At 39.3% G+C, this 144,179-nt stretch overlaps 1 protein-coding gene across 1 annotated transcript; it reads left to right on the top strand.

The window, feature by feature from the left end:
• Positions 1–87,406: 87,406 nt before the first annotated feature.
• On the top strand, positions 87,407–137,297 carry LOC131593035 (ankyrin repeat domain-containing protein 26-like). The gene is made up of 39 exons (XM_058865200.1): positions 87,407–87,779; positions 89,495–89,609; positions 89,846–90,019; positions 90,144–90,250; positions 90,747–90,884; positions 91,657–91,811; positions 94,791–94,841; positions 97,639–97,672; positions 97,752–97,824; positions 99,069–99,129; positions 99,561–100,570; positions 101,094–101,226; positions 102,456–102,520; positions 103,551–103,662; positions 105,166–105,194; positions 105,295–105,361; positions 105,446–105,490; positions 107,088–107,170; positions 108,846–109,823; positions 110,665–110,873; positions 111,511–111,660; positions 112,582–112,615; positions 112,768–112,906; positions 113,156–113,369; positions 116,946–117,129; positions 117,514–117,660; positions 118,860–119,813; positions 121,335–121,487; positions 122,444–122,619; positions 122,817–122,910; positions 123,990–124,064; positions 125,220–125,354; positions 126,266–126,378; positions 126,784–126,925; positions 128,118–128,399; positions 129,083–129,315; positions 130,042–130,288; positions 134,701–134,746; positions 135,769–137,297. The coding sequence occupies exons 1-39, from the start codon at positions 87,577–87,579 to the stop codon at positions 135,888–135,890; spliced, it is 7,482 nt and encodes a 2,493-aa protein (XP_058721183.1). The 5' UTR covers positions 87,407–87,576; the 3' UTR covers positions 135,891–137,297.
• The last annotated feature ends 6,882 nt before the right edge of the window (positions 137,298–144,179 follow it).

The raw sequence follows: 144,179 nt of genomic DNA, 5'->3' as shown, positions 1-144,179 counted from the left end.
AGTGGCACTTAAGCCACCTTGGTCCTTTCTCACACAACACACACCAGGAGGAGAAGGAAGTGCGTAAAAGGAGATCAGCACAACTGTCAGGAACACTCTGACAGAGCTTCCCAGGCACACTGACTCCAGCTCAGCACCTTCTTTAATTTCTTCTTTCCCTGTGTTAAATAAGAAGGCTCTTTGTCCCAGTCCTCCTTCTGGGTTGGCATGTTTGGGCACCTTCAGTGGCTCTTGGGAGGAAAATGTTAAAAGCAGAAGAATGGCAAAGAGGATGGTAGATTCATTCAAGTAACCTTGCAGCTGGGAATGCCAAGGCCTGGAAAATAATGGTGTGGAAAATCACATATTGTGCCTTTCACTGTTCATCCTCTGACTGTTTTGGGGAGTAGTGATGTCTGTGTAGAGATAACAGGTGTTTACAGAGACTTGGAGGCACTCTTACATACCTGGTTAAGCTTCCAGTCTTGGGAGAGAGAATATCAAAGGTCAGAGATCATAAAAGAGAACAAGGAAGATCACAACATGGGCTGCATGGGCCTTTGACAAAAGGGTGCATCAGCAGCCTCCCCAACCACCAGGATGGAGTAAGCCTATCAGTGCCAGCATTCCCACTTGTGTGTCTCCACTCAGATGTTGCTTAAGGATCCTAGCAAGGTTAGTGAGGTGATAAAATAAATTTACTCTTTGCATTTCAGCCACAGTTTTGTGGTTGCCAGCCTGTCAACTCACACAGCAGCAGATGCAAAGACTCTGAGAGCAGGATATACAGTGTTGAAGTAGCAAGCAATGGCTTGTTGGATAGGTCACACAAAAGGCAGCTGGGACTGGCTAAGCTATGAGGCCAGATATTAGTTGGGTCTCGGCCAAATGGAGACCCTCAGGGTCTTTGCTGACCAAATAGGCACTGGTCCAGTAAGGTCAGGTCAGCTTGCAAAGCCACGGGATTGGCTCCTATGCAGTGCCAAACTGCCATTATCCAGCTGGTCCATCAACACCGATGACTTGAACCATTTACCAAATGATCCTGGCTAGCCTCCTTTCCCCCTTGACCACTTCTTTTTTGGGTTTTGTCTTTCTGTATTGCTTTTTATGCTCCTGAATCTGTGAGCTACTTGGTAATCTGCTCTCGATTCTCCTACTGCTGGCTATAAATTTATCCTTCTTATCTTTCTACATAATTTCTCACAAGTCTTCTTCAGCAGTGTGAGCAAGGTTGTGCAGCTCAGACAAACCAGAGCTGCACCTTGAAGCTTTGGGACACAGGCAATTAAACCTTTTATAAAAGAGAGTGTTCCAGCAATAGTTCTTCTTTCACCTTTTCCTAACATGATCTGCATGCATATGATCATGCAGGAGATAATCAGTGGTTCACAACTGTTAAAATATATCTTCAATAACCCAGATTTATGGTCTTACCAACTGCAATATAAATGCCTGCAGAGCACACAGGATTTTTAAGGCACTGTATTTAAAGTAAGAAACAGAGATCCAAACAATCCCTAGTGATTCAGCAGTGTAGGGTTTTTTTCAATGTTGAAGGCAACTTAAAAGGGGAGAAACAACACTTACTTCAAGGTACATGCCAAACAAGAAAGAGGCATCAAAGTACATTCTGGTGTAGCTCTTTGACTTTTTGCAGCAGACACAAAACTTCTAAGCCCCTTGGCTTATGAGAACAATTTGTGTGCCCATTTGCTATTCACCCTTTGCTGCATTTGGAAAAAAAATTCTAGAAATATCTGCTAGCATTTCTAATTGCAGAAAATCAAAGTTCATATACTCCAGTACAGAAGAAAAATAATGCTAGTCAGGAATAATGACAAATACTTCATTTTCCTTTATAGAAGTAGATAATATCTGTAATAAACCTACTTATGCACGTCTCAAGAAAATAAATTGTTGTGTTTGCTCAAACCATATTTGAATCAGCTTCAAAATAAAAGTTTCATTTATGTCCATTAATTCACCTTCAGTTTCAGAGGAAGGGTCCAGTGGGTTCCTATTTCCTCTGAAGTACTGAGCCAGGCAATTATTATGTCCCAAAGCTGCAAGTGGTACCTGGGTGCTTCACATATTTTGATTTTTATCCAAGCTTTACACTTCAAGTAATTGACTCATAAGGAAAATCATAACCACCATCCATCAAAGTTGTTTCAGCATGTGCCTAGCCATGTACACTCAAAGAGACTTCAAAAAGAATAAGTGTCACACTGAAAAGGGAATATACAGCTTGTCCAAACAGTGGAAGTCAAGAGGCTGCACGCTTCTGAGGATATGCGTTTGAAGTTTCATTCAAAAAACAGGATTAATTTGATCTTCAGGAACTGATTCATAGCACTGTATATCACAGTTTATTTTGTTGGCTAGATCTCACTTTACCATTAAGATTACCTGTATAATCTAAAAAAAAAAAAATATATATATATATATATATATATATAAATTAGATCACAGTGTCAGTTGTGTGGGGTATATTTCCACAATAATGTTCCTCAGGTTAAAAGGCCCTTATTGCAAGCTCTGTCATGGCATGTATTTTTTTATAGCATGTCAGGGGGCCACATTCTGATTATTGCTACATTGAACGACATAAGAGATGTAGAGGACTCTAAGAATCACTGTATTTCATTCACAGCCTGATCATAGTATCTAAATCTAAAAACAAAGTGTTCAGGTCAGGACAGCAATCTGTTATCCCCTGTCTACACATCTTTCCAGCATTTCAGCTCTTCCTTGAAAAGACGGCAGGAAAAATTATGTAAGCTGAAGAAGAAAGAGGGGATGCTAGATACTACATTATATGCATGAATGCTGCTACCTCACATTTTTAACTGTGTGCTTCTAGTAGGTTTCCAGCTCTGTGAGCCACTGGTTTATCTTGAAGCACTAGGAAAACTGCACTAGAAAAGAGAGCTGAGACAGGAACCATGAGGCAGCCACGGCTTTCAACAGAGATTTAATTTGCTTAGCCAACTGTCCTGTTTAATATTTCCTAATGCAGCACAGCATACTAAAAATTCAGATTAAGTATCTTGCATGAGAAAATCGTAACATTACTGCTAATTATTAAGCATGTGCAGTCTAGAAAACTACTCAGCTCTTCTACTTCTCTGACACATTTTCTGTACCAGAAAGGGGAAAATCAGTTTAAAAACACTGATGAATGCCCATCTTGTGATACCTCACTAATTACGGCAGATTTTAGATTTCACTACATATAGTTCTACAAATTACTCTTCTAGTAGTACTAAGCAATTGAGTCTAAGGTACAAAAGTAAAAATGTAATAGGATTTAATGATACACTTTATACTCCTAATGGTCTCTACTCCCATGAAAAATTACAATAGGCTCTTTCAGCACCATCTAGATGTCTCCCAACAGGTACAGTTCTGTGGTTTCAGAGGATTTTTTTAAAACTTTGTAGCTGAAACTTGGTTATAATGTCTCCATTGAAATCCAGGCATTTAAGAAATAAAAATGCTGACTCTCCCAAACTAAAAAAGCCACATTTCAAAGGGTTGTAAACATTTCATTATTTTATGATTTAATGCTTTTTTTTTTTAATCAGAGTAGCAGTTTTAAATATAGATTTAAAAGCCCAGGCTGAACAGCTGATCCAATAATCTGGCTGGTAATACTGCTTTCGACAAACATATTTGATGAGCAAACATGTCCTCCTAGCCACCTACACTCATACCCATCTGTTCAGGTGGCAGCATGCCTCTGCACTAGGTAATATGCCAGTATTAGAAGGCCAGAGAAAAAAGCCAAAAGTAGGGCTAAGGAGAAATCTAAGTAACATTGCACTTACCACATCTTCCTGAATTTCATCCTACTTGTAAGAAGAATTACAGTATTTCACACTGACTTTTAAACTTTTCTTCCTGTTGCCTACAATTACAGGACTAGCAGCACACAGGAAAGGAGAATTGGTTGGCTAGGGATAGTCACAGCTGCCAAAAACCCTTGAGATGAATTGCAGCCAGTATTTGAGAAGCCCATTAAGGACATCCGTCAGTTTACTTTGAAAAGGTAGAGACAGCAGGTTCTGCAGGTGAAGCAAGTTCCCTGGAAGACAACACCACCTGGGCCAGTCACAGTCAGTGCTGAGTCTGCACTACAACTTCTGTCTCTATAATGACATCTTGGAGTGGTAATAAGTCTAGAATTTACCCAGTCTGAACCACACACTTCGTCATATGTTTGTTTTTCAAACCTGTGCACTGTACATCTTAAAAAGCTTAAAATCTAAGAAAATTTTATTTAAGTCTGCAGTCTGCAGCTGATGCATTCACTGCAGTTGTGTGTCTTTGCCACTGTAGAGTGCATAGAAATTATTCAGCATTCTGGGGGGGGCCGGGAACTGGAAGATAGTGACTTTGCATTTCCAAGTATATAATTGTTGTGGTTTTAAAGTATTAGCTAAAAAATCACTAAAAAACTTATTCATTTCTTGCTGTGAGATATGGATTAGAACAAGAGCAAAACAGGCTTAAAACTTAAAAGGAACAAAGAAAGTTTATTAACAAAAACTACAAGAATAAGAAACCAGAATAAAACCTTCAGAAACCCTTTTTTCCCCCTCACTACCTAGCCATTCCCTTGTTCACATGACAACATAGAGACAAAAAACTTGGTGGTTAAAACAGTATCAATTTTGCTATAGTCTTGTCATCAGTCTTTGTAGAGAAAAAGAAGTCTTCTTCTGCCAATCTATGACGTTTTTTCACAAGAAAACCATTTTCTTCATGGCTTTCTATTTCTCTGATGCCAGCTGCTTGGAAATTCTGCCATCAGTTCTCTCCTCCCATTTCACATCACCCTGAGGTGTGTTATGGGCCAATGAGTCAAGACGGGATGTCATTTTTAAGGATGAGTTATTCAAAGGTAAAAGTTCTCTTCATCTGTTTTTGTGAGCCTCTCTGGAAACAGAAGTTTTCTCTTTGCCTCTTAAAGGCCACAAATCTTCAACTATTACTTCTCTCTTTCTGTTCCAGCATCTCATAGGATCACAACTATTTTACCATTTGCTTAAATCTACACTTTGATATACTCTATTCACCCCAAAATACTCTTTCATGAATTAAAGGAGTTTTTTTTAGAACGCTATTGTCCATTTCCATAGTTTTAGCAAAAGAATATTTCAGCTTATTAAAGCATCTCCTTATTTCTCTCCCCCCTCTGAAGCTTAATTCCTTTTTTCACTGTCTTTGATAGTTTATGTTGTCTCTTTACATGTTGATCACTCTCTGTCTTCCCCTCTCTCTGAAAAAAGAATTAATCTGTAAGTCTCATCTGGGTAGCGAAAGAGTTAAAATCTTACCCAGGCCTTTTGGATGGTCCCATAATCTCTGCTGGAGCAGCGGCTGGAGCTGTCTGCAATGGAAGATTTATTTCATGGCTGTTCTGGAGGAGTGTGGCTACTGTCTCAGCATGCTGCAGGTCAATGGCTTTCCCTCTCTTTACTCAGCAGTCTCTGGTGAAACTCAGCAACAGCAGAAACTGCAGTCAAGCCAAGGACCAGCCTGGGCCTGCTCGCCTCCTCCCCCCCACACACACACATTCTGCAGCCTTGTCTGGCCTGGAGGGGGGAGGAGGCTGAACCAGAGCCCCGTTACCTTTTCAGAAGCCGGAAAACGAAGAGAGAAAGTCTTGGGCTTAAGTCTTAAGGTGGTGTTCACAGGTTGATCTCACTTTTCAATGGTTAAAACTACTGCCAATTTTCAGAAATGGCCAGTTATTGGCCAGGAGAAAACTCCCATCAGCCTCCAGCAGTTTTAACTTCCCTAGCTCTCAAAGCCAATCTTAAAGGTGCAGAACTTAATATATAACATAAACCAGGTGATTGGGAATACCAGTATTATAAAGTCACCCCAGGACAATAATGAGTAGGGGTTTCCTAATTTTAAGGTTTTTACATTACCAAAAATAATTTCTCTTTTGTTAGAAGTGCTTTGGTTTTTTTCATAGCTATAATATTGCCCCAAATAGTTAGCATATGTAAGCACTTCTTCAGAAACTATGTTTAAAAAAAATGGCAAAATTTACAAAATATCTTTTAGTAAAACTGATTATTAACAAAGTATTCATTTATATATATGACTGGTAAAATTTTCAGATGAGATTAGAAAAGCATTTGCTACTTTGGCACTCAATCCCCATTTTCAAAGCTTTGGAAAATACTGATTTTAATTAGCAAGCCATATGCTGCTGTGTATACCTCTTTCTAAGCAGAATGCCTTTGCTTTGGGATCTCTTTGAGACTTGGCCACTGTGACATATCCAAATCTCCCACTGATTGTACAAACTATTTAGGAACTATTCCAAAGCCCAGTGGAAAAGATTGTTTTTATACTTGCCCTATACCCCTTGCCACAAGAGCTGCACACAGTGGGGAAGTACAATCCCGCCCCTTGATATGATTGGAGTTAACTCTGAGATTCTTCAATCTTTCTTTAACAGAGGAGAGACAGGTGAAATTATTTATTTTTAAATGTTTTGAATTCTGACAAATCTATGCCAAGAAGATGAGTCTTCCATTTCTCTCTGGGAGGGATGATGCCAAGTGTTACAGCCAGTCCACGATTGGAGAAAGCAACCAAGAGAGGACGACTGCACAGAGAGAAGGACAGGGAATGCATAAGAAAATTTTCAGTTATGTCAACCCCCCTTAAGATTTTTTCCCAGACTCCAAGAAATTCAGGGCTATTTTTTTCAAGAATGTTGTAGAATCTATAAGAATCTAGCTTCTTGATGAAACTTCATTGAAGAAAAAGAAAGCAGGAGGCAGAGATCAGAACTCCTTCACTAAATCAGAAAAGAGGAACCTCAAATACTGGTCTGTTTTCTACTATCATCTCTATGGATAGTCTATGTTGGATAGCCGTTAACATCATGCCCTCCACAGTAGTTCATATGCTCTTTATATAATTAAAATTCTCTAATCTTAATTTTACATTATGAAAGGGATTTCAGTTGTAAAAAAACCTAGCCTGCTGTAGCCCAAAAAGGTATCCAGCCTCTGTCCATTCAAGACTAATACCATAAAATAATGTGATCAATAATGCTAACTATGTTCTGTTGTTTCAACATTTTAAAACAGACATTGAGAAAATCAACATCTAGCAGTCACAAGAACCACTCCTCTAGCAAATAGACGAAGATCTAGAGGGAAGATCAGTTGCATATAATCTAGAAAAATCTCATACTTAATATAGAAATAGGGTCATTTCCCTATGTTGGAGTGAATTTCTCCTGTAATGTTTGTTTTTTAAATGAGCATTGTTTTATACCTGTAGGTTCTATTTCTCAGTGCCTGAAAAGATTGCTTTTTCTTTTTATTTCTTGTGAGCTTCTACTTAGAAATTTTGAAAAAACCACTCTAGAGTAAGATGGGATAATGTCATTTTAAATCAAAAATATTAGTTAGACTAGTTTGGGCTATAGGGTTGTATGAAAGAATATGTCAATTAAATTTTTATTGATTTGAGAGAGCAGAGAAAAGTTAATTCTTGTTGAATCCAGTAAAATAACTCCAGGGGACTAAGTGCTCACAAAATAAAGAGAAAACTCCACTTTTAGTATATTTTTTCATCTCAGCTCCAGAGCTGTCTTCTAATCATGTGCTCAATTAGTATCCTACTAGAAGTATTCTTAAATTTCAGATATACAGCCAGCCTGGTACCTTGCTGTTAATCTATCTAGACCTATCTCAAAAGCCCAGCACTATTGTTCAACTCTGCAGCAAACTGCACAAGAAAAAAATACAGTTATAGAGACAATACAATTTATGTGTATATGTTATCCTTCATACCTGAGTATAAAGTGGTTTGTAGACCAAACCAGTTATGGACTAACTAGAAAATTAATACTTTAAGAAGTGATTTAAGTACAAGGAGTAATTCATATATCAGATGGCAAAAAGTTCTCTATTTCATTTTTTTAAGTTACAAAATAGCTGGGAGATAGCAGAAAGATCAAATGTAGATTGAAATGAAGATGTGAGTTGAAGGGAAGGTTGAGAAGAGCAGACTCTGAAAGCAAAGCCAAGCAAAGCCATGAACAATTTTAACAGAGAGAAGCCCAGCATATAACACATCGTTCTTCCCTAAAGCATAGTTTTGTACTGCCTATAAACTCAGTTGAATTAAATATAAAGTCACTTCTGGAAAGTTCACTTGGTTCCCATTTACATATTTATCCAATGGAACACCATTGCAGATCTGATACTTGGCACAATAGCAGTAGCACACAATAGATAAAATGTTGGAAGACAATATGAACATTGTGCTATGAGCAATCACTGTCACAATTTCATGGCAAAGGAGAAAGCATACAGTTGGTAAGTGGACATGATGAGTGGTTTTCCTTGCTTGCAATTTGCAAGGTGTTCCAGCAGCTTTGGAAAAATTGTACCTACGTAGGAGGTCTCTTAAGGAGCGTAGTGAATAAACAGCCCAAGAAGATTGTGAATTTAGAGAATCATCAAGAAAAGGGAAAGAACTGAAATTTTTACATTAGTTTTGTACAGTCCTATTCCAAAGAATAAATGGATTATATTATGAAAAATACCTCCCTCATAAAAGATCCAGGAAAACTGAGAGTGCAGGATTTCACCACCGTAAAACATAAGAAAATGTTAGTATACAGCTCTGGTTCCAATCTTGTGTTCTTGTTTATCCAAGAAAAATTTGGAGAAGCTGTTCCCAATAAACAGCATCAAAAGCATTTAAAAGCCACCATAGAGAGGGCAATTTCCTCAGAGAGGGATTATCCAGTTCTTGTCCTAACATAGGAATGGTTTCTAGATGGTTTTCAGGTTTCTAGAAAATCCTATACTGAGACACTTTGCTTTTCCATTGCATTCCTAAAATACAGTTTCAGAAAACAACAAAAAGTCTTCATTTTCTGTCTAGATTTTCAGTCAGCAGCAAAATCTTTGAGGAGGAAACTCTCTAAATGTTTCTTGAATTATTCCTATGGTATCTGAAAGAGATAAGTCACTTACAAATAAATATCACTGTAAGAAAAACAGACAAAACTTACTAAATTCTGACAAAATCAAAACTTTAATAAGTATATCATACAGCTCTACAATCAGAGAATCAGCAGAGCCTGCCAGAACAGCCTATATTATGCTAGAACTTCTAGTTATGCTCCTTGCCTTTTTTTCTGAAGAGAAACAAAAGTACGCATTTCAAAACGAATGAAGTCAGGACCAAGCAAAGACTTTTTCAGCAATTGCTTTCATCATTCAACAATTTTTCTTAAGCACAGCAGTCTCTCATGAATAATCTCAACAGTGTCCAGGGGCCTGGTGTTTATTCCATGATTGAATAAATGTGACTGATGGGAAATCAGAACACTAAAACACTTGAGCATTGTGCAATCTGTCCAGGCAGAATTGCTGTGAAATTGTTTAGCATGTTTCATTGTTCTTAAAATTGAAACTACAAATGGATTAGAGACCTGCTAGAAACCCAATTCTATCTTTCTTCTCCATGTATACAAAAAAAATAGAAGAAATTTCATTTTTTCAGTTTTTAAGAACCACCCTACATCTATATTTTGACTTACATTGATCATTTCAATAATATTAGCTAACATTTAATTTCTGAATATTGCAGAGAATAGTTCCACCCAATATCAACACTTTTCTATCTGAGCAGTAGGAATATGTACTAAAGAAACGGATACAGTTTATCCATTTTAAGGATATTCTTCTCATGTATTTTATTGTGTCACCTGAAATAAATTTCCATATTCTTTGCAAAGTCGCATACAAATCTCTACTGCTGGTTTTTGATGTGTAAATAATATCACAGGAGAGCCACAGAAAGACTGCTGAGCACCTGATAGAAACACTTTGATGTATAGTGGAAAGAAGGCCCAGATTTCCAGATTTGTGCTTAAACTGCATTTTCTTCATAAACACTCAATTGTAAAAAGATTTTTTTCAACATATATGCTACTCTAGAAACTCCATTTGGTGCATTGCAGACAATATCATACATAACATACATACATAACAGCAAACTTGAGAACAAATCTTAAATTCCATTTATCCTGTGGTATATTATATACAATATACCACATGTATACTTTATATATAATATACTATGTAATATACAGATATATACACGTATACTTTAACTCTTCATTTTGAAAGTCCTTTTAGAGTACTCATTCAGATTTATCAGATTTAGTGTCAGCCTTCTTAAGGGACAAGTTAAAAGTTTAAAATTTTACTTTAAATACATTTTTAATTAATTTTAAAACTCTTTTTAGGACATTAAAATGAATGTAATCTACACATTATCATTTTTCCTTTTCCTATTACAGGCTAAGAGCCAAAAATTACAAGATTGCAGAATACTGATATTGAAGATGAGAAATTATCCTTGTTCAAATAGCTACCAATCTCAATCAACAAACAAGAATCCATGTAAGGAGAGAAATATACCTTTCATGCCAATAAAACAGAGTATAGCTGCGAGCTCCATGATAGTTCCATGACTGATTCATTTTTATTTCATTACTTCACTTTTTTGGGTGAGAATCACAGAAACCAGCTGAATACTTCAGTCTCTGTGTGAACAGCTTTGGGCAGCTTTCCTTCCAGCTCCCTTCTCAGGTAGAAAATGTGATTTCTGCTTACAAATCCAATTGTTTCCATATTTTATGCAAAAAAATAATAGAAATTTGCATCCCTTGGAACTTCCTAGTCATTATCAAACTCCACAACTACAGCTAGATCAAAGTCTATAACTGCAATTAGGTGATAGAGTCAGTAGGGAATTAAGAAAATTATGTCCTTTAGAAGAAATTGAAATCTGGTAATAAAGGGAACTTCATAAATGGCATGCTTTGGTTATATTCAGTGCTTGAAAAGTAGAAGAATTAAACTCTCTACTGTGCTGTCTTCTTTCATGCTGTGCATCATACTGGAAGGGACAGAGGGAAAGAGGGAACAGCTGCCTTGGACACCAGCAGGAATTCATAATCAACAAAAGATCCCACTGAGTTCCTGCTCTGTGGGCTACTGATGACTTCCAATCCAGATGCACACTTCTGCCACTACCCTTGCCTGCCTGCTGCATGCACTGAATTAAAAATTGTCTCCTTCCACTTCTGTCACCCCCACCCATTTGCTTCTTTTTGATCTTTCATGCAGCCACTTTGTGATGGTGACTGGGTTTTTTCACTGTTCAGGGAAAACAGAATCCAGAATTATAAGCAAGCAGCTGAGAACAACATGAAAGTGCTTACAGCTGCTTGACTTACAGTGTCAATTCAGCTGGACACAGGATCTAAGAGTTTTGAAATAGCTTTGGCAATCCTCAAGGAGGAATACATTCCTGATGTCACAGGACACCAGCTCTTGGAACGTCTATCATGCTCACCTCCTGCACCCAATTAGCATTTAAGTCACTCCAGATACGTTAGCAGGTAGTTTTGGACCTGAAGTGTTGATTCCCAAACACATATTCTCACCTAGATTATGTAATTAATAATGAGTTTTCAGGTTTCCCTCTCTGATTCTTTTCAAGTTGAAAGATAAGTAAGGAACTTCCTTCATAGAAGCAAGCCAAAATTATCCAAAACAAAGATCACAACTAACTACAGTACCTCACATTCCCCTAATTTAAGGAATAGTAAAAACACTTTAAATAGAATTATTAAGGGTCCTTTCAGTCTAGGAAGACAACAAGCACATTTTGAGCTAAAAGGAGACAAAAGAGTAACACACAAAAGCCAAAACTGGAAACTAAAATCTGAGAACTATTTTTTACTTAAAACCAAATTGAAAACCTTTCATCTTTCTCTTCAGAATAAATCTGGCAAAATTCAAGCTAAGGCAGTTTTGGAATGGATTAAAGCAAGGTTTATATTGAAGGATTTTTTAACAGTAACTTTAGAGAGAAGAATGGATTGGTGAAGCTTTAGATGGAATTCAGCTCCCCTGGAATATGCTATTTCAGAAAACTAGATATGCTCAGCAAAGAGAATACAATGTAAAAATTTTGATAATTTGTTTTCAAATAGCTTCATTCTGATTTTTTTGCCCTACATTGTAACATAACAAAATATTTAAAAATTCAGAGATGAAGAGAAATATTTCTACTCTAATGAAATTAAATGTTTAGTATGAATTTAAAAAATATTCAGGTGGGATTTTTTTTTCTTTTTCCTTTATGAAAAACTTTTAACATTTGGGAGTATATTTCACCTTAAAAAGTTTGACAAATTTTGACAACTTTTGAAAACAGAATGTCCATCATACAGATACTTGCAGTCACTGGCTTTTCACCTGGCATAGAAATTTAACCGTGCATGCTACGCTTTCTAGGTTGTACAAACATTAGCTAATACTTTGGAGCATCTTGAAATCCATTTTAAGGTAACTGAATATACAGCAAAATATGTGCACTCAGAATATGTACAAGGAAGGCAGGGAGAGCAGAGGAAGGACATTATAGTCACCTGAGACAAAAATAATTAAAAATTTTTGAAAACAAAACAAGAGAGAAATTTGGGTTACTGAACTTTTAAATTGTCATAGATGTGGTTGTTACTGATAAAGTTACTTTTATCACTCTAGCATTTTGAAATACTTTCTCATTAACTTTGAAATGCTTCATCCTCATTAACTCTTGTGTGTGACTGCTGCAATTCTCCATTATTAAAGAACTGTATACACCTATTGCATAGAACAATAAATCATCATGTGCACTAGCTTCAATAAATTGTTAATCCCTTGTTCCAGAGTTGCAATGAGTTGGTTAAAATTACAGCCTCTCACTATAAAAACATATTTTTTTAGTACACTAAGATTTTAGCACTTATGTCTCCTCTATGGAAGATGCTTAGGAGACCTAGTTAAGGAATTCAAGAAGGAAACATGCAATGGACAAGTTAGCATTAGAAAGTAGGCTACTTTTTACATCCTAACTGAAACAACAAAGGAGCAAGGAAATACAATCATGTGGCATCTACTTAGATATTAGAACTTCAGCAGATTTGTGAGCTCTCATAATTTTGTTGATGATGTGTCAAGGCATCCTCTGTGTTCCTGCTCCTCAAATCCACCAAACCAGAGGACCTTGGGATTGCACTGCCATTGCTACCAGTTCTGAGAAGTACGGTTTCCTTGACATGAGAAGTAGCATGTACAAGGGTGTGAGCGATACATGCCCAGGGTTCATATCTTCCAAGAGACAGTGGTCAGATAAACACTCCAACACAGACCTAGGAAGGTCTCCAAGGCCAAATAACCTAGGTGTAGTCAAAGAAGCACAGACTTGGAATACAATAATAGGAGAACAATTAAGGAAAAAAATTATAATTTAATAAAATAAAATCTTTTATGAGTCCTCCCAGTATTTTGATTTGGTTCTGCTCAGCAGTGGTTTTTGTAGGGGCTGAAAAAAAGGAGGCCACCTTCCCCTGCTCCAGCACTACTGTGATGTAGCATAACTAAGTGGGTAGATGAAGGAACATGAACAGCTCTCTGTCCAGAAAATTGCATTCAGCTTTCTGTTTTGTGACAGCAAAATGTTTATGCTTTTTACCATTCTACCAGCCACTCTGAGTTTTCTGCAAAAGTCCACTGTAAAATGCACAGAATTTCTTCAGCATTTATTTTTGCCCTTTCTCTGTAATAAATGAAAGACTCACTGCAACTCTGAGAAGGTATTTAATAATTGACTTTATTTCTTTCAGTCACAGAAAATAGAACTTTTCTTTAAAAAATAGATTAAAAACTCCTGATTCTGTTTGATGAAAAGTGAGTTAATTATGCCACAGTAAATTGCAGAAGGTCATACTGACATCTGGCGGCCTTTCAGATATACTAAAATTGCTCCCAGCAAATACTCAATGCAAGAACAGTAACAATATGAAAATGACATTGTGGTTCTCTTTGTATCTGTCCACATTTAGCAATTATTATTCAAGACCTGTGTTAAGAGGTAATGAGTCCACGCTGAAGTATGGCATTTAATTAGCTGCCATGTTAAGTCACTTTTGATGCTGCCCTGGCTGCAGGCATCAGAAAACCACAAGCTTTTATAAATAGAAATTCAGGGTGCCAAAGCTGTCACCACCACTCGGCAACTGCTCTAGGAGTTATCAGGATATTTCACAGTGCCACATTTATTAAACAGAACTGCAGCCAGTGGGAGTAAAACCATCTTATTACTAATATTGCTATTGTGGGATCTAGTAGATCTAATAAATGGACCAGAAGTCCATCACAGAAGGCACTATACAAACCATGAAAATGATGGGCCTGTCCATATCAGATTATAGTCTAATTATAAGGCAAGGAACAGTCAACAAACTGATGCAGACTGAAGGTGCTAAAGCCCAACACATTAGAGTCCAGTCTCTGAGAAAATATCACTAAATAGGACCACTTTTTCAGGGGGGAGGAGGGGGGGTGGAGTAGGGGGGGTGGGAAATAAGAGGAAGCAGAGCTCTCCTGTGGCAGTGTAAGAGAACCAAACTCTGAAGGAAGAGACCTTTTCCTATTAAAACAGCATATATTTTGAGGGGGAAATATTTCTTCTTCATCTGTAGAGGAGATTATTTGTGTAACAGAAGATGTTCCCCTAAATCAGGTCTTGGGAGGCACACTGCACCACTACTGCTGCAAAAAGAGGAAAGAAAATATTGCCTTCCCTCCTCTGAAACAGACTATTTTGTGCTTTTGCACTCACTGTTGTGAAGTCTGCTATGATGTTTCTAAATGTCACCCAATGGAGAGGGTGAAAGAAGTGATCTGATTCACTCCTCCATGCACTAAAACACACAAAGAAAACCAGATGAGCCTTTGCTGTTAGCTTTCATCAGAAATTTTATTTTAGATTGAGAGAACAAAATCCTGTCAGCAAAGGTTTTCCTGTCAATTCCCAGGCTGCTGAGTCCATCACAAGAGATTATCAAGAATTAGGGTCTCCATCACAGAGAAACAAGGACCTCCAGAAACTGTATGATAAATGATAGAAACTTCATCCTGAATCTGTTCAAATAATGTGTAGATATTTCCCACACCAAGGAAATTCTGAAGGACATTGCATAATAAAACTTTAGCTTTTTTGTGACATTTTGGTTCATTTAATTTTTTCTGCTACATTTTAAGACTAAGGGTGAGGTAGTCAACCTGTGGTTTATGGGCTACATCTACAACATTGCCTGAACGATTTATTTGGTTTGCAACCTACCAGCTTACCAGATCCTTTCCCTGTGTCCTTCAGATGCAGGCAGAAAACATATCATGATCCAAATAAATTATTGTCATAGCTCAGCACTTGCTTCCTGAAGCCTGGCATCTTGCGCTCCCTATCCATATGATCAAAAGGAAAGAGCCTTCTGAGTGCAAAAGCCAACACCCACTAACACTTGGCTGCTAGAGGGCCATTGGATGAAGTGACACAAACACTTTTTGGTGGTCCATCCAAAAAGTCCTGCTCACTGCTTTGCTTCCTCCGTGCAGGATCCCGAGTTCCACCATCTCATGATAGAAAGGTGCCAGAAGAAGCGGCCAGCTTCTGAGATGGGAGAAGATGTGAGGGCAGGTTTGTGAGGACAGGTTTGGGCAGCATGATGCAGGAAAGGAAAATAAACAAAGGAGCTGAGATGAGGAATAGCTTCAGAAGTCTGTTTTGTTAGGGACTCTAGCTCATAAAGTGTCTGCAAATGATACCAGGGGTGAGCAAGGAAGAGATGCTTTTGAAGGAAAAAAAATTCTTCAGGCACACAAGTCCAGCAAAAAAGGAGGCATGGCATAGAAAGAAAAATATAACCTATTCACTGTGTTCACTTTCACAGCAGCAGAAGCAAGACTGCACATATGCCCCAGCTCTATCTCAGGGTGTTAGTCCACTAATTCAAATAATGAGTGGTAGAGCAGTATCAACCTTGGGATACTTCCTGTTAGAAAATACTCCCCACACTATCTTAGCTATTAGTATTTCTATTTACACAATATGATAGAATTTTTATCACTCCTAATTTAAGAAAAAAAAATTTATCCTCAGAAAATTTAAATTGCTGCTGCATAGCTTTATTCATTGAGATAAATAGCCCAGGTAGTGCAACAGTTTAACAACGAAAAAATTCTCGTATTTAATCTGAATCTCCTGTTTCATCGTAAGGCCATTTCCTCAAGTTGTGTTACTGCAGGCATGGCAGGAAAAACCAGCCTCTATCTCATGACAGCCTCCTTTCAGGTCACTGTAGAGAGTGACGAGCTCCTCCCTAAGCCTCCTCTTCTCAAGACTAAACAAACCCAGCTCCCTCAGCCACTCCACATAATACACATTCTAGACCTTACACAAGCCTTGTTGCTCCTCAATGTCCTTTTTTAAGTAAGAGGCCCAGAACTGAACACAGTACTTCAGGTGTAGCCTCACCAATGCTGACTACAGGGGGATGATCACTGCCTTGGTACTGCTGGCCACACTATTCTTGCTACAGACCAAGATTCCATTACCCTTTTTGGCCACCTGGGCATACACTGGCTCACGTTCAGCTGGCTGTAAACCAGCACCCCCAAGTCCCTTTCTGCCAAACAGGTTTCAAGCCACTCCTGCCTGGGCCTGCAGTGCTGCATCCAGTTGCTGCAACATGAGTGGGAGGACCTGGCACCTATTGAACCTCTTGCACTTGTCCTCAGCCCTTTGATGGAGTCTGCCCAGCTCCCTCTGCAGGACCTCCCTACCTTTGAGCAGATGAGCACTCCTACCCAACTTAGTGTCGTCTGCAGATTTACAAGGGTGCACTCGATCCCCACATCCAGATCATCAATAAAGCTGTTAGACAGGACCAGCCCTAAAACTAAACCCTGAGGAGCACCACTGGCAACCAGCTGCCAACTAGATTTAACTCCATTTGCCACAATTCTCTGGGCCTGCCAATCCAGCCAGTTTTTTACCCATCAAAGAGTCCACCCATCCAAGCTTTGAGTAGTTTTTCTGTGGGAGACAGTGCTAAATACTTTAATGAAGTCTAGATGGACTACATGTACAGCCTTTCCCTCATCTACTAATTGGGTCACTTTGTCACAGAAGAAGACCAGGTTCAAGCTTTTGTAAATCCATGTCATTGGGCTTGATCCCCTAGCTGTCCAGCATGTGCCATGTATTGACACTCAGGATGTTCTCTTCCATAACTTTGCCTGGAACTGAGGTCAGACTGGTAGGTCTGTAGTTCCCTGGATCATCCTTCTGGCCCTTCTTGTAAATGAGCATTACATTTTCTAATTTCCAGTCAGCTGGAACTTCTCCAGTAAATCAGTGCTTGAGAGTGGTTGGAGCATCTCGATATAACCCTGGAGAAGCTGCTGTCTTTCCCTGTCTCAAAGGTGCATTGCTGGCTCAAGTTAAATTTTATTGGCCACCAGGACCCATAGATCTTTTCCTGCAAATTTTTCCCAGCTGATCAGCCTAGTAGAGTATACTAATCTGGAATACTGTGTTTGTCCTTAGGTACAGGACTTGCTATTTCCCTGTTTTGTACTTCATTAAATTCTCATTTGTCCATTTGTCCAGATTGTCAACATTTTTCTGAATGGCAACAGAGCCATTTGGAGTATCAACCAGTCCCTCTGCAAACTCCCCAAGGGTGCACTCTGTCCTATCATTCAGGTCAGTAATGAAGGTTTTAAACTCTACCGGCCCTGATATCAGCCTCTGGAACTAGTAACTCGCCTCCATCTGTACTTCAGGCCACTGACCACAGCACTTGAAGCACAGCTGTTCAAGCAGTCAGGCCACTTGAAAGCCATATCACCATACACTTACCTCGCCTGTACTCTGTTACTTATGAGAGTCCTGCAGTACTATTAAAGACAGGATTAAAAATACCCAACACTCTTCCTTCATCTACCAAGCAAATCTTCTTATCATAGAAGGTATCATGTTGGGTAGGCATGATTTTTCTACATAAACCCACATTGACTGCTCCAGGTCATCATCTTGGCCTTTGCATTAGGAAAAAGCATCCAGAAAGATATGCTCCATCCAAGTCCCAGGGAGTGAGGTGAAGTTGACTGGCCTATAATTCCACAGATTCTCCTTTTTACCCTTCTTGGTAACTGTCTTCCAGTCCAAACACCTGACCTAATGGTGCCACGTGTGTGTATTTGTGTGTTCTGAATCCAACTCACCATGTCCTGATGAGGGGTGGAAGAGAGTAATGCCAGTGCAGCCATGCATGAACATATAATTATCAAGCATCCAGAAAGATTCTTGCTAATGCCTCACCATGCTAGAACAAGCTAGAAAACTATCTGTATTTTTCTAAATCACTTCAGTAAATCACATACTTGTGTATGAAAGAAAGCTACACGGTAGGAACCTCAGAATCTGAAGTGCTGGGCTCAGAGACCTCTCACTTCATTTGGGCATATAAAGGTTAAACACCTAAATATAACCTAATCAGCTGGGGCTCTCTTCAGAGCCAGAGGAAAGAGGCAGATCAGAGAACAGTTCAGTGTAAGAGCCCTAGGGCAGACCAAATGAATCCTGTTGTGCAGCTGTTTCTTTCCCCACAATATCTGGAAGCCAAAGATTACTTATTTAATCTTGAACACCTAACCTGTATTCTCTAACATATAGCAAGATATCTGCCTCATCACTTTATCTTCTTGAATTTTTAGTTAATTAGAGAAATACAGAGGTAAAACTATCAGCTTAGATAACTAGCAGCTTAGATTCTTTAGGCATAAAATCTTAGATCATTAGTTCTAATCCTTCACTCCAAGATGAGAAAAAATATATTTAGACCATTCTTAAGAGATGTCAGTCTGATTTGTTCTCAGAAATTTTCATTAATGGGAATCCCATTCCCATGCCTTGGTAGCTTGTTCCTGAGGAATCCTCATAACTAGAAGTTGCCCCCAGCCTCAAGTCTCCCTTAGAGAAAAGTAAGGAAGTTAAATTCTTGCACACAATGGACATGTGGAGATCACTCTCTAGTTTCCTTTTGCAACTGCTTTTAATATTCACTATTTCTCTTCTAGAAGAAACAACTCAAATGTTCAGCCTTTCTTCTTAAATTTTACATTTTAAACTTCTGATTATTTTTATTACTCTCTTAACCTGCTCTCTGCAATTTTTCAGCATCTGCTTTAGTATGAAATACCCAGTACGGTAATCAAACTCCAGCTGAAGCCTTACTACTGCCTGCCAGCTTAGCAGAATGATTAGTTGCCATGCCCTCAATACAAATCTTGCATTAGCATATCCCAGAACGACACCTCTTGTGAATAGCTTAGCATTGTGCTGTTTAGTCAAAAACAGTTTGTACTCACTCAGATCCTTCTTTTCTGTGTTAGGTGTAGCACTTTGCTTTATACTAATTCTTAGCAATGAATCCTTGTTCTGCTATTTTGTGCAATGTTGTCTTAATATCCATCATTAAATCATCATGACACACAACAGTTGTTTTCTCCTTATCTTCACCCTGCACTCAGATGTATCATGCACAAGGGAAGAGTGGTTGCCACAGAATCATTTCACTTTCAATGTAACTTTAGCAAAATAATGAGTAAAATTATAGAAATTATACAGTCAAATACATTCTATACCAGGAACATTGATGACAACCCATGGAGCAAAAATTCTTCCCAAAAGAAGTAAGCTTTCCAAATTCATGAACTATGTAACTGGGACAAATAGAACCTGTGAATTAATACAAAATGCTATAAGAGACAACAACTTATTTGTCTTACATGCTTAACTGCTCATGTGTAAAATACAAAACATGTTAAATTAAAACAACTGAGAAAAACAAGACAGAGGCTAAATGTTAAAATACAGACGTGTATCTCTAGGAGATATTCTGGCTAAGGTATGTAATGTCAGAGTATTTATAAAATGAAAGGGGAAAGTGAACTGTAACAAAATGGAAGCATCTTAACCAGGGCAAGAGGTAATTAACCCCAGTGATAAGGTACCAGTCTGCAGCAAAATTTAAAAAAAAAGATAGAAAGGTGATTGTGCATTTAAAGACAGACACCATGTCAGCTCAACCAAAATGCAAATGTCCTATGAGGGAGACTTAGAATCCAATACAGGATTATTCATTGATGCCACCAGTACACATGAACTAACAACAGTAACAAAACAAAAAAAAAAACCATCCTCACCAAAACCAGGTACTCTGCAATGCACAGTATGGAACAATGATGAACTAATAAAGAGCCTGACAGACACTCTGAATAATCCTGCCTCGAGAAGACTACATTCGAATTTTCTAAATGATTTAGTACAAATATTCAGTAATGTCACTGTAGTCATTACACAGTAAATAGCCAGGGAGTATTCTAGGTCTTATGAAGTGGAGGTCTAGAAATGTCATCAAGATATGAAGATTGTATTTATGGAGGTTTTCTTTTTCTTAATTATGTTTTTACTATTTTTAATATTCCTTTGTTTATAAATTATATTCACTTATACATTTCAGTAATCTTCTCAGAAAAGAAAATACACTTTTATTTGGTAGGGAGCAAAAAGAAAGCAAGGGAAGCAAGGGAAAATGTTTTCCTTCTTGTAACTTGCATTTGACACAATAAATGAAAACAACGGCTGCATTTTAGTAGTCTACAGGTTTCGTACTCCAGAGAATAAAACAAGTTACTGCAGTCTTAAAAGGAATCACTTTCTCTGAGATCACCTCGAAAAATGCAATTACACAAATCTTGTCTGTTAATTGCAGATGTGTGGAGAAGCAACAGATGTGCTTTTTGGCAATACAAATACGAGGACTTTGCATAATTTGTCCAAGGACCTGTGTACAGAAATATTTCACCAGGTTTCATTTCATCACCTCCCCAATTTAGTGTCAAAGAAAAGACACAAAGAGGAAACTGAGAGGTTCAAGTCTATACAGTTATCAAAATTCAACAATACTTCACTACACACACCTTTCTTCAAGTCATATTTTTCAGTTTAATTGATCATCCAAAAGCCTAGCTGTACAAAAGTGGAATTACCTCTAATGAATTAAACCAGAATGCTGTCACTTATGCAACTAAAGTAATTTCCTGAGTCAGGTTTCAGTCAAATTCACAGCTAAACTGGATTCACAAACAGCAATGGTGACCATGTCAATATTCATAGCCTCCATGTTCCCAGAAAGCTTCATTATTTTTTCCAGGGTTTTCAGAATTCACATCTTATTATACATTAGCTCCAAAAAGAACTGTAGAAGGTTTCAACTTTAACTCACTCTAAAATTACAGCCCCTTTAGAGTGCATTTCTCCAAATTCAGACTAGTACACATTCTTACAGGCACAGATCATCTGCTCTGAGGTCCGTGTATGACCTCCCTGATCTCACAGCGCAACTCAAAACACTGGTCACTGTGTTCAAAGACTCAAAACCTTGCAACCTGAACTCTCAAATACAGAGGCAGGCATTGCTTGAAACTGCGTTTTAAGGATTTTTTCATCAGCATATAGAGATGAATCCTGTTATTTCTAGAGACTTGCTGAGTCTTTAATGACTCTAAGTTGCTTGTTATAAATTGCTTGCTAGAAAGAAGTGATATCATTCCTATTGCTAGAAACTCAAAACTAGGCTGCACAGAATATAACAAAGTGCAGTGTGTGAATCATCGTGAATTGGCCTAAATCCCAACTTTAGAAAGCTTAATATACCATTTCATCTCCTAACTTCTATGGTTGTTTCTGCAGTAAGACCATGATTGATCATTAATACCATGTTTTCATGAGTCTAATCCGTGATGCTAGCTTTAATAATTCTCTGAATCTGCTCTTACCTTTTAATACACATTATCTCTGTTCTGCAAGCTGTCTCCCCCTAGGAATTTCTGGTGCTTTTTTTGTTCCTTTAAAAAAGAAAAAGGGCAAGAACATTCAGACTACCACCTCCCCCAAAACAAATCTCTCCTTACTTTGTAAGAGCTACAAAGCCATTGTACAAAACTGCTGTTAAGCCACTGAACCTTTGTCAGGCTGAGACATCTGAGGGAGAACACTGAGACTGAAAGCAGTCTGCAGTTAAATTTAATTTCAGTTAATAAAATTGTCTACACCTTTAATATGTATAAATAAAAATATTCAAAAATATTAACTAAGATCTTAGTTTACCTTTCATACCACTTGACCTGATTCCATATACCATATATAGTATATATCCCATATACTATACCTCAGACTTCAACGAATCAGTCACCCAGTAACATTGCAAGATGGGACATGTTAATGGAAAATCATTCTCAGTCACTATCCAAATCCAGCAGATTATTTGTAATTTCTTTTTAACCGCAAAGATTTCATACAGTAAGTTCATTAATATTTATCCAATGGTCAGTGATCAGAATTTAAAATCAGTAATAGAAGCAACACAATTAGCACACATGTTCAAAGTAAAAAGGGTTATTACCATGATTAAGTAGAATTGAAGAAACATTTTTTACAGCTTAGAATTCATGCTTCATAGGAAAAAGCAGTGCCTAGACTCAATTTTCTCCCATTAAAGTGTGCAGGAGTCCTCGCACCAAGTTCAAGGACAGCAGAATCATGCCCCAGTAAAATAGATGTCAATAGTCAAATTCAGAAGTCATGAATGAATATGAAGTTTAGAAGTTGAAGTTTTTACAGTCACCCATAAAAAATGAACCATACTATGGTTTTTATTCTTCTTAAAACTATTTCCAGGAAAATGATATATCTTAATACTGATATACTTGGTGTTAGATATCGTGCATTGAATAGTCAAAGTGCTCTTCAAACCAAAAATCAGAGAGTGGTTTTGCTTCATCTTAGCTTGTAACTTAATTATGGCAGGGCAGATGTTTCTAGGGCCTGTAGGTGCCCACATAAAGTCAATTAATAAATGCAGTGATAACTACGATTAAGAAATCCATCATGCAAGTGAGGTCAAAACTGAGTATTTGGGGGTGGGGGGGGGTGTTTCTTAGTACAATAAATATCCTGCTACTTTTTAATCCTCTAGCAATTATATTACCATGAAATGATAAATGATAATTTAATATTTGTACTGCTGTATGTAACCAATAAGTGCTTCCATTTTCCAGTATATGAATAAGGAGATGAACAGTAGGTCAGTCAAACCCTCTCAAACAATCCATCAAAAAAGCACCATTTTGTGTGCCTGAGTGAATAGGCAGAGGCATGAAAGTAGCCCCACTCTAAATGGCAGAGTGATAATGCACAATGCAAGAATAAGACACTGCACCTGTGGCATGGAGCCAGAAGGTTTTGATAGGAAAGCCAAAAGCTCTGGGCTTTGCTCTGCAAATTCATAGAAACCCCACCCATGTATTTACATGTGTGTACATGTGCATACTCTCCCACCTAATCAGATATCCCACACTGCGTGTGTACTTTGTATGAAAAATGTAAGATCTTCACCTGGCTTCTCCTTCATTTCCAGAGGTAGTGACACAGGAATATATTTGTGCCAACTGTAGCATCCTTTTTTCCTCATTTAAACCTGGAAAATTCTGATAAGCACATCCTGGGGTGTAAAAGAGATTGATGTAATACCCCTATTTCTAGCAATGAATCAACTCTTCAGAGTGATACATGTACCTATTAATTATGTAGCGCTCCCATTTTATAAAATCTGTTTGCAGACTCTGTCTGGAATACTAATTAATTATACAGTCCATATTATATTTCTCTCCGGCCTACATTCAGCTAGCCGCTGTTATCCATTATGGCTGTATCTGAATGCCATTTATATTGTTTAACCCTTCGCTCTTCTGGCACTGTACTGAACCCCTAAGACTCAGCCACAGAATCCCTAACCAGGGTTCCTGAACGAGCTGAGGGTCATTGCCTGACTAATACCTGAGCTTGGAACTTGGGCAAGGGAGGAGGACTTCACAGTCAGGAACACAGGTAAGAGAGATGGTAAGCCACATGCCTTGCCAAGAGAGGCAAAAGAAAGTGTAATCATGCTCTCCAGGCCAAATCCAGGGGTCAAGACTAGATTAAACATATTCTGTGCAGACATTTATGCCACCTTCCAGGTGTATTCAGTGTAGTCATTGCCTGACTGATATCATATGTTTCTAATTTAAAATCCCAAGGCTAATATATTTATATTTCACAGTGACTTATCCTATAGCCACTGATCTTTTAACAAGAGACTTCATAATTGCATTTCAATCTGTTATTTTCAAATATATCATTTTCTATTCAAAATGGAGGGGAAATTTTAGCTTTCAGTGGTCAGCAAGATGTGGATGCTAACTCTGAAGCAGGCAGCAAAGTGCCTGTAGAATTGCAGGCCACATAGATTTCTCAAGTCCTGCCTGAGAAAGTGGCCTGGGAAGTTTTAAGGAGGATTTAAAACAATCCTCACAGACAGAAAACAGCCTTGCCAGGTGCTGTTTGTCTGTCCCTTGTTTTCTTTGCGGAAGAAAGTCAGGGGGTAGTGTGCCCCACTGACCAATGATGGTAATGTAGTAGTTTGCTAACCAATAAGAGTTTCCTTTCTGTACTTTCCACGTATCAGTCTATAAAACAGACCTGAAGTAATAAACTACGAGATATTCTCCTAATCGACTCCATAGAGAGTCTGTGTCGTTCTTCCCAGCCGTTCCTAATAGAGCGACAGCAAGACATTTCCCAATTGTTGTTACAGGATTTGATCACTACTTAGATGAGCAGCCTGTCCTTGGCCCATTAAAAGAAAGAAGTCCAACTAAGTGATTCAAACTCACGGTATGAATGAAAGAAACAACAACTGTAACTTTCTGTTGTCCCGGTGCCTATTTTGTCCAAATCACACATACATACAAAAATATATTTTGATTCAGATAAGCTATAAAATGAGATGTCTCAGTTCCCCTGTGGAATTTCTTAAGCAAAAGCAGAAGAAAAAATGGAAATAAAAATATTCTAGCTGCTGAGACCTTGATGCTCTAGTTCTTCGGGAAAATTTGTATTTGAGATTGATAAAAAAATCAGATGTTTAAAAGCAACAGGGTCTGAATATTCAGTTAACAAGGAGCAGGAATACCACTTCAAACACTTTAAAGTAACACATGTAGAAATTAGAGTAAGTTATCTGCACTATGAAATGTGACCACAGAAAGAGTCATTGTGGTGTTTTCTTTTAGTAATTCTCCCACTAGTTAATATTCTTAATGTAGCACAGAGAGCACTGCATAGCCTTTAACGTCACATGGGAAACACAGATTTCCACATAATTTCTGGACATCAGTGGATAAAGTTAATTTAATTACATCTCATCCTATGAAAGAGGAAGTAGGATTTGGTACTAAGAAATTATTATTCTAATTTACATAGAAGATGTCTCAAAGGTGTCATCCTGTAACACTTCCTCTTTGTTACAGGACACATTATGGAGAAACCTCTGACATACTGTGACTTGTTCCCAACATTTTTTCAGACAGTTTTCCTGGAAGCTATGTAACTCTTTTTTCTCACCTGAGTTTCCATTTTCTTACCTATTCTTTGCTTTTCAACCTAACTTTTGCAGAGATCACATCTTACTATTTCTGGGATCAGAATATTTTTCTATTCCATCTATACATCTAGAATATTTACAATTGCTCTCAGAAATCTACAGACAGGTTCTCCAAGCATTCATCTCTTGACTAGTTGTTAAGACTATCTAAACTGCAGTATGGTTTTATTTTAGGTCTCCAGCTAAGTCTATGTCATCAAGTTATAAAGAATCACTGAATGAGCTAAACTTCAGTGTCCCAGTTTTTCACTTCATAGGATCTGCATGCAGTGAAATTTTGAAGACTTCTTTCATTGTGTTCCAAGAAGGCATTTAAATTTCATAAGGAGACAATCAAATTGTTTTTAACAGAGCTATATTTGTTCTTTCCCCCTCTTTCAGTGAGTTATGAGGTCCAAATTAAGCACTTCTGGCAAAGACTGATATCCCCTATTCCATTTCAGACATTATTTTTATTTTCTAAGGCCACTTTCAACCACCTTTTCACAACATGTGGGCATGAATGTAAGACATTCATTGATCTATTTTCACTCCAAATAGGACAGGTTATCAGAAACTTGTGCTCTTCCACATTATGCCCTGAGCATTAAAAGCCTTTGAGGGACTGATCTTTCAAACACTTATTCATGCAATCAAGTTTTATGGAGCTTCTTACATACTTGAAATTAAGCACCTACTTCAGTATAATGCTGAACTAGACTCTAACTCTTCTTTATTACCAAAAATTACCAAAGCCCCATTTTTTATTTTAATTTTACCTAGCCTGTGAGACAAACACACCCATAAAACCCAATCTGTTATTGTCATTCATATATACAATAATCCCCAGCTGACATCATCTGAGCCTGAAGCAGATAATAAATAAAGAAACCTACACCTGCCAGGGATAAAACAAGAAAGTTATAGCAATGAATTTGAGCTTGACACATTTTAAATATTTTTATATTATAGCAAGTATAATCTTATTCTCAAGAAAAGGAAAACAAATTAACTTTGCTTTAGTATTAGCTGTCAAACTATCAAAGAAATTTCTGATATCATGAAACATAAAAGAAGCCTGAAAAACAGTTCTGTGATGCAGAAAACAACACCTGATGACAACATTGTCTATATTTGTGCAAATCTGACATGAAACTTTAATTTGTATGAAGACACAACCCTGCAAATCTGTGCAAGTAATCAATTTATATCAAATTTCTGGAGTTTATGACACCATGTCCACCTGACTTTTGAAGGATGTAGCCAAGGATTCATACCTTCTTATAATTTCCCATCATACAAAATCACTGATCAGAAAAATCAGTAGACCTTTAAATTCCTCTGTGCATTTTTTGCAAAAATTTGGGGTATGACATTTAAGCATATCTCGTCTGATGCAAGCCCGTGACTTTTATACCTTCCCACTCTGTACTCAATCTCTCCAAGGCTTTTATCAAAGTTAGTAGGCTGATAACTTTCAAAACATATAAATTCATACCTGTCAAAATACATGGACTCACACCGCTACCTCTTTCCACACTCCATCTGCTGCTTTTGTTATTTCTGACCACACTTCCTGCCATGCCACCTCCCACTTGGGCCAATTTGCCTGTAAACTGAGCTCAGTTAGAAATTAGGAATGATTCTGAACTCTCTTGTTCTGCCTCTGTCTGTGTTTTAGGCATTAGATGAGAGGTATGTCACCACCAGGATACTTTCTTCTACGATAGAACACAAAATCTTAATCCTGTTATTACTTCTGCAGAGTTACATGATGGCTCGTTAATAAACACTCAGAAAGTCAAAAATGGGAGGCCATCTAGATCCCCAGGCAGCTGAGGACAGCACCCACATCTAGACCATTGCTCTTCTCAGTGGAAGCATGTGGAGATCAGCAAGCAAAGAATCTATTTCCAGATTCCATCATGAATCATTCAAAGTTATCCAAGTTTTGCAATGAGGGTAGACTTTTCACTATTTTTATTATCACTGCATTGAAGTGATACCAGTAAAACTGAACGACATGAAATGTAGTCTCTTCAAATAGTTACCATGACAATACTCATTAGATGTTCTATGCCAAAACAAAATGCCTCAGGTTACTTTGAAAATGTGAAAAAAGCTTGAAATTGTTCACTTTTGTCCTAATTCTGTCACTGCAGGTATGACAAAGACAAAAATAAGAAGTACTTTGATATATTTTTTTCTTTCTTTTTACAGCAGTATTTTCCCAAAATAGGATGCTTTACTTATGCCTCACATTAAAAAGAGAGGGAGCAGAATAAGTGTAGTGGCTTAGGGCAAATTTGAGAGAAAACCTCCAAATGGGGCCCCTCCAGAAAGCAAATTTAAGCAGCCCTTCCCCCAACTGGTTTGGGAAAAGATTTCTTTGGAGAAAAGAGGAAAAAACTGTTTATTTAACAAGCAAAGTATCTACAAGCATAAAAAATTAATAATATTAAACAATAAAACCTCTCACTGTTCAAAGAGATGGCAAATCCAGAAAAGTCCTTGCCATGGGGTGTAGCTTGGCTTGCTCAGTCTGTTATCAGTCCCTCTGGCGCTGGAAAGTGCCAAGGCCCAGCCCTTGATGGGCCACAGGCCTGAGCTCCTGGTGTTTTCTGGGTTTTCAGTCCAGAGCAGGTCTGAACAGATCCAAGGAAAAAGCAAAAAAAAAACCAGTCTGGGGAACTTCTCTGCCTCAGCTAGCTAAAAAGGAACTAAAAGCAGAGGAGAGCTCTGTCCTGCGGTCTGTCCATGCTGCAGACACCACAGTCCAGAGAAGCACATGGGGCAATGAGTGCCAATTCTGAACACAAACTCCACACTTCTGCCCCAGTCTTCACTCTCAGAACCAGTCTCAAAGATGCAGAACTTTATATCCAGCATAAACAGATCAGACAGCTGGGGATACAAGCATCATAAAGTCACCCCAGGACTACATCATTACGGACACAAAAGAAGTCAAAATAGCATTAAAAAAAGAGGAAAGAGAAAGAAGAAAGAGCACAACAGTAGCTGAGAAAAAAATAAACATTCAATTTCACAGTGATATAAAGAAAGAAAAAATCCTCTATAAAGTCAAGACATCCCTTCACTTATGCTTACGAAAGAATTCAAATGGGGACGGACCCAAGCACCATCACAATGATTATAGGAATAGAGAATTTTTGAGAACTCTTAATACATCTTATGATACAAGTAAAATAACTTATCTACCTATCCTAGAAGAAGAATATGGTAAGCTTTCATAATCACAATAAGGGCAGTATTTGAGATGATGGAAGATTACCCAAATTCAAGGATAATAAATAGTAAAGACACAAAATCTACTGTCTATTAATTGGCAAAAAATATAATTGCAAAGCAAAATAGAAGTGTTCTTGTCCTATACTGATTACTGTATTTAAACTGAAGTAATTTTGGAAAGTTTGTGTCCTTTTCACTGTACCTCATGTCATCTCCCTCCATTTTGTTGTAGTCCCTGCAGTGCCAATTTTCTGGGTTTTTTTAATTTGCATTTTTCTGATCATATCTCCTTTCCCTAGTGTTTGTTCTCTGATTTCAAGATTTCATTCCCTTTCCTGAATGGAAATGAAATTTTGCAACTTCAGTGAGGATTAATTGGGCAAGCTTAGGTCCATTTCCCCAGACTTCTTGTCATCCCATTCATTTTCATTGTTTTCAATCTGTTTCAGAATTTTTCCTTTTTTTTTTTTTAATATCATTTAATTTATTCAAATTCTTCTCTTGTCTCTCTACTTACATTTCTTCCCAGATTTCATGGTAAAATCAACTGTCTAAAGTCTGGGGATCCATTAATCTCTGTTGATTTGAAAGGTGATTTATCTATGAGATAGAGGAGTCTCCTGGGCTTTCAGAGAGTTCCAGCATTACCGCAGACTTGCTGTTATTCCCGCACAGTTGTTCACAACCAAGCGTGCAGCTCTCCAGCCAGCAATGCAATCTCCAGCCCCAAGGATGTAAAGCTCAGTTACAGTCTGGATGAAAACTGGTGGTGTGTTTGATGCACAGAAATAATCCCAGCCTCCATGTCAAAACTCAGCAGCAGCAGCTTGCCTATATAGGACACATGCAGGTCACACCACAGGGATTTTATACCATAAGATACAAGATTACTGTTCCCTGGACTGTTGTTATTGTTGGGGTGCAGGACAAATGTCCCCTGGTGTTGCATGCCCTCATTGTCTCTGGGCTGACGCAGTCTCACTGCAGCAGCAGACCTCCAGAGCAGTCAGTCCTTCTACCATAGCCCCCAGAGCATACTGAAAATTAGCAGGTTTCAAATCACTTCTTTGTTTTTTCATTCAATGCATAAATGCTAAGCAGCCACCTTCTCAGCTCACCCACACCCACCACCAAATTCCTACCTATTATCTTTCTTGATGGAGAGGAAAATTTTGTGGATGAGGTGCTCTAGATACACAGAACTAAGAAAGATGAACAGGATTTTCTCACCCAAAAGTACACTGATGTTTAATTTTTTTGTTGTTGATTTATGGCTATATCTGTTAAGCTTCCTGTTATCTACAACTGGACCTGAAAGTACTGTCTTCTCAATTTCAGAGCCCTGGGCTATAACCATTCATGCCAGAAGTTTCTTTTATTCGAAAGGGGACTAAGCCTTGCTACACATTGCAGCTGTTAGTTGCTTGACTGAATGTCAGAAGCAGCTGAGTTGATATAGAAGAAGTTGTTTATAGAACTGCTTGATTTGCAGACACCTCCTGAACTTACTTTAATTGTCCTAGAGCACCTCAACTGTAATGACAATAATAGTGGGCAACTGCCATGGAAAGAAGTTTGTAGCACACAAGAGATTTAATCAACAGAGGAAGGAGTACATTTTTCATTTTCCATTAAGGTAAATATGCTTTCAACTCTGATTGTATGCCAGTTTACTACAGATAATAAAAACTACCTCCAGTTTGAGAATTAAAGAATGCCCTCCATCATTATGCATCTGACTTTTCCTGAGGTTTAAGTCATGATGACTGTCCCAGGAGCTTTGACTATTCAGCACTGCCTGAAAATGAGATCCTTCAGTTACGTACAATTTAAGTGAATGCCAGCTCGGGAATCAGGTGGCTGTGCACTGCTGCTCTCCTGTGGTCTACAACGGAGCTTCCTAGGAGAGGGCTGGGAAGCAGACACAGTGAGGTACACACGGAGAAGGGTCTTCACAACAAGGGACAGACAGGTGGTAAAGGATGCTGTATAAAAGGGGCAACACTGGGCTGCCAAACAAACATGGGGAAAGGAGACAGAAGGAGAACAGAGCCGAGGGCAGGAGGAGATGGTTCTCTCTCCTGCATTCCCTTTCAAAACTGCAGGCAGAGAGGAGTACAGTGCCCTGCAGTTAGGAGAAGCAGAGGTAGGGAGGGGCCGGGCAACCTATCCCCCCAAAGTAGCATCACCGTCTGATAACAAACCTTCTTCAGACATTTCCCAACAGCCAACTCAGCAAGACTGCTCCCAGCACTGCTCTGCCCTGGGCAGAGCAGGCACTGAGGCACAGCCTGATCCATAACTTGCCTTATGCATATATATTTGCATAACTGCTGCAATGAATTCAATACCCAGTGTTTTGCAGGAAAAGAATATGATTGCTATGTATACATTAATAAATGCAATTGACCACTGAATTTCGTTGAGACATTAAGGGTAGACCTAGAGGGACAGCCTAGAAGGAGGTAGACAGCAGGTAAGTAAATTATCATTTTGTGCTTTATGTTCTCAAAAGATAAGTGGGATAAGGGAGGAGAAACAGGACACGTGAAGCTCCTGAGTGGAATTATAATAGAAACTAAACAGCTTAGATAAATCTGTAGCAAAGTGGTAAGGCTCTAATGGACTGCTATATTTTATGTTGTATTCTGCCTTTAAATGGAATCATTCATTTAAGGAAGGACTACAAGATACTAGGACTAAATATAAATGAGAGGGAAACTGAGGAATTTGTTACTAAGAAGAATAAGGTATATCCAAGTGGGCTTTGCTTATGCACATTCAGCCAGCCACTGACTACAGATAATCACAGCAAGGCTGCAGAACAACAAGCATTTACAAAATCTTAAAAGTCACGACAATCCCAGAGCAGGAAAACTATATTTGTGAAATGGACTTCAGCATCAAACTTTTATTTAAGGAGTCTAAGTTTCTGAGATTATTGGGCAGGAGACTAAAGGGCGATGCAAAATTCTGGCATTTGGAGGCAAGGAGAATTAAAATTCCTCAAATGGCAACACAAGACTGAGAAACTCCCCACTCTTTGGACTGCAGATTTTCTTTCTAGAGTGGTATCTTTTCAAGTTATATTGTATGCTCCTGTAGGTTTGTGAATTCTCTTTGGCTCACCTTTTGGTTTGCCTCTATTTCCTACCTTATGGCTAGCTCAGAAGAGAAAGCAAAATACACTGACTACCTAGACACATAGCAGTTTTCACCCACTACCTTAGAGTCAAGAGATCAGAGCAAAAGAGAATGTGTCCATCTTCCTTGGGACCATTCATGGAGGAGCCAGCATTATTCTGTCAGTCTTGTCCCTACATGAGCCTGAAACCACCAACTCCAAAAGCAGAGGGAATGGTGTATTCATGTGTCTCTAATTTACAGTACCACCCATAGATTCTCTGCAGCTGGTGGCCATCAGTCTTACTGCGTATGTAAGCATAAAATATGCATTAAAATACCCAGGTTTTGTTAATTACTGTGCATTAGAATCAGAATCATAAATAAAAAGGTAGAAAACTAACAAAGATAATGTATCTAGGGCATTGAAAACCACATAAACTCAGACCTAGATTCATCCTAGCTAAATGTCAGAAACAGCTGAGGATCATCCATAGCCCATAGGCTGGGGAGTATGAGGCATCTCCAAGAGATTGGAGTCTTATGTCTCCATAAGACACCTGAGTGCTGACACTCTGGGGTCTCCCTGGAGCCCTGTAGGACCCGGGCCTTCTCAGGGCAGAACTAGATTCTGCAGCCACTCATATTCAATAAATGCTGAGAGTTGCTAAATGTGAGGCTTGGACCCAAGATGACAGACACTTGATCTTCTTCACAGAAAAAAAAAAAAGAAATTAAAAGAAGAAATCCAAAACATTTTTTAGTAATGACAAAGAGCTGAGGACTTTTTGACATACAATTGCAGAACTAACTTAGCAAGGTTTCAGTTGCTGGCTGTGTGCTTCAGACCACAATCCTGATGACGATTTTGGGATTGTAGGAGCAAAAGAAGAAATTTTCAAAAGAAGGACAGTATTTGCCATGGAAAGTTATAAAATCATTTTGATGAATGGAGTAACAAGTTAACTGTGTAAAAGCCATTCATCCATCATGTAACCACACACATCATAAGATAGGCTGCTCAAAAGATGCTAGTTTTAAAAAACAAGACAAAGCAAAGAACTCAAAAAAAAACCCACTATAATTAAGAATGGCAAAATATGCAAAATATTTTAGTAAAGTGGGTTTATTCCATTCTAAACATAAGAATGTAAAAATGCTTCAAGGGTAAGCCTGAAAGAAAAATAAACTCCTGGTTTAAGCAATAGCCCCATCCTTGAACAGATGTATTAAAATAGTAAGAAGCCTTCATTGTACCAAAAGTAAGAAAAAGTTCTTGATCATTGTATAGTAACATATAATATTAGTATTATACTAATGGATATTCCTCTCTCTCCAAAAAAAGCCATCATCAGCAAAAAATGTAAAGAAAAACCTGAAAACTTCTTTCCAAAACTAAATTACTCAGAGTTCATGGATTTGCCAAAAGGAGCCTGGTCCTTTTCAATTAGCAAGGATAATAAGTTTCATTGCAGAGAAGAAAGAACACGTGAAGTTATTGAATAAGTTACACAGATGAGCACTGTTTGCAGAAAATGCTAATTTGACTAATGTCTCCTTGCATATCAATATCTCCACCATATGGTGAGGGTTGAAGATGAATAGTTGTTCCTGTTTCTTTAACAAAAAGTGACATGGTTGAACTATGATATCAAATTATGATGAAACTTAAGTAGCACAGTGAAAATAGTACACAATGGGAAGTCATCTGTCTGTGTTGTCTGCAACAGCAATTTTCTTAATCTCAAAAGAACATAGCTGGTACCTCACTTAGAGAAGAAGGAACAATTAGAGTTACAAACATGCTGAAATGAGTTAACCAAATATTCTTAAAGATTATTCTGAAATTGCAAGAAATTTTATTTAAAACGTGTGTATCAGCATTTTTGCCATTTTGATACCCACACAGCTATATCACATCATTTAATCTTAAATAAAATACTTCAATGTTTCATTACTGCCTCTGTACTCAAAAACCAAGTTTATTTTTACTTAATTCCTGACTTGAATTTTATACCCACACATTTAAGTTAAAAGAGACTGACAAAGACACATAAATATTAAAAATATTTTAATGAAATTACATGGATATAATGACAGTACTCAGAGATATTAATTTTAGATTCAGGAGACCACTTCATTCCATCAATTCCAGGAAGAATCCAGTGAGGCAAAACGAATAACAAAGGTTGGAGAGGTTGCTCACTTTCCAATAATACTCCATTATAAACACAGAAATATAGAAATTTCACACAGAGAAGAAGCAATTTTTAAAGTATGGGTGAAAGAAGTATGTTGATCCTTTGAACAGACTGGGGTGAGGAAGGTAAAACCAGGCATGGAATAGCAAAAGAATAATAAATACTAATACTAAAGAACTAAAATTATTTTGGCAACAATACCTTCTTCCCCTTATGTCTGCATAGTATGACATTTTTCAATTACATAGTGAACTACTGCACTGCATGAAGATTTCTGCCTCTCCCATTGAACTGGTTGTTACATTTCCAAGCAAAGGATCATAGGAAAGAGAATTACATTCTTTTTCTACATTGAAAGTATACTGATCCACTGTCTATGAATGACATGGAAAAACAAACAGGCCATTTTTACCTCTCTTCCCATCTCTCATTAACTGGAAAATAGCCAGTCATTTAATTGAGCACTTTTAATGGAGGACAGATGTGATAGATTGAAGCTACAAAATTCCATTTGGTTTTATCCATAAAAGGTACAGTGTGGAATCAAGCTATCAGAAGGTTACATACACTGTTGTATGAGGCCACCAGCATATATCAAAGAGCCTGACAGATCTTCTGACATGAGTAGCCATTCACATCATAAGCGACCACTTATTTTGGGAGGGATGAAGTTAAGTCTTAGAAAATGGATTCATTCTGCACAAAGACAAAGAAGCCATTGCTGCTGCTGTAAGTGCTGAGAAACAACTGATGCATAGGGAACATATGTACAACGTTTAATGGAATCTGTCCTATAACCAAGAACAGTTTGTCTGACAGGCCATTCACTGATATGCATGATGCTATGTTTTTATATGGTGGATTTCTTGGCATGTAGTATTACCAAACACTTAAGGGGAAACTTCTCTCCTCAAAGATATGTCCATTTTGAATAACATTTGAATGACAGAAAAAAAGGGGGGGGTGGGGGAAAGGGACTGTCCAGTCCATATCTTTATTTGAGCTACTTTTAATAACTCTTTTTAACTGTTTAAATTATGGTGAATGAAGACAGACAAAACAGGTCAGATTAACTTTGCTTTTTATTTCATAGGACAGATATTTTGCTGAAAATTGCTCATTAAATCATCCATCACTTTCACTGGTAAAAATATGTCCAAACCCTATTTCTCAAAAAGAAATTCTTAATTCCTGTGTTACAACTGTCTGAAGTAAAAGTATTATAGGTAAAACTCATCACAAGCTTTAGATTATGATTGGATGTATCCCAAAAATTATTTCCTTTTTACAGCTAGGATGCAGACTGAATTTGTATTGAGCACCATATACCTGCTAGCTTTGTACACTATCTAAACTTATTTTAATTATTCACAACTCTTAAATGAGCAGAGGTTCTAATGAGAAGTATTGCATGCAAGTTGCACCACCTGAATAATAACTTCTGCACAAGTTAAACACTTGGTTGAGCAAACAAGACCTATTACGGCTGCCTCCTGAGGAGAGCGGCTCAACAACTTGTGTTTTCAATGAGCTGTCCTGTCTTTTTTGTAACCATGACGGAACACTTTGTTCCAAAGCCAATCAATAAAAGACAGCTTGAGTAGTAAAGACAGCACTACGTCTGCCCTCTATCTAACATTCCACAGAACAGAAAGCTTTTCAGTGAGACTTATATATGTTGATGTGACAGAAATAGAGAAGAAGAAAAACTATGGCAATTAGTTCGTCTCAAGAATAATCTCTTCCTGTAGCGAATTCCAGTAGCGTGAATGAGTTTGAGATAAGAGTGGAGGAAACAGGCTAGAAACAGATTTGCATCAATGCTTTACACTAGTTAGGCTTTAATACTCCTTTAAGCTGAGGTATTTTTATGTACATTCTCAAGTTAGACTATACAAACCCTGCCTTGTAGGTGGAATCACAACAAAATAAAGTCATATTTCTGAAAGGGGAATAAATCCTGTGCCAGACACCGACTCAGCTGGTTCCAAATATTTTCAATTTAATGATGTAGCTTTCATGCCTACTCAACTGAGGCAACTTGTTAGAAGACGAGTAGATACAATTGAAAATTAAGAACTAAACCCAGAACCAATTCACCCCGACTGCCTTCGAAGGTGCTCAACACAAAGTCTACAGGAAAAGTTTTGTTTGGTATTGTCTCTCATGTACTTTAACCAGTGTAATCTTCCCTGTGTATCAACTGTTCTATTAATTATTTACTCCTGGACATATAAATCATTTTTAGTAATAGTACTTCTAACATGATTTATAATTGATCTGTATAATTTATAAAACTCTAGTTGATGTTTTAAAACATCTGTTGCACATCTGGGAAAATATCATACTTCAACATACACAGTTTAGTGGAATGGATACATACAGAAACAAATCTGTCAGTGAAGGTGATAGATGTTCCCAATTCTCTCAATGGGTACACACAAACTCTCTTTGCTTTTACACCCTCCAAGTAAAGAAGTGCTGACATCATTATACCTGTGTCATAACATTACACTGATATATTTATTCACCAAAGGTGACATTTTACTGCAGAAATGGTGACCCAGCTGACTGTAAGTTTGCTATGTGAAAATCTTTAATTTTGATGCTTCACTTTGATTAATAGATGTCTGGGCTAATTAAGTCACATATGATATTGCCTTAGAAGTTAAATCCCCTTTTTATCACCACTACTGTTATAAACTCAGAATTCAGCAAAGAAATCTAAGCATTTTCACATAGAACACTATTCTATATAAGTAAAGATCTGAATTAAATATAACATTTTTTTCATATCATGTTTATGGATTCCTCTTATAGGAATTTTTCATGCTTAGAAAAAAATCAGAGATAGATATGACTTGAAACTTCTGGACTGAGTTACAGCAATCATATCAGTTTACAGATGCCCTCATGGCATTCATAAGGACTACTACTATGCATTCTGCAAGGAATGGAAGAGACTGAGAATTATACTATCAGAAAGTTATTGCAAACTTCTGTGTCAACTCCAGAGGCTGCACTCTTAGTCTCAAGCAAACGTTAGCCTGCATGAGCTCAGACTGAGCAAATGTTTTCAGAAATAATGTGATAGACTTTTCACTAGCAAATGCTCACCAAAGCTAACAAAACAAAATTGCACACAACAAAGAATACTCACTCTTCTTTATAGAGTACTTGCTTTTAGTAATCCGGCTACTCATAATCCATTGCTCCCTAAAAATTTCAGGTGTTCAAAAGACCTGAGAAAGAGTAACAATATTGCTTGAGGTCAGTGCCAAGTTCCAAGATTAATAGTAAGAGTGCCTACCAATGGAAACATTTTGGAAGTGATTCATGGGAAGAAGGGCTTGAGTTACCCAGACTATCAGCAAAAGTCACAGCTCCTAAGTGTTAGCTCTCCCATTCAGGCCAAGCAACACCTTTAGCCACCTGCAGAGACCCTGCAAGTATATACCTTGTTTAAACTAAAAAGGAATTGTTTATTGACCCAAAAAGAGCAGAAAACTTCCCTGTATTCTTCTCCTCTGAGATTTTATATCTTTTCAAAATGGCTTTTATTTTCTTCTCAATCTCTGCCTCAACAACCCTACATCTGATTGCAATTTCACATTCCTTATCTTTCTGTAGACTTCTCATAGCTGGCTCTCCCCATAAGGCAATTTCTTCAGCAATGTGAACCAGAGTTATGCATCTGGCCCATGCAAAGTAGAGCCAAGGATCCTTGGATATCACCAGTGCCAGCCTGGGCCAGGAGGAAGGCTACAGAGAGGGTTACAGTGCGAACAGGTTATGTAAGTGACTACTTAAATGAAATTCTAAGTTATTGTTTCAAGTACAAATACAGTTCTGGTTCTTGTACTACTTGAGAGGGAAGGTTTTACTTCCTGCTAGCAGCCAAGGACACCATCCTACTTCAGAGGCAGCACTCAGGATGAACAGCTTCAGAGAACAACCTCTGCTGAGTCCTTCCAAAAATAGTGCAGTCAAAGTGAACTTAGCACAAGGATCTGCCAGATACAATATGAAAATGAAATACTCAGGGCTTCCAGACATGCAACTTCATATTACCACAATGATAGATACAGTATAATGTCCCAAAAATAGAGACAACTTTAGTCTTACCTGGGGGGACAGATGGGTATATAGGCTGTACATCCACAAAACCAGGGTCATATGGAGTGATGCAGGAGAAATGGTTATGTTATCTACTGCCCATACAGCTTTCCCCATCTTTTATTGCTTCCTGATACCAGATTTTTCCATAAGATTGTGGGAATCTTTCAAAAACAAAGGGGTCTTGATGTGGTTAACTTCCATTTGATGCCCACAGAAATCTGAGTTCTTACGTTTATTTGTACCTCTCAAGATGTCACTAAAATTACTTTTGATTGAATTATTATATGCAAGGATAATAAAGTTAATTCTTCTTTGTGCTGTGGATCCTGAATTACAGCATCTCCATGTTACATTAATAATCATTTTGCCATTTAATTTCTCTTGACTAGCTCTTCAGAATTGATTAATTTATTCCCCAAAGCAGCATAATGACTTTTGGCACACAACAGAATACATTTTGGATTAGACTTTACATTTGGTACAGTACTTTCAGGCTCCTAGACAATCAAAACTAGTAAGAGCATTTCTACAGCAAATTCAGCTTCTGATTTGTACAATTCCTCCATGCTTTTAGCTTACAAGTAAAAAGGTGTAGGTTACAAAGGTTTGCAAAATACAACTTAATTATGCAAAATTTAATCAGGAAATTACATTTTTCTTATAGCTTGAAGTAATTCCTAAAAATCCAATTAAAATCTCCTTAATTAATGCTGACAAAATTCCTCAAGTGTCAAAGGAGATCATATTCCTCACCTCTAGCAGAAATGATAAAATCACTTCACAATTTATATACAACTATCACTTCTGGGGAAAATATGGCCATCTGATACTTTCTAAACACTCTGTTCAAAAATGTTCAAAGAAAAACCGCAATGAGTCATACTGGCATTGTACTGCACATGACAGGCATAAAAAGTGATGATTATTCTGGCAAAAACAGTGGTCTGAGATGTCAAATACTGTGTCAGTCAGCAATGCTATCTGGAGTGTACTCGGATTTATTACCAACTGGGTAAGGGAAGGTGCTCCATTCTGTCTAATGTGTATTTTTATTTGTTCATTAAACAATAACTTTTGAAATTTATGTCTGATCAGTGTCAAAAATGCAGGGAATGACCAGCTAAATCTCATTTTTTGTGCCTACAGCTGAAAAAACATGAGACAGGAAACTGGGTACTTGTCGCACTATATTAGGAACAGCGGAAAGTACTCTCTTGCTGGGTTGTCTAAGAGAGTAAGTTTATTATTCTCAATCATCTTTTATAGACAGGTCTGAGAACGTCCAAGGGGTAAAACTCTTATCAGTCATTAAATTTACACATCACCATCATTGGTTAAGTGGATGGAACACCACCCCTTGACTGTTCTTGCAAGTAAAAAACAAGGATCCTAAACAATGCCTGCAAAAGGTTGTTGTCCTTCTCCAAGGACTGTTTAGATTCCTCCTTATGCTTTCCCAGGCCAGAGTGACTTAGTTTTACACAGGCACTGTGCCTCTTGCCTGCTTTCAGCATCCATAGGTACTCACAAAAGCTATTTGTGTTTGTAGCAGCAAAAGCTGCACAGGTATACCTGTCCTTAGAAACATTGGCATGCTCTAGTGGCATGCACACAGAAAAGGGCTTGAGCCTTTGCAGTGCAGGAGTCACATGCACTCAGCCTTTCATCACATGTGCCACATAGTAAATAGGTTACTCATATTGTGCATCTCACTCCACAAGCCTCTGCCAGCTGCATGTTCCATGACCACCACAGCATGCTCCATAGAAAGGACTGCAGCTGTCACAGCCTCCAGCCATTGCTCTGAATGTCTTCCCAAATCATGGTACAGCCTCTTGCATTCATGGCAGACAGTAAGATGAAGACCAACACTAGGACCAGCATCTCAGGAACATCCTCTCCTGGCAGGAGAAACAGTGTAATTGCACAGTGGCACATACAGGGCTGACAGGGGATGCACAGTGGAAAGACAAGAGGGAGCAGGCTGAGAAGGATATAAGGGGAGGACAAGAAGCAATGGAGATGTGGAACAACACAGGCAAAACAGAAATGGGGCCACAGAGAGTCAAACATCATGTCAAACATCATGCAGCTGGGGGTGAGGGGCCAGAGAGACTCCCCAGACTTGAGGAGGATGGTATGAAGACAGGGAATCTCTAAAGGAGAAAGTCAAGAGGAGGCCGCAGTTGGAAAGGCATGCAAGAAACACATATTGAAGTTACCTTCAGTAGCCGCAGTGACACCAGCCAACAAAAGCTAGGAACTGCGCAACTCACTGGTCTTTAATAATACAAATACTCTTGGGCCAAAATCAGTAACATGAGTTGGTGAGAAGGATCTAAAGTTCTCAAGTTAATCCTAGTGCACCATTCCTGGTGTCAGCTGTTCCACTTCTTTCCATGCAGGGTGCCAGAAAAATGCCAGGCACACTCAGCAGGTCTCCATCTCCACACACTGGTATTAATGCAAGATCTCTCCTGTTTGTTTTTGTGCCTAATGGAAACTCACCTGGGAAGTGAGTACAGCCACTGTACCAAAAGATCCCTGGCTCCCAGACCAGAGAGCTATCTTCCTCATCACTGCCATGGATGTGCTCATGCAGCATAACAAAAAATCAGGAATACAACAAAGATAAACAGATTGTAGAATCATAAAATCTTTTAGGTAGGAAAAGACTTCTAAGATCATCAAACCCAACTGTTAACCTAACACTGCTAAGTCCACTAAACCACATCTGAGTTCCACGTGCAGACAAACATGCAAACGCACATTCACACCTGTAATCAATTCCCAGCTAAAATTCTCCTAATTCCGTGACAAATTATGAGACCCACACTACCTTCTGCCTTTCCTCAGCCAGGAAGTAAAGGTATAGATAAGTCTGGGAGCACAGAGCTAGTAAGAACATAAGATATCCACATCTGGTTGGTTAAAGGTTTCACCTAGAGACCTTACCACAACCCAAAATTGAGAGCTCCCTCTTCCTTCCAAAAATACTTTCCCTACCATGATGGATAGAGAACCTATCACTCCCCACATAACAAAACGTTTTCTAGCAACTTTGTTTTCTATGTGTTGTTAAGAACCTGAACATCAGTTCTGCCTCCTTCAGGTCAGCAGGCTCAGTCTTGTTTTTTGAGTACCTCAATTAGCTAGCAGTAGTAGTACATTTCTCATATCAACTGCCTTTTTCTTATTATTCTTTGAAATATCTCAGATGCACTGGAGGAACTGGAAGAGACAAAATAGAGGTTTGAGGGTCATCTCTATAACTGGAATCTGATGCTTTCAGAGTTAGAACACCTGCAAACCACAAGACATTTGCAATAAATTATGTTTCTTATTAGGCATAAGAACAGGCATTATGGAGAGGGATCCAACAAAGACTCCCTGCTTAGTCACATACTGCCATTCCTCCTGACTGGCTGCTGTTATGGTTTTTACTACTATAATTAATGCTAACAACAGTAATAATAATATTATCCAAAGCATGGTAGAGCTCTCAATTAGTAGATCTCATAATACTTCCCAGGAGCCATTAACTTCTCAGTTTGTCAGTGGCATAAATGAGATGAACTGAAGTGCCATTTACTTTCAAACCTGCATCACTGTCTGACACTAATAGGACTGCAATTGCCTTCATCCATGTATGTGAACATAATTACTTATGGTTGCTGTCTGAAATGCTAGCATAAACTAAGAATTTAAAAGTCTCAAATGCTTTTAAATAAGCCACCTGCCAGAAGAATCATGAGGGACCATAAGCATACAAAATTTTTAGAGAAATAATTTAGACAGCAAAATGTTTCAGTCAGTTTTCCATATTTTCTTCCTACCAAATCACAAATGGAAATTTTCTATTATTATCAGACAATTTTCTTATTGTATGTTTCTGTTTAACAATTTCTGCATAGAAATAGTCCACAACTGGTGCAAAGCCAATGGCAGCTCTGTGCTTGGGCATCCATGCACCAATGCAAACCACTGTGCTAATACAGAGCATCAACACCACAGCCAATCCACAGAAGCCAGCCCAGCTCAGAACATATAAACCCTTATTCTCCCTAACAAGCCCTGCTAAGAAAAGTAATTACCTGAAGTATAAGGCCACCAGAATGAAGTCACATGATGTTGAAGTTATGGGAACTTTTTGTGAGTTTTGATGTGCATTTGGATTTAAAAGTAACTGAAACAGTTTGCAAAGCCTAACTTCTTGTTCCTTTTATTATGGGTATGAGCAGGGAATACAAGGTCCTAAGAACAAGTTAGAAGATAATTATTTATGTACATGCAATGTAAAATTATCTGCTGGAAGCATGTTGCCAAGCAGAATAATAAGTGTTGTATTAAAATTTGCAGGATTACACCTAGTATCTTCATTTCTCTTTCATAGTCAAGTAAAAATTTCTCTTTATCATATAATGATGACATATTCTGAGAAATAATTACATTTTTAATTAATTATGACAAAGTTCATACACTGCAGGATTTAGAACAGGCTAGTAAAGATTAAGAACTATGCTATTAGTTGACTCATGTATTTCACACTGTAAAAACACATAATGAACATAGCAGTTATAAAATTTATCCTGGGAATAAAGTTTTAAAGTTTAATGCACAGGCTGCTAATTTGGTCACTGCAAATAAAAAGAAGATTCAGTTATGCAGGCAAGTTGGAATCAGATGCGGTTGAACAGTGTGGCCAAGCAATCAAGGTGCCTTTTACTTCCAAAAATGAGTAATTTTTGCACCATACTCAGTACAGCTACTCACAGCATTACCTTTAGCTTTGGTTGCAATAATGCACTGGAGTATCTGCTCTGAGCTATGAGTTTGTGATGTAGTACAAGCAAGTCTTGGGCAGACTCATTACAAGGCCCAGCCATGACCTAACAACTCTGTTCTTACGTTGCAGGTAAAGCTTCTTAAAAATTGCTAACAAAAGTTGTTGGAAAACTGCATAAGACCGGATGTAACATGAAGGCATGTAAGAGTTCCATTTGTATACTTTCCATGGATACACTAAGACAGCCAAGGTATTTCCTTCTGGTTTACATTCTTTTAATTGCAAGACTGGGTATGCCCAGTCTTGCAATTAAAATTGTGTGAAATTAAAATTTATTTCCCCCAAATGTCTGTGCTAAAATTTCCTCCTCAACACCTCCCTTGATTACCCAGAAGTGTTGCACTGACCTAAATGGAAAATCACTAAAGCATCATTGTAGGAAAGAAATGTTGGAAAAGGTAGTAAATGCATAATCTTTTCCTCATGAAGATGATCTGGTTCCTATTAACAGCAGAGTTGCATACTGCAAAATATGTTTGGGGTTTTTTTAGACTGAAACATCCCATTACTAGCAGTTCATTCATTCATTAAGCACTGTGGAAACCATAACTCTACTTGTATGAATTACCCCCTTATGTAGGCTAAATATGGACAACAGCTGCATTTAGCAGATTTCATTGATTGCTCAGTGCTCCCAAAGTGTAGAGAAGTACAGTGTACATTTAGGCCTAAAGCGTTTACAGGCTTCTTTTTCCTTATCAGCCAAGGGCAGTTAATCCCTGGAGGAGAGGAGGTACAATGTGTTTTCAGTTTTCTGTTCTCAGTATCCATCTTGATTGTCTTTCATTCTGCTCTGTTCCTTCCTAAAGCAAACAACTGGTTGTCTGCTTCCTATTCCCCAGCAGCTCTGCTATTTCAAGCTTGTCTGAATTTCCTTGAAGAATCCTCTTTTTTCCAGTCATACTTCAAAAGAGAATTACCAAGTGGGCATGGCTGTGTAACTAAAGATTACTCTTGCACTTAGCATCCTCATGTTTTTCCATATGCTAATTTTTTTTTAAATCTCAGCTTCCTCTGTACTTTGAACAAAATCTTAATCTTCTCTGTCCTATAGTTGTCTCCGGTTTCATGGAGACAGAAGTTTGAGGGAGCACACAGCTATGATGATTACTGATGTACTGTCTGAGGAAGGAAGAAGTGTGAGATGATGGCTCTTAGCACAAATAGTGTTAGCAGAAGTCCAAGATGAGGTCCTGAGGGATGCACTTCTGCTAGGAGGAGTGCTTTGAGGATGAAGATGAGACAATTTAAGCTGGGACTGTAGGAGATGTAAAAAATTGGGAAAGATTAGGAGAGAAGGAGAATACAGTCATGAAATCACAGCAAGATGAAAAAGAAATAGCAAGTACAATTCAGTTCCTGAAAGAGAGGCATTTAGTGCTATTTGAGATACTCTATAGTACTTTAGACATCTCCATGGAACTGGCAGCTAAAATACAGAACACAAGTGAGCTTTCTTGGACTTACAGGGTAAAATTTCCAAGGACATTTCAAAGAAAAACAGATCCCTATGAGTATTTGATTGAGCTATTCCTGGCATATGTTGCAAGACAAATTAGGAAGGAACAAGGACCACTCTATAAGAAAAACACAAAAATTTAACCACAGAAAATGGTAAAAGCAAAGTAGAAAAAGGAAAACTTGGCAGGTCATTAAAGAGAGGGAACATGCTGAAGAGTAGAAAGCACAGAAGCAAGGGCTCTCTAGGGTAATAGTAAACAAGCATAAAACTGCAGTGCTGCTTAAAAGCTCCACCAGTGAAGTACTGGCAGACAGTCACTATACACAAGTCAGGTTAAACTTCGAAAATATCCATGTTCCACAAGCCCTCAAGTTCAGCACAGCTCTTATACTGTAATGTCAAAACCTCATCCATGGATATATTGAATTAACATGTGGAGGTTCAAATGATACATTTTACTTAAAGGTACTTACATTTACTATTTTCTAAATTAAAAGCTAAAACTAAGGGCATTCCATGAATGAAAAACAATGAACCTTTCTGAGTTCCTGTAGCACAACTGCCTGTTACAAGTACCCAAAAAATAACTGGCCTCCTATCCTATATACTCAAGAATATATGTACATCATCAGAAAAGTAAGATAGTGTTGAGTGACAAATACTTTAAAAAAGATTGATCTAAATTAATAATGCCCTACACTCTGGTTGATATTTTGTTTTTTATTCACCTCTCAAACTTGGAAAAAATGATAAAATTATTTTTTTTAAAAAAGAAACATTACAAAGTGAAATAAAAAAGGGGAAGGCAGGGGAGACAGGGCAGGCAGCCCATTGCAATGGACATTTTTCTTGTTTCAGGAAAGCTTGCTTTGTGGTTGAACACAACTGTTTACCTGGACAATAGAGTCCAAAGGACTGAAGACATGAGATATAAATGTGTTGGGCCAGTGCTTCCCCTATTCACGAAGGATGGGATATAGTAAACTTTGTTAGGGATGGCAGAATTCCTAACTTAGAATAAAATGAATTTTCATTTGCTTTTATAGAGACAGTACTGAATATTCAAGAATGTATTTTTCTTTTGTAATATCCATTTCTGTTTGTCTGACAGGAGACTTACAGGGATCTAGATGATAAATTTAAAATTTATTTCACACAGTTTTTCTTCTGGAATATTGTTCACATATAGTATTACATAATTTGAAGACTGCTTTGTAAGGCCTAAAATAATTCAAATATCCTGAAATTATAAAATACTGTATTTCCAAAATCATCCTTCCCTTCTATAGCATTACTCCTCCACACTCATTCCTGGAACAGTTTTGTGTATCTTTCACTTTGAGCAACCTCACAAAAGATGATAGGATTTTTTTAAGATGCGTACTTCACTGCAAAGTCTCATCCTGATTTCATCCGTTCTGATCATGGACACTCCAGAAAATTGGTGTGGCTTCTTCATCCTGCAACTGAACTTCAGAAAGAGCATAAGTAGAGACCAAGAGCTGGAAGATAGCAGGTCAGCCATTGAAGCACATACTTTGCTTATATCTGAAACCATCTTTCTTGCCAGTTGGTAAGAGTGAGCAAATCAAGGACCATAAAGTCCTTTATCCAGTAGAAGGAGAAAGGAAGGAAGAGGGTGGAAAGGAAGCAGCTTCATCCTCTTGCCCTAGATAAATTGGGCATGACTTCAGACAGTGGGCTGTTTTTTCAAGCTGTAAGCAACAACTGAATTGATATGTTCAGATCCACGCTCAAACCGAACATTTTTCCCCATGACTTGCATTTGCATGTTCAATTCAGATCCTGATTTATTTTGATTGATAAAGAATTTGAAAAACATGTTATTTAATAAAAACTCTGCCTGGATAGACTAAAAAAATAAAAGATGGCAAATGATTCAGTCTAATAGGCTTTGTTATTGCCAAATAGAATCAATGAAATCTGTAAATATTTCATGGGAACCAGGGATGTATTCAAGATGGGAGACATTCTAAGGGCTTACTTTCAGTGGCCCCAAATTGCCCATTTTAGGGTTTAAGTCTGTACAAAATGCTGATGTACTGGAAGGAAAAAATAGAATTATTGCAACCCCTCACCATATAACCAAAATTCTGTAAGCATTGATTGTTCTGTGTAAAGCACTTTAGCCAGCAAGATACTGCATTAAGCATCAAACCTGCTCTGGCAATGGTCAGACATGCAAACTTGAATTCAATTGTTGCTGTGTACCTTTGCCCCTTTTTCTTTCACTGCTAATGGGCTGCAGCACCTAAAAGGTGTTACGTAGTAGCCTGACAAAAGGAGAGTCACAGTTCCTATAAGATCTGTGAATGCAGGAACAAAAATATTAAGAAAGGGTATCCATACCATGCAACTGTATGATCCTAATTTAGCCTAGGAGCCTACTCTGTTAGTAAATGACAGCTCTAGGAGTCCTCTAGGGCTCTTTACTGCTAGGCAAATGTTACATGTGTTTAGTGAAGTCTGGTGCCTATTGTTCAGCAAGATAATGTCCTCTCAAAGGAAATGTATACATTTGGAGAGGCCTCGTGGGCCTGAAATGAAGCAAAACAAAAGTAAATTAAGAAAAATTCAGTTTGGCTGCTGACTTTCTACTGTACTTCTCAAAGAAGAGGGAGAGCAAGAAGAAAGACACAGCAATGTAGTTTCTACTTCAGAACAACTGAAAACCACCCACAGATCACGGTAGCATACAGCCATTTTTCTATATGTGACTAGAACCATCAGTGCCCAGCCTGGGAACACAGTTTGTGTTCTTCCCTAAGAAATTAAAGGAACATTAATTTTTGATGAATTAAAGTGTCTTTCTAAATAATCCAAACTCTTGTTTTAAAGGCTTTTTTTTTTTTAACACCAGACTGTAAATTCAGCAATATGCCTGTAAGCATGTCACTCTGTAGAGAGCAGTAGCTAAATATCTAGGACAAAGAACTAATTAGTCTACATTTTTTTAAACAATATTTGCTGTCCACCATTTAAACCATCTTTCTGGAAACACATTTCCCAGGGAAGCAATTGAAATGACAGGAAGTGTATCCCTAAGAATATAAAACCTTTCTCAAAGAGGAAGGATAAATTTCTTTTGATTTATAAAAAAAGTTTATTTCAGTGCTATTTTATATTTGAATTGCTAAGCATAAAATTAAGGAAAGATATATTTAAAGGTTTTTTAGGGCTCCAGAAACAATACTGTTCAACTAATGTACAATAGCTCATTTCAAATAGCAAGGCCAATGATTTATTTTATGGTATATGGTAAGTGTTCCTAAACTTAAAACAGTTTAAAGCATTGCTGTTGCTTTTCCAGAGGATATAAAGCTTATACATTAACAGTGGCATGAACAGAATAGTGTGAGGTTGAAGAAAAAGAGCTTGAATATTAAAGCTCTCACTCCAGGTGAAGATGGACGCTATTTTTGGATCTTCCTTTAAAATTGTGCTTAGAGCAATAATGCATTCATTAACAGACTCCATGGGTACTTCTACAAGGTAAAACTCATTCAGTATGTAGTGGTACAGAGGCTAGGTACTTTCTAAAATACTTTTACATAACTTAGAAAACAAAGCATATTTCAATAAATATTACAATCTTTAGCAAAGCTCAGAGGAGCTATTATCCAATACCTCATTATGTATCATGCCTTCTTATTCTAACAGCAATTAGGCACCAGGGAGGAAACAGATCTAATACCAGGAAAAACAACTAAATTAGAGATGCCATAGACTTGTTTTGTTCCAGTTATATCCCTGAAAATGAATCTGATATGATGTAAACAAGAAACTGCTAAGAACAGGTGAAAACTCAGCTTAATTATTTATTGGATATTGGTGTTTATAGATTTACATAATCTAGCTCTTCATGTAGTGCAACTTGTATGCTGTGATTTACAAATCACTTACAGTTAACTTCTGGTTTTTTTTCAAGGCCAGGGTTCTACAACTTTAAAGTTTAAAAATTAGAAAAGTTTTCATGTTCACACTTACCATGACTTTCAGCAAAGCATTACTCCACAAAATGCATATTCTCTCTCACCCTTAACACCCAAAGCACTATGAAATTTAAACAGGGGCTACTGTTTGCTTGGAAAAAGTCTCTATTTCATTTTTAACCTTGGAGAAAGATTGTGATATTTGGCTTTCCAATATATATAAGCAGAAATAAAAATCTGATAATTTTTATATGCCTTTGAAGCACAGAGCTAATCACTACTCTGAAGTTTACAAACTAGAAGCAAAAAACCCCAAATATCTCTTTTGCCGTCTGAATTGGCAGATACCACATGTAGGGGGTTTTGTGTTTCCTTGCCATTCATTATTGGAAATCTCTTAAGATCAGCCTTCAGGAGTACTTTTGTCACTATCTGTGAAGCAAGAACCCTGATTTTCTTTCTATATTCAATATACAATTGATAACAGAGATGGTACTGCAAATAGAAAACAGAAGTCCCTGAGCTTCATTAAATTAGTGATTATTTGACTACAAGACCTAACATGAACATTTTCCAAAATCTATGTTCATTCTTTCAAAATACTAAGTTCATTGTTTTGCAAAAAAAACCCCAGCAAATCAATACCTTTAGACATATTGCTTCTATGTACCTATGTGCTTATATCTAAGTCTTATCTCAGCTGGCCTCAAAAATTTCAGAAGATACCCCTTCCCTTATACTGCAAGGACACAGGACAGACTTAGAATTCTTTCTATTTAAAAACAATTTCTAGGAAAGGATTTTTAGTTGTATGTATATATATACAATGTGTTGGATCTTTCAAAATAATAATTTATTAATATTGAATTGACTCTGGGAAGAAAATGTGATATTTAGTTAGCAATAGTAAAAATAACCCATTTCCACTACCTTTAAGGTATTAACTACTGAGTAGTACAACAATTATGCTCATAACTTGAATTGTCTTTTCAGGGTTTCCATAGGGTATTACAGTATTATTCAAGAACTATAAATCTATTCCTAACTCTGCTTGGAAATACTTTCATTTTAAGGCATGCTGCTATCAAGAAGAAAAATTACACAATCTGTGTCAAAGTCATTTCCTTCTTGGAGCTAAAACACTCGGCAGTCCCTACATTGCCAAATAAAATCACTCACATTACCCCACAAGTACAGAATTGTGCAAGGGGAAGAAACTTCCAAGGAATGCCTCACAAAGTCTGCATTTGAAAATCCGTTTCCAGTGTTAAAAGTTTGTGCTATTTTGGGGGCTTTGTGTGGAGCACACACTGATATAATTTACAGATTATTTTGAAGATGAGAATTTACTGAATAGTGAAGGTGGTGGCCTGAGTTTTCTCTCACTGCTGAGCATATCACAGTTATATATAAGAAGCTGCTGCAGAGTTCCCCTCCAGACTTGGGAAGTACTAAAAACTCGAACTAAGATTGTGCCTGTAGTTCTAATCTGTTACCAGGGAGTTTGTTTTTCTTCTTCCTATTTTCTATATTCATTCCCTCAAACTAATGAGGTTTGTCCTGACATTTATTATAGCTCTTGATTTAGAGCCATTACCACAGTTATTTTCAAGGCTTTGTCAGCAGTGTTGTTGCAAACTCCAAGCTACATTTATGTTGAGCCAAAACTCAGCACTTAGATTCTTTCCTTATTTTTCACTTGCACCCTGAGTTGCAGGTCTCTGTAGATGGGTACCCACCCATCAGGTTGTCATTGCAGAGCAATGGATATTAACTGAGGATTTAGCTGTGAGGCATATCTTCAAACCAAGGCATAAAAGAGCACAGGTTTTGTTTTCAAAGGTGTACTGCTCAATTAGGCACTCTTCTACGAGATTAATTAATTAATTTTCCTAAGTGAGATATAAAAGTATGACAAAACCAGGTAATTTTTCTCCTCATTATGTGTTTGCTTTTTCTGTTTCCAAATTTTAACAGTTCTAAAGATAGCTGTCCTCAACAATTTTTCTCTTTTCTTTCCTCAGGTTATTTCTTTTATGAAAATGATAAATCTAAACATGAACTTTTCCCAGCCTGAACTTTTCACTGAACTACTGTTTTTTACCAGCTGAATTTTCAGGAGAATTTTTGTCCCTTCTGTATCAGTCTTATCAAACCAACTAGCTGTGGACCATGCTTATAGGGCACAAGCTACAGCCAACTTGCCAATGCTGGGACTGATCTTTTGTACAGCATCTCCTCCTATGAATTTTCTTCAACCAGAGAGATGAGAATTAAATATTAACTTCACAGCGAGTTGGTATCTCTATGCCATATCCTCAGACAAGAAATTAAGCTGCATCAGCTATCTTACAACTGCTGCGACTATTTCCAGCCATGGCAGGCAGTGGCTGACCTCATGCTGTGTGCCCCATCACAACTCAGGAGGTGACCTGATGTTCCAGCTGGGCTCCAGAGTGCCATCGTTGAGGACTCATAGGTTATACATTTGATCAGAAGGCAATTCAGCTGGCAACAACCATCACAGTCTGTAGCCCTTAGATGTCGCTGAACCAGGATTATAGCCAAATTTAAAGAGGCTACTGGAAAGAAACATCTGTAAAAAAAACTCTGCCTAAGCAGTGAGTACATCAATCCATGGTCTCTTATGGTTCTGTGTGTCTCCAGCCTTTCCCATGCCACCTTCCACAGACATCATGACATTATTCACATGCCCACTGGCTCATGTAGATTGACATCAGCCTTAAGCTGCCCATGGGCTTCCAGACAGTTGTCAGCCTTCTCAGTAATGGAGATCGCTCTCCTGTATTTAGGGACCAGTCATAACCAGATTTTTAACAACTTGGACATGCTCAAGATCTCAGTTCTTCTCAGAAATGTGAGCCTTGGTCAAAAATTTGAAAAAATACTAAGAAGGAAAAGAACATACAGAAAAGACAGCTGTATATGTTGGGGTTTTTTTTAGGAAAGAAAGCTAAAAATGTTTCAGTTACTATATATCTTACCTATGTATGTTCCAAAAAATAAAAAAATTAGTGGATTTTGAACTATAACTACTTTTCCATGTTACATGGACCATCAAGTTTCAATCACCAACACACCAGTGACACCACTGAGATTTTACTTTTGTACAGTGGGAACAGAATCCAGACAAGACTGGACAAATACATCAAACAACAATACGACATATTGCTTAGGTGTATGTTTGGCTTTGATTACACTAGAGTGGTAGACTCTGTGAAGAAACAAATGGACTCTAAGACAATATTCTTGGCTATACCAATATCAAAAATTGAGAGCCTGATTGTGAAAACACTTGGCATACCACATCAAATGTGACAAGCAATGTATTAAACAAGCTAGTCACAAATTTATGGTGCTGAGCTATGGAACCAGATCACACTGTACTTTTGTGTAATTTTTAAAATGAACTCTGATCATGTCTCCCACTCTCCTTCATTTGTTCTGTCACCAACACTTATCTCTTTGATGTCTAATTGCAAATTGTCTGTTTAATGCAATTATGCTGGTACCCACTACACCAAAGCTCTATTTTATGAAACCAAATTGGTTATTACTGGTCTGAAGTTATAATTCTTGATTCAGTTCTCAACAAAATGTTGAGATGTTATAAATCCTCAGGTAACACAAAGCCTTGTAGGTCACACATGGCCCTTCTGAAAAAGCAACTCATAAACTTGCAGTCCCTGTGAGAGTCTAGTTACTGCAAACAATTCAGAGAAGAAGGCAACAAAAACTGGCATACCATCCAAAAGAAGGTAAATGACATAGGGGTGTTAGTACGGGAAGAGCACAGGAAACATGGCAATCATCTATGCCAATTTGAAGAGGACATAGGTTACTACCAAATGTTACGTGTTGTTAGGGTCAGAGCCACAGAGAGTGTGCCCTTATCTCTGATACCTGGCTCTGACATCCAAGAAAGCACTGAATTTCATATAACATCATGAAAACAACTGTTAAACAGAAAAACTAGGAGCGCAAGTGTGTAAATTAGAGAGTTTTCTTAAGTCACTGGGTGAGAAAGTTAAATGTTTAAGCTAGTTTAAGAAAGAAGAGGCAAGATGAATGCTTTAAGGTGTTGTCTCCTGTCCTTTCTTCTTCTAGAGGTTTTTGAGTTGTAGTAGGTGATTAGATAAAGAATTCTGCAGTGCAGCACACAGGTGTTAGGTCACTGGGTCACTAAGAAAAATAATTTACTTGGCATTTGCTAATTGGGTTAACAGACATATAAAAGACCTTGAAGAAGATCTTTGTTAGCCATTTTGCACCTTTCTACCTTAGTCCACCTAGCTCCTTGTACCTTGTATGCATGTAATGCAGATAAAATAATAAACAACCAAGTCCTAACAAGAGAAAACTGCCTCTCTCTCATCAATGTCAGTTCAAGGGGGAAAAGAACCCAACCACAAATGTCAAGACAATGTATAATACTAAGAAGGAAAAAACAATGACAAAGAGAAGTACAACAGAAGAAAAAGTTTTTTCAGTGAATATGAAGTCACAATGAACATAAGAATTGGTAAAGTCATCACTGCAATGCAGTTACAGGAGAGAAAATCAAATAAGTGAAGAAATTGCCTTTTAGAAATGTTTCCATGCTTTTATTACAGAATCAGCACTAACAGATTTAAATCTCAGGGGTTTTTTCACATTTATTGCTATGTAAATTGCTAATGTTCCAACTGGAAAAAAACTCCAGCCCTTAGTGTAGGTAAAGGGGGAGAAAGCACAACATTTTTAAAAATAGGAACTTTTCTATTGCACCAAGCTCTGGAACAAAATCTCACCACTGGGGCCCATGTTAAACTCTTACAGCTACCAACATAATTGAAAAGGTTTATCTTCCTACAAAGGAGACAACTTCCACTGAACTATTCTAAAGCACACTTCTTACCATTTTTTCCCCAAGTTCCTCTTGGCTGCCATCCAGTAGATCGTATATAGGAGCCATGCTGCAGTATGCAGTGGACTTTAAAGCCTTTTCTGCAGGAACTAGTGGCACGTATACTTTTGCCGTTGCATCGTGCCATTAAAAGCAGAATACACTTTAGAGTGTAGTAGTAGACTAGCACATATCTTAGATGGGAAAAACATTATTGCAGGATTATTTATAAGATCCATTCAGTTCCTCAGAGATGCACCTGGTATTGGCCTCACATAATTACTTCAATCTCTATTTTTGCTTCTAGAATACAGGTTGTATTCGTAGTTGTAATGCACCATCCTAAACATTACATGGTAAAGAATCTGCAGTAGGGAATACACATTTTCTCATAAGATGCTCTTGAGATTTGAGCTATCAATATGGATACAGAGAATTCCTGTTGGCTTCATAAATTTTTGTGGTTCCCTTTTGGTTTACTGAGTCACACTAGACAATAAAGAGAAACTGTCTCCACCTATAGTCAAAGAGAATTACAGTCATAGAAAGCAATAATATTAGGATTTGAATGTGAATCCAGTTTAAGCTTGACAGAGGACACTGAGAACATCTTCAAGCATCAGCCCTTTGTTATCTAAAAGCTCTCATACCTTTTCTTTGTAACCTTGACATGGGCAGCTCCATGCAGCACTGGCTCTTTCTTTCCTTCTTCTCTCCTCCTTTTGCAGGACTAGCTAACTCCTTCCTGTCCCTTGTATGATAACTTACCCTTTCTGTCACTCACAAAACCACCTGACCCTTCCTCCTCACAGCACAGCCAGCAGACTTCAACTAACTCTCAACCAGCTAACCCACTCTTTTATAACTCCCATCCTTATTGGACACAGCTGCGAGGGCAAGGCTGCTCCCACTCTTTGGTTATTGGCACAGCTGAAATTTATCATGGACAAGATTGCCTTCAGCACTATCTCTATCTGTCCTCCCACATAAGCTAAATAATCAAATTTAAAAGAAGACTCTGAAAATTTGAACATAGCTCTAATGATATTGTAATAACAGTGTGTGAACTCCAAAATAGCTGAAGTCTCCTGAGTTTATCTATGTGCACACATCAGACCAAATGTAAGAAAGAAATGACGATGGTAAAACACTGGCACAGGCTGCCCAGAGAGGTGGTGGATATCCCATCCTTGGAAACATTCAAGGTCAGGGCTCTGAGCAACTGATCTGCAACTGATCTAGTTGAAGATATCCCTGCTCATTGCAGGGCTGATGGGAGCAGATGACCTTTAAAGGTCTGAGGATGCGTCTACTTCAGCATCATTGTAATTAAAATAAAATTAACTCATCAGATGTGCAGGTTTCAGCTGGGATAGGTTTAATTTTCTTCTTTCTTCTCTTGTATCTGGTATAGTGCTATGTTTTGTATGTAGTATGAGAATAATGTTGATAATACACAAATGTTTTAGGTGTTGCTGAGTAGTAGCTACTCTAAGTCGAGGACATTTCTTGTGCTCTGCCAGTGAGGACCTGCACAAGAAGCTGGGAAGGAGCATGGCCATGACAAAGGGATATTCCACACCACAAAGCATCATGCTCAGTATACAAAGGGGGGAAGCTGGCTCAGATTTCTGCTTGAGGACAAGCCAGGCATCCATCAGTAGATGGTGAGCAATAGTATTGTTCATCAATTTTACTTTATTTCTGTGAGAACTGACAGTAGTCAAATAAGAGATTTTCAGGCTTCAGGAACTAGCTTGAGCCTGTGGGAAAGTCAAGTACTCAACATTCTCACTCTGGCCTGGGAAATCATAAGGAGGAATCCAAACAATCCTTGGAAGGTGAAAAACCATTAGCAGGTGGTGTTTTCCTAACTGGTTATTTACTTGGAAATAACAGTCAAGGGGTGTTGTTCTAAATGACCAATCATATTCATTGTACTGAAGTGCTGTATAAAAAGAGCGTGTTTCTAATAAATCTTCGCTATATGCCCTCCAATGAAGGCTCAGAGTCTCGTATCATTATTTTGCCGTTCCAAATTGTAACAATATATTTCTATCATTTTTGTCTCCCTTTTCAGTACATCACCATCATCATCATTATTATTGTTTTTGTTATTATTAATATTCATAGAAATATAAATATTATTTGAATTATTAAACTGTTCTTATCTCAACCCACAGGCTTTACTTTTCTTCCAGCTCTCCACCCTCATCCCACTGGGGCAGAAGGGATGTGCAGTGGGCTATGCTAGTGGCTGCATGGTACTTGGTTGCTGGCATGGGTTAAACCATGACATCAGTTAACTCAGCACTTTTTTCTTGAGGCTGGGAAAGTCAGTCGATCATTGCCATTACTACTCTTAAATCCCTGGGAGGCACTCTGATACTCAAGTGATAGAAGTACACAAAATCTGAGGTAGGTAAATGGATTTTCAAACTGAAATCCAAAATATTATCAGGTTTTCCAGAAGATGTAATGTTAGTCCCAAGGGCAATACAGTGATGGGGACATACTGCTTGATTTTATAAGTCCCATACCGTTTTTCATTTCTGTCCCTTTCATCTCCCTTGTAACATGGCCCATCCACATACATAGAACTGAATGGAAGGGACGTTTTCCTGGGAAGATTTGTGCCTGGAAGGAATGAAATGCACTTTCTTTGTTATCTTTATGAACAGTGGACGATCTTTTCTGCAACAGTGACTAACTAGGCATTACTGAATACAGATGTTAAGTCATGAATATTTCACAGTATTTTCAGAAATGGGCAAGCAATTGTAGGGACCAGAAACTTTGCAAGTAGATGACATTACACTGCAACTTCCATCCCAATTAGTTACCAGTTGAATGTCCAGAAACACATGCACAATTTTTTCTTTTAAACTATGAGTTATAGAAAATAGGATTTTTTTTTAAATAGGAATGTAGCCTTTTTTGTACATTTAATTCTCCATCTGCCTAAACTGCTTCCTTTAAAAATTTTTTTTAGTGTGAAGCTTTATAATGGAAATTGTTTTTTAGTCTTTACTGTGTATCCAACACAGCATTACCTTTCATCACGTAGGGAAATTTTATCTTCAAGCAAAATCATCACTTGGTGTGTGGAGTACAAGTACACTTAATGATTCTGATGTTGTTATTGTGGTTTTAGTAAATTGTTATTTCAACTCACAATCTCATTTATTGTCCCTTCCTTACAAAAAAAGGGGCAGAGGGAATGGCTTAGTTGGAGTTTAATTTCCCTAGTGGTGGTAAAACCAGCACACAGATCTACAAGCTGGCCACAAACTATACTGACAATTTAAAAGACACATTTGGTAAAGTCATGACTTTAACAAGAATTCACACTTAATCATAACATTGCTGAGATGATGCTGTATTTCATTACCTGATGAGTTGTGTTCAGGGTCTATCTCTCTGTGTTATCATTCGCTGGTTTATAGTATTTAAATAAATGTATTTGAAGTACAGACTATGACAGGCAATAATGGAGTGTGTTTAAGTACAAATTCTGACAAGCAGTAACCACTCTCTGGTTATCAGGGAAGTATTGTATTCCTAGATATCTTAGAACACTAGTGAGAGAGATTAACACAAGTTTATAAATCTAGTGAAGACATCTGCATTAGTCTTTCTTCCTGTGATAGTGACAAGACAAATTTCAGGCTGTAGCTATCATTAATTTAACTTCTGACAACTTTCTTGTTAGGGTGCAACAAATATTAAATAGCTGGTTACAGGTCTCCTTAGGCATCGGTGAGAGACAGCAGAGTAAATACTCAGGAAAAAGCAATAATGGTAAAAACAAAAGTAATAATACCCATAAAGCATCTTAAAATAGCTCTAATATAATGGAAGTACTTTGTATGAACTTACACTTAATAGTTCAGAATAGCATGCACCATAAAAACCATGAGGAAAAAAATAAAGCATGGAAATGTATAAACAGCAACTTTTCCGTATGCCTTTTTCAATGAACATGTAAAGTTTTAATTTAACATCAGCTCTAGCTTTACAACTGGAAACTTAGGCATTTTGCAGTATTTAGCCTCTAGTGCTTTGGAAAGAAATTGCAAATAGTAATCTAGTTATTCTTTCAATATAAATTGAGGAATGGCTGTGCTGGGACAGGGCTATGACGAGCCCAAGTGTTTCTTCCTGTTAATCTAAAGTTTGCAAGCAGTCCAAGTAACTTTGAAAAGATCATTGAATATTTAAATAGCTACTTACCACATCAAGGTCATAAACCTAACCAAAAAATGCTAACAAAAATATAAATTCAATAAAATAATAAAATACTAAGTTATAAAAACAAAATTGACATGAATCAACTCATTCAGATAAGAACTCAGTTTTACATTTGTCATGCTGAAAGAAGCATGTAGCATGTATTTTTTTTTGTTCAGTCTAATGTTCTCCCAGCTGAGCTATTGAAATATGCAGATCTTGACCTCACTTGCAATGGGACAATGAGCTGTTCCAGCAAGATGTTTATTTTAATCTTTAGAAAATTTAATAAAACATAAAAGGCATTTGCAGTCCTTTGTGACAGAAAGCATTAGAACAAAGGAATGCATGCTACCAAGAATTTTTCAAGTATTACATGCTGCTTCCTTTTTTCTAGCTGCCCAGTACTTCGACTAAACTATAAAACAAGTACCAGAAAAAAATAAAATAGAAAAATATACAGGGGTTTGATAAAAACTAAGCAAATCCAATAATTCCTTTTTCCTTCTTTTGTCTTGGAATCATGGTTAGGTGAAACTAAGTGCTTTTCATGCATCTTAGTTTTTCTTTATCTTGTGAAAGGGTAAGTAACTGATTACTTTTATAAAGGTTTTTTAATGCATTCCTGTCACTGAGATTGCTTTTTATGACTCATTCAGGTTCATCTACTGAATTCTTCTATTTATTGCTACCTGAAATTTTATATTCAGGGAAGTCTGTAATGACTGCACTTGCACTCTTAAGAATTTTTCTTTTCCTTTCTCTATTCTTCTCCATCATCCAGTCTCACCCCACTGAGGTTTTTATTGCTAGTGAAAGAACATATACTTACATGAAGCAACCACCCCTTTTCACAAATACATGTGAAATAGATGACACAGCTATAGAAAACAAGATATATGCATCCAAGTTATACTGTACCCTGCAAATTCAGTTTGATAACTCAATATCAAATGCATAGGAGAAATGTGCCCCTCAGGTCAGCATTATTCAGATCAGTAGAGCTGATTTGGTAATTTGGCTTATTCAAAAAGCATTCTTTTATATGATTTATGTGTCATCCATTGAGAAGAAGTAAGTCTTCGGACTGTCTCCTGTAGGGAAGGAAGATTTTATTTATGACAGAAAAATGCTGAGCTGCAAGCACAGGTCTTGGGTTCACCAGCCCTTTATTAGTCCAATCTCTTCAGTATCTATTTAATATACTTATTGTCTCCTACTGACATAGTTTCTGCTCTGAGTAACATATTCTTAAAATCTTGGGGTCTGAGAATAGCATTGCTCCTATTCTCACAGGTGGGTGGAATGAGGCACAAGTATTTTAAACCATTTTTTTCAGGATCAAAGAACAAATTCCTGCTCCTCTACAGTTTAAGTCTGAGCTACAAACGCTCCAGTCAATTTAATGACTTCTGACCTCTCAAACTCACTGATGAAGAAGGAAAGCAGGGCAGTGCCTTGGTAGCATCAGTTTGATGTGGGCACATGCATGCCTAATGAGTGCACAAACTATGTTACAGCAGACCAACATCTTCTCTTCTGCAGGTCATTGGCATATACATCAGAGCCTTACTGGTGGACAGAAATTCTAGGCCTGAGACAGAATAAAACCCATTTAAGTACTGAAATCAGGGTATCTGCACAACAGTAAAATGGGGTAAGACTACAATGACTCATACATGCTGCTGAGTGCACGTGTCCTGAAAATACAAAGGCACCTTCCCCAAAGCAAGTCTGGGAAGAGGTAGGTTCAGCAGAAGCGTTTTTTTACTTCTTTCATCCTGATGCAGCTGGTGCAGCAAGCACACAGCCTAGAGCCATTAGAGGCAAAGGAAACAAACTGCAGCATGAAAGACAAGGCTGCTGAAGCACAGCTGTGCTTTGGTTACATGGTGCTGGGCCTAATGACTTCAGTAGGAAAGAAAGGCCTCTTGTGCCCCTGAAAGCCTTCCTGGGACTACTTCTGGGGAAAAAATGCCCATCATTAGTATAGATAGGAACAAGGATCTCAGACTGAAATGATGTTTTGTCAGTGACACAAAGTCTTATTATGGCATTTGCTATTGGCCCTGGGAAAAGAAGCCACAGAGCTGTGTACTTAAATCCTCTGAGTCCTGTGTGTTGGAAAAAGGACTTTTATCTGCCCTGAATATATAAACCCATCCTCCTCTTTCAACATTGCAAATACATGCTTGCTGACTCTTTGAGATCCAGACAGTCTCTAATAAAGAAGCTGAGGAATTTAACATTCTTCCTTTTGTCTCTTGAGAGCACTTGCCCACCACTATTATATATGTCACCTAGAACCTCCTTTAGTAAACTTCCTAAGTGCAACTTAAATCTAAAACTGATCTAAGCACTGACAGAATAAATCAAGCCAGATAGGGGCACTGGGCAAAATCTGAGCAAGTTTTCAGAGGTAGCTCAGGGAGCCCTTCCCAGGTGGGAGGTGACCAAGCTTAGCTGAGCCTTCCTGCAACCCCAGGCTCCCAGGAAGAGCGCAGCATCAAGTGAAGGGTCATGATTAATATCAGTAGTTAAGGAGCAAGAGTTTTCAGAAAAGAAGACCTGTGTTAATTTGTGTGAACAAATTGTGATAGGTTTTGGATTTTTTTATTCCTGTTCTCTCACTTAAGCTTCAACATAGCCAGCATCTTTGCAATGCATGTGTGTAATATTTCAGATGTATGAGCATCCTGTAATTACAATATGAAAATCTGTGGAGGAATATTGTTGTCACTTCCTGGCCCCAAAACAGTTACAAGGGACCAAAATTGTTTGTATTGTAACTGAAAGATAGTGTTATTAAAACTAATTTATTCTAAATCTGTTAGCTCCAAAATAGTCTTATTTGTACATAACTTGGTGATCTAATTTCATTCAATTGCCTGTTTCAGTGTATTACTCTATCCGATTCAGCTGTAGGAATCAACAAGAAAAAATCACTTTGGTGAATTGATCTGCTTCAAGCTCATGCAAATCACTGACATCAAATTTCTCAGTGGCCTAATTTGTGAATCAGCAAGAGTTTTGCTGAACATAGAAATTGTCACTGAAGTCTGATAGCATATTAAAGTACTTGCTTCCCTAATTTTTATCACTTTTGATAGATAATACTTTATAATAGCTTTAAAATTTTCCCATCTCCACCACTATAGTTTTTTCATTAACAGCAGCCTACCAGCTTGAATATACTGTATATAATTGTACAGTTTTTAAAATTCCCTGACTACTTTCAATTTACAGTATCTCCTTTCATCCCCCATCTCACAGAATAATGTTATATTTTGAGCCCTTTCTCCTATTTATATCTCCTCAACTGCAATAGCTGTTGCCTTTTCCCTGCTGTTTAAAATGTCCTTCAAGCCATTCATCATTTTATGTCAGAGTGGTGTAGTGAAGGAAATGCAGCAGGGCTCTGTACCTGCACCAAATCCAGTGTTATGCTGGGCCAGTCAATAAAAACAGCAAACAAGCTGCAGCATAACAAAAAACAATCTAGAAGATTGATTGGATAATACTAATGGCAATGGATAATTGTAGCAAAGTATCTGAACAACTTCAGCCATAGCATGTCCCAGCCAAACTGTAAAATTTCTTATCAGACCCTCCAGAATTTGTCAAAGATTCTAAAACATAAATTATTCTAAAATATAAAAGAAAAAGCTGAGAAACAAAAAAACAAGACCACAAGAACCAGGTAGCAAGAGGCAGTCAAACACCTGGAATGTAACTAATCACATATCCTGAGAAGTGTGTCCTGAATGCATAGACAGAATAAAGACACCTATCAAAAAATGTGTGATCAGTGTGTGCAATAGTTTTAGAATCTACAAATAAGTGCATAATGTATACAATAAACAGCTTCTGCGTAGTCACATTCGTTCGCTGCTCAGAAGTCCTGAGCTCCCACAGATAATACTAATGTCTTAAATTAAATATGTCTGACAGCATCCTCAACTATTTCTCACACTTGATGCCAGGATGTTCTTAACTTCTAAGTTATGGCACAGGCCATGGCAGCCTGCAGCAAAATAACAGGGATGAAAAGAGTCCTGATCCAAACAGGGGGAGAGAGTGGGGAGGGGGCAGCTATGCAGCTGTACAGCACAGACATCAATGGAAAAATATGTTTTGCGTCAGCTGATCCTAATGGAAAGAATAAAGCCTCATCCCTGCTGCTATACCTACAACTGGTTATTACTTGGACTTCCTCAAAAATACCAATTAAACTAATTCATCTGCCCTGTAGCTCATGCAATTAACTTGTCATGACTAAGAGGTAGGGATTCTTGTGATATTTACCCATCTTCCAAAAGCTGGTACAATATAATGTATTATCCTGACATAAGGCAACTGAATTGAGAAATGTATTTCTGAAACATACAGACTTTTTCACAACACTTACTTGCCCTTACTTAACCTCCAAGCTAGTTTTGCTTTAATATGATCTATACATAGCATTTGCATGATAATGAACCTGAAACTCTGCCCCAAGCAAAAGAAAAAAGGAGAAGTGGTGGCAGTGCAGGGCCAAGCTGTGCAGAGCACGAGCCCCAGTGGAGTGACACCAGTGCTGGAGGCAGGTACTCAGAGCAGTCTGAGGTGGCAGCATGGCACAGTGCAGACGGTCTAGTTTCTGAGTGGGTTTGTTTGCCCTAGATCTCCATTGCTTTGTTAGACAGGGCCATGGGAGCATTAAGCTGTAGAAACTCTCATTAGCCATATTGCTTCTGTTTTCCCAAATACCATGTGGCCCTGGTGCAGAGCCAGTTGCCATATTGCCTTTGTCTGGAAAACCACACAGGGCACTATCTTTGGGAAATGCTCTTGTTTGCATGGTGGTGAATATCCTTTTGTGGGTAAAACACCCTGTCTCTTTTGTACACTTTTTGTTACTAATATTGTTGTGGTTATTGCGATTTTCAGTAAATATTTGTTCCAATTCATAATGTCTCCTAGTGTTCCTCCATTATCAGAAGGGGAGGGGGAAAGGGAGAAGCTTGAGTGGGTTTAATTTTCCAGCTAGGTCTATATCCTTCTTCTTTTATATAGAAGCCTATCAATCCTGCAACCCTCCCCAAGTACCCATCTCTTGCACTGCACACCTGGTCCCTTCCCCACTTTCACTGGGATGCAGGGATACAAGCAGTCCCAGCAAAGAAGGGCCATGCCATCCAGTTATGCATATCCACATAAGAGAAGCTAAAGAAAAGGCCCACCATGAGGGGCAGAAAAGGTTAGGTCAGCTGAAAAATGTAGACCGAGGGCTAATTAGAGAGCTAAAATTCTTTCTGCACCACAGTGAAGCACATGTAAACCATGTTCTCTGCCTGACTTCAGTGAGTTCCTTCATAATCTCATGAAATACAGAAGATGACGCAACATTAATAGAGAAGCACTATCCCAGTATGATCCTAATCTCAACAATACAGCACACAAAATGCATACATTTGGAAGGAGCAATATCATACTTTGTCTTGATTAATACTATTTTCAGGCTGCAACTGAGTAATAATTAAATGCAAAAAATCTGCCCTTCTAGTGCTAGAGTTAATAGTTTACATACAGCATGAGTAAAGAAGGAATAGAATTCTATTATTTGTCTGCGAAATCAGACAAAATTGATCTATGCAGAAGATTTTATTTGTAAAGAAAGAAACATGTTGCTCACTAGAAGGGAACAATAAGACTCATTATTATTATTATTATTATTATTATTATTATTATTGCTATTAGAATACTACAAATAATCTAATTTGTATCATAGATCACATCACTACAGAATTTTGAAGGGTACATAATATAGTCTTGTTCTCCATCTTAGGAAATCGTTCTGTGGGCATATGTTCCATGTTATGCTTTTATAGCTTGAAATAAAAGGGATAGCTAATACTGAGTAGGGCTATTTAACAAGAATCAAAACATTTAACTGCATCAATGTAAGAAGCAGTCTGAATAGAAAAAAATATTGTAAAATGAATCATTCCAAATATTAGCAAATCCTAAAGTGTCTCCATTCTCAAGTAAATTACTCTGTTACCTTCAAAATATCATTCTCTGGAGGGAAACTTCCTGAAATCTCAGATACTGGTCTTGCCTGGCCCCCACTGTCTTCCCACGTGCACTTTCCTGACCTCTGTTAAAGCCTTCCTTGTGTCCTTTATCCATCAATTTTTGTGTAAGACATTACAATGTTCTCTGGAGTTATTTGCAAGTGACTGAAGTTGAACAGATAATCTGAGAACTTCCACTCATATGCCTTCTGAAAAAAGGACTGAAATTCTGAAGAACTCAATTCTGATTAGAGTCCTCCTACATTAGCAAAGAACTTGGCATTTCCTTTACTATGCAACCAAATTGCTTACAGCACCAGAAATACTAACATCAAGGTCTTCATTTTTATCTTACCTGCTTTTCATCACCTGACATAATGAAAACCCAACTGAATAACTACTATGGGAACATACCAAGAAGAAGAGAAAGGAGGCATAAACTTTTGCTTATTATAGAATAGTAGCTGATATCCAACTGTCCAAAAGAGAGATGCAGAAAAACATCATACTTATCTTCTGTTTTCCTTTTCTGTCTCAAAACCCACTTATTTGCTGTGATCAAGTTATAAAACTGCTCTTCTTAATGACTTAAAAGCCAGAAAAAATTCCACTCTCATTCACATCATCTGCAGTATAAAACCTGCATGACTTGTGTCATTGTGTTTTGGCATACAAGAAGCCAGTATAGCCTATAAGAATGATGAATAGTGGATTCTGGATATTCTGATGATACGATTCTATAAAAGTAGAGTTTCACTATTGCTGAAAATATCCTGTAGTAGTTCACCAATTATAAATAGTTAAAATCTCCCACTGAACAGCCACACCTCGTTAATTCACACTGATTATTAGGAGGATCAAATTAGTGAGTAATGGATGAATACATAACAAGGCAAGGCAATGTAGCAACAAAAGTCTGTTAATGTTTGCTCAGAACAGTTTCATTCATTTATAATGCAATGATTTATGATAAGACTCAATTACAACTCTTTATTTTTATAATTATTTTTATTTATTTGAAAAAATACTTTCCCTGTGGCAAATGTCATTTTGTTAAATCTGAGGCATTCTGTAGTAACATCTCAATGCAAGAAAAACATTTACAGAGAAAAGGTATATACCTCCTTATCTCTTTGGCATCCTACCAGATGTTACATTGCTTTGTTCAAACTAGTGTCAGGCAAAACCACTGAGTCTATCTCCAGATAAACTGGTGTTCCCACAGAGCAGAGGTCAGTGTTATCCAGATTTTATCTTGGGTCCCATATGCAGTACCCAGCCCATATTTACTCAAACCTCAGCTCATGCACATTAGCCCAAACAATGCTGAGTGCCTTACTTTTCAAGAGTCAGGTTTCCAGCCTCGCTGGTTCAAAAAAGCCTTGTCCTGTACATTCTCATGCCAAGAGACACCCAACAGCCTGGCAGCTCTTAGTCAAGTTTCCAGTAGAGATTAGGGAAGGCCTGCAAGCATCTCCTGCATCCCCTTACTGAAAGTATGTATGAATAGTGATGGCAGGATTTCCTCATATCTATTTTGGCCCCATGTACTGTCCATAGGGCTGATCAGGACTGTTTCATCCACTGTAAAATTAGCAGAGCAACTACTTATCATTTCTCTAAACTAAAAAATTTTAGTCTAATTCTATTTTCCATAGAAATTGTTTAAAATTAACTCCTTTTTTTTTAATTCATTAAATTATAGAATTTCAGAAAATGCAGTTCATGATGTGATACCTCACGTTCACTTAAGCCCTAAAATTCAAACTAAAGGTTACTGTTGTAGAAAACCTGAATTTTCTTAATGTGGATGTGTTCTAAATTTCTCCCTTAGGAGTATCCCTAACATTACCAGCTGGATAGTGAAGGATATACTGGAGCAGGCAACAGTTCCCATCTGGCATCAGGCATCTGTGTTACCTTTCAGACAGTGTATTTATTGGAAATATATCTTCCAGAGGGATTTGAATATGAAGGAAATCTAGAAGAAAACTTATGTAAAAAATGCAAGTTAGTAAAATGCAAGTTTGGAAAATTTTGCTTTAATACTTCTTCCCAAAATATGATTGATAATCTGCCATAACAACAAAAAGGCAAAAAAGAGACTATACATATAAAATAGGAATCCAAAGGCTGCTAATTAAATAAGAATGTTGAGCTCCTATGATCACTGTGTAACTCTCTGTAAAGGAAATGCACCACTGAATTTACCTGCTCTTCTAGCAGCTCTATGCTGACTTATAGAAAAACACCAAAAAAGGGGAAAATTGCAGTGGAAGTTGAGTCCATGGAGGTTAAGCCCAGGGGGGATGTCTACACAGATGGATGGATTTGTCTTGAGCTTCTCCCTCCCATGCCCTACCACTGAGCCATGAACAGGTTCATCCCAGGAACCACACAACTGTATTTGTAAAATGTAGAGCTGTGGGCAGTGGGAACAGACATGGCTATGTCACTCTGCACAGGAATCATGCTCCAGGCTGGCTTGGCTTACATCTTCTGCCAGGGATTTCTCTGTTGGTGACTGTACACTGTGTTAGCAGAAGTCATGCTTTGCCTGAGCTCACAGGTCTACCCAGTGGTGCTCCCCAGCCTGAGAAAAGAGCTCCTATGGACAACAAGGCTTCACACTGTTCCAACAGAGATGAAGCAGTGCCCCTGAGCCTCACCCCTCTCTCTTCATTACAGAGCATATGCACAGAGTGTAAATAAACTAATTCACCAGGGAAATTATTTTTTGTGTCACTTAATTTTCTAAAGCCTCCCCTTCCAGAGGCCCGAAAAGGCTGGTATTGAGCAAACAGGCAAAAATAATTAACCTCTCTCACCTTCCAATTGATCAGTTGCATCCATCCTCCCTTTTATCTGGCTACAAGGAATAGGTTTGTGGAGCAACTTTTCTATAGTTCACCTCTAGTCACTGCATGAGACATTATGGGATCTACTGATGCAGAAAGGACTTAAAATTAACTATCTGAGATCTTCAAAAAACTGAGCTAAAGGGTCAGAGATGAGACCTCAGCCTTTATCACATGTTTGGGGAAAATTACCAGCTCAGTGACAGAGCCCAACCTCCTGCTAGCAGCAGTCTAGTCAAGAAGGATTTAATTCTTGGTCATTATTTTTCACATGGAAATTCTGTCATGGTGCTCCAATGAAACACCTTGAATGAATGCAGGTTTGTCTTTCTAGTAACCCGGTTGCAGAGATTTCTAAATATTCACAGGTAATGGGTGATGCAGGTCCCAGAATAGCTGTCTGCCTCTAAGCACCTTTCAAGATTATTCAATAAAGCAGCTGTGAAAACTGTTCCAAACTTTTGTTACAAACAATCTTCTCAAGATAAGACAGTTCTCCCCATATATGAGAAAAGACACAGGTCTTTTTGTCCTGGACAAAACCTTCTGCAGATTTGCACTAATGACTTGTGGAAATGGTCAGGAAGTATCTTAAAATAACTGTTTTTTTAGAAAGTCAGTGCTCTTCCATGGACTGTTCTGTATTATGAACAAGACCCTCCTTGCAATGCTGACATAGGAGTTCTTGTAACTCTTCTTGCCCATTTTTAGACAGAGAAAAGACAGAAGAGATTGGAGATCACATAGACTGCTGTATTGTGAGTGGCGTTTTTGTTCAGTGATGTCATACATCTTACAATCATGACTGAAGGTTTTTTGAGGGAGAGAAGGGTGCTGCTGAACTGAAGGGGGAAGTGGAGCCTTGCTGGGCTTCACAGGTGGCACTGCTTTCTGGAAGCAGAAAGCATGACTGCAGCAAGTGAAAAGTTTAATCATCACCAGGTGACCAAGGAGATTGTCTTCCTGTGTTCATATCAGAGGTACTGTCTGCAGTAGGCAGGTGACAGTCTTGGAGAAAGAGAGGATGCTAGTGCTGATTTGGAGGATTTACTATTTAGGCATCTCAAACAATACCAGAACATAGAGACCTGTTACCCAAACATCTCAATGAAAACTGGATGGGTAGCCTGTCTCTTAGATCTCAGGGACTGTGGGGACCAGAGTAACCCCATTAGTTATTGCTTCTGGGTCTATGGACAACGACTTTTTACTCTGCTATTGACTGACCTAGACATATTAATTATGGTCCTTGAGTCAGTGGACTCAGGTCCACTGACTCAAGGACTTTTGAAATCTACATTCATCCAGTTGCTGTGTGCCTGAGGTGCGTGAGGTTTTACTTCAAAAGCAGTCAACCATGAAGAAGTTTGCCTGCTGTTCCCTTAAAATTCAGAACAGGTCTCCTCTCTGCTCTGTGTGGAAACACAGACACTCTGTTCCCCATCTCTGCAGTTAAGAGTGATCCAAATCATGAACATTTTACAGACTGGATTTACTGGTCTCTTTTAAACATTTTTCTTTTGAGTATCCCTGTGTGTAATTTCCTCTCTTTCATTCTTTATACCTGTTTTTGTCTGCTATTTTCAGATCAGTGCACCTGCTAATTCGTGTTGCCACTGAACTAAACTTGAATATACAAGGAATGAGAGGCCGATATTATTTATCTTAAACAATCTGCTGTACAGCAGATTATTGCTATCTCACCATAAACCAATACTCCAGAGCTGTTTGAGAGACATAGCACAGCTAGTAGTTCAGTGGTAGATGACAGACCCTGGGGATCTCTGCAAAAAAAAAATGAATCAGGAAGAAATAATTGAATTTGTGTACTCTACTGAGGCCTGCATGTTGTACTTCTGTGAGAAAGAAAAAACGGCCAGTAGAGTAAAACAACAGGAAATACAAAGATGCATAAAGATAATGCCAAATAATATGGAAATCTAGTGGTTCTTCAGTAAACATTCATGTTCATCCATACCTGGACCTCACCAAAACTTCTGAAAACAACAGACTGCACAATATACAAATAAAAACCTCCACTGGGAACTGAAGGAATTCAGCTACCTAGCCAGCAATCTGATTGCTAGGGTGGGACACAACTAAGCCACAGCCTCTTGCAGACAAAGTGCTGAACAAGACAGGTAAGCTGTCGCTAGAGGACAGTGACAGTAACAATGACACTCTTTTTTTTCACTGTGGTCAAGACTAGAGATGTATTACTGATATTAAGTAGAATGAAAATCTCCATAACATCTTTCCCCAAGAAAAAACAAAAGCAGCCTGCTAAAGAGGTTGGCAATATCCATCAGATCTCTGGGAACAGCACTAGTATTCACTACTGACCCACTCACTCTAAAGTTGCACATAGCTGCTAGGTGCAGACGAAAGCCTTCTGATATGTAATATTACACGTATGAGAAACAAGGCACTTCAAATATATCTCTTTGCCTTTTACATAAGAAAATATTCTTCTTTCAATCCTTATTTATCACCTGTTGGAACAAAGAGAAAAATATTCTTGTCTGAATTTGATCCTTGATGAATTAGAATTAATTATCACAACATGGAATTTCATTTTTGTTGGGATTTTTTTGTTTGCTTGTATCCTGTATACAAAACAAAGGAAAGGATATTTTTCCCAAGTAATCTAATACCACAATTCGTCTGAAAACAAATGAGGTTTGTATTCGAATTTGTGAGGCAAAGAGTACACAAAGACGTTGCTGCCACTAGATGGCAAGAAGTGCCCATGAAAAGCAATAACGCGTTTCTGAGTGCACAACTAATGGTCTCTTCACTCGGGGGGGTTTACTCCTTCCTAGGGAAACAGAGGTAGGAAGGCAACAGGGCAGCGAAAAAACCCTGCCTGAGTACATACTGAGCCTTTTGAAAAGTTTCATTTTATCCCAATGCTGTCTAGCTACCAAGAAAAAAAAAAAAAAAAATTGCAGCTGGAGCTCCAAAGGCTGTTCAGGGAAGCCTTGAAGACAGTGCATAATGGAGTTCAGAAATCTGGGTGCAAGAGACTATGAAGTTGTGAGGATAGTAGGAGAGGAGGAAACATAGGAAAATCCTTAGCCATTTGAAAGGATTTACTCCATAAGTCTTCTTGTTGACTTGTGAAGTGATTATGGGACACACCACATGATGTGAACAGAGACTTAAATAACACAAAATGACCTCGCCTACACTAGGCCTGGGGACAGGCAACACTGCGGGAGTCACTTGGGAAAACACTGGCACCGAACACTAATTACCACAATGACAGTGGTGTCTGTTTTCTTTTCCAAACACACTGGGGAACAGATCTCCCAACATAATTCCCCCATCTATACAGCATCATCTCCTTTTAATACCAGGCCGAGAAGTGACTCTTACTGTCGCTGCAGCTCTGTGAACACAAACCAAAAGCTGAATGACTGCAAGGGCCTCAGGTTAATATGGCAGCAAAGACTTGTACTGTACATCCTGGCAGGTCTGCTACAAAGGACCATCATTACTGGCAAGTTTCATTTAATTTGGCACAGAGCCTATCCACCCCCTTGTTGCATCTACTAAGTTTCTTCACATCAAAACCCCCTTTCCAGTATTTGTTCAGTTTAAAAGACTTCGCAACACCTTGCAAAGCAGAATAACTCAAGAAAGTGCAAACTGAAGCCGCCCAGAAAGCAAGTGCAGAACTTCTGGGCCTTCACTTTCTGTTGTGATTGGGACAAAGTGGGACGTGTTTTCAAGCGTGTGTGTAGCGGGCTGTGTGCCGTCGCTAGGCTGGTGGAGCGGCAGAACACACAATCAGCGTTGGCAGCTGGCACAGCGGCAAGCGCCGGCAGTTACGATGGCGTAAGGGGCGAAGGAGTCTATCTGGTCTTCAAGAGGGACAAGACAGAGGAGCTGGGGATTTGTCCTGGAACTCCGGCATTGCAGCCTTGGAGCGATCATCTCTTGAGTGCTCCGGTGGCCCCTGCCCGGTCGGATTGGGATCGGACCCCACCCTGAGCTTCATTTCGGCGACGTGTGCCCAGCGGCACCATGGCCATGCGCTGAGGGAAGAACCCAGAGTGGGTGAGGTGAGAGCTGCTCGAGCGCCTGCCTCAGCCTCCGGCCCGGCCGGAGCAGCCCAGGCAGTGCCCCGGGGCAGCCCGAGGGGAGGTAGCGCTCCGGTGCCGCTGGCAGCCTCACACGCCGCTGGCCGCCGAGGCCGCCTTCAGCCCCGCCGTCACCCGCCCAGTGCCTCCTCCTCCCGCGCCGCGGCCTCTATGACGCCCCCGGTAAATCCCCGCGCGTGCCACCGGCCACTGTGCTGTGTTGGTGCCCGGAGCTGCCCAACCCGCTCCGGGAGCAGCAGCGCGTTCCGCTCCGGGTGCACTGCGCGTCCCTGCCGCCCCCTCGGAGGCTCCTGGCCGCCGCCACTGCGCGGGGCGACCTCTTCGGCCTTGTGCCGACCGCCTGTTCTGGTCCTCTTCGTTTTCCGGTCCCTCATCCTCGTCCTGTCCGTCATCCCCATCCAGACCCGGGACCGAGCAGCCTGCCGGGTGCGTCCTGCTGCTGATCGCCCCCAGCAGGGCCATGTCGTTGCACGCCCTGCAGAAGACGGTCGGGTGGCTCTTCAGCAGTAGGCGACAGCAGAGGCCATCCAGCAGCCCGTCTGGGCAGCCCTGTGCCGCCGGTGCCTCCAAGCTCAGCGGCAAGGTCCCGGGCGAGCTGCACCGCGCTGCTGCCCGCGGCGACCTGAGGCGGTGGCGCTGGTATTTCAAGAGAGTCGGCATCGACCCGCAAGACCAGCAGAGGCGGTCAGTTCTGTGAGCCGCTGATGGGACACCTTGGCTGCTTCTGGCAGGCCCTGCCGCGGCATTTTCTGAGCCAAGCTCCACTAGTCCTGCAGGCTTAAGGAAAGGGCAGAACAGAGCATCAGCATGGTGCGACCAAACCCCCCAGCAGCTTTGGATGCCGTGTGGAAACACCCGCCCTTAAGGCCGTGTGTAGGATCGCGTTCAAGCGTCTTGAAAAGCGAAATTTGTCTTGTCGTCTGGGAGAGTGAACTCTAGAGCTTTTAATGGCCTGGAGCTGGTTGGCTCGAGCGCTGTGGGAATGCGTGCTGCCGCCCTGCTGCTTTGCCGTGGTTTCTCTGCAGGGCTCTTCGGCAGCTGCTCAGACCTCACCCATTCCCTTCTGCCCTGTGGCTGGCTCATCAGCGCAGGATTGCAGCAGCAGCAAGTGGGAGGAACAGAGACCGGGTCGGGTCCCCAGGGCTGCATAAGGAAACAAATCTTTTCATCTTTCGTCTGTGTTGAGACCATCTGTTTAAATTTTAGGACATCTCTGCATCTCGCTTCTGCAAATGGCCATGCAGATGTAGTTAGACATCTAGCAGGAAAGAACTGCCAGCTGAACCTGGTTGATGACTTAAAAAGAACTGTGCTGATGAAGGTAACTGGATTGCATTCTCATATTGGAAGTGGAGCCTATTGACAGTGCATTACAGAAGAGGTGTCTGGCAGGATTCGTTACACAGAAGGGCCCTAGGAACATGCAGGTTGTTATCTGAGTGGCTTAGGCCTCTCTCTTTGCACATGTCCTTCAAACTCAGCATTCAGGAGATGAGTGAGTTGTGACAAGAGCAAGACAAAAATGTTCAAAGTCTTCCCCCTTATTTGTGGGTTGTTCCCAGGCAGTACAGTGCCAGCAAGAAAAATGTGTGGCTATTCTGCTAGAACATGGGCCTGACCCAAATCTAGCAGATGCTGACAGCAACACTGCCCTTCACCTGGCTGTCCTGCCTGGTGATACTACTGTAGCAGGGCTGTTACTTGAGCTTAGTGCCAGTAGTGATGGTCAGAACCAGGTAACTTTGGCATGTAGGTAAAGCTGCTCTTTCGAACAGCTGCCAAACTTGTCTCCGTTTTTCTAATGGAGATTCTTTCTCCTTTCAGGGGGGATATACGCCCTTAAATCTTGCAGTCTCCAAACAGCATGAAGAGATGCTGGAGTGCCTTCTAAAAAAAGCAGCTGACCAGCATGCTGCAGAGCAATGTGAAAGGTGAGGGGTTTCCTCAGGCCTCCTCAGTTGTCAGCAACTGAGTGTGACTGAGGAGAGGTGTGGGGATGAGTGTGAAAAAAGAAGAGCCACATGGAAGGACATCCCTATGTGAACTGATAAATGCAGGTCTGCTCTTGGCTGCTCTCAGGCCTTCAGTACTCTTGTATTTTGTCCACTGAGGAGTGCCAGAAAGTGTTGTCTGTGGTGTGCTCTCCCCACACAGACCCAGACTAACTGGGAAACTTGCCATTAGCTCAGCAGCAATGTCATTCTTCAGGAGAGGGGGGTTTAAGCAAAGGAACAGTTGGTTTATTAAGTGGTATGAATGGGAGCATTGGGAGAAAGAGAAACAGTTTGTCCAAGGGGACAGGATAAGTTCCAACATAAAGAGAAAACATCTTGCCATGTAGATGGTCGGGCAGTCAAACAGCTTGCCCCAGGAGTTCGTGCAGCTGCATCCAGGGGGATTTTGAAGAGTAGTGGAAGGAGCCCTAAACAGCATGACCTCACCTCATAGTCGAAACTGCACTGGGGAGGTGGTGGAACTGGAGACATCCTAAGGTCTCTTCTAAGCTGAATTCCCCAAGCTTCCATGTACTTGGCTTTCCTTTCACTGTGCTTGTAGAAAAGGGGGAAAGAGTTGATTTGGGAGAAAGCAGGGAAAAAAACTATGCCAAATTGGACAAGTTTCCTGTAAAATTTTCGATGCTTTAGGACTGCTCTTGCAGTTACTACAAGCAACGAGGCTGATGTGGACGAAGACAATCTGCACTTGCAAGAGGAGTTGGAGAGGGTTGAAATGGAGGTATGGAAAGCCTGTCCCTACAGGATTAAATCATGGGGTGTTTGATGCTTTCCTGTCCATCATGAAAAAGGACAAAAGAGTATCCTGGGAGCCAGAAGGAGAGAGATCTAAGGAAGTGGTTGTTATATCGGGCTTTGATCTTCCTCAGTCCCTCCTGCCTTCACACCCCACATACCTCTACCAGCTGAGGTAGAGCTTGCCTGTCCTCAGGGTTTCCTCACTCCTCAGTCAGGGGCATGGGGCTCCCTGTCTCTGCTCTACATTTGAGGTCTTCCTGGTTCAAGAACATTCCGCAAGCACCCTGGTGCAATTCCCAACTCCAGAGCAGGTCTGACAGCGCAGTTCAGACCTTTTTCTGAAATGGTGCTCACCAGGATATATCTGCTGTCACCTTCCACTCAGGGGGAACTGGATACCTCTCTCAATGATGCATCTGAGGTCTCTGCCACTTCAGAAAACTCCCCCTGGCACCATGCTGTGCTCCAGAGCAGGTCTGCTGCAGCAGTTTTCCTCTGACACTTCCAAGACTTCTTCCTTCTTTAGGAATAAAAGCAATTCAGTCCATACTTTCATGCAGTAGCAAATAAAGTGAATACAAAGAGCATCATCACAGGTCCCCAAAAGAGTTGAAGTGGCAGTGTTAGTGCTTAGAACCATGCTCTATGAAATCAGTGGAAGGATGGGAGAGGCCGCTGTAGAAGATTGGGAAGTAACACAGCTTGTGTTACTTTTACATTTTGTACATTGTGTTACTTTTTACATTTGCTAGTAGAAGCAGAGCTATGAAGGTACTTGAGATGATTACAGTTCTTTGGGCACAGGGTATGGGCAGATGCCTGCAGCATGTGAATCCTTGGGCAGCAGCTGATTCCTCTGTCAAAAGCTCACCTGACAACTGTGGATTCTTTCTGTGATTTTACAGTTGCAGGAAGTAGAAGAAAAATACCTAAATTCTGAGCGTTGTGTTCAGAACTTGATGACTGCCTTGGATAAGAAGGATAAAGAAGAGCTAGCTGCTGCTCAGGAACTGCAGGACCAGCTGTCAGCATGTTTTCAGAACCAGACTACTGTGAAACAACTGGAAGAACATGTGCAATGGTAAGGGAGCAACACAGTGGGAAGAGGTGTCTGTTGCTTGCAGGGGCTGGGTGGAAGCCACAGGATAGATACTCTGATTTTGAAGGAGACTCTTGCTTTCAGTTCTGTAACTTCATGCTGTTTATCTGGGATTGGTGCTTGTTCTGGTGGATTTTCTGGCAGTAAGACCTCTATTTTTTTTTTAAGCCTTGAAATTCAAAACACCAAATTGGAAGCCACTGTTCAAAAACAAAGTGACAAGATTGAAGCCCTGCTGAGAGACCTGCAAGCTTCTGCCTCAGTAAGCTGCTCATAAATTTCCCCTTTCATGACTCCTGTGCCTAGTTACCCAATTCTGTGGGCACATTTTATGGTGACGTTTTCCTGGAGAGCCAAGGAGAGCCTGATTCCTGCATTTTGCTGAATATAGGCTGCTCAGAAATCAGCTGAGGACCTACCTGGCTTTCATAGCAAGTGGCCTTTGAATAGAAGCAGTGAAGTCTTCTCTGCTTCCCCCTGGCAGCATCAGGCTGCTGGAAAAGGAGGAGGAAGTGTTCACTATGATTTTTTGGCTACCTTCTGGTGGCCAGCAGGATTTCTTTGTTTGAATTCACTCTGAAAACAGGCCTAATTCTGCAACAGAATAAATAAAAGCACCCATAATATGCCCAGTGAAAATTTCATGCTTGTGTAACACCATTTCCCTAGGGCTCCACAGCTGCAGCAGAAGGTTGCCAATGCAGTTCTAGAGCAATCTACATCCAAAGCTTCACTAGCAGTTACTATGAGCCACGAGGCTGACCTGGAGAAAGGCAACCTGTACTTGCCTAAGGAATTGGCTGGGGTTTAACAGAGTTAGTGAAAGCCTGTGCCTTTAGAATCAAGCTTTGGGTGCCTGTCTCTTCCAATACATCCTAAAAAAAAACAAGACAGTATCCCAGGAAGCAGGACAAATCTAAGGAAGTGGTGGTTATATTGGGCTTTTATCTTCCTCAGTCCCTTCTGCTTCTGCCCCCCACTAGCTGCCTGTCCTCAGGGTTTCCTCACTCCTCAGTCAGGGGCATGGGGCTCCTTCTCTCTGCTCTACATTTGAGGTCTTCCTGGTTCAAGAACATTCCGCAAGCACCCTGGTGCAATTCCCAACTCCAGAGCAGGTCTGACAGCGCAGTTCAGACCTTTTTCTGAAATGGTGCTCACCAGGATATATCTGCTGTCACCTTCCACTCAGAGGGAACTGGATACCTCTCTCAATGATGCATTTGAGGTCTCTGCCACTTCAGAAAACTCCCCCTGGCACCATGCTGTGCTCCAGAGCAGGTCTGCTGCAGCAGTTTTCCTCTGACACTTCCAAGACTTCTTCCTTCTTTAGGAATAAAAGCAATTCAGTCCATACTTTCATGCAGTAGCAAATAAAGTGAATACAAAGAGCATCATCACAGGTCCCCAAAAGAGTTGAAGTGGCAGTGTTAGTGCTTAGAACCATGCTCTATGAAATCAGTGGAAGGATGGGAGAGGCCGCTGTAGAAGATTGGGAAGTAACACAGCTTGTGTACATTTGCTAGTAGAAGCAAAGCTTTGAAGGCACTTGAGATGATTACAGTTCTTTGGGCACAGGGTATGGGCAGATGCCTGCAGCATATGAATCCTTGGGCAGCAGCTGACTCCTCTGTCTAAAAGCTCACGTGACAACTGTGGATTCTTTCTGTGACTTCACAGTTGCAGGAGGTGGAAGAAAAATACCTAAATTCTGAGCGTTGTGTTCAGAACTTGAAGACTGCCTTGGATGATAAGGAAAGAGAAGCAACAGCCTCTGCCCTGAAACTGCAGGACCAGCTGTTGGTACATTTGGAGACTGTGAAACAACTGGAAAAATACATGCAACAGTAAGATAAGAACACAGTGGGATGAAGTGTCTATTGCTTGCAGAAGCTCATTAGAAACCACAGAATAGATACATAGCCTTGTTGCATCACAGCAAATCATTATGGTTTTGAATGATGCTCTTGGTTTTGAATATTTTACTCTGTTCTTTTGGAATTGGTGCTCTAGGAGATTTCTATAATAAGACCTGTATTTCTTTTTAAGCCTTGTATTTGAAAAGACCAGTTTGGAAGCCACTGTCCAGCAACAAAGGAACAAGATTGAAGCCCTGCGGAGAGACCTGCAAGCCACTACCTCAGTAAGCTGCTCATAAATTTACCTTCTCATGACTCCTGAGCCTAATTTCATATTTCTATGGGGAAATTTTTCGGTACGGTTTTTCTGGAGAGCCAAGGGGAGCTCATTTTCTGCATTCTGCTGAATAGAGCCTCCTGAGAATGCAGCTGAGGACCTACCAGACTGTTATAGCAAGTGGCCTTTGAGTGTTCTTCATGCCCTGTCCTACAGAGATAGTGCCCTTTCATTAGTACCTTTGAATAGTAGTACTGATTTGGGTTTCATCCTGAGTGAAAAGAATTATTTACTATACTATAGCAGGTCCAGGGTTCTGCCTTAATTGCTGATGGTAGTGAGGTGATGGTAGTGAGCCTCTGAGCCAAGCTAGGCCCTTGAACTTGGATAGATGCAATTGACAAGTGGGGAGAAGTCTTTTCCTTTGTAGTAGTTGAAGGTGAAATGTCTCTTTCAGGAACAGGCAGCCATTCAGGACTTCATAAAACAAAACAGAGCCAGTCATCATGACTCAGTGACCAACCAGCTAAAAGACAGAATTAGAGATCTTGAATGTGAATTGGATAAAATAAAAAATACTCAACAAGAGAGTACTCTACAAAAACAATGTACACAGGCAGAAGTGGAAAAGTACAAGGAGCTGTACCTGGAGGAAGTGAAAATTAGCAAATACCAAGCAAAGGAACTGGAAAGGCACGTCCATATTTTTTTGAGCGGTAATAATAACAACAGTGACTCCTGTTTCCTCATGCACCTTCCTTCCAAATCACTCTTCTCCACCTGCTCAGTGTCAGGTGTAGACGCATGAGATGACATAATTCTGGTGAAAGACTCTTACCCTTCATCAGACTTAATTTATTTTAGTGTTTCAGCAGCAACACCACAGTAGCAACATCATGGCATTAACACCATACTTTTCGAGTTGATTTTGTTTTAACTGGCAGCTTTTTTAACAGTCTCTATAATCTCTTCATCTGGCATACCACACAAAAGATTGATTTCATGTCAATTACTCTCTGTGTATAAATAGGCCCCTCAGAAAACAGAACTGGATTCTGTGAAGGAAAAACAGAAATTATCTTTTTTGATTTCTGTTTAAGCAGTGGCTCTGAGCTCTGAGTTTTCCTTGGGAAGGGGGGACCAGCTCAGAGTTGTTATGGAGGTGACGTACCTTCCAGAAGAAGCTGTGTAAACACATGGCTTTCACAAAAGGCTTTGAAGCCCTCATGCTGAGCAGTCCTAAGCGTTGGTGACACTTGCTGCTCATTGCACCCTAGTGTGACATCTTAGAAACAGGCCCTCCAAACAAGCTCAGGTGAAATGATGGACTATTTTTGGAGGCTCTTCATCTCAGAAATAAAATAATAGTCAAGAACCTGGAGAATAACTTTGGGAAAGTGTTACTACCAAAGGTAATTGCTTGTGTGCTTCCAGATTTTTCAGAGCTAATGAGAGACTTGAAGAAGCCAATGCTAAGCTCCTCCGGGAGCGCCAGAAAAGCAAATCGTTAATCACAAGCAGCATTGTCAGTGGAGGTCTGGCTGCAACTCCAGTTCTGTATTCAGCTGCACTGGGATATCATGGCAACAGTTTGGGACTGAACAGAAGTCTCAGTCTAGGAGGAAGCTTCCTAAGCCAATATGAGAAGATCTTATTGTCAAGAAAGAGGCTGGCAGACTCTGTGGCCAAGGTAAGCATTTTGAAATACCATTCTCAACTGCTGCCGATGAGTAGCTGTATGCAAGGTTGTCCTTTTCAGCCTGAAGTTAGAATCCATTTATTGTTCCATGCCATATTCTCTAATATGCAAAGAAACCCCTAATCTTCAGAACAATGCACAGCACTACATTGTAAGGCTGAAGATTTTTGGTCATCCGGATCTTAAAAATTTAAAGTCTTAAAACCTGGTCTTCCCTCTCACAGTCATAAATAGGAAGCACTGTTAGTGGTCTGTGTACCAGAATATGGAAAAAGAGGCCTTAGTGCATAGCCCAAGGCTAGGGATGTCTTGCGGTCTGCTACAAGTATTGCAAGTGCTGCAAGAAGATTTTGGGACTCAAGGCTGCTTGTTATATTTACAAACTGACAACCTTCCATCCTAACAGCTGTGCCAAAGGCTGCTGCAAATGCATGTGGGTATCTTGACATGGAAAAGAATAGCGAACACTGCTAGCTGCAGCCAGTGTCAATTGGTGGATTTATGAAATCAGTTTCCCTACATAATGTGAGAAAGGGAATGTCAGCTCCCTGTGCTTTCTCAACTTCTGTTCCTCTTCTGATTTCATTTTCCAACTGCCCTCTTGTATTTTAGTGGTCTTTCTATTGTGAGCTATTTTCCTTGCCTCATGCACATGTAGGCCATGTTCTTGTGACTCACTGAAGACCTTTGAACTTAAGGCTCTTTTTCTTTCTTCCTCAGCTCCTTAACCAAAAATCTTCTCTCTCAGTGCTACTGCAAATGTTTTGTCAAGTTATGCTGTTAGGTTTTGATTCAAACTTGCTGATGCATTCACATTGGCCTAAAGCTGGAAATGCTTTGAAGTTGCTGGTTTCCCTGAGTGAAACAGTGACTGCTGCTGAGTACTTCTGTGCTTTATGTATTTGTGAAGTTATGGCTTCTGTGGTAGTTCCGCTTCTGTAAGATGGCACCGTATGTATGGATTTCATGTCTTCTAATGGAACTTGGTCAAACTAGAGGAGAAGGCTCTTTACTGCCCTTGCCTGTTCTGACAGTCAAAAAGTTCTGGGTAGCAACAGCAGTTGTGTGTGGAGTAGCAGTACTGCTCTGAAGTTGAGCTCCTAGACCCTGAGTATCATCTCATGGAGGCTTAGAGGATCCAAATTACCCTGTGCTCAAGAAGCTTCCTGGGTAAGTAGAAAGTCAACATCACTTCCTGAACCAGAATGACAGAGATGGTGACTGCTGCAAGTCACCCAGTATGTTACTGCCTGAAGAGCTAAGCAGTGAGAGGTGCCTGCCCAGGAGGTTTGGGCTAGTCAGCAGTGATGCCTTCTCCAGAGGGTTAGGGGCCAGGAGAACAGTGAGGACACTCTCAGAGTCCTCAAAGGTGTATTTTCATTCAAAGGCCTTTTCATTCCTTTTCAGAGAAATCCATGTGTTGGCTTTATTTCCACCTATTTCTCTGTCCTTGGGCGGGGAGGAGAATCACAGAAAGGTTACTGGGATAAATGAGGGGCAAACAAGACCTTTTTCTTCTCTTGATTCATCTGCACATCCCATTGCAGAGGGTCCTGTGGACCTTCTGGTCGTTGTGAAGGCTTCATAAACTGGGGAAAGTGGTTTCTTCCATCACCTCAACTACTACAGCGTTGCTTAGGATCAGTCTTGCTTTAGGCCATCTTTTCCTCTAGGCCTTAGATTTCCTGCTTCCTTCTACTGCCCATGTCTCATTTCATGTTCTGGAGGGGTCCCTTTTCTCCAGGATTCTACTGTCCACATTTGAAAAACACTTGAGGCTTGGGGGGAGTTGTTCTTTTGGCACCACTGAGAAGAGTTTGGCTCCATCTCTGTAACTCCACCCACAGTAGTGGTAGTTAATACACACAGACAAGGAGCTTTCACTGCTCGTGGAAAGAAACAGTCGCAGCTCTCTCAGCCTTTCCACATAGCTCATGTGGTCCAAGCCCTTCAGTATCTTCTTGGCCATCACAGGCCATCATCTCCATTTGGGATGATGTTATTTAGGTTTTATCACATTGTCTGTGGGGTATAAGAATGTTGTAGGAGTTTTAGCAGTTACATTTGGGTCATACTATGTCTTAACTGTGTATTTGACATATCATTCTAGGTACGACAGGAACTGGATGAAAAAATCACTAAGGAACTGAAAGAAGGTAATGTGTCATTACATTAGGAGTGTTATTAAGGAAAAAGGTGACTGCTTCTAAGTCTCGACAGCTTTCAAGCCTTTATTTTCAACTTCCACTGCTAAGCACAGAGATTTTTTTCCTGCTAGCTCTCCAGTTTAGACTTGAAGGTAAAAAATTCCTGCTTCCCAAAATATTGTATAAAATGCTATACACTTGGCTAGAAAAAAACAAGCAAAAAGAAAATTCACCCACTGCCCCACACAGAAATACTTGGTTTAAGATGAAGTTGCCCTTCACTGGCAGCAAAAATATCAAAGAAGCCCCCATATTTTTATAGTTCTTTACAGACTGCAGCCACTCCTTCCTTCCATGTACATGGATTGCATTCAGTACTAAACCATACCATACATGTTCCTACTGTTCAATCTTGATTTTTCTTGCTATGATTCATGGCTTGCCTTTGTAGCTCAGGTGTTGCAGTCCTGTTCTGAATAAGTAAGAAGAACATGATCAGGGATAAAAGACAACATTTCTTTAGGAAGAGATCATTCAGTAGTGTTTAGGCAAGCATGAGCTCAATGCTTGTAACATGGAGCATAAAACCCACTCTACAATTTGAGACCAGAAGACAAAATCCACCTGCTTCATGATAGTTGGTCCTCCAGAGGAACTGCTTTGCAGGGACTGTAGCTGTGTAGTTGTAGAGTTCCAGTAAAGCACAGCTTTGAACATTGAAGGAAAGCAAAGACCTGAGGTTGAAGAGCTCTGCAGGGGCTGTGTTAAGAAGCACTTTTGAGGGCCACTGGAGTCATGTGTAGCCTCCAGAATGTCACTAGCTTTAGAAATGCAGTTGACTGATATGCACGTGTACACAAAATGTGTTTCTTCCTTTGTGCCCAGCTCCTCTCTTGTTAGGTGTCCTTGGAAATTTTAAAGTCTTGGTCAGGTTTGCAGACTCTTGAGTTATGTAAAATGTTCTTACAGGGCCTTATTTCTCCCCGTCTGATGCAAAAGTAACATAAGGAATCTTGTGTCATTTCTCCCCAGCCACTGCTGAACTTGAAACTGGATGTGCTGGATCTTCAAAAAACCTTCATGTGGATCAGGATCCCCTTTGCAGAGCAATAGATAAGTACTGTAATGTTTTAACCAAAACTTACCTAATTAAATGAAATGCTATGGAAAGGCTCTGGACATGTTTTGCTTTCATAGGACATCTATGGTTTCCCTTCTCCCTGCTTCAGATGTGAATACTTGTTCATTGCAGTCTGAATATAAACTCTGAAGTCTTTTAAATGGATGTCAAGCACAGTGCACTCATCTATTGGGATTTTCCTGCATAGCTGGCTTCTTTTGCACTCACGGTAAGACTCAAATCTGTTTTTCCTGACCAGCAGATTGACTGATCTGCATTCTTGAGCTTGACAAAACTGTGTTTCCTCTTACAGTAGCTGTGTTATGTTGCTCCACTCACGTTCTGTGTTTTAACAAAAGCGTTCTTTGTTCTTGCTTGTCTTTTCACTTAATGTGTTTGGAATGTTTTCAATGTTATTTTCATACTTACAAACATGTTTGAGACCTGGCAGTTGAGAAGAAACACCTACTTCCCAGCAAGACCTGGGAGTGACATTTATGGAAGTCCGCCTAACCAGTCCTCATCTTCTCAAATGCATAAAGGCAGGCATTAGAACTTTGACACATCACTCTCCACACAAACACCAAAACACAGGCAAAAAGTGCATTAAAATAATGTTCCACCTCCTCTCTGGGTGATCCCCTTCAAAGTTACACATATAAAGCGAATGTAGGGGGTGTAAGTCCTAAATGCCCTTTGGAAGCCAACAAATTTAATTAAACAGTACATTGCACGAGTTCTTCACATAATTGAGAATGACAGCTCTGCAAATGAGCAACAGTACTGTAAACTCCAAGTAAAGGCAAATGATGTAAGAAGCAATAAACTCTGTGATGCCATGTGAGCCGATGAAATCTAGATGCTTAGCAGTTTGATCAAAGACTATGCAATATAAGCAAATCACTTGCATCCATATTTTGATTTAGCACTGATTTCTTTTTGATGCTGGTTTGATTTCAAACATCAAGCATGCATAATTATTTCAGAAAGTCTCAGTCTTCCAAGAAATTGAAACTAGCTTGAACTTGGAAAAAAAGCTAATAATCATTATGTGAAGGTCAGAGAAAAACTGTTTACCAACTGAAGCTTTCAGGGGACTTTTCTGGGAACAGTCATGGTTCTTTCCCTCAGTGTCTGTTGAAAACCATGTCTAAGCCTATTCCAAACTAAAATTTATCATATCTCAAACACAGCTGGCACAAATGCTAAGCACAACAAAACATTTCATCCAACAACAGACTGAATAATGTCATCATTAACTTTCTGCCTACTCTCTTACTTGTATAATTGTTTGCTGCTGGAAGGATGAAGGCTCCCATACCTCTTCATCAGAATGTTTCTCACATGTTCTCTGTACTCAAGCACACCTCTGGACAGGGCTGATAGGTGCACTGTAGACTCAGAATAACTGATAAGTTAAGTTCACTATATGGATGCACCAAACCCAACCATAGGTCTAACCCTACAATGCATTGTAGCTCAAATTATTTCACTACCATTACTGGAATCACTGATAGACTCTCCATTGAAGAAGAACATACAGCCTTGATGCAGTTGGATTCCAAACATTCAGCACTTTGCAGCATATGAGTAAGACTGGAAAGAAATATTGGTTCTGCCATCACTGTTGCCATAAATAAAACTTTCTACTTGATTTACTTGATTATTTGCCATTGTTCTAATTTAGCCCAGGGGTATCCCAAATATCATCTACCTGAGTAGGCCTGTGCCTGCTCAGAACCTGACATTTGTGGCTATCCCAGAGCAGGTGGTCCAGGACTGCACTCTTGGGACCCAACACTGCTCAAAAATAGCAAAAACACCTCTATACTATCATTACTGTTCAGAACAAATGCAAAACAGCATCATACCAGTCACTGTGAAGAAAATTGACTCTACCACAGCCCAAACCAGCACAATAACACACTGATGTTTTGGCTGTTGCTGAGCAGTGCTCATCAGAAGTCAGGGAGTTTTCAATGTCTCATGTCTCAGACAGTGGGGAGATGCACAAAAAACTGGGACAGGACCTGGCCAAAGGGATATTCCACACCATAGAAACCAGGCTTAGTCAGACAGGATGGGCATCAATTGGTGGGTGGTGAGCAACTGTATTGTGGATCACTTGTTTCTTATGGATTTAGTTTTTCCTTTTTTAAAAATTACAATTCTTATTTTGTTTGTATCAATTATTAAACTGTTCTTACCTGAACACACAAGTCAGGGTTTTTTTGTTATTTTTCTAATTCTCTTCCCCATCCCACTGTGGCAGGGGAGGTGCTAGTGTGTATGCAGGGGGTAGTGATCACACAGCTGTGTGGTACCTCAGTTTGTGTCTGGGGTTAAGCCACAGCATTTGGGAATCGAAGTAAGTTCTCAGTGCATTGCAGGCCTACTGTCAGCAGACATTTCTCCCTTTCTTATGGTTTATAATTTCCAAGTAGCTTAATAAAAAGAAGACAAAGGTCTTATTTTGAATTTTTCTCAACTAAAACGAAACAAACCTCACAAATCAAATTGTGACCTACCTGCCTCCACAACAACAGACTTCATTTCCATGATTGGTAGCCCAAAAAGTGTGAGCCAGTGAGTATGTGTGGTTCTGAACATGCTAGGAAGCCCCTTCTGAATCACAGTATCACAGAAGATTCTGAGTTGGAAGGGACCTACAAGGGTGGATCAAGTCCAACTCTTAAGTGAACGGCCCATAAACAGATTGAACCCATAACCTTGGTGGTGTTAGCACCATTCTCTGACCAACTGAGCCAATCTCAGAGTAGCTCTTATACTGTATTGAAAATAAAATGTCTTGTTCATCACATAGTGGAAGCTACAAGAAATCCCTTCTACATTCTGAATGGAAAGCTAGCTGTTAATCCTACTGTGTGCATGGGATATGGTATGTCAGGCTGGACTGGGAACAAGTCAAACTGCCCCCACTTGACTTGGTAACTACTCAATGACTGTAGAAGGCTTCAGAGGCAGCACACCAGAAGCACCCCCACAGCAGCAGCTCTCAGGGCAAAAGCTGCTCGAGTCCCTGTCTTCAGGATGTGTGCTAATTACCCCATCCCCTAGACCCTCACAGTTGGCACTACTGAGACACACAATCCTCCCAGCTTTTCTAAGTTGTACCACTCCTATAAATACAGCAGTTGCAAAGCAGGTGTACTAAACCAGATGCTTAGCAGTATATTGTTACTAGCCCAAGTCTTTACTGGCACTTTTCCTTCCTGGTAGACAAAATACACCAGGTGCTCTAGTAGGGGAATTAGCCATATTGGCAAAGGGGAATTTCAGACTTCCATTTTATACCTTGGCTGAGCTAAAGGTAAGAGCAGAGTTAAAGGTTATAGCAGACTAATCCAAATACCAGTACTTATGAAACACTTAAGTCACACTTAAGCCCTATTTGGAAATCTTCCTCTGGTACACAAGTCTTGTAATGAAACAAGAATTCAGGAACAGGAATGAAACATTTCACACAGACAGAAAAAGAAACAGCTGCTATTAGATGATACTGAGAAAACTACAGAGAAGCATAAAGCACACTAAACAGAAAATGCAACAGAATAGGAAATACCAATATCTAAAAAAAAACCCAAACCTAAATCCAAAAATGAGCTATAAAAATGAAATTAAAAATATAAATGGATCAAAACTAAAAACAAACACTTTGATATCTTCAACAGCACCCTGAGCCAACACAGTTAAAGAAATAGTGTGAACAAAGATTGAGACAAAGTGCTGCCAGTTGCTTTAGTGACAGAGACTAGCTATTTATTTTGAATCTTTTTTGGTTAGTAAGAAAGGAACAGTTCCTGTTGTACCCATATGGCTCTATGACTCCATCAGCATCCCCTTATCTTTAAAAGCATGAAACCAAATTTTAGCCCATTCAGTTATCCAAGTCACCACCTAAAACTGACATTGTAATCACAGGTTTTTTATTGATACCATTCTGAAATATTTGAATGGAATTAGGGTGTCCTGGTCTTAGCCGGGGAGCAAACTGGCTGTGCATGTGTCCACTTGAAAAGAAGTTGAGATTAAATACTTCCTCCTGAAGAACATAGAGATGACTCGTGTTTACCCCATGTTGCCATCTTGTAAATAAAACTTGCCTTTCTTCTAAGTCGGCTGGAAGAAAACAAATATATCCAGTTAAAAAAATGAATTTTGCTCTCCATTCTTCCATTAAATGGTCAGACTGACTATAGAGACACTCAAAATGGTTACTAATAGTAATCTCCTAATACTCATAGAAATTTAGGTTTTGCAACCTGAACCTGCTTAGCTGTGGTTTCAGCAAAAGAGTATTTTTTCATCATTTTTAAATTATTGTTATTATTTTGTCTCTTCTTTCTAGCGATCAGGTCTGAAAAAACAGAACACTGCTAATACACTGAGAATCAACTAATGAAAATGACTCTACATCAGTCACCTCAGTACAAGAAAATACTGCCAAAAGCAAACATTTGATAAAACCATGAAGACTCATTCTGGAAAGGAAAATAAAAGATTTTAATGTACATACCATTCTTAGAGATAAAGGACAAGAAAATATTTCCAGGGGCTGAACTACCTCCCTAAAAAGTGGTCCTATATTCCTGTCCCATTGCAATAACTATTTTGTTTGCCATCTGTTTTTCGGAAATTCAAATGCAAAAAGCAGTTTCTAAAGATAAGAAGGAGTGTTCCATTAGCCAGACACCCTAGGGTATACAGTACCATGGCATCACCCCCAAATTATATGGTATATGAAGTACCCAGTGCTATCACTGTAGCAGTACAATATTGAGAATTATGCCAAACTTACCAAATATTTTGCTTTCTGTACTACATTCTCATACAGGCCGTCCGCACGCATGTTTGTATTCCTCTATGTCGGTACCAACTTAGCCTCATTTACCAGAATGTAACTTTCTGACTCTGTCACGGGTGTTCCGGAAGCTTCCCCGTGTGACCCTTCAGCAAACTCTGCCAGTCACACACGCAGGCCCAAAGGCTTTGAGGGCTGGAGGCGCAGCCCCTGCACGGCGGGCGGCTCCCGGGAGGTGCGGGGCGCCCCGCTTGAACATCTCCCCACACCCTCCTCTCGCACAGTCACACCAAGTTTCCTTAGCGGTTCGACCGCACGTTTCCCATAGCAGAGCCTCAGATACCTCGTTCCATAAAGCAATTTATTCCTGCGCAGTAACACAGAAACAGCTCGAGCTGGTGCCTCTGAGGAGAGCACCACCATAGAGAACCTGTGGGCTTCCACAGCCTCACAGGTGCCCTCTGACCCAGTCTTGCTCTTCCGCCCGAGTCTTCGGCTCTCGTCCCACTCCCCATGTCTATGACTTCGCTGGAGTCACCGGTCTTCACCTCCTTTTTACCCAAAAAGTTGGCAATTCCAGGCTCCAGCTGTCTCTCAGTCTGCTCACCTGACTAGCGTCACCCCCCCCTTCGCGCCCCTGGTTATCCCGAACGTTGGCAGCTCACTCTTGGCCTCTTGTCTCGGGCTCGCATCCAAAGCTTAACCTGCATCTCAATCGGCGCTTACGAACCCAGCTACCTGGACCATATGTATTCCTCTGCATCTGGTCAGGCTCGTTACTAGATGATGTCTGAAGCTCCGCTCCATCTCCTTTCCTCCTGCATTAATCCTCGCTGTCTATTCTTAGCACCCACTCACCCAACCCTAACAGCAGCACCCACGCAGCATTAAATGCCCTGGGACATTAATTCCGTCCGGAACTCCCCGCCCCCCGCGGCCGCGCCTGCGCGGGCCCGCCCGCCGCTGCCCTCCCGCGCCTGCGCGGGGCTGGCCGCGCGTGGGGTCGGGGTGGGGGCTGGGGCTGCGGGGGGTAGTGGGCTTAGTCTCTGTCCCCGTCCCCGTCCCCCTGCTACGCCCGGGGTTCGCTCTGCCGGAGCCGCGTCGAGTCGAGGTCGCTGCCGGGAGCTCCCCTCCCCTGTCCCTGCTTGAGGCACGATACAGCCTGTGCTTCCCGCCGTCGCTCTACTTAGACGGGACTGTGCCTGCGTTCCTGCTGCGGGATGAAGAGGATCTTCGGGTTCGGGAGGAAGAGGAAGGGGCAGCCGCCGCCCGGCAGCTCCTCCACTCCCTGCCCTGCCGGTGCCTACGAGCTTCGGCAGAAGGACCTGGGCAAGCTACACCGCGCGGCCGCCAGCGGCGACCTGGCCCAGGTGCGGCAGGGACTGAGGAAATACGGCATCGACGGGCGGGACAAGGCGGAGCGGTAAGGGCGGGAGCCGCAGGTGCAGCTGTAGCAGCCCCCGGAGCTCCCCGGCGCAGGAGTGGAGCGGCAGCGTCGCTGTGAGGAGTGGGAGTGCGGGCGCCGGAGCCCAGCGCAGCTTTTGGCTGGCTGTGGAAATCAGGCTTCTGCCGCCAAAAACCCCTTGAATTCGGCCGTCTGACGCCTTAACATTTTTGGCCCGGCCTCCTCAGTGCCCTCATTCCCGGAGTCGTATGTCTTGGTGCAAGGGTGGAAGTGAGCCATTAGCCTGGCAGAGGGGACTTGGAAGAGGAACCTCGTGGCCATTCTGGCCAGGGTTTGAAGTCTGAGTGTAATTGCACCCATCTCTATGCATCTCTGAGGGCTCAGCGTGCAGGTTCCGTAGTTAAGCCCGAAGAATGCACTCAGCTGGGAGCAACTTAAAAAACAGGTGGACAGTGCAGTTAGGAAGGATTTAACACAAAATAAACGCGTTGTTTATTGATGCTGCATGCATGTTGTATTTTGTGAGTGTGATGCGGCAACCTAAGCCACAGTGTGGTTTTTAGGTGGCAGTTTTTTGTTCTGAGGCTTTGGTACCGCTAATAACTTCCTTGAACTGGAAGATCTGGTCAGTGACTTGAAGAAGAAGCTGTTGCTTCTACAGGTGTTGTTCTACGGGGGTTTGAGTCAAGCACAGCAAACACTTTTAACAGTTGTACCTTAAGGAGAAGCCCTGGGCTACAGCAGAGTTCCTAGTGAATCTATCATGAGCATAAGGGAATCACCTTTTCTGAAAAGGCTGAGTCCAGTCCTTTGTGATATTCTGAAGAAATGCTGGTTTTAGCAGAGTAGCTCAGCTTCCTAGGCTGGCTGTCGAGAAGGCTGGACTTCCAGCAGCAATAAAACTCATCTTGTTTTATTGCCCTAAAAACACCTAGATTTCTAGAAGGAAACACATGCAATGACTTCCTCAGTGATTGTGTCTTTGTGTACAAGTAGACTGGTTAATTGACATCATACCTAAGATGTTGTGGTTTGAAGGACTGCATTTCTTTCTGGCAAGGCTTTAAATTGAAGAAAAAAGTACAGTTTTCCTGTGCTGGTTATATAGTGTAGAAACACAGTATTGCCACCTTGGAGAAGACTTCTTCTGTACTGGGCTTTTAATGACTATGATAGTTAAACATTACAGGAAAGTCAAAAACTACTTTCCTGTAGTCAGGATCAGAGTGTTCTGCTCTCTGGTTTGCTACATTTTGTTGGAGGCGCTTCAGTAGTAAAAAAATTAGAGAAAATGGAGAAATACTCAAAGTGCAGGGAAACTGTAATATTCTTGCAATTAAACCCATCTCCTACATCTCCAATACACTTCTGGCCCATGAATGATCAAAGAAAAACTTAGAAGTTGACTTGCCATAGTCCTCAAATTCCCTAGCTTTGGTCTCTGTTGCTGTGCTATGTCTGTAGTCCCACTGAGGGTAATACCCAATGTCTGGGCACAGGAATCTCTGCAGATCAGTTCTACGGTGAAGGAAATGTCCCCTTACTTACTAAGCAGATGCTGTGGAGGTTTTTTGCTAGCAAGTCCCAAGCATTTGGTGTGCAGCTACTGGTACTGCTAATGAAGTGGATTCTTAAGCTTGAGATTTGCACAGTGAAACTTGTAGTCATATCTGTTTATCAAAAAAGCCTGAAATTATCCCTGTCTGTGCTAACTCAATTTATTTAATTTTTAGGACAGCTCTGCATCTTGCTTGTGCAAATGGCCATGTGGATGTAGTTATGTATCTAGTAGAAAACAAGTGTAAGCTAAATCTTTTTGACAATGATAACAGAACGCCGCTGATGAAGGTACGTGGACTATGGTATGCTCTTCCAAGTGAGGCTTACTGATTATGAACTAAATTACGTATTTTTCAGTATTCTTTATGAAGACCTTTGTAAAATCACGCAAATTGTGATTGGTGGGGAATGGGCATATGCTAGCTAATCTTTGAAGGTTCTCTTAATTCCCAGTATTGGGAAGATAGAGGAATTGCAACAAAGTGAAATGTTAATGCTGGAAGTTTTTTGTGTTTTGTTTCCAGGCAGTACAGTGCCAGCAAGAAAAATGTGTGGCTATTCTGCTAGAACGTGGTGCTGACCCAAATCTGGCAGATGCTGACGGCAACACTGCCCTTCACCTGGCTGTCCTGCCTGGTAATACTACTGTAGCAGGGCTGTTACTTGAGCATAATGCCAATATTGATGCCCAAAATAAGGTAAATTTTTATATTTGTTGTTGAAGTGCTTTCCAAAAGTTGTATTCATATTCTTCTTGAAGTTTTGTTTTCTTGGTTGTTTTGGTTTTTTAACTTTGATTTTTAACTTTATCTGCTGTTTCAGGAGGGATTTACTCCTCTTATTCTTGCTGTCTCTGAACATCATGAAGAAATAGTGGAGTTTCTCCTTAAAAAAGGAGCTGACGTGCATGCTCGAGATCAATGTGAAAGGTGAGGGGCTATCAAAAGTTTACATGAGTCTCTTTAATATTCTTCAAGTTAGCTTGAAAGAGGCATGGGAATGAGATCTGAAGAAATACAAAACAAGGAGCCACACTGAAGCAGTTACTTCTGTGTGACTTGTGAGAGATGATCATACCTCATTCCATGCTTTCCACATTGAGAATTGCAAAATGTTACTGTCTCTGATGGCCTTCCTGGCAGGAAGCCTGCCACTAGCTCAGCAGCATTCCCTCAAATTGAAAAGCCAATCTCTTGCGCAGTAGTAGAATTTTTAAGTGTTGTCTGTGTGGAAGCTTTAAGATTAATCATTTAATTGTTTTGAGACCCTCTCCCATTTTATTGTTTTTCTTAATGAAAATGCTTTTTCTTTTGTTCATTTTAAAGTAATGGGGAGAATACTTTTTTGAGGGCAAACAGAAACAAAAATAATTACAGTGACTGTATAAAACAATCTATTTCATATCATATTCCTTGGATCCTTCAGAACCCCACTTATGACTGCTGCTTCTGGTGGAGAGCTTAATCTGATAAAGGTTCTTCTTCGGTATGGTGCTGATGTTTCCCATAAAGACACTAATGGATGGACAGCTGAGGATTATGCTGTTATTCATGGATATTCTAGGTAAATTTTAAGCTGTATCATTAGAGCAAGTTGTCAGTGTGGTATTCTAAAAATTTTTGATAGCAGCAAGGTTTAATAGTGTGGTGAGACGTGAAGGGTTGAAGGTGTGCTCAGTGATGTCTTCATGGAATCATTTAGATTGAAAAGGCTTCTAAGAATCAACCTAACACTGCCAAGCTCACCACTAAACCATGTCCCTAAGTGCCAATCTACAACATCTTTCATATACCTCCAAAGGTGGTGACTCAACAGCTTCACTGGTCAGTCTGTTCTAATGCCTGACAACCCTTTCACTGAAGTAATTTTTCCTAATATCCAGTTTAACCTTCCCTAACACAACTTGTGGCCATTTCCTCTTATCTTCTGATATGTATCATTCCATTGTCTAGTGTTAACTTGGGAGTCCAGGAAAATTTTTACCCAGCGTTCTCTGTTAGATTTCAAGTTTTATTGCTAAGCTCACATTTGCTCAATATAAACCCTAAAATATGTCTGTATCCTACAGTTCTCCAGAGGTGAAACCTGACAGGTACCCAGCAGGAGTTAATACCTTCATAGGTTTGAATATGACTATAGAGTGAGCATGACTGTAGTGAATATTGAAATGTGTAATAGTCATGCAGTATGTGCATATAAGTATATAAACCTATATGGCTATGGATAGGATTAGAATAGGCTGGATAAGAAGTGGCTGTTAACTCTTCTATTAAATGGTGTATGCAGGTATGTGATTATTTTTTACCAAATGTATTTCCTCTCTTTCTCTGTGCAGTCTTAGTAAACAACTGGCAGAATATGCAGACTGGGAAAATGCTGGAGAAGGTGCTTCTACAGGTGGTGGTGCACGAGGCATCACAGCACTTGGCACTCCACACCGGGCAGCAGCTGCTGGCTTTACATTGGGTGCACCTGCTGTGGACAGGGGAGGTAAGACCCTTAACCATAGAGTAGCTCACAAGGAGAATCAGTGTGACCTTTTCTTAGTGGGTTTGTGTTGTCAGTGCTTACTGTGTTCATGTTGGTTTTAGTGGAGGCATCAGATACAGTAGCACAAGCTTTGTGAATGTACTTATTTGATGATAGTTGGAAGTGCTGCTTGTCAGCCTGTGAAAACATTTGATTTGTGTTCTGTGTTCACTTCTTAGGGTTGTTACTTTCTGTCTGTCAGAACAGAGCCCATCTATATGGGTTTTCCGAGAGACAGAAGGAGGATAGGGAAGGAACCAGGTAAAAGTGGTTTTACTTTTCAAGTGTGTACTTTTACCTAGAGATAGCAACTCAGATTGTGAAAATCCAATTACAAAAGCAGTGGGTTCCACCTGAGTAGTTGTTCCTCTTTCTGTAGCTGGAAGGCTACAGAGAAAGCAGCAGAAGGGTACATGTCTTGTTGATTTTCATGGAGTTTGTGTCTTCATTTTAATTTTAATAGTTCCATCTGCAAGGTCCTTTTTGTGTGTTCTATTTCTCAAAATCGATTATAACTGTTTCCATTTAGGCGCTGTAGAGACATACTTAGCAAACATATTGGAAAAGTAACTTCGTTGGCAATAACATTGCAGTGTCTGTGTATGCTGTATTGGCTTAAACATAGTTTGATTTACAATAAAAATAATGCTTTTCTTCCACTTTCAGTAGTTTTTATGAATTTTTTTTTAGAAAATAATTATTACCTTGTGATCCAGAAAAACAATTAGATTGCCTTGTGATCAAAAAATTAACTCCTTCAATGAGTTTTAAAAGTCCAGTCTATGGTTATGAGTGCAGAGTTCTAGAGGAATCTTAGAAAATGAATACCTTAGTATAAATGAAATAGTTTGTCTTGTACGTTACATCTCAAGTCCTACAAATAGGAGATTTTATTATTTCTGAATTTTTAAGGGTGTTACTCTGAAACTGTGTGGCAAATGGGTAGAAGACAGTGCTCAAACACAGTTCGTTATTCTTTTAAATACAGTTTCTTACACCATTTTTAAATATGTCCAGAAAATAGAGCAAAGTATGGGATATTTTTCCTCACTGACTTTTCCGAGATAATAGGAATTTAAATTAGAGTCACGCTTCATTCCTTTGACTTAGGAACACTTGATTTGACCTAGTCAGAGATTTGGAAAGTTTCTTGATAGATTGCAGAAATTTTTTCTTTTTTAAAGGTTTTGGTACAGGTGGTTTAATCAGGAAGATGTTGCTTTTGCCTGAACAGTGTACACTGTTACTGTCTCTGAGAGATTAGTAACATATAGAAAATATTTACCTGCATTAATTCTGCAGTCTCTAGCTTGCACACAAGAAGTGCAGGTCCTGTATCGTGAGAGTCCTTCTGATATGCTGCAGTAACAGACTTTGAAGCCTTTGTTAGAGGAAAGGTTGGAACGATCTCAGGAGAGCAGAGAAACCCATTTTGGAATTATTTTTGTTCCTGTTGTTCTTCTATACAATTTTTGTGGGATCTTCAGTGTTGTCCTTGTTCCTTTTGCTGCTTTTGCACTTGCTGAATATTTTTCAAAATATTCTGCTCTAATGAACAATATTGCCTACTTCCTAAGTTGGCTTTTGTTTATTTGAATATTTACTGTACGATGTATTGTTCCTTTCATGTTCCTGGGTCCCTACAGAAACTGTTTGGTTTCCATCATAGAACTCTTAGAAAAGGATTTAGTGCTTCAGTGATTTCTCTCTCCCAAGGTCAGTAAAAGCTGTCCTGTATTATCTCTTCAGAAAACCGAGAAATGTAGAAAGGATGAGAAACCATCATGAGGTCCTTTCTTAAATATTTAGATGTATCTTGTTTTGATACAAGTGATTTTGCCATATTCATACTGTGTGGCCAAATCCAGTGTGAGCAGGACTCCATTCTGCTCTGAGACAAATGTTACATCATGAAGGAATTTGGTGTCAGTTAGCTGCAATAACAGAATGATTTGTTGCCTTAAAATAAAAATTTTGCTTAATGGGATGGGTAGAGCAGATGCATAGTGATTTATATTCTGAACTTGTGTTCCACAGCACAGAGACATGTACACACACAAGCACATCTGCACGATACACCAGTCAATGCACCCTTTTCAGTCACTGTGGCCTGCTCTATAGCCCTGGGGGAACATGCTGCCCTCTCGTGTCTGTGTTCTGGCTGGTGGCATAGCTTTTGTATGAGTGGTGCAGCATGGTCAAATGAACTCTTCAAACTCAAATGACTCTTCAAACTGAGGTAGAGGTGACCTGTCTTTGTATCAGGCACCGACACAACTTTTAAGATGAGCTGGCTTGAGGCAACAAGTTACTGGGTTTCTTTTTTAGTGAAGGGTAACAAACATGCTAAAACTGTAACTTGAGTGAGTGTAAATAACATAATGTCTCAAAGTTGCATGCTGGTCTGAGTACAGGGAGCCAAGATTTCCTTGCAACTTCTGGATAGTCTCCAACATTTGGTTCTTGACACATACGGATTTTTGAGATGCTTAGAATAAGGAATTTTGTGTGCTGTATGTGTAAAGCACTCTACAGTCATGAAGGAATTTAATTTGCATCTCTGCTAGACAAGGAATAGTCAAGTTGAGGGAAATACAGAATTGTCAGGAGAGTATATTTCTGTTCATCTGTTTCACTGTTTCAAAATACTGAAATATGGCTGTTTTACATGGAGCGAGTACATTAAGTTACTGTTTGACATTGTCCCTTGAGAGCTGAGTTCTGTAGATTGTGGTTGGGTTGTTTCTGTGATAAACAGTGAATTTATTACAGTTTCCAGCACTTCTAACTGTAGAATAGGCTGATAGTCGCAGTATGTTCCGCCATTTCTGTAGCTGTTTTGATGTACTGCTTGTGTTCTCCAAGTCTTTGGAAATTCCAGTTTATTCTGATGTCATTGTTCCATCTGTCCTTTCCATGCCTTTTCCTAAATGGATATAGGAATGCAACAGTCTCCTAACCAGACATCAAGAACAGGAAAATCAAGGAAAGGTATTTTATACAGTAGCATTTAAAAATATGAAATATGTTGTAAAGTATACAAATATCAACACATCTATAATGTTTATTATCCTAGAGGTCCCTATTTTGATGGTACTGGTTTTATGAACTACATTTGAGAGCAGGCTTTGCGTGATTTTTGTTTGTTTGCATGTTTTGCCTTGGTTCTTTTGAATTTGGCGTTTGCTTTGTGTCACTGGTGATAGTAAATAATTTTATTTTTAAATAAGCCCTTCTGTTACTCTGAAATAGAAATGGGCTTGAATTAAAGTAGAAACAAGCAATCCCCAGAGACTGCTCTTCTAGATCTCATTTCAGAGTTCTGTCTGAAAGGTAGCTCATGAACTTTCCCTCTTGCCTTCTAAAGGACAATGTGACCTGGTCTTGATCATTGCTTAAAGTTACTATTCACAGAATGACACAATATTTGGAGTTAAAAGGGACACACAAAGATCATCAAGTCCAGCTCTTAAGTGAATGGCCCTTACAGGGATTGAACCCACAAACTTGGTATTATTAGCACTATGCTCTACCCAACTGACCCAGTCTATTCATTGGAAGCAAAATTTCATAAAACTGACTCAGCTCTTTTGATTAACTGTACTAATTGAAAATATAACTGAAGTCACCCATCAAGAGTGATAACTGACTGCTCCACACTGGTGGAAATATTTTTATTCACCTTGGGACATCAGCAGGTAGGTTAGGCTGCTGGTACTGATTGAGTTAACAGGAAACTGTTGCATGTACAACTATATAATGTGGTTTAAATATTGTGTGTTTGTAATAGGAAACAGTAAAAATTAGAGACTGTGTTGGTATTTTACTTGTTAGCTTGTCCTTGTTTCAGCTTCTAGGTTTTCTCTACATGACGTGCGCACTGTATTTCATTGTCCAAAAGCCCAGGTCAGGAGATGTACTCATCAAAATTCCCACATGTACCCTGTGTTTAGAACAGACAAAATTTCCATGCTTTTTTGTGTTTCATGCTAGCAGAGATGTCTTCAGGCATGATATGTCTTTCTTTTCTTTTCCCTTTAAGGATTCTACCAAAGACCTTGGATTGGTTGTTATGATAGCTAACAAAAATTAGTTACCAAGAACTTGAGTAATGCTGAAATAGCTATGTGGAAATTGTGTTTGTTTTCCCCTTCTATTTTGGCAATTGAAGAGCCCTTTATTTCATCTTAGTTGCTGGTAGTTGAGAGGTTCTAGCACTCTTGAAGCTGGAGTCCTAGAGTTCAGGTTTCTTTAGTAGATCAGTGATGTGCTAGAGTACACTCCCTTCAAGATTGCAAATAGCCCTAAGTTGGGAGGATCAGTAGATGCACTTCAGGGCAGTGCTGGCATTCAGAGGCATTTACTCTGACAGGATGTGTAAATGAACTGTCAGGCCTGCCTAGCAAAATTCAGCCAGGGCAAGTGCAAAGTTTGCACACAGAAAGGTACAACCCCTTGCTACAAAGCATGCTGGCACTGCCTGGCAGGAGAGATGCCTTGCTGAGAAAGCCTGACGGGTCTTGGCAAAGTGAGCTGAGAATAAGCCAGCAGCAGGGTGCCCTGGCAACAGTGTCCTGAGTTGTATTAAGAGCAGCATAGCCAAGAGATTGAGGAAAGTGATTATCCACCTCTACTTTGCACTCTCTGGATTGTGTCCAGTGCTGTGGGTGTAATTTGAGCCTCCAGTGCAAGAGAGATTTGTCTTTCAGCAGTGCACAAGTTCAGTAGAAGTCCATCAGATTGATCAGGGACAAGAATATTTGCCCTTCGAGGACAGGTTGAGGAAACTGGGATTTTTCAGCCTAGAGAAGTGAATTTTCAGGGGACCTAGCAGCAGCTTCTGGTACATGTGAGAAGACAAAGCCAGGTGCTTCCCCGTGGTACATGACAGGAGGTGGAGATATAAGAGGCATAAGTGGCAACAAAATAGTTTCTAATTGGATGTGGGAACAGTGAAACAGAGAGGTTGTACAGTCTCCCTCCTTGGAGGTGTTTAAGACCAGACTGGATAAAGCCCTGAACAACCTTATCTGACCTCATAACTGAACCCGCTTTGAGAAGGCTAGCTAAGAGACTTCCTGAGGTTCCTTCTGACCTGATTTATCGTATTATCCTATGTGCAAGTCACATTTGTAACACTGATGAAAGCTTGGAGTGTGCTATAGAATGCCCTGGGATTGCCACTTTTGTTTGTTGAATGCCCTTTTTGATGCAGTGTACAGAACTGTTGGTGATCCTTCTACTTGAACTTTAGAGCTTGATTGCTTTTTGATTTTCATTACCTTTGCAAAATAATCTGTAATTGGGTAGAGCAGCAGATAGTGTAATATCTAGCGTAATGTTACAATGCTGCAAAAAATAATAAATCTCTGCATGTGATGTGTACTTGTGTGTAAGATGAATACTTAGGAAGTTCTTAATGTCTTGCTAAACCACCACCATTTTGTTAATTGTTTACTAATGTAGGATGTTAATATTATACTTTATTTATTTATTTATTTTAGTTTAGGTGTGTTTCTATGTTTTTTAAACTTCTAGGTATAAGAGTCCAAAAGAAAGACAGCACTAGTCTTTTTATTTCCTTTTTTTTTTTTTTAATTCAGTGTTGTTTGAAGATGCAGTACTGATTTGGAAATTAAGTCATTTATGCCACTTGTAGTGAATTTACTACGCAGAGTATCATTCTATTATGATGTGTAGAATTGTCCATTTTAAATGTTTAATTTTTAAATGGTTAATTCTTAGCATGCTAAATTTAATTTCAACATGTCAATTAATCTTTGAACAGCAATAGATGACTTTTCCCAAGGAGACTCAATAAGGTGAGACTTTAAAAATACATAACACTTACCTGAAGAATGACTTGAGAGACACAATACTCATTTTGCTTTGCTTTTAAAGAAGCTCTGAGAAAGAGGGGAGTGATGACAGTTGGCATACCTCTGAGGAAGAGGAGCTTGATTTTACCCCCAAGGTATGTGCATTTACAGGAAAAATATCCTGTAAAAATAAGGGGTGTGCAGGCAAATTTTCTTTGGCACTGAAAGAATCTGCAGCTCCAGCCAATGTTGTTTTCTCTTTAAAGCAATCTCTGGCCAGCCAGCCTTCCTTGTGCTGTGAGTTTTTCCTAAACAATCTGTAGCTGTAACAGAGTATGCAGTAGATTTATAATCTGGAGCCAAAAAGCAGTAGGTGACAAGATAACCACATAGTTTTTGGGTTTTTTTTGTTCATATAAGTCAGATTTGCAGACTTCAAAAATTTGTAAGTTATTATAGCCTATCCTGTTCTTCTTCAATCATTATTATTGTTTTCTGTAAATTTGGGGTTAGATTCCTAAGTGATAAAGGACATTTATTTATCAAGATCTACAAAAATCCTTCATCACTTATTTCTCCTTTCCTCAGAAGGTTCCTCAAGAGTGCTCAATGAACAGATGAGTTACTCAAATGGATCATTTTCTTACGTCATTTATCATTATCTTATATAATTTTCTTATATAAGATGACATTCAGTACTTGCATGTGATCTCACTGCCTGTTTTTCCTCTGTTTTTGAATGCTCGGGTAGTACTCTTGTTAGTTACAAGCTCTCATGCCTGCTGTTTTTACTAATGATCTGTAGAATTATCACTTCAGAGTGATGTCTGGAGCACCAACTCTGTTGCACTGGCATTGTGCAGTGATCTAGAGCCTGAGTGTATTAGTTCAACCCACTCTAATGCTGGAGATGTGAGCATGTTCACGAAATTTGATTTCATTTCCTTGCACTGATTTAAATAGAAATGATACATTTTTCTGCCATGATTTTGAAATTTAGGGGTATTTTTTAACTGTACTTGCAGAATCTAATTTATGCATTAAGTATGAGGATCTTAATAGTTACTTACCTTGTGCACACTTGCAAGTAAGCATCCTGAAAATGCGCTTTTAAATATAATTGAATTTTACTTAATTATTGTAGATATTAGAAACAGATTTTTAGAATGATTATGCACGCAAACATTTTTGGAAACAATTTGCAGAAGGATGCCTGCACAGTGTGAAAGACTTACTGAATTGGATATGAGAGGAGTGTTTGTATAGTTAAAGGTATAGGATGGAGCCAACACTATCGTAAGGGCAGTCTGAATATATTTACTGTTCAAGATTTGATGTGAACAAAGGATTTGTTGTTGTTACTGTTAAAAAAATTTCTTAAATAAATCTTTATTTACAGAAGCTGCAGAAGCCAAACCTGACACTGTTAATGAATGCTTCACAGCAGTTCAAGAAAAACAGTAAGTTATTTGCAAAAGGTTGCATGATATACTATATATATAAATATATATGGAGGATATATACTTTATATATATAAAGTATAGATATATATATAACTATATATATTTATAAAGTATATATAAAGTATACTTGCTAAGTAGGTTTTGTGGTTGGTTTGGGGTTTTATTTTTAAATAGGAAGTGAGAAATGCAGCATTTTGTAAACACAGCACTTAATTCAGAATAAAATAAGTCATTAAAATGAAGTTATTAGTCCTCTCTTAAGCCATTTTCCTTCATCAGTTTCATCCTTCATCCTGCCCAACCTCACCTCTCCATTTTGAGACATTCCCAAATGGCTCCTCTCTTGTACATTAATCTGATAACATGCCTGTTACTGTTTACTCAAGTCCTTCTGTTCACATGCATTTTTCTTTTTTTTGTACTTTAAGATGATGGTTCTAGAATTGAAAGTCCTAAGTCACCACAGAAAAGTCTCAAACAAAGAACCCCATCAGGTGCAAATGTGAACAAAGGAGACAGTGAAGATCTGTTTAATCAAGATGTCCCAGCTGTGAGCAACCCTGATGAAGAATTGGAGGAGGAGGAGGGGGAGGAGGAAGAAGAGGAGGATGAAAAGGACAGTGGAGATGGTGATGAAGATTATGAGGAGGAAGAGGAGGAGGAGGAGGATGATGAAGATTTTACTGAAGATGAAAAGGAGGAGGAAGAACTGGAAGATGAAGAAACTCAATCTAATGAAATACTGGAAGAGGAGAAAACAGAACCTAAAGGAGAAATTAATCAGCAATTAAAGTATTTCAGTAAAACAAAGTATGAAGGGGATGCTCAATGTGGAACTGGAGATGTCTGTGATGATGATGAAATAAGTAAAGATCATGATGAAAACATGGAGGAATCTGTTGATACTCCGGTGTCTTTCATAGCTGGGTCTAGTGAAAGATCTCAAGAAAATAAAATGACAGTGTCTCCAAAGATAATGAATAATGAAATATCATGCAAGTTAGTACCAAAACAAGCTGTCTTTCAAAATCTAAATAATCTGCAAGATATGCAAGAAAGCTGGAACAGGAAAAGCATGATTGAGGAGAAGTTTCACAGAAATGCTAACTCCTGTTTTTCAGACTCTGAAATGACAGACTGGAAAAAAGAGATACCTCAGCCTCTCTTAGATAGTTCTGGTGTTAAGGAGAAAAAGTCAAATATCAGTGATGGCTTTGAAAGTAGCAGTAATTCTTGGTTAGCAGAAAAAACTCCAGGACCTGAAGGTGGAAAACCAGCCTCTGTCATACTTGAACATGTGGATGATGAAGATACTGAAGAAGAGGAGTATGAAGGAGTAGATGATAAAGTCTGTAAACTATTGAAACAAGAAAGTGAAAACTTGCACTTAAATAAGCAAGAAGAAAATTGGAGAGCAGCATTCCATTCAAGCACCGAAGTAAGTATATAAGGATGAGTCAATCACAAGGGCATTTTCTCAGGGTCAGATAGGTAAGAAACACATAGTAAACTGGATTTCTCTTAGTACTTATTTTTCACATATGTCCATCGTTTGATCATGCGTTTTTGATGTTAGTGTCTTATTTGGAGTCAAAAGTTTCTTTGCTACGATATGGTAATATATTATAGTATGGAAAAAGAATAGTTGACTCTCAAATTGGTTAGATTTTTCTCAGTTCTATGTTACAGTTTTTATCCGTGAAGTTTTACTACCATTTATGAAAATTCATGGTGTGATAGCTGAAAGTGAGGAAACAAAAAGAATTTTGCATGAGCTTGAGAGCAGGAAACTAATTATTTTCTGTGGAGCAAAGTAGAGGAAAAAAAGAAGTATGCTCTGGAATGTTGTAACTTAAATGAAGCTAAAGTTAGACTGACAAGAGGAACTGCTTATAGAGGAACAGCAAAGATGATGTTTATTTGATTTGTTCTTTTCAGCTGTTCTGGTTGATCTCTTTTAGGAAGAATCATCTAAACACAAAGAAGAAGAGGAGGGTGCTGGCAAAAAGTTACAGGCTACAGCTGCTGAGGATGTGAAAAATTCTGTTTGTAATGATAGGCATGAAGTCCACAAAGCTTCAAAGGACAATTCTGGTGAGACAAATTACTTTGTAAATCCTGACCCAAGTTCTTCCTCTACAAATATTAATGCATAGAAAATTAACTGAAACGGTGATTGGTATGATAGCTCCTATGATAGCAAAATTTTCTCTTGCTTCTGAGTCTTAGTGGGCATTGGCAGAGAAGGAAAGCAGGTTGTGTTGCTTTTCATTCATTCTTAAAGAACTGAAATTGTAGCATTGTATATCAAGCAATGTGATATGAAGTAAGTGCCATTCTTAATTCGTTGCTGTGTTCTCCTCAAAGTGATCTGAACAAAATGCACAGATGAAAAAGAGAAGGAGGACTAGCGTGTCTTGAGTGACAACGGTATTCCCTTTTATCATGAGTACTGTCACATTGAAAGGCTCTGATTGCTCTTGGCTGAGGCCAGGGAAGGATTTGGGTCAAGCTGAGAGAGAGAAAGCTGTTCCAGTATCTCACCTTGTCCAGTTTTAAAATGTAGAAGGTCTCTTCAGCACCACATGTGGGTGCTTGAAAACATTACCAGCCTAGTGAGAGTAGAGCACTTTAATACTTCGCTGACATAGCTTAAAATAGAAACACAATAGTAAAATCTGTCTAGGAATTCCCTGAGACTGAACCTTAAAATTGTGTGGTAGAGAAGAGGTTTGAATTTTAACCCTCTCCCCCAAGACGGAAATGGCTTTTGAGTGTTTGGGTTAAGTGTTTGAGGTGTGAGCCTATATTTTTAAATGGCCATGCTTAGGGGTTTAGCTTCTGGGGAGGGGCTGGTTAACAATTTTGTCAGGGAAGAGCTTTCCTAGTAGCACAAAGAGAGCATTGTTTCTTGGTGACTTTGTGGATGTTAGTGTGAGGAGATTTTGGATAATGTTTCTATGGTACCCCCTGTATAGTGGAAAGTGATAGTAAATGCCAAATTTTGGAGCTGTTGGCTGGAGAAACCTTGACTCTGTCTGTAACAGAACTGCAGAACACTGGAGTATCTTCCTGAATGATAGCCAAGCGTGTTCAATATTACCTGTAGCTTTATCAGCTATTGTGCATAGCCATCTTCCGATAGAAAGAGGGCAAAAGCAGTTGGAAGTATAAAGGAGATAACATGATGTGTCTGGGTGGGAAGAAACACATGAATAAAACTTGCTTCTTTATTTGTTTTCATCAATGCAACCTGCATCTTTGGATGTACAAACACTCAAGGTTCTTACCTTATTACCTTAATCTTCTTACCTTATTTTCAGGTATCCTTCCAGCGGTGGGAGCCGAGCAAGAGGAAGAAGATGCTGAATCTCCCTGGGATTCTGAGGTACTTTTTTGTGAAGGACACAAGGGTTTCCACTGCAGGAAGTAGTAGTAAGATCCAGAATCACTTGAGAGCTTCCTTTTGATTTGGACACTACTGTTGATAAGGCTTATTTCCTCTTTTCTTCCTTTTCCCATGTTTGTAACTGGGAGCCCTTGAAATACTTCCTCTCTAGGCCAGCTGTTCGTTTAGGACTGGGATGAAGTTAGGTTGAGCTAATGGCTTGGGCCTCTGCAAATGGCCGTTGAGTTTGGTTTCTAGTATAGTACTGAAACAGTGAAATTCCTTGCTGCTTAAAATATTCTGACCTTTTCAGAGAGGCTGACAGGATTGTTGCTTTTTCACCATACAGCCCTAGTCTGCTGACCTGGTTAGCTGCTGCCCTTGGGGGGTCTCTGGCCCTCTTTAAAGTCATGTTCAACAGAGACACTGCACATGCTGGCCTTGTTTGCCTTTTTCATTCTTTTTGTCTGTGGCAATGAGGAAGGTCTGCCGCTAAGTTCCTCTTGTTCTTGTGAGAGAAAGAGAACTCTTCCTACCCCTTAAAAATACAAGGCTAAAATGTTGTTAGTTTTAAGGTAGTTGTAAGCTCTGCCTTGCTAATCTTTGTTCAGCCCAAATGGCTCTTGTAATTGGGAGCAGCACTGTGTTCATTCACTACTGCAGGATGTATGCCTAGGGCATGTCAGTACCAACTTGAATGTCAGATAAGAACAAATGTTGGACCACTGCAGACATGCAGATGTTGGTTCACAACCTGTGTCTTGAGTTACCATGTTAATTCTTCTGTAGTTGTCCAGTTTGTCAAGATTTGTCAGCATGGCAGAATATTGGTGTGAAGTTTTTGCCTAAGATCTGAAAACAAACACAAATGGTGTGATTTTCCAATATACTGTGTTTTGATTAATTCTTGCAAAGGGCCTTAAAAATGCTTTTGTATCTAGAATATACTTGATACCATGCTACATAAATTGTTTTTTGTATAGAAATGAGTTGAAATGCATTTGTACCAATTCTCATTCATGTGTTTTAGGTTACACAGGCAGATTCTGAAGTGCCAAGAAAAATATCATGTGGTGTGCTGCTCCCAGCTGCAGAGAGACATGGAGCACACTCCCAGATTGTGTCAGGGGAAAGTGACAATGGTAACTTCCTGGTGGGCTAATGTTTGTCTGTAAGCATTTATAGGCTAAAGTAAGTTTTTGTCAGTGTCTGTCTTAGAAATGCTGTCACAGTGCGAGTGCAAAGCACACCAATGAAGTTCTTACTGTTTGTTAATTAACACCAGTAATGACAGCACTTGCTGGCCACTTTGTAAAGGAAGTTCTCTGTATTATTTCTGTTCTTCAAATGAGTATCTAGTTTCCTTGGTTCAGGTTCTTGTTTCATAGTGATGACAGTATATGTCTATTAGGACTGACCTTTTTCAACATTTAACATTCTTATATGATAATGCAGCAGAAGACAGCTATAATCTGGCTTAGCATTTTCATCCCCCCTAGTTTAACCTTTGATAGCATGTGGATAGCTTTATGTTGTGCTTTGACTCCAAGTACAGAGGTTTTTGCTGAGGATTTCTGCCTGTAGTTTGTGACACTGTCTCTTGAGCATCTTGAGCAAAACTTTACAAGCTTCCAGGAGCTTCAAATGTAGTTGTTAACTATTTGTCATGGAATTCTGCTTAGACAAGAATTCTACTAAGACAAGTTTAGGATCAGTATGAAAAGATGGTAAAAGTAGTTTGTGGTAGTATTTTTAAGGTCTTTCCACACTGCTGGACCACCAGGTTTACTGAAATTGAATGCTGTTTGGTTTTGTAATGTTGGTTTGGGTTATTTTTTATATAAAATATTAAAAAAAAATATTTAAATACAACATTTTTGCCATGGAGCCATTCTTAATAATTTTAAGTATTCTTTCATATCCTTATTTATTGAGCGAACTCAAAGTGTAAGATGACTTAAGTAGAAGATTTGAGAAATATAGGTATGGGTTTGGAAATGATTTAACTTTGGACAAAATTTAAAAAAAATATTTGGAACTATGTTACAGATGTAGATTAAAGCCAAACAACATTTTTTTCTGTTGTTCCCTGCAAGCTAAACCACAACAATTTGATGAACACTGCCTTGATTCTACCTTGTTAGACATCTATGAGGTTTCTGTGTCTGTACCCATGCTTTCTTAGTCCCATCAATGGAAAGGAAAATGCTCTTCAGTACTAAGCACTTATAGAATAATCACAGTCATAATGCTGTTATATGATCATTCATTGCAGCAGACCAGCTTTGGCTTTTGAAATAATCCTTCAGCTCCTCAAAAGGAATAAATATTCTTTTCTATTTTTCTATTAATAAATAGTCTTGCTCTGTTAACAAGCATGACCTTAATGCTTCACCTGTATTGTTCTAGTTCTGTGATAATTATTTTTTAAATCCAAGGCGCATGGTGGGAAGTATGCATTGTTCTTTTCTTGTGTACTAAGACACATGCTGCATGATGAGGTGAATGGAATGTTCAGTATTGTTCTCTTGATGAAATAATGGTTGTGACTAATACTTAGTTGTAGAAACTGCTGATGTTGAATGGAGTAAAAGGTACCCACAATTTAAAAAAATAACATTTCCCAAAATATTTTTTACTTCCAGGCTTCTTGGAGAAACCCAGTAATTCACAGGTAAGTACTTGTTCATGTCAGACTGACTACTTATGTTTCTCATTAAATAGTTTGTACTCACTTTGAATTTGGTGTTTTATCACTGAATTTTCTTTCATAGCTGAAGACTCCCATATCTGCTTTGGAAATGAATGAAACGTCTCCTAAAAATAGGCAGCAGAAATCAGGTAATACTTGCCTTAAGTCGTTCTGGGTTTAGCTTCATAATCTTTTAGGAGTATTTAATAAGGCATCTGCTTTATGTTTTGCAGATCTATTGCAGGAATTTGATTTAGAAGATGTTGAGGATATTGAAGGTATTCATGATCGTCTCTTTTTCATGTTCTTTCATGGACAGGCACATTGTCATTGCAAATCTTTCCCTAATTTTAAATTAACGGTTCTAACAAGGTGTCCTGGAAACAGAAAGACTATTGAAATATGCACCTATACATGTTTGTTCCCTCCTGTAGTCTACCCTTCCATGATGTTGGCTTCCTCCAGCATACAAGTTGTCTTCTCCCCTTTTCAGACAGTCCTCAAGATGAAAGAATATTGTTGCCTTGTGTCTTTCCTGCCTTTTCCCTTATTCTCTGCTGGTTACACAGAAATTTCAAGATTGATTAAGCACTATGTTAAATAGATCTTGTGGGCTCCAAAGATCCTAAAACCTTACTTGAAAACTGAAACTTCAAACTTAACATAGCTGCTGTTGAAAACTTCTCTGATGAGGAAGACTAAATAGGAGTTTGGGTTTGATTACAGCAGTCTTGGTAGGGATAACTTAGGATGCACTCTGCAGTAATTTCTGTGGTGCTACCTACAAATGTTCCTCAACCACCACCACATCTGTCTGTTTCTACTGTTGGCTGGAGCCTTTTGTATTTTTTATGATGCTACCTGCCTATTTTTCTCAATCTTACTTTTCTTGTTGGAAGGATATTGTGTTCCTCTTTAGCCGTGAAACTTTGTGTATAGAAGGGCTATTGTGTAGAATCCATGGCATTATGGAGCAAGACAGGAGGTGCAGAGTGCTAATGGTGAAAAGCCTCCATCTCTAGTTTTTAGATGCCTCACTTGAGTTGCTAAGACTTGTTTCTTTCTGAAAACTTGTCACTTGAAAGTGTACAATGTGCCTTCCACAAGAACAGTGACAGTGAGGTGCTGCTTCTAGATTGTACTTGGGATTATCTGGAGTCCAATTCTCTGGTGAAACAGAGATTCAGAGTAGGCTGCCAGGCTGAGTGAATGCATCTGAGAAGTTTGTGGTATGCCCATGTTATATATAGAAATTCTGAGAGGGAAGAGTGGAATCCGTTTTTCAACAGTATGAGTGAAGTGTTAAGATCATGGATTGTTTCTCAGCGTTACACAAGTTTGTCTTTCAGTTCCCATCTGTGTCTTCTGCAAAAGATAAGGCAGCAGATAAGGTAGATAAGTTGAAATACTGAATCCAGAACAATGTCTGGAGACAGATTTGTTTCATGCATGGAGTAAAGCTGGGGCCTTAAAATCAAAGCTGGATTTTTTTTTCATGATTTTTTGTGTATTGCGTATATGCAGATAGAGAAATTACAGTTGCTGGAGCCATGTAACTAGTTACTGTATGGCATGCAGCATTTCAAAGACAGAGATCAAGATAATACACCTTTAAGAAATAGGATTGGTTGATTTGTGACCACTTACAGCAATTTTCAGCAAATTTCCTTTAAATGCCTTGTAAGAAAGCAATGTACACAGATGCATCTTCAGTCTGTTTTATGGTAATTTTTTTCTCTAAGAGGTCACAAATTAGAGAGGATGCATTATTTTATGTTAAGATTTTTCTCATAAATGTGATTTAAAATGCACTCTAAACATAAATAAGTAGTATTAGGTCATTCTGGTTATCAAAATACAGTTTTCTCACTGTAGGTGAGTACTCAGGATCTACTTTCCATATGTCATCAGCAGCTGAAAAAGAAGATAAGGATGCCGTTGAAAACTATGGAGTGTGGGTACGTAACACCAGTGATTTTGAAATAAGAGTCTGAATCAGAAAATTGTATTATACACATGTAAAGTAAAGGAAACTTACCAGCCAATGAATAATTCTGGAGAATCCTGTGGATAAAGGTTGTATAACAGCCTGAAATAAAATGAGATGCAGTCCTCTTAGGGTGGGGAAAAGTCCTGATCATTGTATTGAATACTTGCTGTTACACTAATTTGTTTCCAGCTGGTTTGCTTAGACTTTGTTCAGTGTTCTTCCTTTGGCATGGTGCTGAGAAACAGTGTAGTCAAATTCTTTTTTTTCCCTATGCAAAATGCACATTCAAGTAAAGAAGGAAGTTTGTCTGTATGCTGATCTATTTTATTAAGTATGACTGGTCTTCCACTTTTCAAGAGAAGAAGAAACAAAAAAAGTTAAATTTTGTGACCTTCTCAGTGCTTTCCCTGCCTCTGCAAAATATGTGCTTGTTTGGCCATGTTAGGAAGTGTTTGAAAAGGTTTCTTTTAGAGAACATTTTAGACAGGAATAAGGCAGGCATCCTGTTTGTGTTGGGCCTACAGCAGGAGAGGGAGAGGGCTGGATAGAGGGGTCTGGAGTCTTCCGTAGCACCTCCAGGGACAGTGGAGCAAATTACTTCTACCCCACACCCAGGTACAATGAAAGAGGGACATGCTTAATATTAACAGGCAGGGCATGGAACTTAGGCCTGCTTGAAGATGGTAGGGGTTGGGCAGCAAACTTTGGGAATGGAAAGGCTGGGACGGACAGATGGCAGCTGGCTGAGGTGCTCCTTCCCCCTTCTGAAAGCAGGAATTTTTGCAGAGAGAGGAGGGCTTGGCTAATGAGAGAGAGGAGTTGGATGGTCTTAGCCCATTGGGACTAAGGCTGCAGGCCTGTATGGAAGGCACTAGGAAGCTTTTGGGGAAGGAGCATGTTGGGAGAAATGAGACACATGATGGAAGCACTGAGAAGTGTTGAGGAGCAGGGTGTGGGGTCAGGGACATGAGGGAGATAAGGGCAAGCTGAGTGAGGCATGGTATGGTTTTCACATAAGTTTGGGTTCCTGACTTTTGGGATGAGGGAAGGAATGGGCAGATTTCCCTAATAAATGCTTTTCTTTGGAACTTGCAGTGGAATTTAACATTTCTGCATCTTGTGTGAAGAAACAGACCTAGTTATCCATGTGGTGGACAATAAAAAGGTTGTTGTGTTCATTAACACTGTATTAGCTGGCAGGGGATTATAAAATGCCAAACAGTAGAACAGTGGAGGAAGGAAGGTGAGGAAACATGGGAAGTTCCAAAGCAAAATTATATTAAAGCAGTAAAACATGAAAAAATAAATAATTGCTTTCTAACAAAGGCCATTGGCTACAGAAAGCAGGCAGGCCTAAGGACAAAAATAAGCCTCGTGTAGACAACTCCGATCCTAGAAAAACTGTTGTCTCTAGTAAGTCTTAGTAGTGAGTAATTCTGAAGAAAAAAAGGCTTTCTTTTTAAGAAAAAGGTAAGTGAACCTTTAATTTAGTATCCCTTGATTTCTGTTGAAAAAATTGCTTTCAAAAATATTGATGCTCTTATTTCTGTTACATGATAGGATGAATTTGCACTGGAAATTACCTAGATTAATTGTAACTTCCTTTTTCTCGGTAATCTTTTTGTCTGTACCGTTCACTTAAGGATAAATATATTTTCGAAACTACCAACTTGATAGAAAAAACAGCACATGAAAATGAGACTGACAAAGCAGAAGTTTCACATCGGGAAGCCCTAACAAAAAATGAGGAATCGTACAGTGGTGACAAGGAGTTAAATCTAAAACCTTGGGAAGAAAGATATGAAAGAATGTGGGTTGAAAATGAGAAAAGGGAACTGAAAACAAATTTTAAAAACATTACAGCAGAGCTGAAGCAGTTGTTTGGTGAAAATGAAGCTGGGGAAACTGCTTGCCTTGTGGAAAAAATATCAGAAGATGGCTTTGGTGAAGAATTGAAAAACTCTCATATTATTTCATCTCCTGTGACAGAATCAAGTAATAAGTTAGAAAGCCAAGGTGAATTTGGAGATATTAAACTCAGGCTAGGTGGTAAAGTACCCAAAATGGAAATTGTATTTCCAGATATTGGTGTTCTTCCTGATCAAAATAGCTTAAAGACAAATGTAGAAGATACCTGGAATACAGATGAAGAAGAGAAAGGAAAGAAGGAAATGAAGAGTGAAGGAGAGAAAAAGAAAATGGAAAGTTTTCCCAGTATGGAAACAGAAGAGAATGATAATGGAAATAGTAAAAATGCAGAGGAAGGTCCTGCATGTTCCCTGAGACATAGCTTAAAATCACGTATTTTGGGTGATATTTCTAATAGTCTTCCTAAAATAAGACCTGTTTGTACAAGTGATGATAATGCGCATTCTGTAACAGAAATGAAATTTAAGAAATACTCTGGTTTTAATGATGATGCTCCCAAGGACTGCCTTATCAACAGTAATATAGGAGAAACAGAAAGTCTTTTTGCTAGTGCTCAGGAATCGTGTGGCATGCTGGAAAGGAGTCTTGATGAAGAACTCAAACAAGATATGGAAAGATTTAAGAGTAAGATAGGAATGCTGCAAACAGTGTTCCTGGCTTTGGAGAAAGAGAAGGTACAGCTGCAAAAAGAGGTAGTTCACCAGCTACTCCTTATTCTTTAGTCTTTCTCCATATCAGTGGTCCTGTTCACTTCAGCTATTCATCATTAAATGAAGATGCTTTGTGCAAATTAGCTGTTTGAATGAAAATACAATACTTTTGAATAAAGAGAGCAGTGGAGAGTTCCCTTTTCCCCCCTTTTTCAGAAAACACAGAACGCACTGTTGTTCCAGTTTAACAGTACATGGTACTCAGTTCCAGTCTACGAAGTTACTACTTCATTGACAAAAAGAAGTGCACACATTAAATCAGTTTTGATTCTGAAACAAAGAATGAAAAATAGCTTCTGAACAGGGTCTTGACTGAATTTTCCATTTGCTGTGATTTCTGCATGGTGTGTCTTCATTGCCCTTCACTTAAATTCCTGTTTGCTGTGAGTGGAGTTGTTTCTACTTGTGGGTTTGGAATCTTCTTCCCTGCTACCCTACCTGCTCTTGGTGGAGGAAGCAGTAACCAAGCACACTTTCATTTGATTTTTTTTATTTCTGTTTTTATAACTAACATTGTGCAGTCCTTCTAACTCTTTAATCCATCAGTAATTCTTTTACATTTTTGTTGTTCGTGTTTTAAGATACACTGTTGTTTTCTTTCTAAGGACTGTGTTTCTGTTACATCACAGAATCTTGAGCGAATTCGAAGTACTTTCAATGACAATACACTTTGTAATTTAATTTTTTGTGAAAATACTTGTCTATTTTTTTTTTCATTTTACATGTTTTCAGAGGTAAACCCTGAATTATTCCATCTTGCATACTGTGTTTCTCTTTTATGGAAATACTGATTAATACTTGAAACTTAACTTTCTTCTTGTAGGTTGAGAAGGAAAAAAGAAAAGAAAGATGTTTCAATACCCAGACAATGTCAAAAGAGGAAAATGATGATAAATTAAGTACACAACCAGGCAACATTACTAATCAGCAAATGAAAGAAAAGCTTACACTAAGGAACAAAGGCTGTTTGAAAATGGAGGATGAAAACACTACAGAAGAAAAAGTCAACAAGAATTTTTTACCTGAGGAGAGGTCAGAAATTATTAAAATGCCAATGAAAGTATAAACTAAAGACATGATCTCTAATTCTTATTTGTAGGATTACGCAAGTCTTTTAGGTTTTCTAATATTCTACTAGTTGAAGCAATTTCATTAATGCTGAAAGCAATACTGAGTGGTCCACTGCTTCACATTTAAGAAAAACACATTTTTTTTTTAGGAAGAGGGAAAAGATATTACCAAATGAATCTCAAAAGTTTGAAGGAGCCATTGATATGTTTATGAAATCCTAAGCAGGATTTCATAAAACTAAGAAGTAAGGAGTTCTTAGATTCACTCCTTAGTTTCAGAACTAGGGAGTGTTCTTCTGTCTGTCCTTCAAAGGATTCTCTGTTTTTAATACTTCCTCTAATGTGGATGTAAGATATTGCCTGAATCTAGTTGAGGTTCCACAGTCTCCCCTCATTCCTAGGGCAAGATTTTTTAAATAATTCTTTTTAATTGTTTTATTATTTTTAAATAACAATCCTTTGAGTTATATCTGTGTTTTATCAGAGATATTTTTCATCTCAGTTATTTCTGGACATCATCTTAAGTATGTCTGTTTCAAATAAATATTTTCTGTAAAGTTACTCACTTGGTAATTTCTTTTTCTTTCTGTTCAATGTAGTGAATTTCCTTTGAATCATGATGTTGCAAAGAAAAATAAAGGACAGACTTCAAAGCAGAAGGCTTATCAGCAGATGAGCTCTTGCAGTGGGAATAATTTTCGAGTACCAGATGATAGCACGTCCAGTGAAGCATCTCAAGAAGAGGGAAGGTACTGAGTAAAGGAATGTTATAATTAAAATTTACTTAATGATAAAAATTGACCTAAAGCTAAAGGTAAGATTTCTGTAAACATGCTGTGCACAGTGGTTTTTGTTCCTTCATGTGGCAATATGACATGATGCTTTTTGTTTTCCAAAACACATCTTTTTTGCTTAATGTGCTTTGAACTTCTTAGCCAAGTTCATTATAAAGACCATGTGCACAAGTGCTGAAAAATTAGCTTAAGGTCAGTGTATATGTGAAAATGTATTTTTAAAAAGGGGGAGGGAGAGACACAAGAGCAAAATTGCTATTTTATCACCTGCACCATAGGGTTTGAGTTTTTTTACTTTTTATGTTTTTTCTTCAGCTCTTGACTTCTTGCCTACCTTGAGCTTAACTGTAGGGGGCAAAATGAGAAACAGAAATTGTTGACAGGGTACAGGCACTGTTTAGCAATATCTAAAGCACTGGTGTGTTGTCAACACTGTTTTGGTCAGAAATCTAACACACAGCATTGTGTGGGCTGTTCTGAAAAAAATTTAACTCCATTCCTGTCAGCCTAAGTACACTAGAAAATCAAAAATTACAGTTCTTTGACCCCTAAGGGAAAGAGTTTAAATACTGAAGAGAACTTCACCTGTAGTATTAAACAGGGAGTGCACATAACTGTATATCACCATGTCTGTAGCTGTATGATTCCTATCACTTTGAGTGAACAGTTATTTCAACCATTTGCATAATATCTTGTGAAAAAAATAATCTTCCAGTAACAATAATTTTTTTCCCGGTATTTGCCTAAATCTGAAAAAAATTATTGTATTAAAGTTTGCTTTAATTCCTACTGAAATTAGGTTTTCAAAACAACTTTAGATATTGTTCTTAATGCAAGATACATATCACAGAACTGAAATATATTTCTGTTTTCCAGACCTGCAACAAAAAATGCGAGTGAAAAAAACAAGGTACTGTAAAATTAGTTTCTTGATAAACAATCTTATCAGCTTTTAATCACTCTGATGGATCAATCAGATATGGACTGTGAATGAAATAATGAGTTATTCATACATCTGTAATATTACATAGTTGTATACAGAAAATACTGTATTGTTTGTAGGTCAGCATACAAATGGATATAACTGATGACCTTGATTTAACTCACTCATCTGAAACAACATCAGAGGATGTCAAATTGCCAACATCCACCTACAAAGAGGCTGTGTTGCTCTTAGAACAGCTTACTGTGGATCATACAGGTATGTTCTAAAGTCAGTTTTTCCTCAGATATTAGAAGTTTCTCTTCTAAAACATGGTTTCTTTGTGTGCAGTCCTAGGTATCTTGGTTCATTTATATTTAAGATAACACCTCCCCCTTCGTCACTGCCCTGTGTGTATACAGAGCAGCTGTTTTTCCTATTTGTTTCCTTTTCCTTTGCCTGAGTGGTGATTTTGTCTTCTCCAAAATATAGTATATGTTCCTCTTTGTCTTTTCTGTCTCAAAATAGGTTCTGCTATTTTACTGAAAATTCAAAACATACTTCTTAAATATGAACAAATAATAGAGCATGAAAAAAATCGGTATACAGCGGTCTGGAGAGAAGTAAAAAGATTGGAAAGTGAAAAGGAGGAATCAAAATTAAGAGCGGAAGAGACTCAAGATTTGAAATCCATATTGGCTCATCAAGAAGTGGAATGGAAAAGTGATATCCAAAGCCTTAAGTATGTAATCTTTTGTTCTGATAACGTGTTACCTTGTCCGTGTTAATGTGCCAGAAGGTGCTGATGATAGATGTGATGGATGAAAAGCTTGTAGACTTTTGATTTTCTGTATTTTGAATGCCATGGGCAAGTTATGCTAAAAGGAAGGATGTAATGTCAGGAAAAAACACCTGGATATTAGTGCCATTAAAATCATCTGGATGTTTCTACTTTTTTTTAACAGCAGGAGAAGAGAACAAGAGAGTTTTATGGGAAAATGAGATTTACAAGAGAGGTGATTTAAATGAGATGTGTATGTTTTTGTCTTTGCTGTTTCTGTTGATGTATAGTACTAGAAATTCAGGTAACTCCACATCATGAAACTCAGAAATGTTTAGAGAAGCATGGAGTGCTTATTTGCTTGCATGTTTGCTTATTTGAAAAGTCAAATTCAGGGCTGTCCCATTCTCTATAATCCTGAGCTAGGCTTGGATGATGTGAGGATTTTAACCACTGTTTGCATCACTTCAGACATGAGGAGCTGGCACAGACCATAGGAAATGCAGCAAGAATAAATGCAGAGCCTTGCTCTTGGGAAGGAAGATTGTCTTGTGATGATGTCCTGAGGATGGCCTGGCCAGAGAGCTTGCTGAGAGGACCTTGGTGGTCTTGCCAGAGCAAGATGAATATGAACCACTGTGAGCTGGCAGCTGAGAAGGCCGCTGGCAGCTGAGAAGGCCACTGGCAGCAGATTGGGAGATGGGAGTGATTATTTGCCCCTATTCAGCACTTACTGAATGGCATCTAGAGCACTGTGTCCAGTTTTTGGCCTTCTAATACCAGAGGGATCTTAGTTGTTGTGTGTGAGTTCAGCAGAGAACTAGCAAGCTGTTCAGGGAGCAGGAACACCAGCCCTGTGAGGAGAGGCTGAGGGAACTGAGCTTTGGGTTGTGCCTCATGGTATGTGAAAGAGGATTATGAGGAAGCCAGTCCCAGCTTTACCTCAGTTGGACTCTAGCAGTGTGTCATGGTTGAAGCCCAGCTGGCAACTACACCCCATGCAGGTGCTCACTCACTTCTCCACCATCCAGTGGGATGGCAAGAAGAGAATCAGAATGATAAAAGTGAGACAGCTCGTGGGTGTTACCTCCCTCTCTCTTTTCTTTGCCTCCTTTGGGCTCAATTCTCTGTGGATACAACTTTTCTCTAGTCTCTCAGCCTTCTTTGGGCTGAATTCTCTGTAGATACAGCTTTTCTATAGTTTCCCAGCCTTCTCTGGGCTGAATTCTCTGTAGATACAGCTTTTCTATAGTCTCCCAGCTTTCTCTGGGCTGAATTCTTCTGGGATCCTCCCTCGTGGGGAGTTCCACTTATCTCAATCTTTATTATTCGAAGTAAACTCTCGAGCTCGTTATAATCTTGTTTCTCGTGTTTATTGAAGGATCCTTACAAAAGTTAACAGGTCTCTCCAGGCTGGTTACAAGGTTAATCTTTGCAATTTGGTACATTTCTTTCTTCTGATGGTACAAACAAGGCCTTGTGGCACACTTCGTGTCTGATACACAAAATGGCCCCGAACTACGCAGTTCTTTTATCTTTATACTTATTTTTATCCAATTAACAATAGACACATATATTATTTTTCTTAATGACCCAATGACCCATCACCTCTGTGATGCACTGCGGCATTTTCTATCTAATCACTAACTATTACCCAAAAACCTCCAGGAGAAGAACATGAAGAAGAAAGAAGAAGGACAAGAGACAACGCCCTAAATCCTCCATCTTGTCTCTTGTTCTCTAAACTACTTTTTCACCCAGTGATTTAAGAAACTTTCTAATCTACACACCTACCTTTCTTATCTAACTTTAACATTTGTTTTCATGTATCACCATGAAAACATGCTCATGAATTTCATATAATATGAAATTCAGTGTTCTCTTGAATCTCAGAACTAAAAATTAAAAACAAGGGCACACAGTCTGTATTTCAGACTCCAACAGTGGGTTGAGATAAAGACAGTGTAATAAGGAAATCAAAAGCCATGCACACAAGCAAAGCAAAAAGGAGTCCGTTCACCACTACCCCTGGGCAGGCAGGTGTGGATCCATCCCTAGGAGAGCAGGGCTCCATCACGTGGAACAGTCACTTGGGAAGACAAAAGCCATCACTCTGAATATCCCCGCCTTCTTCCTTTTGCCCACTGAACATTTCATATGGTTTGGGAAATCACTTGTGTCAGCTGGGTCACCTGTCCCAGCAGTCTCCCCTCCCAACTTCTTGTGCACCCACAGCCCCCTCGCTGGTAGGGCAGTAGGAGAACCAGAAAATGCCTTGTTGGTGTGTAGATGTTGCTCAGCAACAACAACACCATCTATAATATCAACTGTTTTCAGCACAAATTCAAAACACAACTCCATGTGAAGAAAATTAACTTTACCCTAGCCAGTGTTTTTCAAAATTCCCAAGTATCTAACAAGTGTGAATAATTATTTTCATTGTTAATAAATTATGAAAGCAATTACATTATGCTAGCCTTACACTTATAGAAGCTTTTTTTTTTTGGTGAAATTACCTTAAAAATTATATGTAAAGCTTTCTTCCTTGCAGTATAAACCATTGAAATACAAATCTTACTGTCAGTCTTTCAAATGATTTATTAGAGACTGCTGCTACTTGTTTTTGCAGAATTCTAAAGCAGATTTTCACTTGCCACCTCTGTCGTTATGTTAATACTATTTTTTTTTTTACTTGTTGACTGTTGCAAGGATTTGAGAAAAAATACTCAAAATAATTATGAAGCGCAAAACTGCTTTTTTGTTTGGGTACTGTGGGCACGCTATGGACCATTTCTTACTATGTTGGTGCTTACTGCTATCTGTCTCAGTTAGTAAAGAAGTTGACATTCCCTAAGGGTTTGTCTGTAGATTATCATCAAAGTCAAATTGCTGTTGTTTCTTCCAGATGTAGATCCTTAAAGGTTTAAAACTATTTTTAAACACATTAAACTTAAACCCTCCACATTTCTAAATAAATTTTTGAAAATTGATCTCATTCCTAAGCAAATAGAAACTTTGCTATGCTTTTCCTATGGTCAGCCATTGTTTAAGACTTACAAAAGGCTTGTTAAAAAATTGGTGGGTCTGTCAGAGAGATAAGTGATGTGCTGCTTTGTCAGCATTACTTGCAGTTACTGAATCCATAATATGCAGGCAATGCTCATCATATTAAGAAAATGTATATTAATCATAGACAAAAGTTTATGTTGCTTTGCTAAGAAAACAAATTCCTTTTTATTCAAGTGTCTGTAATATGTCTTCAAAAGTAATAGAAATGTGCATACCTCAGTATATTTGCCTAGATAAACTGAAAGGTGATAATACAGTCAATGGTTTATTTCCATATTTTGTAAAACTGATACCATGGATAATGGAGTGATATTAGAATTTTTAAAAAGTTAAAAGTTAGAGTAAAAATATAAAATCTGAAAATATTTAACCTTTTTATGGTTTGAGTTGTTTCTGCAAGTTCATAGCGTAGAATATCTAATTTTTATATCAGTGCTTTAGTTTTTCAACTGTACTGTTAAATCCCAGGTTCACTTTGAAGCAAGAAGAAGAAAAGAGGCTCAGAGTAGAAACACTATATGAGAAAACAAGAGAAAAACTCAGAAGGAAAGAAGAGCAATATTGTAAAGAGATAGAGGAGAAACAGCAACTTGAGTTACAGTCAAGGAATTTAGAAATGGAGTTAGTAGCATTGAGAAAGCTCTTCAAACAGGTATATTAGATAATGACTTAAACACTTACCTTCTTATTTTTTGCTTCTTTTTAATTGGTGTTGTATTCCAGTATGCCTAAAGAAGAGGCACTTTGTTCATGGAAGAGGCACTGGGGGACTATTTCCAGATTTCTACTAGTTTCCAAGTAGTCTGTTCCCTTTTCTTTTGTTTGTATTTCAAAGCCCGACTTGGAGTTATTTTTCTATATTATTACAAAACATTCTGTATTTCTTCTGAATTTTTCAGAAGAAAATTAAAATTTATAGAGGGATTATCGTAACTGGAGAAAGCAAAAATATTTACAAGAATAAAAGGGAGAGTGGAATGATACTGCTAGCTTTGATTTTTCTGAAGGTGCAAGTAATTTAATTGTTTTATTGTAGGTTGAAGATGAGCGTGATGAAACACAGAGACAGCTGTCTCAGGAAAAGAGTGCCAGAGCCCTGCAAGAAGGCATTTTGAACAACCACCTTTGGAGACAAAAGGAATTAGAAGAAGAGACAAGAAGAACGATAGGAAAAAGTTCAGATGTAAGCAGATCTTTTTTCTAATTAATTAAATTTTGTCATGTTTGTTCTAAAGTTCTAATAAAACTTACATATTTTTTTCTGCTTCTTGATGGATTATTTACAGTTTATCAATGTAATTTTACTGGGAAAATACCTCTTCTGTTTTCCCTTACGTCTTTAAAAGTTCTGGAAAGAAGTATCAGTGCTGTATGTACTTACACTGCATGTACAAATAGAAAGCTAAAAGAAAACACTATTTATGCTGTTTTTTCAACTGTCTTGTTTTTATTTCCTTGACATTTTATCATCACTTGTAAGGTTTCTAACTGTGAAACATATAGCTAGTTACCTACATCCAGACTGACCAGGAAGGAAGTTGTTTGACACTCATTCTTTGTTCTCTTTACTTGGGGGTTTTTTAAATTATTGATTCCCTTATCAAACTTGAAGTATCAAGTTATTTTCCACCTCCACATATTAAAGTTTTATGAAGGAAGGTCAGCAATGAATTAAACTCTTTATACTAGTTAAAATAATTGATGGAGAATAAGGAATCATGAATGCTACCGAAAAAAAAGAAGTCTTGAAAAGTTTACTAAATTTACTAAGAATATGAAATTCTTGGAAGAATTATTTGTTCTTGACTGTGCTGCCCAATAAATATAGGGTGATTGTATTTACATGGAAAAAAATTTGTATAATAAAACAGGCACTATACAGGACTCTCGTATTCGAGGGATGATTCAGCTGTATAGCAAACTTCCAGTAATGCTAAAAAAAGCGTTAAGAAGACATTTTAAAAGGAAAATACCATTTTTAACTCTGGTGAACAGAGATTTTACCAAATTGGTAACACAGCTAAATTAATCAAAAAGGGAATATTTTAAAGGCATGCACACACAAGAAAGCACTGTCATTTTATAACCTTTATACCTTTATACCTGCAATATTTAAAATAATTTTATTATTTAGTTGCTGGTTTATGGGAAAAAAGGCATTATGTATTTGGCACGTTTATTTATGGCTATGTTACGCTTTCATTCTATGCCTACATTAGACACATGCAGTGGCTCATAGAGTAGCTTATGTCTTACCTGAAATTTCATTCTCATCTTTGAAGTCATGTTGCAATGTTAGAAACAAAAATGCGGTTTAATGCTGAAGTGGTTTTGTAGATTTATTTCCCACCTGGATATTTATTCATGTTCACTGTCATTCAGGAATCCGACACTGAGAGAGAAAAGGATCTGTTGTACAAAAATCAGTTACTGCAAGATGAGATTGCCATGTTAAGACTAGAACTTGATCAAATAAGACTTAGGCACCAGGAGGAAGAAGGAAAATATCTAGAGGAAAATGAGACCTTGAAAGAAAAAAATGAAGATCTCCAAAAAGAACTTAAGCTGAATGAGGAAACCTTAACACAAACAGTTTTTCAGTACAATGGACAACTGAACTTATTAAAGACAGAATCTGCAATGCTGACTTCCAAACTTGAGCAGACAAAAGAAAGCAAAGACAGACTAGAGACAGAAATCGAATCATTTCGTTCCCGCTTGAACACGACTGTTCAAGAACTTGAGCGTCACCAGTCATCAAAAAGTGATGCTGAACAAACATTTCAGAGAGAACGTGATGAATGGCTTCGCCTGCAAGACAAGCTCAATCATGACCTTTCAGACGTGCGAGAAGCCAACAAGAGCTTGTCTCAGCAGCTGAGTAAAGCTGAAAGCAAAGCTAATAGTCTGGAAAATGAGCTTCACCAGTTAAGACAAACACTCAGAGAGAAAACATTGCTTTTAGAAATGACACAAAAAGAATTAAGTCAAAGCCAGTGTCAGGCAAAGGAATATGATCGTGCTCGACAGCTTGAGAAAGACCAAGTAAACAAACTTACAATAAAGCAGGAATCTTTGCAGGAGCGCTTGGGCCAGCTCCAGAGTGAAAACCTTTTGCTCCGTCAGCAACTGGAAGATCTGCAGAACAAGGGGATCATCAAAGAAAAAGTAGTGAATGATGTACAAGATCGGTTTAATGATATTTTCAACAAACTCAGAGCTGATACTGAAAAGCAGGTTTACCTAGTGGAAGAGAGAAACAAGGAATTAAATGCCAAATGTATTGATTTAAGAGAACAAGTCTTCAAATATGAGACAGACAAAATAGAGAGAGAGGTAAAATATAGATTTACTGTAATTTATAGTTTTCCACTTCTTAAAATCATTTTGTGTTTCTAAAGTATATCAGTTATAAGCCATATGCATGGGACCCGATAATGATGATTTGTTCTGGTTTGTTGTGTTTCTCTTGAAATGGTGGAAGGTTTGGTAAATGGGATATTACTGCTCAGATCCGAGCAGATAGCAGAAAAAAGGTATCCAAGTCTGCTTTGATTAAGAAAGGTGATTCTTCTCTAGAACTTCTTTCATCTCTTTTTCTTAGTCCATTTTTTGCTCTGTAGAATTGGTTTAGGTATTTGATGATTTTTTTTAAGTATTGCACTAATGACACAAGTAAGAGGGATGTGAAAGGAAGAATGATCCAATATGTGACAGCTGAGAAATGAAGATGCAGATGAGTGAATATGAAGTTCCTACAGAGGAAAAACATTGCCTCTCCCTAAGTTGCTGTCAAAATTGAAGAGTATTATAGTGTCCTGGTATTAATTTATAAATATTCTGGGGGCTCTAAAGGGTCTGCCTGGAGAATGAATTGTTATCTGTGTTCCTAGGAGTAGGTAGGGAATTCTGTAATGATACAGTATTCTGGCCAATTTCAGGTAGAGTATTGACTTAAAAATTGCCTTACTCATTTTGTTTAATCTCCCTTTCTAGAAAACAGGAATTAAAGTGAATATTTAGACACATGTACTGGTATACGGTTTGTCTCCTTTAATGATTTAAAATAGAATAGTGATTTAAAATTACACTTCCTTCTTCCTAACAAGTCTGCAATCTTTGAGATAAATACAGGCATGTGTGACATAACTGTATTATTCTTCATTTGTCATTTACTGTAAGATATGTGTGGGGAGAGTACTCCAGCAACACTGTCAGTCATTTTAATCTTTGAATTGCTGTATATTCTTCATACCAAAACAGCAGGTTCCCTCTGAAAATACCACATTTATATAATTGTATGAATTCTCCAGGTTTTAGTAAATCTAATATATCAGTATAAAGGTAGGTGTTATTCTAAAACATGCTTATTAAGACAGCTGTAAGAGGATGTGATTCATCATATTCTTAGAGTATATCTAAAAAGAGCTTTTAGATATAGATACTCATTTAGTTGTATTTGTAAAATGTAGGAATAGAACAAAGAATGATGTGATACCAAGTCCTGCCTTTGGTCAACAAAATAGTATCTGCAGTCAGATTATGGCTCTTGCATCACAACAGATTTCTTTGGATTATGTTAAAAAAATTCCCGTGATTTCATTGTGTGCTTATGCATGGTTTCAAGATACTTGGATCTTTTTTGTCTATTAGGAAATAGAGATCCTCATGAACAGCTGCTGACAGTTTGGGGATGCTCAGCTGAGAAAGATGGAGAGGTGATTGTGTACTTCCCTGTTGGTGATAGAATTTCACTTGCATTCAATCCAAAAACAAATCTATCATCAAATAAGTCAAAGTAAAGGCATTTTTCATGTTCTTACAACTTTTTTCATTCTCATTGAATTGTTTCATTAGGGCATTATCAGACAGCTGCAGCAGGAGCTTGCTGATGCTCTTAAAAAGCAATCTATGTCAGAAGCTTCACTCGAAGTTACTACGCGTTACCGCAGTGACCTGGAGGAAGACAAGCTGTGCTTGCAAAAGGAATTGGAAAAGGCTAAAACTAAGGTATATAGTGTCTGTAATTATATAAGTAAATCCTAGGGTGGCAGTTAAAAGCAGGATTGGATGTTGTCCTAAAACTGCAGGAAAAAGACTCAACAGCATAGATTTAATGATGTGTGAATCAATTGCATGTTTAATAAACTTGGTGTACCTGTCTTTGACATGTGGACATTATGCCCTTACTTGGACAAAATTTTTTATTTACTAAGGTGCTTTTCACAATAAATTTGTGTCTATGTCTTGTTGCCTTTGGTTTAGCCAAGCAGATTATCTGATTTCTGAAGAACAGTAGAAGTATTGGACTGCTGTGTTTGGATATTTTTATGCTGTCCTGCTTTCCCCTGCCCCCACTTCCCCCACCCTGCCCTGGCCAGGTAACACGTCAAATTCTGATTGCTTTTGTAACTTATTCTGCATTTTTTTTCCCCTTGTTTGGCCCTGCTGTAATTTGCCATCTTTAAGTGGTTTTCCTGCAAGGGAAATATAAGCTATTTCTGAGTTAGGGATCACCTTTCACAGTGTTTTTCCAAGGTATGGATGTATAGAGGCCTTGGAGTTCTAAAAGGAAAATAATATAAAATCTGATTCTTATGAGGGCCTTGTGGAGTCACTACATACAGATGAACTTCTTAATTCATGTTTTCACGGAGGAGCAAGCAAGTGAATACAAAGAGCATGCTAAATCGCCAGAAAGGTCAGAACGCCAGTGTCAGTGCTTAGGACCGTGCTCTAGGAAATTCATGGAGGGATGGGAGAGGCCACTGTAGAAGATTAGGAAGTAATACAGCTTGTGTACATTTGCTAGTAGAAGCCAAGCTTTGAAAGTTCTTGAGATGATTACAGTTCTTTGGGCACAGGGTATGGGCAGATGCCTGCAGCATGTGAATCCTTGGGCAGCAGCTGACTCCTCTGTCTAAAAGCTCACGTGACAATTGTGGATTCTTTCTGTGACTTCACAGTTGCAGGAGGTGGAAGAAAAATACCTAAATTCTGAGCGTTGTGTTCAGAACTTGAAGACTGCCTTGGATGATAAGGAAAGAGAAGCAACAGCCTCTGCCCTGAAACTGCAGGACCAGCTGTTGGCGTCTTCTGAGACTAACACTACTATAAAACAACTGGAAGAACATGTGCAACAGTAAGAGAACAGTGGGGTGAGGTATCTGTCACTTGCAGGGGTTGGCTGGAAACCACAGCATAGATAGGTAGTCTTGTTGCATCACAGCAAATTATTAATATTTTGAAGGATGTTCTTGTTTTTTATTATTTTGCAGTGTTCTTTTGGAATTGCTGCTCTGGCAGATTTTTATAATAAGACCTGTATTTCTTTTTAAGCCTTGAAATTGAAAACACCAGATTGGAAGCCACTGTCCAGCAACAAAGCAACAGGATTGAAGCCCTGCAGAGAGATCTGCAAGCCTCTGCCTCAGTAAGCTGCTCATAAATTTCTCCTTTAATGATTCCTGAACTGAGTTACATATTTCTGTGGGGAAATTTTATGATGAGATTTTCTGGAGAGCCAAGAGGAGCTCATTTCCTGCATTTTTCTGAACAGAGGCTGCTCAGAAAGCAGCCTGCTCTACTTCACAGCCATCTGGTTTTGAAAATTTTCCTGTGCTATAGCAAGTCAAACATAACAACTCTAAAAGGTAAGGATTTGACAGCAATACACTGATGTTGTTATTGTCTGCTTTAGACCCTTCATAACATCAGATGCTGCTTTGGTGTGTTTTATTTAAGGTATTCATCAAGTTAACTGGTGGAAAATCCACAGGGTATATTGATTCCAAGCCCTTTATGCCAGAGACCTGGCTGACATCATCAGACTGAAACAAAAATTACACGTCCCAGAGCTTTTGCTGTGCAGAATTGTTTTTCCTTTGGCTACTTGCTGTGTGTCTGTTCTCATGAAACAGTGAAGAGAACGGCTTGTGGTATCTGCAGAACTCAGTGTGAGGCTTGGAATTTACCACTGCTTTTACACAGTGGTTAATTTTAGCTCAGATAAGTTGCCTGAACTAAGAGAGATTTTTTGTTGTTGTTGCTTTTTGTATTGTAGCCAGTGAACTAGGGTTCTTGTTACAACTGTAGTTGTCAGTTATAGCTGAAGGTATTTTGAACATCACTGCCTGTGATAGTCAAACTTTGTGATGTACTGATACTCTCAAGAGAAGTGGGAAGGCAGTCACAAATCCTTCAGCTTTGATTAATAAGGCATGATTTTCAAGTGTACTGGGGGTGAGAAAAGCTACTTCTGCCTGTTTTCATTGAAGATTCTTTATATCTCATGTGGTCTTTTCTCTCTCCCTGCACCAAATGGCAGAAGTGATGATTGCTAACAAGATTACAGTGGCATCAAACTAAGGCTGTTTTGATCATTGTTGCTGGGTATAAATAATGTAGGAATAAAGAGGTGAAGAGGTTCTGTGTAATACTTTTGTCGGTGAGGTATAACTTCAATCTAGAAAGTCATAGTGTGCCTTCTTGCTTCTTGTAATGCTTCTATAGGTTCATAACCGCCTGGAAGACTTGATAATGAGCTTACAGACAGCACAGGCAGCTGCAGAGGACCACCACAAGCAGGTACATGACAGGCTTCTGTGAATGACTGTTTTAGTCTTTGAATATTTTCTGTATAGGTAATGGATAAAAAGATCATATGGACTGTGTAATCACACAGCTATTAAATACCCATCTGGTTTTAGAGCAAGGCACCCTCAAGGGAAAAGGCTGTAAATGTCCACTTTTTCTTACTGCTGTGTTTTGTATGTGTTGTGGTGTGCAAGGTAGTTGTGTTCATCAACATCTGATGAATTCTCTTCCCTGTCCCACCTGCAGGGATATGAGCAAGTGGCTGTGTAATGCTTCACTGCCTTCCAGGGTTAAATCATAGCAGATGACTGATAGAGTGGATGTTGTGGATAACATGAAGACCTGTGGTTGAAAGCTGAGAGAGGAGACCAGACTTGACAGATCCATATTAGCTTTGCAGTTTTCTCAGAGCTTGAGGCCATGTCAGTTTTTGTCATGACAACCAGTGTTTTACCTTCTCTGTAAGGACTTGAGAAAGTCATACAACCTAAGGATTTTGTTTTTCTGAGACTTTGTGCTGTTTTGTCACTTTCTGTAGCCAGTAAACATCTCTCTCATCATTGTTTTTTCCTTTTCTGATTTTTTAATTTTCTTTTTATTTTTTCCTTAAAAAATGCCACTAAAAGCAGCTATCTAGTCAACTTTCATTCTTTATACTTGAACCGAATCAGCAAGTTCTGTTCAACTCAAATGCATCTATTAGGCAAATCTTTGTCCTTTTAGACAGAACCATCAATACCATTGTCAATTTCAAAATGTTTTCTTGCTCTCAGATGTACAGCTGTTACAGAACCCATGAGGGTAGGATATATTCTGTGGTGGGCACTAGAAATGAGTAAAATAGAAAGTATGTCATGAACTCTGGAGAACCTTTGGAAGAAAGCTACAGGGTGATTTTGTGTGTCTATTTGTTATTCCCCAAAGTTCAACCTCATCTCACCACCCTTACAGCATTCATCTGTTATACCATCTTCAATTTCTCTTCTTGGTCATGTTTCCCAAGCTGTGTTTTACATTCCACATTAACATTAACCATAGACATTGGATGGGGAGAGGAGAGAGTTTCCGTTTAAGTTACAGCTTTCTGTTGCAGTGTTTTCTTTATGGTCACCTTAGTTTCGTCTTCTGCCATTGCTGCTTTTACAGGTGCAAAAGCAGAATATGATGGCTCTGACATCAAAGGACTTGCAGAGCATGTGGGAAGAGCAGTTTAAGTCAAGATCCAGCCTCGAAGAGCGTGTTGCTCAACTTGACAGGGAAAAGGCAGACCTCTTTGAACAGGTAAATCCGGATAATTCTCTGGAGACCTAAGCCAGTACCTGAGAGAACCACATTAATCTTTTGGTCAAGTTCTTACATAAAGAGCATTTTTTTATTACCCCTGCCATTCAGGCTCTGGATATGTTGTGATTTCTGGATCATCCAGGAAGCAAATGAAAGCTATCTGGATATCTTGTGTAAGTTCTGGAGTAACTGTCTGAAAGAGTTCCCAGCATGGTTTTGCATCAGTTGAGTATATCAAGCAGGGCTTCAGTTCCCCAGTTCTTTCTTGCATTCCTTCTGGCCATCTTCTGACCCCTTGTTTTCCGGGCAGGGTTGAAGTATTTAATTTTTCCAGAGCGGTGAATGGAGGAGCAGCAGCATGTTTTAAGACTAGTGGATGCTTAAAAGCCTTGCAGAAAAACATACTGAAGGAATTCTGGGGAAATGAACTAGTGCTTGAGAAACAAGAAATGACTGACAGTTTCAAAAGGCCAATCTTTCCCTCCTCGTCTGTAGAGGAATAAAGGAAGTACAAAGCAACTAGCACATAAGTAAGTAGCCACAAAGAAGAGGTGGAAGGGAATTGTATATTGAAAAAATTCCCAAAGACCAAATTCCTCTGCCTGCTGATCAATAAAGATCCTGTAAAACCTTTAGATTGATTTGTATTCTCCCATGATAAACATACCTACATAATCCTTGCTGTGAGTTGAGAACTCCTGAAAGTAGTCCAGCATCTTTCCCATTTTTGTTTCAGTGGAGGCATCTGTTTTTGTTCTTCAATATTGGCCAGCTTGCTGTGAAACCTAACGTGGAACTTGGCTAACAGATGGAAGTGGACTGCAGCTTCTCTGTGGAAAATGCTAGAGACACATACTGCACATAGCTATTCTTACATTTTGTGTGTTGTGTCTCTTCTGTTTTGAAAGTGTGAGAGTGAAAGAAAGAAAGTGAAGAAACTGGTAGAGTTAAAACGCCCAGTTGAACTTCGTCTGGACCAAGAAATGAGAAGAAACTTGGAATTGCAGAAAGACTTTAAGAGGTATGGCATTTTGATATGATGAAGAGATCCCTGAATAGAAGTCCAGTTTTATTGAACTGTAATGTAATGATAGGTATACGTACTCTGTGAGCGAACTGAAGTCTCATGTTAGTTCCTGGAAGGTACATCTGTACATGAGCCTATACTTATAGCTGCAAGAGGAGTTGCCAATCCAGGTTGTTCTGCAGTTCTCCAGGTGTGGGGAAGGAAGTCTTCAGTCCATCTTTTCAGCTGAAATTTGCATGCACCAGGTGATTTGTGGCACCAGAAGAGCAGGATTTTTCTCAGAAATTCCTGGTGCTGTTAAGTATGTTAAAGATGAAGCTATATCTGCACTCCTTATTTGAGAGCATATGGAAAAGATTGCTTATTCCTCTGTTTCATTGTTTTCCGAACAATGTTTAGGTTGAAGAGACTTCTCAGTAGAGCTACGAAGAAAATAAGGGTATATGAGGAGAGAGAAATGGAGTCACAGCTTAATTTGAAAGGAGAAATGAAGAGCAGATATTCTGAAATGGTCAGTGAAGTTGATAGATTGAGAACAAAGGTGAGCTCTGCATAATTTGGGGTGGGTTTGGTTGTTTTGTTTCAAATCTGTGTGAAGTTCTCCCTGTATTTCTTGTAATGTTGATGATTTTCTTTCCTTGGCTGTATTTAAGATTTGATTGATCTCTCCCAGTGCTTCTTCTACTGTTGGAGAAGCAGGTGGCTATAACTCATACTGATGTAGTTGTCATCATGCGTAAATATACAATCCTTAAGTGCAATGGCACAGGAAGGGCAGAGTGTCATGCAGAGGAAGGGCAAGCCAAGAGTGGCAGCAAGGCTGGCAGGGTCCGTGCCCTCATGGGCCGGGGAGCAGTCCCACAGGTGCTCACCAAGCAGAACAGGACTGGTGGCAGCAGGCAGGGTCAGCCAAGAGTGCAGAACCTCAGACCCAGCCTTAGGGATGGGCAGTTCTGCCAACCAGGACATTGTGTCCATGGGTGAGGATCAGGGCTGAGAGCAGCAGGCCTCAGCTGAGGCCTGGCTGCAGCCTGAGGCTGTGGCAGCATCACCTACGTCTGACAGATGGGTTCCTTCTCTGGAAGAGAGGGGAGGAACACTGCTGTTGCTCACACAACAAGAACAGCCCTTGAGCCCTGTCTTGGGCACGAGTTCAGCCAGAGGCAGTTGGGACTTTGCTTTTCTGAAAAGTGGTTTTTTTGCACAGGGTACGATTACAAGAGGTGACATAGGAAAACTGCTGTAACTTTTTGCTCACAGGTAGCTGTTTCAGCCCATCTTGGCAAGGGGACCCAGAAGTATTGTTGCTGGAGATGTTTTTGAGGTTCTGGCTGTTCAGTAGTAGCATTTATAAACTTTATGTACTTCTCCGTTCATTACTCAGATTCATTGCGAGAGAAGCCACAATTCACAGTTATGCTCTGCTTTAGAAGGCATCATTGTAAAATCAGTTACTGCCTTTGCAGTGACCCATTTTTAGCCCAGAAGCTAATAGCAGTTTTGCATGAAGAATTGTGAAAGAATTCCTCAGGTTCCCATTCTGTCACAAATTATGTGAAGGCTCATCTTGTTGGAAAAGAAGAACCCAGTTACCTTAAGTTTCTAATACTAAGTTTCTAATAATGAGTATGCAGATGATAAATACAGACAACTCCTTTAGTGATTTTAACAGAATTCACTTTCTTTAGATGCCTCTGAGTTTTTTGTTTGTTTTTTTTTTTCCTTGTGTACAGGTTGCTGAACTTTCCCAGCAGCTGGACATGGAGTCTAAAAAAAGCATGCAGCTGGAAGCACAAAACCGGGATTTGCAAGAAGAGCTATCTACCCTGCAAGGGAACTGTGAAAAACTGGAGAAGAGCAAATGCCAGCTGAAAGAACAGGTGGCAAAACTCCAGCATCACTTGGAGACCAATATGGTGGATCACAACCAAATAGAGCAATATAAAAGAGAGGTTGATGAGCGAGCAGGACAAGAAATAAGACAAAAATTACAAGAAGTCAATCTGTTTTTGCAAGTGAGTGACTTTCTGACATATATCTGTAGGTACTCTGTAGACTTTGGTTGTGGCCACCATTTCTTAGTGTTTTGCTTTGGGTGCTCAGTTCTGTGTGTTAGCATTGTACTTGTGTCTGTACCAAAGGGCATATGGTTGGGCAGGAGTGCCCTTATGGTGTGTAATGTGCCGGCAGGTCCCTGAATCAAAAGCTTGCCCAAGGTAGGTTTCCATTTTGCAGTGCTTGGGGCTGTCTTTGTCCACTGGGCTGCTTCTCACTGTTTGTGCTTGAAAAGGTTTTGCACCTTCCAGCTGCCACAGCCAGACCTACAGGTCCGGTTTTGTCCTTGTACGGGGGACAGTACTCAGAAAAGAAGTGACTGAAGTTGCAGGTGTGGAGACTGGGAGGAGGTGAGGCATCCTGCTAAGGTCTTTGAGGAATCCTGTTCTCCTTGCCCTGTCCTACAGAGATTGTGCCCTTTCATTAGTAGCTTTGAATAGTAGTACAGAGTTGGGCTTCATCCTGAGTGAAAAGAATTATTTCTCCTGAGGTAGCTCCTGGGTTCTGCCTTAATTGCTGATGGTAGTGAGGAGACAGCTACTTCTGAGCCAAGCTGGACCCATGACCTTGGTTACATGCAGTTGACAGGTGGGGAGAGTTCTCTTTTCGTGTGTGGTGGTTGAAGGTGCAATGTCTTTTTCAGGCACAGGCAGCCTCCCAGGACAGACTAGAACACATCAGAGCAAGTCATCATGCTTCTCTGAGAAACCAGCTAAAAGACAGAATTAGAGATCTTGAGTGTGAATTGGATAAAATAAAAAATACTCAACAAGAGAGTTTTCCAAAGGAATGTGCACAGGCAGAAATGGAAAAGTTCAAGGAGCTGTATCTGGAGGAAGTGAAAACTAGACGATGCCTAGCAAAGAAACTGGAAAGGTAAGTCTGTGCTTTTTTTGGACTAGTAATAAGAGACTCCTTTTTTCTCATGCCTATTTCTTGTTAATTCCTCTTCTGCACCTGGCCAGAATTGGAAGCCTATGATGGCGTGTCTGTGGGCAAAGTACCTTAAGACCTGGTTCAACAGGCTTTCATTTCTCTTTAGAGTTTCACCAGGTGCACAACTGATCATGGCTTTAACAAGGTACTTTTCAAGTTGATACTGTTTTAACTGGCAGGGTTTTTCTGCCAGTCTCTATAATCTCATCTTCTGTACAACAGAAAAAATGAATCTCATGTCCTTTATTGTTTAAATAAGGGTAGGCCTTTGAGAGAACAGATTTCTATTCTGTGAAGAAAAGATAGAAATTATCTCTTTTGATTACTGTTTAAGCAGTGGCTCTGAGCTCTGAGTTTTCCTTGGGAAGGGGGGACCAGCTCAGAGTTGTTATGGAGGTGACGTACCTTCCAGAAGAAGCTGTGTAAACACATGGCTTTCACAAAAGGCTTTGAAGCCCTCATGCTGAGCAGTCCTAAGCGTTGGTGACACTTGCTGCTCTTTGCACCCTAGTGTGACATCTTAGAAACAGGCCCTCCAAACAAGCTCAGGTGAAATGATGGACTATTTTTGGAGGCTCTTCATCTCAGAAGTCAAATAATAGTCAAGAACCTGGAGAGTAACTTTGGTTACAAAGGTAATTGCTTGTGTGCTTCCAAATGTTTCAGAGCTAGTGAGAGACTTGAAGAAGCCAATGCTAAGCTCCTCCGGGAGCGCCAGAAAAGCAAATCGTTAATCACAAGCAGCATTGTCAGTGGAGGTCTGGCTGCAACTCCAGTTCTGTATTCAACTGCACTGGGACATCTTGGCAACAGCTTGGGACTGAACAGAAGTCTCAGTCTAGGAGGAAGCTTCCTAAGCCCAAGTGAGAACACGTTATCCTCAAGAAACAGGGTTGCAGCCTTCGTGGCCAAGGTAAGCATTTTGAAATACCATTCTCAACTGCTGCCGATGAGTAGCTGTATGCAAGGTTGTCCTTTTCAGCCTGAAGTTAGAATCCATTTATTGTTCCATGCCATATTCTCTAATATGCAAAGAAACCCCTAATCTTCAGAACAGTGCACAGCACTACATTGTAAGGCTGAAGACTTTTGGTCATCAGGGTTGTAAAATTTTCAAGAGTGTCAAAGGCCATGAAGTATTTAGGTCAAAGCAGTGAACTCTGTTACTACATTCTTTTACAAGAGAAACTATGACAAGGAATACTGTGGCAAAGGGAGTTCCCAGCTAAGCTCAACATGAGATTCCAATGTATGGTTTGGCTAACCTGTTTAAAGTGGCAAACATCACACTGAGTGACAAATCAAATAAGACATCTGAGACACCTTTTTCTTCTTTCTTGATCTTCACTCCAGTAGTTTCTTCACAGAACTTGCTTTAATAAGTTAATACCAACAAAAGCATGCTTCAAAAATAGGATGATATGAATGGGATGGCATAGCCTTGCTCTTACACTTCGCTGCAGAAAACATACTACATATAGCAGACATTTGTTCTGGTAGTTGCTGCCATGTGTCATTTCATGAAACAGTAGAATTACCTACTCTTGGCAAGTTTCCAGAGCTTTCTGATTTTGTAGCAATGCTGCAACCTCTGAAATACCTCTGGTGCAAGTATGCCCTGTAATTAGCAGTCAGTGTGATAGCATATCCCTTACGGAACACTGACCATTATACCATGAAAACCCATACTAATAGTTGTAATCAGTGGGAGACCATGGGATTGAGGCATGGCCAAGCTTCTCTCTTGAGTCGTTGTATTCTGTTGTCGAGGAAATGTGACAAGTATGTGTTCACTTTTAAGTCCATCTCAGTTTGGCGGTTCCCCCTCATTGGAAAGAACCCGTTCAAACCATGTGTCTACATAGAGCACCTGTTTTACACACAGAAAGCCAGAACAAAGGGGGCCAAGGCAGCATGGGAAATGCTTAGTTGTGGCAGTTACAGAGATGAACTCTCTGTAGCTGTGAACACTCTTTTGAGGGCGGGGAGGTGGACAGACAGACCTTACTGGAAGAACTTGTGAGGTCATTAGTACTGTATCATCTGCAGGGGCTATTCTGCGTACAAGCACTAGAAAGGAAGGAAAATTCAGGGGCCAGCTGTGAAAGGGAAATAAAGAGGAAACCAGGAGGAGTAAGGAGCACAGAACAAGAGAGGAAAAGAAAGGACAGAGAGATGGGAGCAAGATATTAAGAAAAAGGCAAAAGAGGAAACCATTCCTCTTCTAGGCAAAAAAGCTGCCCTAGGTTAAAAGGAAAGGTTTAACACTTGTGCCTTTTTTGGAGAAGAATGAGGAAAACAGACAGCAAAAGGAAAGAAAGTGGGAGTACTCGGTGCTTCTTCAAACTCAATTACAGCAACAGTTTTCAGGTAGTGCTTTCCATTTTCATTTTCCTGAAGATACTGGAATATCTGAGAATCTCAGAGTTTTGTCATTATCAAGATAGATAAAACCTCCACATGCTTGCTGCCTTCCCTTAAGTAGGGAAATTTAATTACAGAAGTTAAATATTTATCCAGGCCATTTTGTGGCTCGTTGTTTTATACAACTGCTAATAAATACACATGCATTGTAAATACAACTCAAACTGCTATATATAGGCCTCTTCAGTGTTTTGTGAGAAATGCTTCCAAATCCACTTGTGAAAAAACATTTGAGCTGATTGCAAGACAAGTCTGCATTAGATCTGAGAATGGTGATATTGTTCCCTCTTGGTGTCCTGGCTTCAACAGCACCCACAGAGTTTCCCTCCAAAGCATGTGTGTCTCTCAGCTTTGAGCATACTCTCAAGGAAGCTGTTGAACAATTATGTATGACATTTTCCCAGTCTTCATTACTGATGTCCAGAGGGAATTTGCTTCTTAATTTGGGCCTTTCTTCTACACTAACATTTTTCCTTCCTAATGCAGTTTTGTTGGTAGGACTGAGTCCCCTGAAGCTCTCTCTGCTGTTGATCACAACATATGGAGACTTTTAGTTTGTTGTCACCAGAGGAGCTAAGGATAATTCACTCTCACTATACAGTTTGTCTTCTTAGGATTCCCTTCGAAATCTAATACTGTATCAAATTCTGAAGTTTTCTACCTTGAATAAGGGCGAGTCAAACAACTGCTGTACACACAGAAAACTTACCTATTTCTTACCATTTCAACCATGTTTTCTTAAGAGAAAGATGGAAATCTCAGCATACCAGATTTCTCTCAATCAAAGCAGAAGGCAGGTCTCTGGGACTCAGATTTCCTGCTGTGAATTTATCCTCCCTCATATTAAATTGAGATGCACATTCTATTGTGATAAGTCTTCCTGAAATTATCAATTAGGGAACAGTGGAGACTGTCATAGCATCATCTGTAGCCTCAAGTACCTCAATGTTCAGTGTGTTCAGGAAAGTCCTAAGACCTGGTTTTCCCTCTCAAAGTCATAAATAGGAAGTACTGTTAGTGGTCTGTGTACCAGAATATGGAAAATGAAGCCTTAGTGCATAGCCTAAAGCTGGGAATGTCTGTCTGCTGCAAGTATTGCAAGAAGACTTTGGGACTTGGTATATTTACAAACTGACAACCTTCCATCCTAACAGCTGTGCCAAAGGCTGCTGCAAATGCTTGTGGGTATCTTGACATGGAAAAGAATAGCGAACACTGCTAGCTGCAGCCAGTGTCAATTGGTGGATTTATGAAATCAGTTTCCTTACGTAATGTAAGAAAGGGAATGTCAGCTCCCTGTGCTCTCTCAACTTCTGTTCCTCTTCTGATTTCATTTTCCAACTACCCTCTTGTATTTTAGTGGTCTTTCTATTGTGAGCTTTTTTCCTTGCCTCATGCACATGTAGGCCATGTTCTTGTGTCTCACTGAAGATCTTTGAACTTAAGGCTCTTTTTCTTTCTTCTTCAGCTCCTTAATCAAAAAATCTTCTCTCTCTTCTCTGCAGCCAGATATGTGACAAGGTTTGTAGCCTGTACTATTTAACCTTGGGTGCTACTGCAAATGTTTTGTCAATTTATGCTGTTAGGTTTTGATTCAAACTTGCTGATGCATTCACATTGGCCTAAAGCTGGAAATGCTTTGAAGTTGCTGGTTTCCCTGAGTGAAAGAGTGACTGCTGCTGAGTACTTCTGTGCTTTATGTATTTGTGAAGTTATGGCTTCTGTGGTAGTTCCGCTTCTGTAAGATGGCACCGTATGTATGGATTTCATGTCTTCTAATGGAACTTGGTCAAACTAGAGGAGAAGGCTCTTTACTGCCCTTGCCTGTTCTGACAGTCAAAAAGTTCTGGGTAGCAACAGCAGTTGTGTGTGGAGTAGCAGTACTGCTCTGAAGTTGAGCTCCTAGACCCTGAGTATCATCTCATGGAGGCTTAGAGGATCCAAATTACCCTGTGCTCAAGAAGCTTCCTGGGTAAGCAGAAAGTCAACATCACTTCCTGAACCAGAATGACAGAGATGGTGACTGCTGCAAGTCACCCAGTATGTTACTGCCTGAAGAGCTAAGCAGTGAGAGGTGCCTGCCCAGGAGGTTTGGGCTAGTCAGCAGTGATGCCTTCTCCAGAGGGTTGGGGGCCAGGAGAACAGTGAGGACACTCTCAGAGTCCTCAAAGGTGTATTTTCATTCAAAGGCCTTTTCATTCCTTTTCAGAGAAATCCATGTGTTGGCTTTATTTCCACCTATTTCTCTGTCCTTGGGCAGGGAGGAGAATCACAGAAAGGTTACTGGGATAAATGAGGGGCAAACAAGACCTTTTTCTTCTCTTGATTCATCTGCACATCCCATTGCAGAGGGTCCTGTGGACCTTCTGGTCGTTGTGAAGGCTTCATAAACCGGGGAAAGTGGTTTCTTCCATCACCTCAACTACTACAGTGCTGCTTAGGATTAGTCTTGCTTTAGGCCATCTTTTGCTCTAGGCCTTAGATTTCCTGCTTCCTTCTACTGCCCATGTCTCATTTCATGTTCTGGAGGGGTCCCTTTTCTCCAGGATTCTACTGTCCACATTTGAAAAACACTTGAGGCTTGGGGGGAGTTGTTCTTTGGCTCCACTGAGAAGAGTTTGGCTCCATCTCTGTAACTCCACCCACAGTAGTGGTAGTTAATACACACAGACAAGGAGCTTTCACTGCTCCTGGAAAGAAACAGTCGCAGCTCTCTCAGCCTTTCCACATAGTTCATGTGGTCCAAGGCCTTTGGCATCTTCTTGGCCATCACCTCCATTTGGGATGATGTTTTTTAGGTTTTATCACATTGTCTGTGGGGTATAAGAATGTTGTAGGAGTTTTAGCAGTTACATTTGGGTCATACTATGTCTTAACTGTGTATTTGACATATCATTCTAGGTACGACAGGAACTGGATGAAAAAATCACTAAGGAACTGAAAGAAGGTAATGTGTCATTACATTAGGAGTGTTATTAAGGAAAAAGGTGACTGCTTCCAAGTCTCGACAGCTTTCAAGCCTTTATTTTCAACTTCCTCTGCTAAGCACAGAGATTTTTTCCTGCTAGCTCTCCAGTTTAGACTTGAAGGTAAAAAATTCCTGCTTCCCAAAATATTGTATAAAATGCTATACACTTGGCTAGAAAAAAACAAGCAAAAAGAAAATTCACCCACTGCCCCACACAGAAATACTTGGTTTAAGATGAAGTTGTCCTTCACTGGCAGCAAAAATATCAAAGAAGCCCCCATATTTTTATAGTTCTTTACAGACTGCAGCCACTCCTTCCTTCCATGTACATGGATTGCATTCAGTACTAAACCATACCATACATGTTCCTACTGTTCAATCTTGATTTTTCTTGCTATGATTCATGGCTTGCCTTTGTAGCTCAGGTGTTGCAGTCCTGTTCTGAATAAGTAAGAAGAACATGATCAGGGATAAAAGACAACATTTCTTTAGGAAGAGATCATTCAGTAGTGTTTCGGCAAGCATGAGCTCAATGCTTGTAACATGGAGCATAAAACCCACTCTACAATTTGAGACCAGAAGACAAAATCCACCTGCTTCATGATAGTTGGTCCTCCAGAGGAACTGCCTTGCAGGGACTGTAGCTGTGTAGTTGTAGAGTTCCAATAAAGCACAGCTTTGAACATTGAAGGAAAGCAAATACTTGAGGTTGAAGAGCTCTGCAGGGGCTGTGTTAAGAAGCACTTTTGAGGGCCACTGGAGTCATGTGTAGCCTCCAGAATGTCACTAGCTTTAGAAATGCAGTTGACTGATATGCACGTGTACACAAAATGTGTTTCTTCCTTTGTGCCCAGCTCCTCTCTTGTTAGGTGTCCTTGGAAATTTTAAAGTCTTGGTCAGGTTTGCAGACTCTTGAGTTATGTAAAATGTTCTTACAGGGCCTTATTTCTCCCTGTCTGATGCAAAAGTAACATAAGGAATCTTGTGTCATTTCTCCCCAGCCACTGCTGAACTTGAAACTGGATGTGCTGGATCTTCAAAAAACCTTCATGTGGATCAGGATCCCCTTTGCAGAGCAATAGAGGAATACCGTGATGTTTTAACCAAAAATTATATGATTTGAATTAAATATTGTGGAAAGACTCTAGACAATTTTCGCTTTTATAGGACATCTATGGTTTCCCTTCTCCCTGCTTCAGATGTGAATACTTGTTCATTGCAGTCTGAATATAAACTCTGAAGTCTTTTAAATGGATGTCAAGCACAGTGCACTCATCTATTGGGATTTTCCTGCATAGCTGGCTTCTTTTGCATTCACAGTAAGACTCAAATCTATTTTTCCTGACCAGCAGATTGACTGATCTGCATTCTTGAGCTTGACAAAACTGTCTGTGTTTCCTCTTACAGTAGCTGTGTTATGTTGCTCCACTCATGTTCTGTGTTTTAACAAAAGTGTTCCCTTTGTTCTGTTTAATCCTTTCATTCGATGTGTTTGTTAATTCTTCAGTGTTACTTCAATGCTCAGGACATCATTTGATGTGCTTTGAGCCCAGTGTTTCAGTCCTGATGCAGTGACTAAATTTATGCAGTGATGCAGTGATTCAATTTCTGTTAATTAATTTATAGTGGTGTTCAAGCTGGAGAAAAGAGCACTTAACATTGTTGTCACTTTATGTGACGTAGATTTAAAATTACTGTGAGTGTGCAGTAGTGCCAAGACTTGTTATATGGTCTTTTTTGTATTTTTATTTTGTATCACAGAATGAGTGAGGTTGGAAGGGACTTCTGGAGGCTATTTGTTCTATCGCTCCTGCTCCAGGAGGACCACCTTTAGCCAGTTTCCCAGATCTTTGCTGGTTTTTGAATTACTTCAGAAATGGAGACTCCAGAGCCTCCATGGGCAACCTGGCCTCATGATCAGTCACTATCTCAATACACTTGAATATCATGAAGGCTATTCAAACTCATTACTTCTCATGATATTGGTGTTTCTTTATTTAAAATTGCTGCAGCTTCAGACTTTTGCAGCTCTTGCTTAAATACTTGTGGTACACCTGAAAACACTTCCATTGGGAGAGGGGAAAAAGAAACATTAATACTATCAACTTTCCTCAGTGCTCTCCAGAACTTGTGTGATAGGATACCTAATCTTTTTGTTGCTGTTAGCAGCTGATGATAATGGTGTCTGTAGGCCAGATGTGGTGGAAAATTGATAGCAACCATTTAAGCAGGTTTATCTATATCAGGGAGTTACCAGTTTTTAATTAAGATACGAGTTGTCATTTCCCATCTGCAAGTCACCAGAAGAGTATAGAACAAAGTCCTAGTTTTGGAAAAGTAAGAATGATTGTACTGAGATGAATCAAGACTGAAAGAATTTTAGGGTTTTACCTACTATTTTAAGGACTTAACAGATAGTGAGAAAAGCATTAAATGCTGCTGTGACACTTTTCCTTTTTTATATGAACACATTTTTGTGAAGCTATTATACTGTATTTAATTGAACTTGAGATTTAATAAATTTTGCAATCTAGAACATGGCTTTGTTTTATTGTTCCCCTTCTTGACACTGCTTTTCACCCCTTCCTTGCTCATAGAACTCTCCAGAGCTCTCGATGCATCTTGCCTGTCCTTAGAGACTGGCCTGCTACAGATGAGTGACTCAAAACACTTGACCATTTGCAGTAACTGTCCAGGTGCTGCAAGAGACTGGACTGGCTCGGACAGTCAGCTGTGTGCTTGGCTAGTGATGCACAGAGTGGCCTCCCCAGTGCAGGTGGTGTGCCCACCTGAGGCTACAAACTGGGTTTCCAGATAAGGGAAGAGGCCAATAAGAGGCAAATCCTGCAAAGTGGGATAGTCTTTCTTACTATGCCAATATCTTCCCTTACATAATGGCTCAGCTGTGTGAACTCCCCTCTGAAGTATCCTATGGTAATCCAAGGATGAAGGTATTCATCTTGGCTCATGGGCTGTGATTGAGCTGTACTGGGTAAGAGACAGCTGCAGCGTCTTAGAAGGTGTCAAGGACTCATGGAATGTCCCATGATCCAGTAATATATCATCCAGGGGAATTGCAGGAGGTGTTTCCACCTAGCCTCAGCAAAATGTAAACCCCATGGTGTTTTGTGGACTCCTTCCTCCCCACTTGATGGATACAGCCTGCAACCACCACATCAACAAGACTGAAACCACCAAGATGACAAAAGACAACCAAAAGGCTGTCATTGGAACCTACGGGGTGATATATCTGATATTTCAAACAGTTTATTCTGTTTCTCAGTATCTCTTTCTCCCTTCTCTCCCTCTCTCCCTCCACTTTTTCCTATCTCTCTCTACCTCACATTTACTGTTAAAGAAAAATCTGTACTATTGCCTTTGGCATATGGTCTCACTTTCACCTTTAGTCAGACAGAGGCTTCTCTTTAATAGTTTTAATAGGTCAGATCTTAACAGTGAGGGGTCAGCCAAATATGTCCCTTTCCTCCGAGGGACCTGAAGCACAGTCATGTTATAATCATGGGCTCGAGCTGAGCTAGTACTAATTACAGTTTCCCAGACTCTTTGGGCATTTTAGAGGAATCCTCTTTGGGATCTGTGCAGAAGGCAAAGGCGCTGGGTGAGCTTCTGGCAGCCATGAAAGGCACATCCTACCAGTCTGGAGCCTGTGGGGAGCTGACCCAGATGTAGCCTGAAAAAGTGTTAGGAAATTTCTCCAGCCTGCTTCTGGGACGTCGTAGTGTCTCTCCACCCAGAAAATTTTGCTTATCTTTGGGACAAACAAGGAAATGTTTTTAAGTATGTTTGTAACAGGCTGCATGCTGTTGCTTGGCTGGTGGAGCAGCTGAAGAGAAAGTCAGTGTAGGCAGGGGGGCACAGGGATAAGGAGAAATCCACACCGTCTCTTGAAGGTCCATCTCCAGTGCCCCAGTGAGGATGCCTGGTGACCTGAGAGGAGCTAAGGTAGTCAGGGGAGGCTGCTGACACCTGGAAGACAGGAAATATCTGCCCCATCTTCAAGAAGGGCAAGACACAGGAGCTGGGGAACAGGCCAGTCAGCCTCATCTCACTGCCTGGGAAGGTGATGGAGTACATTCTCCTGGAATGCCTTTTCTGAAAATGTTAGGGACAAAAATGTGATGGGGAGGAGTTGGCACAGGTCTGTGAAGGGGACAATGCCATGCCACTCTGGTAGCCTTCTACGATTATGTGAGTAATTCAGTGGACAGAGGACATGTCTTTACTTTAGTAATGCTTTCTTTTGCTTGCACTGTAACAGTGACATTTAATTTTTGGAACTTCCTGATCACTTTCCAAAGGGAAAGCAACAGTGTTTCTTAATTTCTTTGCTAAAATATTTTAGAAACCCTTGCAGATCACTGGCTGCAAGACAATTACTAGAATTTGTATTACAATTGTATAGAATATATAATTCTGTTTCAGAAAATCTCATTGTATCAGTCACTTTTTCCTCACAACAAATGATGTAAGAAGTTTTCTGGGTTTTCCAGTCTTCAAAATATTGCACTGAATTGTGGCCACAAAACATAATTAGTTTTTCATTGCTATTTGTTAGCAGAATAGTGGCTTGAACAATTGATTAAAGGCAGTTTGAATAGTGCTATCTCTATAAGTGAACCTTGACCTCTAAAATATCCAGGATCTGCTTACAATTCACTGACCTCTGCAGTTCCAGCTGCCTCTTTAATGCTTTGCAGAGAGAATATAATTCTGGTATCCTGTCAGCATACTGATCAACTCTTTTCATCTTCTCTTTACCTTAGAGGCACCTCTCACTGCCCTTACCTGGATATAGAGATAAATCACCTGTTAATAAACCCAAACAAGCTATAAGTTCCCTTTTCCTGGAAAAGCCAGTGGTAAATGCTTCTTTACTGCTGGCTTTTGGTGAGAAGTGAAGGTTGTCTGCTGGACAAAGCAAACTAAAAACCAGTGTTAGCACCTAGCATATCAATAAGGGAAAGTCTAGTCAGCTCATTAACTTGAAAGGTGATTTGTTTGTTTTCTTGTTCAGCAGTGAAAAAGCTTCTTAAAAGTGGATGGCTGATTCTTGGTCTTTGTTGAAAACAACACCCTGAAAATGGTGTGCTACCACATTACATGACAATATTCTTTACCCCAAAACTCCCCTAAGCTTAAGCAGCACTTGGGTTGAAGTTACTGTAATAGCTGACCATTCTACTATTTATTGCCTGTGATGTGTTATTGATGATTAATTACTACTTTTACTTAATTACTGCTAATGGATGGTGACTTCCACAAGCAAGAGCACAGTCCATGCTTAATTTAAGTTGGACCATGTAAGGCATTATGAGCACAGCTGTGTTTTGCAAATGACAAGAACAATTTTCATTTTTTGTCTTCTCATCATTTCTTTTTAACTGTAGAAACAGAGTAAAAAATCTCTTCCTACCTCAGAGGCCTATTACTAGACATCTATAGCAGCATCTCTATGTAAAATGGAGCTCTAGGCATCTCTGTAAACAAAAAAATTCCTCATTCACATTTATAAACACTTGTGATGCCTACATGAACACTGCTGTTAGTACCCTTCTTGCCACTGAAGTGCTGACTGTTGCAGCCTTAGAGAAAAGTCACCTTTTACCTCCAGCTGTATTACCAAAATCCTGTGCATACAACTACATTCGATTTTGCAGAAATGGATACACAGTTCCCATCCAATTCAGATTCTCCTCTGGAATGGCTTTTCATGAAATGGGATCAGGCTGACAGTTTTAGCACATCAAGGGAAAAGTAACACAGTACAAAGCTAACAGTCCTTTCACAGCTGCTAGGTAGCCACAGCAAAAATTACTTACTATGAAATTCTGGATGACATGGGCACATTTCAGCTCTCTTTTCCACGCAATTCTTCAACCAACCTACTCAACAAAATGTCTTTGTATTTACCCAAATTGTTTTATGCTGTCTTCTAATTTTCAAGAGTTGCAGGGCTGTAGCCTGGGAATGCACTAATATTTTGAAGAAGCGGGGTTTCAAAACCTGGTTAATTTCTTGGTATTCGCAGTGAAGCCAAGCTTTCTTCCATTAAGAAAAGGATATATTTGGGGGTGAGGGTTTAATGTTTACCCACAATTTTTTGGGCAAAGAAGTTACTTTAAACACAGGCTGAATTTAATCTCCTTTTCTAAATTATTCTATTGCTTTCCAACTTTATTTTTAAACAAAATCCTGCAGCTTCATTTTGCCATCTGGGACCTAAGTCACTGTGAGAAAAAACAACTTTTATTTTGAACACAGAAGACAGGATGTGTCAATGTTCTGGGCATGCAGTCAGGAACAAACAGATATAATATGTACCAGAAGTGCAGGGAAAAGAAATTGCTCACTGACTTTTGTAACTCACCTGTACTTCTCTAGATTATCTTCACTGATTAGGCCTTTTTTGGTGCTGTAGTAGAAGCTTTGTCATCTTAGAAGTTTCTTGCTTCATTAAGTTACTAAGGCTCAGGTGGCCCATGGCAGAGAGCACAGAAACTTCAGTACTTTCAGAACGAATGTTCAGCTGCTTAAAGGCCCAAGAAAATGGAGGGCATCGCTCAGGCACACTTGTGTGTTGAAGAGTGGCATTAACAGTAGGGTAACCTGGTAATTCCCTTTTAGCTAAGGACCATTTTGCTGCCATCTGCACTTAGCTGTTGAAACTCAGAAAAAGCATAATTAGAACCAAACTCAAAACTATTGACACATACAGTGTAGTTATAAAACACTGTACATGTCTTATCCATAAATGAAATGGATATATACAAACATATTCATGTTTTTCTTTCTTACTGCTTTCTGCATTGGCTGGACTTCTGTAAAACGGTGAAATCAGAAGTTGCAGCATAAAACTCAAAATTACTTTGATGGATATTATAAATGATGCAAGAAGTCAAACTAGTCTCTGGACAAATCAGGAAGCTGTCCCCCTCACCCACATAATGATCATCACTTAAATTATAAAAATCGCTCTGTTCCATTTCTTATCAGAGACTGTTTCTACTTGGATCCTAACAATTTTAATTGAATGTGAGCTGATGACTTTTCACAGAAGGTGTCTTGAGAATCAGAAGTGCAATTCCAGAGAGTGATCCTACGTTATAGTTACACAAAATAACCTTCAGCCTTTCTTTTCCAAGTCCTTGACCATTTGCACTTCCTAGATTTAAACTGCACTCACGCCTGACTCTTGTATCCAGGATGAGTTAGGACAACCCATAGAAGAAACATGGAAAAAGCAAGAAGGCTGTTTCCGTTCAGCATTGATGAACACACACGTTCATGGATTTTGCACTTGCACTTTAATCATAGAAATCATTCTGCACGCTCCTACTGCTAATGATCTCATTGTTAGGAGGAAGGCTGGCCCCAGTCCTACTGACTGTTTACATCCTAATGTGCTGGTTTTTAAATCTGTTTCCAAACTGACTGAGGTCCTATTGTCTGATATTTCCTCCACAGCATCACACATTTTCAATCAGCATCAGCTCCTTAGCCATAATCACTTCCTGCCTTGGCTTCTGTTCAGTCTTGTAACTCAGTGCAAAATGGAGCTCCTGTACATTTGGTCTGTATGCATGAAATGGTATAGAGATGAGGTGGTACTTAGGTGGCAGTTGGCAAGAAATGCTTTTAGTAATTGGAAATGCTACAAACCAAATTTGAAACGGTTCTAGATAGCTAGGGGTTTTATTGCTGCATGGTTTTTTTCTGGTCTTTTGCATGCACAATGCTTTGAATACAAGCTTGACAACCTGTCCCTGAATCCATGGGCTCTACATCCCACACATGTTCATCAGTGTGAATGCTGCAGATCCCAGCCATACACCACCAGCAGCTCGAGCCAGTTTGCAGAAAGATGGCAGAATTTATGTGCATACAGGTTTCCATCTGCATCATAAACAGAGTTTCAGTCTGAAAATTACACAAGTGTGAATTACCAAAAATTTAAGCAGAAAAATATAAAGCAATAACCATAATTAAAAAGTAACATTTTAGGATAGGAAGCTTCCATATAAAATTCCAGTGCCTTAAAATATTTCTGAGTAGAAAATGTTTTCTTACAATTTCTCAGTATTTCTTATAAGATGAATGATTTATACAGATACAGTAACTGTATCTGTGTTTAAGAGAATTTCGCTACAATGACCACAGCTGTAAGGCCCAACTTTGTTCACATTCAACAGATTTCCATCCTAGTTACTTCTATTTTTTTATACATTAGAGTACTTCAGATCCAGCTTTTTCAATTTCTCCACCTGAATAAACCATTCCCATTTCTACACAGAGCACTGTAATCATCACTGCTGGATTCAACACTAAAGATAAAATAAACCTAGAGTATAAAACAAGATGGCAGGAAAGCCATTAAAGAGGTTTTAGCAGACAAAAGCAGTATATGCCCATGTGCTTGTCCTCCCTAAAGTAATGAAAGCCTTTCATCTAAAAGTGCAAGTAGCAGGAAAGAAGTTGAGCACTCAGTGAAATTTTTTGGCATCCGGCAGCACAATTACTGATGTAAGGCTGAACGGCAGCAGCGCATTGTTCCAAGTGAGTTCCAGAGCACCTGGAATGTGTTGCAAGGCTCCAGGAAGGAATATTACCAAGTATATAAGTCCTGCTGTTAGGGCTACCAGATTTTGGCAAAAGTCTGAATACTATTGTGTTTTCAGCTTTGATTTTCACTTGCGTCAGTGGAGCTTTTAATTCCTTCAGGGAAAATGCTACTGATGTAAGAAATTTCAGCATTTCTGCCATTATTGTAAAAATTACGGAAAGGCAGGCCCCTGAAAAGGACCCTAAGGCAAAATATAGCACGCTGAGAGAGGCTATCAGGAACAAGATTCCCAGAACAAATACCTGATTCTTTACTATCTTCTGTCATTTTAACCTAGGTCTGGTACAAGTTTTCCCTCTCACCTCAAGAATCTTGAACTTCTGGCACATCTGTGTTTCATAGTTACTTGTCCATGAATACCTGATATTTGAAGTTATAATTATTATTATTATTAAATAATAATGCCTTATTATTTAAGCAACAGAGAAGCTAAAACTAATTGATAAGACAGTTTTTCTGGCTACTGTAATCGTAATCTAATTCCTAAAGGAGCAACAGCACATAACCTCGTATTTGTCATGTTAACTATGACAAAAGGAATAAATTAAATCCTTCCATACCAATGCATGGAGAGACAATCCTGGTGTTTAAGGATAATTTCTGTATTAATCTGCAGAATAAAATTCTTAGCAGAGTGCAGCAGAGGCTAATTGGTGGAATTATGCTGCCATGGATACAAAATACCTACTCAGGCACACAGATCTGGTACATTTGCTATGAAAGTAGCATGGCAATGACCACGAGATAAATACCATCAACCTGCACTTTATC

The sequence above is a fragment of the Poecile atricapillus genome, chromosome Z (assembly GCF_030490865.1).
Source record: "Poecile atricapillus isolate bPoeAtr1 chromosome Z, bPoeAtr1.hap1, whole genome shotgun sequence".
Taxonomy (NCBI): domain Eukaryota; kingdom Metazoa; phylum Chordata; class Aves; order Passeriformes; family Paridae; genus Poecile; species Poecile atricapillus.
The sequence above is the reverse complement of the archived record's forward strand: the minus strand, read 5'-3'. Positions and strand labels throughout refer to the sequence as shown.

What these genes read in the sequence shown, in the direction of transcription:
- LOC131593035 (XM_058865200.1), top strand. Translation starts at nt 87,577, where the DNA reads ATGAAGAGGATCTTCGGGTTCGGGAGGAAGAGGAAGGGGCAGCCGCCG. An exon ending in ACAGAACGCCGCTGATGAAG is followed by an intron (nt 89,610 to 89,845) that starts GTACGTGGACTA and finishes TTTTGTTTCCAG; the next exon opens with GCAGTACAGTGCCAGCAAGA. An exon ending in AGGTACAGCTGCAAAAAGAG is followed by an intron (nt 109,824 to 110,664) that starts GTAGTTCACCAG and finishes TTCTTCTTGTAG; the next exon opens with GTTGAGAAGGAAAAAAGAAA.